The sequence below is a fragment of the Malus sylvestris genome, chromosome 4 (genome assembly GCF_916048215.2).
Source record: "Malus sylvestris chromosome 4, drMalSylv7.2, whole genome shotgun sequence".
Taxonomy (NCBI): Eukaryota; Viridiplantae; Streptophyta; class Magnoliopsida; order Rosales; family Rosaceae; genus Malus; species Malus sylvestris.
The window spans coordinates 22358725-22501698 of record NC_062263.1 but is presented as its reverse complement, the minus strand read 5'-3'; the positions used below and the strand labels follow the sequence as shown (position 1 = coordinate 22501698).

At 38.3% G+C, this 142974-nt stretch overlaps 11 protein-coding genes and 4 long non-coding RNA genes across 18 annotated transcripts; 11 read left to right on the top strand and 4 right to left on the bottom strand.

Annotated features, from left to right (window-relative positions):
• The first annotated feature begins 2368 nt into the window (after window positions 1-2368).
• Window positions 2369-7154, top strand: LOC126618337 (uncharacterized). The gene is made up of 2 exons (XR_007621658.1): window positions 2369-2569; window positions 6730-7154. It is a non-coding gene; the product is annotated as an uncharacterized LOC126618337 (long non-coding RNA).
• A 3839-nt stretch (window positions 7155-10993) lies between these two features.
• Window positions 10994-14104, top strand: LOC126618335 (glycerol-3-phosphate 2-O-acyltransferase 6-like). Its single transcript, XM_050286363.1, has 2 exons — window positions 10994-11727; window positions 13081-14104. The coding sequence occupies exons 1-2, from the start codon at window positions 11110-11112 to the stop codon at window positions 13975-13977; spliced, it is 1515 nt and encodes a 504-aa protein (XP_050142320.1). The 5' UTR covers window positions 10994-11109; the 3' UTR covers window positions 13978-14104.
• An 11923-nt stretch (window positions 14105-26027) lies between these two features.
• LOC126618210 (uncharacterized) lies at window positions 26028-27724 on the top strand. The gene is made up of 3 exons (XM_050286279.1): window positions 26028-26419; window positions 27159-27166; window positions 27324-27724. The coding sequence occupies exons 1-3, from the start codon at window positions 26028-26030 to the stop codon at window positions 27722-27724; spliced, it is 801 nt and encodes a 266-aa protein (XP_050142236.1).
• Window positions 27725-33850: 6126 nt separating this feature from the next.
• On the top strand, window positions 33851-37664 carry LOC126618336 (protein ENDOPLASMIC RETICULUM-ARRESTED PEN3-like). 2 transcript variants are annotated; one of them, XM_050286365.1, is made up of 4 exons: window positions 33851-35437; window positions 35527-35638; window positions 35748-35804; window positions 36534-37664. In XM_050286365.1, exon 1 carries the CDS (start codon window positions 33971-33973, stop codon window positions 35405-35407), a length of 1437 nt encoding a protein of 478 aa, XP_050142322.1. In that variant the 5' UTR covers window positions 33851-33970; the 3' UTR covers window positions 35408-35437; window positions 35527-35638; window positions 35748-35804; window positions 36534-37664. The 2 variants fall into 2 exon arrangements, with proteins under 2 accessions (XP_050142322.1, XP_050142321.1); XM_050286364.1 differs by having other exon boundaries at window positions 33851-35638.
• A 12360-nt stretch (window positions 37665-50024) lies between these two features.
• Window positions 50025-60406, top strand: LOC126618209 (protein NRT1/ PTR FAMILY 5.5). The gene is made up of 6 exons (XM_050286278.1): window positions 50025-50234; window positions 50310-50331; window positions 57916-58438; window positions 58562-58872; window positions 59853-59969; window positions 60063-60406. Exons 1-6 carry the CDS (start codon window positions 50025-50027, stop codon window positions 60404-60406), a joined length of 1527 nt encoding a protein of 508 aa, XP_050142235.1.
• Window positions 60407-66452: 6046 nt separating this feature from the next.
• Window positions 66453-69858, top strand: LOC126619391 (26S proteasome non-ATPase regulatory subunit 7 homolog A). The gene is made up of 10 exons (XM_050287745.1): window positions 66453-66802; window positions 67121-67213; window positions 67296-67377; window positions 67619-67715; window positions 67852-67927; window positions 68066-68124; window positions 68308-68430; window positions 68580-68637; window positions 68730-68815; window positions 69405-69858. The coding sequence occupies exons 1-10, from the start codon at window positions 66616-66618 to the stop codon at window positions 69474-69476; spliced, it is 933 nt and encodes a 310-aa protein (XP_050143702.1). The 5' UTR covers window positions 66453-66615; the 3' UTR covers window positions 69477-69858.
• Window positions 69859-70326: 468 nt separating this feature from the next.
• Window positions 70327-73068, top strand: LOC126619390 (putative tRNA (cytidine(32)/guanosine(34)-2'-O)-methyltransferase). The gene is made up of 9 exons (XM_050287744.1): window positions 70327-70773; window positions 70873-70922; window positions 71018-71126; window positions 71235-71295; window positions 71390-71442; window positions 71637-71729; window positions 71868-71931; window positions 72334-72441; window positions 72628-73068. Exons 1-9 carry the CDS (start codon window positions 70603-70605, stop codon window positions 72867-72869), a joined length of 951 nt encoding a protein of 316 aa, XP_050143701.1. The 5' UTR covers window positions 70327-70602; the 3' UTR covers window positions 72870-73068.
• Window positions 73069-73686: 618 nt separating this feature from the next.
• Window positions 73687-74082, bottom strand: LOC126618208 (uncharacterized). Its single transcript, XM_050286277.1, has one exon. The coding sequence runs from the start codon at window positions 74080-74082 to the stop codon at window positions 73687-73689; it is 396 nt and encodes a 131-aa protein (XP_050142234.1).
• A 4835-nt stretch (window positions 74083-78917) lies between these two features.
• On the top strand, window positions 78918-80793 carry LOC126617970 (glycerol-3-phosphate dehydrogenase [NAD(+)] 1, chloroplastic-like). Of its 2 annotated transcripts, none has more exons than XR_007621604.1 (4): window positions 78918-79221; window positions 80134-80235; window positions 80322-80448; window positions 80544-80793. XR_007621604.1 is itself a non-coding variant. In XM_050286055.1 (4 exons), exons 1-4 carry the CDS (start codon window positions 79878-79880, stop codon window positions 80603-80605), a joined length of 249 nt encoding a protein of 82 aa, XP_050142012.1. In that variant the 5' UTR covers window positions 79872-79877; the 3' UTR covers window positions 80606-80793. The 2 variants fall into 2 exon arrangements, 1 of the variants encoding a protein (XP_050142012.1); XM_050286055.1 differs by lacking the exon at window positions 78918-79221 and adding an exon at window positions 79872-79895 and having other exon boundaries at window positions 80322-80388.
• An 11981-nt stretch (window positions 80794-92774) lies between these two features.
• On the top strand, window positions 92775-97471 carry LOC126619650 (sulfoquinovosyl transferase SQD2-like). 2 transcript variants are annotated; one of them, XM_050288063.1, is made up of 11 exons: window positions 92775-93326; window positions 94873-94939; window positions 95138-95208; window positions 95338-95455; window positions 95564-95658; window positions 95810-95865; window positions 95950-96033; window positions 96158-96245; window positions 96331-96408; window positions 96557-96613; window positions 96812-97471. In XM_050288063.1, exons 1-11 carry the CDS (start codon window positions 92983-92985, stop codon window positions 97341-97343), a joined length of 1590 nt encoding a protein of 529 aa, XP_050144020.1. In that variant the 5' UTR covers window positions 92775-92982; the 3' UTR covers window positions 97344-97471. The 2 variants fall into 2 exon arrangements, with proteins under 2 accessions (XP_050144020.1, XP_050144021.1); XM_050288064.1 differs by having other exon boundaries at window positions 92776-93326; window positions 95585-95658.
• Window positions 97472-99317: 1846 nt separating this feature from the next.
• On the bottom strand, window positions 99318-101431 carry LOC126619639 (BAHD acyltransferase DCR-like). The gene has a single exon (XM_050288056.1). It carries the CDS (start codon window positions 101341-101343, stop codon window positions 99907-99909), a length of 1437 nt encoding a protein of 478 aa, XP_050144013.1. The 5' UTR covers window positions 101344-101431; the 3' UTR covers window positions 99318-99906.
• A 19928-nt stretch (window positions 101432-121359) lies between these two features.
• LOC126620078 (uncharacterized) lies at window positions 121360-122031 on the bottom strand. The gene is made up of 3 exons (XR_007622233.1): window positions 121959-122031; window positions 121705-121879; window positions 121360-121570 (listed from the first exon to the last, which is right to left on the bottom strand). It is a non-coding gene; the product is annotated as an uncharacterized LOC126620078 (long non-coding RNA).
• Window positions 122032-126402: 4371 nt separating this feature from the next.
• LOC126619577 (transcription factor DIVARICATA-like) lies at window positions 126403-128971 on the bottom strand. Its single transcript, XM_050287985.1, has 2 exons — window positions 127662-128971; window positions 126403-127192 (listed from the first exon to the last, which is right to left on the bottom strand). Exons 1-2 carry the CDS (start codon window positions 128084-128086, stop codon window positions 126694-126696), a joined length of 924 nt encoding a protein of 307 aa, XP_050143942.1. The 5' UTR covers window positions 128087-128971; the 3' UTR covers window positions 126403-126693.
• Window positions 128972-135351: 6380 nt separating this feature from the next.
• LOC126618077 (uncharacterized) lies at window positions 135352-135979 on the top strand. Its single transcript, XR_007621645.1, has 2 exons — window positions 135352-135470; window positions 135646-135979. It is a non-coding gene; the product is annotated as an uncharacterized LOC126618077 (long non-coding RNA).
• Window positions 135980-136242: 263 nt separating this feature from the next.
• LOC126618076 (uncharacterized) lies at window positions 136243-136718 on the top strand. Its single transcript, XR_007621644.1, has 3 exons — window positions 136243-136372; window positions 136415-136512; window positions 136598-136718. It is a non-coding gene; the product is annotated as an uncharacterized LOC126618076 (long non-coding RNA).
• The last annotated feature ends 6256 nt before the right edge of the window (window positions 136719-142974 follow it).

The following is a 142974-nucleotide window of genomic DNA, read 5'->3' as shown; positions in this document are numbered from 1 at the left end:
ATCTGCAATATTAGTCACTTTCCTCTGTCAGTTACATTTCCAAGCAACCTTGTCATTTACATATTGTTCTATCTCTTCATATAAGTAAAGTCCTTATTTTTAAGGCAAACAAAGAACCTTAATTTGAGCAACTCCCACTCAAATGGCACAATCTCTTGATTTGAAATCAAAAGGCGCAACCTCAATCATTCAAATCCCGTCTACTAGCGGCATCTAGTAGTGGCACGCCCGCACCCACCAATCTCGTGTGTGCAGTAAATCCCCGACTTGCCCGCAAGGCCCCATGGCGGATTTAGGGAGCGAACAGTTGTAAATAGTATTTTTAAAATAAAAGATAAGACTAAAAATTATGAAATGCATTAATTAATTACTAAAAATAGAAGTTGCTGTCAAATTTGACAGCAACTTCCTCTGTTGCCATTCCATGTCATGCCATATAAGAATTGACATTTTGGTTAGAAAATACTAGTGATGTCTTTTTTTACCGTTATTGCTAATGTGAACATTTTGACATCTCATTTGAAGATGCTCTAATCTATTCACGTCAGAGCATCTCCAAAGAGATGTCAAAATCGTATGTGGAATGCAACTGTGCATATTTGACATAAAAAATCTATCTAACCAAATTGTTATTTGCTGACCCAATCTGAAGACTCTGTGATTAGGAGTCAAATTTGACATCAATGTCAAATTTATTTTTAATTCATTTTAATGGTAGGTCTCTTATTCCACTAACATTTCAATCTATGAAAACTTTGTTTCAACAATATTTTAGTAATTACAACAATTTAAAACTCTATTTACATAAGAAAATAACATTTGACAATTCGGTTGAAGAAGTACAAAATTTGACATAAGACTTCAGATTATTACATCAATCATCAATTGTAATTTGACTCTTCCTATGAAGATGACCTCAAAACATCTAATTTAAAGAGGTAATACTAGAAATATCATTTATTTAAATAACTTTTAATAAATTATATGACATTACTCATTCAAATTGTCGGCCATTAACGGATCGACTAATTTAGGTGAGGGAAAGGGCAAGGATGTACATGTGCCCTTGAAGTCTCAATAATGAAATGTTTTAAAGCAACGTATTAATTCTGCATAGAATTAGAGATGGGAAAACGACATGAACATCAATATCCATTCATATTAAATTATGTTCCATAAGAGGGTATGTGACAACAATTTGCACCCCCCTTTTCGTTATGTTAGGTCCCCATTTCTCATAATTTCTTCCTTATCCATACGTAGCTCAGGCAATTAGCCATGGCATGGGTCCTTAAGATGTGGAGTAATGATATATATATGAAATGTTATCTACATGCATATGCACGTAGATGTAGTAGGTGATTTCATTTTGACAAAAGAATGAACTTTGTACATGGTATCGTCGAAGATTTTTTTTTACAAGCAACGATAGAGTGATTTCATTAATTCGAATTGAACAAATACACAAGGGTGTTATATGAAAACATCTTCTTCAATGATCAATCTCTTGGTTTGAAGATTAATTTGCGCAACTAACAAATAAGTTAAACATCCTACAAGGTACTGCAAAACTACCACAAGAGCTAAGTGCAAACAATACAAGATGATAAACGCGACAAATTCAGCACCGAAAGCATACACAACATCAGCGCTAAAAGCGTGACCACATCAAACCACCGATATAACAGCGAGGCCACAAAAACCCACTGGAGCGTTACAACCTTGCTAAGCGGCACAACACAAAACATAAATAGAACCTAAAACTAAAATCCGCCTAATCCGAGAAAGGACCACCAATCAACTTTTCTCCATTACACTCAATTCTTTCTCTCCACTTTTCTTCTACTTACATTCTTAGGAAATACATAACATTGGATTTCAAGTCCTCGATATAGGCATAAAAAAAAGAATATAATTATAACCAAATCAGCATCTCATTCGGTGCTCTATCACTTTGATTAAGGAATCAGATCTAAGCGTAAACCTACAAATCACTAAGCAAACATTGTCTATTGGTAGCCTCCAATAGTGGCATGTCTATTTTGAATACTTTCTCTTGAGCTTCCTATGACACAGAGAATGAAAACAACACTCGAGGTAAATCATGTGTTAACCTAAGTTCGACTCTGTCCCATTTTTAACACCAACAAGTACCTTATTTTAGATGCCTATGGAATAGGATTGTTGGCTAAGAATATAACAAGACCACATGCTTCTACATGCCCAGACCAAACATGAATTGACTAAAATAAAGAGTCTCCCCCTTTGAATACTAAGAATCATTTTCACATCAACGACATGTGATTTATTGGTGGATACATAAATTCGCAGACTTGATTTACCGATGTTTGGCCTTGTGAGTATAAGATATTGCAATGCGCTTACAATAATTCCATATTGCTCTAGACTCTCATATGGTCTCTACCATCATCTTTCAAAAGCCTAATTTAATGTAAGCAAGGGGTTGCACAAGGTTTACTAGCTGAGAGATCATCCTTTTACAACAATGGTTTTTCAAATGAGAGATCATGCTTAAAAAAGTAAGCTCTCTCTCACTCCTACAAATCAGGTAACAACTCAGCCACTCACTAACTAATTTAATTACAACGTTAAGCTTGGCATTGTGACAACTTTTCTTACACTCTCTTCTTTGTTGGAAATGTGGTTTATTCTCATTCTCAAAAGTGGGTACGTAGTGTTCGTCTAATTTTTATAGAACTTAAAAGGAAAACATGGACATGCATTTACAACAGTCCATGAAAAGTTCCTAAAAGTAGGGGGATATGAGGGAAATACATGTGTAATTATAAGTATAAAGGGTAATGTTAAGGAGACTAAAATTCAAATTGTGCAAATCAAATGATATGGTTATTGATGATTTGATTATTAATTAAGTGTCGATTAACGTATTTATTTCCTATTGGTGACACATCATTTGGTTTTCAAATTTGATTTAAAGATTTGGTCTACCTAGGGAAACTAAATTTGTAGACTAAATTTTGTAAACTAAATGACATGGAGTTGATAATTGGATTATTACTTAAGCGTTGATAAATGTGTTCATCCCTATTGGTAACACATCATTTAGTTTGCAAAATTTGCCTATTAATTTAGTCTCTAATATTACCCAATTACAATATGTGATGGAATTAGAATAAGGATATATAATAGGGAGATTCAATTTTTAAACTAAATGACGTGTCACTAATAAGAAACAAATACGTTAATCGATACTTAATTAATAATCTGATCATCTACATCCATACCATTCGATTTGCAAATTTGGTTTAAAAAATTTGTCTCCCTAACATTACCCTTAGAATAATCTGTTAAAGATTTAAGTCCCTTAAATTTTAAGAAGAAGATAGATAATCTGCTTAACCCTAATTGATAGATAATCTGCTTAACCCTAATTAAATGTGGGCAGTTGATTGTCCACAATTTTGATACTAGAGCTGTACTTATGCATGAAACTTTTTCGTTTTCTTCTTCAAACTACTGCATTTCAAATACAAACTCTCATTTATTCTCTTGTTAAATCAAGGTAGTATTATTCTGACAATAAGAATAAAATTTCTCGTAGTTAATTAGTTAATTATTCTCATCCTGTCTACGCAAATTTTGATCTTATACTTTCGTTGTAGTCGGGGATGCTTTGAGTATCGTTTATGAACTATAAAGGATAGTACATAGTCAGGTATATTGTGCAATCAAGATTTGTATATTAGTTAGAATTTTCTTTAGGTATATTGTGCATTCAAGACTTGTACCCATCTTAGACCTGGCAGTTTCTGACACGACACGAAAACGACATGAAAATAACGGGTTTCGGGTCAACACCATAACTAATCGGGTTATTATTGGGTGACCCATTAAGAACCCGTTAACGGGTATACACGTGGGTAACATATGGGTAACCTGTTTAGACCCGTTAAGAAAAAAATTATTTTGATAATTTTAAACTTTAATTACTAAAAGATTTATTATAAAATACAATAGCCATATTAATATATACAATATATTCTATATTAAATATATAGTTTTGTATTATTATTCTATATAAGTTTTTTTTTTTTAAGTTTTAGTCATTATTTATTTTTATTATGAGAGTTCCTTATTATCATTACTAGGATAAATTTTACTTAACATGTTGTTTCCAAAATTAAAATAAGGGAGACGTTGGATGCAGTCCTTAGTTATGAATATTCTTTGATTGAAATCTTGTTGGTTTTTAATTTTTGATCGAGGTCCCTAAAATTAATGTGATAATTTATTTCTATGTACGTTACTATATTTTTTAAATTAAAAATTAGAAATTTTAGATGTTTATATAAATGAGATTTTAAATTAAAAAAACATAATTTGTGGGATTAAAAATATTAAAATATAAATATACTATTGTGTGTGTGTGTGTGTGTGTGTGTGTGTGTGTGTGTGTGTGTGTGTGTACATGGGTACATTCATCAAAATTAACCAAAAAAATTATTGGATTAAAACATGGGTACATTCTTCAAAATCACAACAAAAAAAAAACAAAGATATTAGGCTTAATAACATTAATAAATTTCTTCGATTAAACTTGACATGGATACATTTTAAAATCAAAGAAAAAAGAATGTACCCATATAAGTTTAAAAATGGATTAGAAAAAACTTGAATAGATTTTATATACAAAAAAAAAAAGGTACATTTTACATATAACAAATAGGTATATTTAAGAATGAGTACATTTTAAGATTAAAAAGTTTTACATGAATGGGTACATATAATTAGCAGTGGTACATTTAGCAAAATAAAAAGTTCCGATAAAAAAAATATATGGGTACAAATACAAATAAACTTTAAAAAATATGGGCACAAAAATAAATTAATGGGTACAAATTAAAACTGAAAGGAAAATTGGTACAAGTTAAAAAAGAATTACAAATTAAAAATGGGTACAAACTAAAAACTAAAAATATATGATAAAAAATTTAGTCATAAATATAAATATACTAATTGTAACATTTTTAACATTAAATGATTATATTTAGAAATAAAAAAATATTTTATTATTGCAATAATTAATGATGTTATTAATACCCAAGGACATTGATTAAAAATTGAAAATAAATAGGATTTTAATCAATGGAGTAGCAAAAAAAAAGGATGAGAACCTAACTTCTCCTTAAAATAAACCAGTATAGTATTTGTATAGGCAAGAACTAAGAAGACATACATACAAGTATGAAAAAATGTGAAAGAATATATAAACACTAGTGATTCATCATTATTCCTCCACAAGTAGATAATGGTTACAATTACATTATTGTTTAGATTTTTCAAATCCTCCAAACCCTTATGAATAATGTTTTTTATTTGAGGGAAAAATTAATAAAATTAATAATAATTATTGTAGAAGTGTAAAAAATGTAAAAAAAAATATACAATCACTCATAGTGACAAGCTTTACAACTTTCATGAAGGGGTTAGCTTCGAAATCCAACACTATAATTCATAAACCTTAAATTTATACTTAACCGTCAATTGTCATTTAGCTTTATTCTTCTTACTGAATTTCATTTTTTAAATTTTCTTTTTTTTTTTAAACATGATCATCTGGCGGATGTAAGAAGATGAACGGTTCAGATCTTTGATATCACATTTCGATATTTATGGTTAACTGAAATATGAGTTTAGGTCATATAGTTTGTAGAAATGTTATAGACATCAAGCAATATTTTTACTAACCATAAAACTCTAAACATAATATCAACGATCCAAACCGTTCATCTTCCTGCATCCTCTAATATATCATATTTTCAAAAAAGAAAATCTGAAAAAGAAAAAAAAACAAAATTTGATGAGAAAAATGAAGCGTAAATGTAAACAACAATCAGCGGTTAAATTTGATACATGATTTATATGATTATAGTGGCGAATTTCAAAGTTAAGCTTTTCACAAAGTTGTAAAGCTTGTCATTACGAGCGTTTATATATTTTTTTTCTATATTTTTTTTGCACTTCTACATTAATTAAAAAACTATTAAAGACTTTACTTAAATAACAGCCGTAAGATAAATGAGAGTAAATATGTACTATTGGATTCTGTTTCACTTATATTATTAGAACTTTTTTGGACAAATAAAAACCCCTTCTCTATTCCATTATTTTCCAATTTTACCATTTGATCAAAACAAAAGCCCTAATCCCTTTCTCTCTCCCCACTTTTGTAACCCTCTCCTCTTCGGCAACACCACAGTTGTCGACGACACTGCTATCGTAAGTCTACTTCTCCAAAAATTGAAAAGCTGGGATTGGGTCCATTGGGATTGGGATTTCAATATGAGTAGGCAATTTTGAATTTAGTTGGAATTTGGATCAAGAATTGTGTTTTCAGATTTGGGTTTTTTTTTTCTTCTAGTTTTTGTTAAGGTTTCATGTTAATTGATGCTTAAATCTGCCAAATCTAAACCTTTGATGTTAATTTATGCTTAAACCTGCCAAATCTAAACTTAGTCCTTCCCAAATTGGGATGTATTGGGATGTATGTAGTTTAATGTATTTGGAGGTATGTAATTCTAATGTGGGTTTTCGATTTGAATTGGATTGTAGTTCTTGAGCTAATTGTTATTTGGATTTCATTCTTCACGCAAGGCATTTTCTCATTCTTTTCATTTGAATGTCAATATTATACTGAAAATGATCCTTTTTATCAAATAATTAGACTTTCTCTTATAATATATTTAGCATCAGCAACAAATTATAAGGGAAAAGTGAAGTACCTGTAGAGAATACGCAGAGAAGGCTCCAGGAAATTGCTCAGCCATGATATCCATGGCTGCAAGAAATGCCACAACTTATTCATAATTTCGTACCAAACAACGATTAGGATATAGTAGGACAAAGCTTAAGCAAACTGAGGTAGACTGTGAGTTCTTGAAGAAGTTATGTGAAACACTAACAGATTAAACCAACCTTTGTACATGCATATGCCAACAACCACCCTCACTATGTGTCCATCTTGTGAAAGAATCGGATGTGCGGAAGAAAATATGTAAGGTTCCAATGTCCTTAATTTTGTAAATATTTTGAACATTTGATATTTTGTAATGTTCTAATTTTTTTTATTATGCTCTTATTTTGGGTATATAAATATATACTTAAAACAAAAATACGGTTTTATATTTTGGATGTGATAATACGGTATGTATATACTTATTTAGTATTATGTTTTTCATTTGATTATTTATTGGTTTAAAATATATTTTCCTTAACGGGTAACGGGTCGGGTCATATTACCTGTTAATAATATCGGGTCGATTTCGGGTCAAGTCATTTTACCTGTTTATTTTAACGGGTGTTACACAACACGACCCGTCAAGATATCGGGTATGACACGAAAACAACACGAACACGAAAAATAAGACACGAATGCCAGGTCTCCCATCCAATCCTATCCCAACTAAAAAGATGACATTCCCAAAAAATTGGTAAACAACAGATGTCCCAAGTCTCCTTAATTATAACCAAGGAAGAAAAAATCGACAATATCGGCGATATTTCGCCGATATTATCGTTTTTTCGAAAGTTCAATATTTTTTTAACTATCCACAAGGAAGAAAAAATCAATAATATCGGCAATATTTCACCGATATTATCGTTTTTTCAAAAGTTCAATATTTTTTTAACTATCCAAATGATTTCCGTCAAAATATCAATAATATCGCAATATAATATTAAAAAATACTTTAAAATGTTGAAAAATCTCAACACATACTACACTTGATCATAGCCCAAAGGCCAACCAAGATATGCTTTTCTCAGCTTGGGAATGTGGGTTTTAAAGGCATTCTTGCTTGCTCGCTGCCCTCACATGGGCGATGTGGGACTCAACCAAGGAAGAAAATAGGAATTTCGGCCGGAAATCCACACCCACTTTAAACGGCCATAACTTTGTCAAAACTCAACAAAATCAAGCAAGACAAAAACGAAAGTTGTAGCCCTCGAAGAGACGAAGAGAATGGTACCTCACAAGACGTCTGAATTGTCGTGGTTTGGCCGGCAAATTCCTCGAAAGTCATCGAGGTCGCCGGAAACTGGGTAAGATTCAAATGAGTATAACTTTTTCAATACTCAACGAAATTGAATGAAACAAAAAGGAAAGTTGTACTACTCGATGAGACGAAGAGATTGATACCTTGCACGCCGGCCAACTCGCCGTGGTTTGGCCGGAAAACCAGTGTCAAATTCGGCACATTATTCTTTATCATTTTATTCACTTCCCTTTTTTTTTTTTAATATCCTAAATAAAACCTCCAAATATTGTACTAATTAATTATATATAAATGATTGTGGTGTGTTTAAACTTCTTTCATTAATTACTACATATTTTCTACACTCACAATGTTTGCCAGCTCGCTATATAATCAACTTAAATCAGTTAAATCCATCATGCAATGCATTTCATTCCAATTTTTTGTGATAAACTAATAGATAATTGACTAAATAAACATCCTGCAAAGTTCCATTAAAAATTTCCAAGCTTTTCTTACAATTTCCGTGGTTTCCATGTAATTTTTATCGATATCGATATTATCCCAATATTTCCATCGATATTTCCGTGTTTTCGGACTACCGATATTTCCGATATTACCGATATTTTCTTCCTTGATTATAACATAACATATAGTCTCATTTTCTTTGAGAAAATTGCCCGAGAACATTCATTGTATTTTGTGCCTTGTGGTGAAATATGGACTTGGATTGTCTGCCCTCTAATTGTGGTGCCCTCCCCGTGCCTCCTGTTTTTGTGGTCACGGTTAAGCCACGTCAACATTTTATATTACTATTTCTTTTTGTTTTATTATTTTTATAAAAAAAATAATATAAAATATTGACGTGGCTTAACCGTGACCACACAAAACAGGAGGGCACGGGAAGCGCACCGAAATAGGAGGGCATACAATCCAAGTCCGTGAAATATGAACTATTTGTGAAGTAATTTTTAGTATATTTTTACTCCTTATTTTGGACATTTTAAACTCAAAGTTTACCAGTTTAATAAATTAATTAATTATGGCCGCGTCAAAATTGTCCAGGAAGTTGAATATCTGCCGGCACATGGAAACTTGGTAAACAATGTAGTTTGGCAGCAGCCAGCTGCTGTTTATTAAATGTTGAAGTCTGGAGAGCCAAAGGCTTCCTAGCTAATCTCAACAACAAAATCCTCAACCGTTTGTGGAATCATTCATATGGGTATGATTGATTTCAAGTTATCTGTTTCTTGAGAGAGAAATGACAGATTGTCTTTTGGCAAATAATACGTGTGATTGACCGACGGAGTGAAAGAGAATGAGAGTTTGGTTAATGTTGATATCTACCACATGGAAACTTATGCAATATAGAATTCCATGAGTCCAGCTTCGTGCATCTCTATGTGCACAGACATACTCAAACTACAACACACACACACACACACACACACACACACCAAAAGCAAAAAAAGTACAAACGGATAAGTTAACAAAGAAACGCTTGTTTTTTAGCTTATTGAAGAAAAAGTAAGCAATCTAGTAAAAAGTAAAAACTGGAATCAGAAAAAAGAAAAAAAGTGGAAGGTGATAAAAGATTAGGTGAATCAAACAAACATAAAGGTTTGGTCGCCGAACTACTATTATAGTCTTACTCTCCTCTAGCTTAGGGCAGCTAAAAAAAACTAAGATTCGAGAGTTTGTTGTCGAGCTACTAGTATAACCTATACCTTCTTCTTGCTCATAGTAATTAGAAAGAATCAAACTCGTAATAAAGTACCTCTCGTCTCCTTCTACTCCTAACCAGTATCTTCGAACAAAACATCATGAATTGAAGCAGAAGGTTCCTCGGATGGGCTTCTAACATCACCTGATACAAAGCAAAACGAGCTAAACGGTGGACCTTTGGGTAAAGGTCCCAGCATTTACTTTCAAGGAGAGTACAAAAGTAGAAGTAATATATTCAGTTCTAATTTGAATTGTTGCTATTTGCTGCAAAGTAGTTGCTATTAACTTGTTGCAAATATGCCTTGTAAATCTAAGCCAATTAACTCTCCTTCTTGTCACTTACTCACAAGTGTTTAGGTTATATTCAGTTCTTAATTAATTAGTATCCTAGTTATTAGTGATCGAATTGAGATATATGAAATTCACTAATTAAAATTTCGCATAAAAAAGCATATAGAAATTAGTTGTAATACGTGTTTACTTGACCGCGAATGAAAGTCAACCCAAATAAAGAGGCAAGCTTATTTACCAGAGAAGTGAGTCATAAGCCGAGCTTTAATGAGCAAGGAGGCCGGCGCCTATAAACTGAAAAATAGGCCAATTCAATGTAAAATGTTGGTGTTGGCATCCACCTCCAACTACTCCCACCAACTGCCCCTAATTTATACGCCAAAAAAATCTCTCTCTATCTCCATCTATATGCATATGTATAATAACTTTGAACTCCAAATTTTCTATAATTGAAAAAAAAAAAATAAACTTATGAAGAGTGTAAAATGAGATTTTTTGAAATGCAAATAATAATTTTCTTTAATTAACCTCTTCACTAATTATTGGTATAATAGTCTAATCGTCCTTCTCTTTACTTTTAAGTACGATATTACATTATTATTCTTCCGTCCTTGTGTAAAATGTTGTTGTATTGAAAAGAAGAAAAAAAAAAGGGTGTGATATCCACACACCCTTTTTTACTTCTCACACACCCCTCTAATTTTCGGCCGTCGGATCGGATGGATTGAAGAAGATCAACGAACATGAATTAACAAAGAGTGTGTGAAAAGTAAAATAGGGTGTGTGGATAGCACATCCCAAAAAAAAAAACTCCACTTGGAATTCCCCAAATTGAGGAGAAAAAAAATTCAATCAACTCAATCGCTTAACATTTTGCAACCACATAATATTTTCATGGCAATATAGGAATTAACATCATGGCCAACTTTCTCTCCTTCCTTTTTAAACCCCTTCTCCTACCTTCCTCTCCATAACATAAATCTCAAACACCCCCCTCCCTCTAAAACAAAAACTCACAAACCCACCTAATAAGCTTTCTCTCCTTCCCCCTCCCTCCCTCCCTCTCTCTCTTGTTGCCATGGGGCCACAGCGTCGTTTCCAGCCGATTTCGAGATGTAGCACCGAGGGAAGATCAAACCAAACCGTGGCAGCAGACCTTGATGGCACACTCCTTGTGTCACGCAGTGCCTTCCCATATTTCATGCTTGTAGCTATTGAAGCTGGTAGTCTCCTAAGAGGCCTAGTTTTATTACTATCAGTCCCATTTGTCTATTTCACCTACTTGTTTTTCTCAGAGTCCATAGCAATCAAAACCTTGATCTTCATTTCCTTTGCTGGTCTCAAAATGAAGGACATTGAGATAGTGTCACGCTCCGTGCTTCCGAAATTTTACGCCGAAGACGTTCACCCGCAAACCTGGAAGGTGTTCAACTCATTCGGAAAGCGTTACATAATCACAGCAAACCCTAGAATTTTGGTTGAACCTTTTGTCAAGACTTATCTAGGAGCTGATAAAGTTCTTGGCACTGAGTTGGAAGCAACAAAATCTGGGAGGGCAACTGGGTTTGTGAGTAAACCAGGTGTTCTAGTTGGAGAGCACAAAAGAGAGGCAGTTCTCAAGGAGTTTGGTACAAACTTGCCTGATTTGGGACTGGGAGATAGAGAGACCGACCATGATTTCATGTCCATTTGCAAGGTATATTATAAAATGAAATTTTCAGTACTCACTATTAATTTCTTTTTTTTGATTTTTTTATTAAGAGCTGTTATTTATATTCCTAAAAAATTATTCTGCCCTCAACTATATTAAAACAGAGCGAAAATTTTGTATTAAAAAAATGCACGATAATATTTTAGAAGTGCCGATAAAATTATCCTTTATTTTTTTTATTTCTATTCTTATTGTTGTGAGCATTTAAGGTTGAACTTCGTGAGCTGTTTGTTAGCTGAAATAAGGGGTACAAATTAAAAAGGGTCACTGCCCATTCACCTAGATTTATTACAAGTTTGGTGAGAACCTTAGTATCAACCAATATGATGAGTTACTTAGTTACTATACAATATCCATGCAGTTTTGAGAAATGTTTCGGTGTGCCAGAAACACGGTTTGGTACATTATGTGTTATAATACAAGTAGTTGTAATTTTTTTTTTTTTAAGTATCCAACCACTTACATTATGATACTAAGTGTACCGAACCGTGTTTCCGGCACTCTGCATTTGGAGGAACGATTTTAACCTCTTGTAGCCTCTCATTGTCTTTTTGTGAGTTTTTTGGGTACCATTTATCCCCATGCTTTTTAACTGGTATTCTGATTCTTTTAACCTTGATTTCTAATTTGGACAAGGATTGTCTACCCTCCCACTTCCGGTGCCCTCCCGTGTCCTCCTGTTTATATGGTCAAGGTTAAGCCACATCAACATTTTATATTACTATTTATTTTTGTCTTATTATCTCTCTAAAAAATAATATAAAATGTTGACGTGGCTTAACTGTGACCACACAAAACAGAAGAACACAGGAAGGCAGACAATCCTTGTCCTTGTCCTTCTAATTTGTGACTTGTAAAGCACAAAAATCATATTTATTTCACATTGTGTCCAACTGACAACCCCCATACGCTCTTCATGCCCCAACCCACTCTCTTTATTCAATTCAATTAAGTCCCACATGAAACAGTTACTTAGTTAGCGCAATCCTTGTGACTTCCCAAGCTTCCTTTCACCACAAGTTGTATATCCAGTTAAAAAAGTAGTTTTCAGCACTCTATATATGTGACGCCCAATTTGTCTGAAGACAAGACAGTGTAAGATGACATTTTTTTGGAATATTGTAAAACTCTTTTAAGTATTATTTTAATGCAAGTATACATTATTGGACCATGTTTGATCATATTAATCGCATTACCCTTTTTTTTTCTTTTTTTTTATCCCAACTAAGTTCTGTTCAATGACAATTTGACTTAAAATTCTTCTGATGTTAACCACATGAGTCAAAATTTTCAGAAACTAAATTCCCGTTTTAAACTGTGTTGACTTGTTAATTGCAGGAAGGTTACATGGTCCAAAGGACTAGATGTGAGCCGCTACCAAGAAACAAGCTTCTCAGTCCAGTCATATTTCATGAGGGCAGATTAGTCCAGAGACCTACCCCAATAGTTGCTCTATTGACTTTCCTATGGATGCCGATTGGTATCCTCCTCGCAGTCCTCAGAGTCTACACCAACATCCCATTGCCTGAGAGAATTGCAAGATATAACTACAAACTCCTAGGGATTAACCTTATAGTTAAGGGCACCCCTCCCCCTCCGCCCAAGAAAGGTCATAGTGGGGTCCTATTCATTTGCAACCACCGTACGGTCCTAGACCCCGTTGTCCTGGCAGTTGCCCTAGGAAGAAAAATCAGTTGTGTCACATATAGTATTAGCAAATTTACAGAACTAATTTCTCCGATTAAGGCCGTGGCTTTGTCAAGGGAGAGAGAGAAGGACGCGGCGAACATCAAGCGTTTGCTCGAGGAAGGCGACTTGGTGATCTGCCCAGAAGGCACTACGTGCAGGGAGCCGTTTCTGTTGAGGTTTAGTGCGCTATTTGCTGAGCTCACTGATAGAATTGTGCCTGTTGCAATCAACACAAAACAAAGTGTATTTCATGGGACAACGGTTAGAGGACACAAATGGTTGGACCCTTACTTCGCGTTCATGAATCCGATGCCGACGTACGAGATTACGTTCTTGAACCAGCTCCCGTCGGAGCTCACTTGCAAAGGTGGGAAATCTGCCTTTGAAGTTGCAAATTATATCCAGAGGGTGTTGGCTGGAACTTTAGGGTTTGAGTGCACAAATTTAACTAGGAAAGACAAGTATAGCATACTTGCAGGGACAGATGGCAGAGTTCCATCATCCAACAAGGAAAAAGAAAGGGAAAAGCAAAAGCAAAAAGTTTAATTAAGCATGGGATCAAGTTAATTTTTATTTTTAATCACCTCCATCATGAAGATGATGAATTCTCTATTGTTTTCCAATATGTTCAAGGTTTATTTTTTCGCATAACAATGAAACTGATTGTGACAAATCCCATAAAAAGTATATTACCATATTATACCTTATTATTTTTATGCAAGTGTACATTACACTAGCACTTTCATATATGGTGGTGGTGGCAAGGGCAGGACCTAGTTAAGATGATTAGGTGACTACCTGGCTGGTATAAATGTGAAATATAAGGCACTTGCCTCGTAAAAAAAGCCAACTTCAAAACATAGAGACAAAATTATGAACACCTGGAAAACTGGAAAACTAAAAGGTTTGTTCCTGACGTTTTACAGCACCCAATTATGTTTGGTGGAAGAGCAACCTAACTAGCATCATTCCAGAAATGTAGTGAAGGAGGCCCGGCCTTCTCCATGAAAGTTTGAGAGTAAAATTTTCTGACCATGTAAGGCAGTTTCAAATTAATTAATTTGGTGACCATCTAAAAATAAGCACATGATTCGTGTGTTGAAAACTATTTAGCCTGAATATGTAGGTAAACATTAGCTGATGGAATATGCCTTGATATCGTGGAGATCATTTTGAGAAGCCTTATTTTCAGACGTGTCCTAATACTCATTACGAAATCTCATACCTTTTGCATTTTATTCTATCTCACTTTAACCTCAGCAGTATCTCACGTTATCCCATTTTGTCAACTGGGTTGAGAGAAGGTTAGTTTGGTTGAAATGGAAGAGGTTCTTTTATTTTGGCAGTGAATATAAGGATAGGTTAGAAGGGAATTTGGCTTAATTTTGTCAGAGTTTTTGGTCTTTTTATGTCTTCACGTATGATGATTTTTGTAGTTTCAAATGTTACAAATGCGAAGATGTGTTGAAAGACCAAAAACTTGCCACACAAGCTAATTTGTTACTAAAAACAAATTAAAAACTTTAATATCTTAAAACTCAAAACCCTCTATATTCGCATAAATATGCAAAACCTATATTTTGGCGTCGAAACACCTTCGTCGTTTCTATCGCTCAACTCCCATCCTGTGAAACTCGCTAGCCTAGCTACCATCTAGCCTAATACACTGGAGGGAAGAATAACTCATCGAGACACGAGAATGATGGAGAGAGTTGGACTGAAATCAACCATTAGGCAGCAGAGATTCGGCTAGAGTACTGTGTTTTCCATGACTTTCATCACCTTAACGGTTAGGGTTTTTAGAACATTTAGGGTTTTGTGTTTTGGTTACTCTAATTAATCACTTCAGTTCTTATTTCCACAGTATATATATATACTCCTTGATCATCTGACTCCATTGTTCACAGAGTAGGGATCGATAGTACTTTCATATTGTGTGTATATGACCATGTATTTCCTACATAGGATCAACAATATATCAATATAGACGATCACTATATGTTCAGTTCTTGGTATATACAGGCAAATGAGAGAGAAATTTCTACTAATTAAGAAGCTGGTCCTATATTTCAACGTGGTATCTGGTACTACTCAACTAACAAATTGGTTAATTAATATAAGCCTCCATATATGCTTTTAGGAGGGTGAGTGAGACGAATCACCCAGCTCGATCAGTTGTCCCTTTCTAATCTTCATTGCATGAGCAGCAGCGCATGTGTGCCATGGGGACCATATCTTTTAGGGTTAGTGTCTCTCCTTTTATATACTTAAATTTTACCAGCTCGATCAATCTTGTTCGTCCAATTAACTTAGGGCTTTCGGATTGACATATGGTATTGGTACACTAATACCGTGTTTGTTTCATGTCAATGATACAACGTTAGGTAAACCTAAACTTACACATATTTTTGTATAACACAAGACATTATTATAACGGTATACATGTGCTATATAAGTCATTCTCCCAATACGTACTAGCTATAAGACAACACGTGGTTTGACAAGGTGTAATTCATAGTGGTAGCTAGCTTCTTTTATATGTATTTTGTGTTGGAAAATATTATTATTTAGATTTATTTTAATGTTTGGTATTTTAGGCTTAGCCCGTTAGTATTAGGGTTTCGTTTCCTTGCCTATTGGGGTTAGGTTAGTTATATATATATATATATATATGGTACTTTGTAACTCTATAGAATAACAAGTTATTCACAATGTAGTCTCTTAGGTTTTTTTGTAGCCGTTCCGGCATTCTCGTTTATTTAATAATATTCCTATTATTTTGTTAGTCTTGTTCGTTGCGCACTCTGATATTCAACTTGGTATCAGAGCGGGTTCGATCCTTAGGGTTCAATCCGTTCGCGTTGGTATCAATTTGTTTGCCTTTGTCGTCGTTCGTTTTAGATTTGTTAGTTGGTATTGATTGTTTGCAAGGAAAAGAAAAATGAAAGAGAAAAAAAATAGGTTTTGCTTGCAGAGGAGAAGATCCCCTAGCAAATAAAAAAGGGGAAGAAGGAGAAAAGAAGAGAAAAAAAAAACCACGGAAAGGAAAAAGAAGGAAAAAGGTGCGATGTTGCACCTCTTAGCCCATAAAAAGAGAGAAAAAAGAAGGAAAAAGAAAAAAAAAATTGTTTGGAGTTTTTGAGGCCCCCACACGGGCAAAGAAAAAAATTTTTTTTTTTGTTTGTTTGCTCAGGTTTGTTTCGAAGCTCACAATTCGCATTGGCATTGGTATGCATCGGCATCGGCATTGGCACTGGAATTTGGAGTCTTGCATCCACATCTACTTTGGCAAACCCATGTCGTGTACCGCCATGAGTTTGACGGGGGGTGTTGGAAAATATTATTATTTAGCTTTATTTTAATGTTTGGTATTTTAGGCTTAGCCCGTTAGTATTAAGGTTTCGTTTCCTTGCCTATTAGGGTTAGGTTAGTTATATATATATATATATGGTACTTTGTAACTCTATAGAATAACAAGTTATTCACAGTGTAGTCTCTTAGGTTTTTTTGTAGCCGTTCCGGCATTTTCATTTATTTAATAATATTCCTATTATTTTGTTAATTTTGTTCGTTGCGCGATATTCAACTTTTTGAAACTCCAATAGTATATCTGGCCTGCCATGGCTGCTGGGACCTTGCCCACATTTCGTCACTAATGCGTCTTAAATTTCACGTGCTTTCCATATCCATATACCAAACTGAACATATACTGACCGTCTATATTCATGGGCACCTCATCATAATTCATACATATACTTTAGTTATTCGACCCATGATAATAATAGAGGAGTAGTAACTCATCATAATTAGGGAGGAAGAAGTACTTACTGCTGAACTTAATTAGCCATGCATTCGATAAACTACAGTTCAGTAAGTAGTCGTAGCACTACTACAGAAGAGGCAGCATCTGGCAGAGGTTCCCAAAACAGTAAGGTTTCTGTGAGTTTCCGAACGTACTGTTTTTATTCATGTATATATGGTATTGGTGACTTAATTGTTTAGCATTCATTTGTAAAACCTTGTTTGAATGACAATGAGATTACCACTGGACTACTTGGATGGCGCTTAACCAGTTGTAATGGTTATGTGAAACACAAGGAGTCTGAGAACCTTAGTACGATAAGAGTCGTGGAGTTTTATATGTTGCAGCTGTTCTATTTTGATTCTTATCAGTATATACTATTATATAGAGTCATGATGGGACTAAAACTTATTAAGAGATAGAGATCATCACTCTTTCTGATAACAGGCTGGACCGAGTGAATCTCTAGCTATATGAGTGGTTATATAAATAGTTGGAGTCCCTGCTTCCTCACACACGCTCTTCAATATATCTAAAACCCTATTCACTTAGAGAGGAGTATTTCGAGTGTTGGAAGTAGAAGACTTCTTCTTTTGTTTCTCAATGGCGATACCTTCAGGTAAGTTGATCTCTCGGTTTATAAGTTTTTGTTTCTCCAATTTTAGTGATTTTGGTATTCTTTGGTAATCCGAGTTGTGTTGGTTAGCTACGTTGTTGTAGTTCACTTATTTATATACTGCTTACATGTGGTATCAGAGCCAACCCAACATGGCTAGGGTTCCTTATTCTGTACATCGTTAACTCTCGATATTAATGATCTATATGTTTTGATCCTGTATCATTTAATACTTCCGCTGCATACTGACAATTAAATCTGGATGATCATTAAACAATCAAATATTACCATGTACTCCTCCAATTGTGTTTGCTATCTTGTGCTGAGAACATCATTCAAAGAACAGTTACAATACTGGGAACTCAATCAAGAAGACCTTTCGGATTCATATTATTTGTCAAAAGTCAAACTGATAAATAAGATTTGAATCATAAACAAGGATTTCAACAACTAATCTGCTCAAAAGTGTTTAGTTTGTTGGTTTTGGCTTGCTGTCTAAGTAATTAGACATGTGATTTGTGTGTATCAAGTGAATAATAATCTGCTCAAAAGTGTTTATTTATTCAAGTTAAACAAATGAATCAATGTATAGTGAAGTATTGAATTGACAAGATTGCATTCTTCATCTGCTCAAAAGTGTTGAAGTTATGTAAAATTGCCCTTGTATTCAATATTTTGGCTATGCAAATCTAGTATAAATGGTTTCTGTCCAAATATGATACTATGCTTATACGATTATTTGTTGGGAAAAGATTATGTGTAATCTTTTCTTCTGTTTGTTGACACTTAATGACTAACAACTATAAAAATTAACATTTGGTTTCGCGGCTCCTCACATGACATCCCTCAATTTCAACAATATTGAGACTTTGACTCGTTCTAACTACAACAAGTGGAAGGAGGATGTTGAAATGGTTCTTGGCCTTATGGATCTCGATTTGGCATTAAGAGAGGAAAAACCTACAGCTATTACTGTAGAGAGCACTGCAGATCATAAGGCAAAGTTTGAAAAGTGGGAGAGAACATACTAAATGTCATTGATGATTATGAGGAAGGCTTTGGCTTCATCAGTTAAAGGGGGTGTTCTAAAACAAGACAATGCAAAAGACTTCTTGGCTGCAGTTAGGGAAAAGTTTAAAGAATCTGACAAGGCTGAAACTAGGACTTTTCTCACTCAAATTACTTCTATGAAATTTCATGGTGAGGGAAGTGTCAGAGAACACATTCTCAAAATGGTTGATCTTGCTCAGAAGTTGAAAGATCTTGAAGTACCCATGACTGACCAGTTCTTAGTTCATATGGCCTTGAACTCCTTGCCTCCAAAAAAAATGGGCAGCTCAAGGTTTCTTATAACACTCAGAAAGATAAATGGGGTATCAAAGAATTGATCATTATGTGTGCACAAGAAGACGATCGGCTCAAGAGTGACAAATCAATAGATGTAAATTTTGTGCAAGGAGAAAAACGCAAAAGGGACTTCACTCAATGTTCAACCGTGGTTGCTGGTAAGAAGAAGAAAGAAATTTCTTCTTCATTTAAAAATGCTAACATCGTCTCTAAGGGATCTCATAAAATAAAGCTTGTTAACATTTACACTGAGAAAGAAAATTAGTGTTATTTTTGCAAAGAAATAGGTCACTTAAGAAAGAATTGCAAGCTTTAAGAATTGGCTTGTTAAGAAAGGTAATGAAATAAATGTTTTCGTGTGTGTTGAGTCTAATTTAGTTTACATTCCTCCTAAAAGTTGGTGGTTTGACACATAATGCTCTATTCATATAACCAATTCTTTGCAGGGCTTCTAAAAAACAAGGGTGATAAACAATGAAGTCTACAATGTCTATGTGGGGAATGGGAGCAAAGTTGATGTTGAATCCATAGGAAGTGTCAAATTAGTTCTTTCCTCTAGCTTTATTTTATACTTGAGTCTAGTACTTTATGTACCTTCCATGTGAAGGAATTTAACTTCTGCATCTAAGCTAGTTAAGTCCGGCTTTACATTTGTGGGTGACAGTCAAAGTGTAAAGTTTTTCCATTCAAATGACATGAATAAATTACTTGGTGAAGCTTATCTCAAAGTTGATATGTGGCAAATGAATTGTACTTATGAGATTAAATGTTTCAACGTTCAAAGTGTTGGTTCCAAACAAGTGCTCACTCATGCAAAAACCTCAATGCTTTGGCACAAAAGGTTGGGGCACATCTCTAAAGAAAGAATCATCACACTTACGAAATAAGACTTATTGCCACAACTTAATTTCAGGAACTTTAAAGAGTGTATTGATTGTTTTAAAGGAAAACTCACCAATACTAGGAAAATAGGGTAAAACCGTAGCCAATCTCTACTGGAAATTATACACACTGACATGTGGACCTTTTCCAATTAAAACCATATGTGGAAAATCATATTTCATAACCTTCATTGATGATTTTTCACGGTTTGCATATGTTTTTCTTATCTCTGAAAATTTTGAAGCCTTGCATTGTTTTAAAACATTTCATTTGGAAGTTGAAAAACAACTAGAAAAACACATTAAGATTGTGAGATCCAATAGAGGTGGTGAGTATTTTGGCAGGTTCACTGAGGCTGGACAACACAAAAGACCTTTTGCAACTTATCTTGAACAAAATGGCATCATGGCTCAGTATACTACTCCTTGACTCCTCATCAAAATGAAGTTGCTAAACGAAGGAATCGAACCCTGAAGGATATGATCATATCCATTTTTGCACATTCAAAGCTTCCAATGTTTCTTTGAGGAAAAGCATTGAAAACTGCAAACTATATACTAAACTGTGTACCGAGCAAGTCCGTTAACATGGTACCATTCGAAGCTTGGACTGGATGGAAACCGAGTTTTAATCACTTTCGTGTATGGGGTTGTAATGCCGAGGCCAGATTTTATAATCCAACAGAGAAAAAACTTGATCCAAGAACCACCAGTTACAAGTTCATTAAGTATTCTGAGAAGTCTAAAGGGTATAAATTCTATTGCCCTAACAGTCACTCGAGGGTCATGGAAACACATAATGCAAGATTTCTTGAAGATGAGGATGAGACTGACATCAATACATCAGCAGCTACATCCCAAGAGTTTGAAGAAATCCCACTTGACAGTGGGTTACCATGGATTTGCAGCCACTCTCATTATTCCCATGGATTTGCAACCACGTCCTTTTCATGATAATTTATATATGTCCCATGAAGATAAGATAAGATAATAAATGAGGAGCATGTGCCTCATGCAAATGCCCAAGAAAATGAAGTACATGCACCAGTACAACAAACTGAAGAAGATTTCTTGAATGCTCCAGCCACTACAGTCTTGGAATTGAATGTTCGAAAATCACAGCGGGTACGCAAGGCAGTATTGTTGCTTGATTTCGTGTACCTTAATGAGGCAGAACATACTATAGGTGATGAAGACGATCCCTTGTCCTACAATTAAGCCATAACAAATGCACGATCAACGTTATGGAAACATGTCATGCACGAAGAATTGGAGTCTATGGAGAAAAATAATGTATGGAGTCTGGTTCCAAAACCTCCTGGGATAACAAACACTACTACAAAATGGCCTTCTAGTGTCAGTAGGTGGCGTCGGTTTAATATAATATAGTGGCAGATAAGATAGTTGCGACACTAACTGAAGATGATGTCGGATTTACTGTCGCTTATAAGCGTCATAAAATGTCTACGTCGCTTTTAAACCGACATAAACATTTAATGTCGCTTATAACCGACATATATTTTAATAATTTTAAATACTAGCGTCGCTTTAAACAAAACAGTGTCGCTTTTAAGTGACATAAAGTATTGGTGTCGCTGTTAAGCGACACAAAGTATTGTTTTTAAATATTTTAAAGCCTGCGTCGGTTATAAGCGACATAGATTTTAGTTTTTTTAAATATCTATGTCAAAATGATAGATTCACTAACACTTAGAATTTATTTATACTTTCATTAAATATAATATAAGATTTTGTGGTATCCACTAGTGTAAATATTTTAAATTGAAGATCGAATTCATTCATTGTATTCATATAGGGTCAATGAGTGTAGCTGTAAAAAAATCATCTAAATCGGAGTTAAAATAATCGTTAAATCGTGATTTTCGTTTATAACCGTCAAAAAGTTTTGTCCCGTTACTTAATCTCTAAATGTTCGTTTTTTACCATTTTTGGCGTATGCGACCTAGAAGCATATATAAACAAGTTTGATGACTGGATCGTTGAAATTAGTTTTGTAGAATGCGTATCCCATCAAAACGATAGATTTACTAACACTTAGAATTTTTTTATACTTTCATTAAATATAATATAAGATTTTATGGTATCCACTAGTGTAAATATTTTAAATTATAGATCGAATTTATTCATTTTATTCATATAGGGTCAAGGAGTGTAGCTATAAAAAATCATCAAAATCGGAGTCCGTTAAATCGTGATTTTTCCTTGATAACCGTCAAAAAGTTTTGTCCCGTTACTTGATCTCTGAATGTTTGTTTTTTGCGATTTTTGAAGTATGCGATCTCGAAGCATATATAAACAAGTTTGACGTTCGATCGTTGAAATTAGTTTCGAATGATGCGTATCCCATCAAAACGATAGATTCACTAACACTTAGAGTTTATTTACACTTTCATTAAGTATAACAAAAGATTTTGTGGTATCCACTTCTGTAAATATTTTAAATTGACAATCAAATTAGTTCATTGTATTCATATAGGACCAAGGAGTGTAACTGTAAAAAATCATCAAAGTCGGAGTTAAAATAGCCGTTAAATCGTGATTTTTCGTTTATAACCGTCGAAAAGTTTTGTCTCATTACTTGATCTCTGAATGTTTGTTTTTTGAGATTTTTGGCGTATACGATCTTGAAGCATATATAAACAAGTACGGTTGGATTGTTGAAATTAGTTTCGTAGAATGCATATCCCATGAAAACGATAGATTCACTAACACTTAAGAGTTTATTTATACTTTTATTAAATATAACATAAGATTTTATGGTATCCACTAGTGTAAATATTTTAAATCGAAGATCGAATTCATTCATTGTATTCATCTAGGGTCAAGGAGTGTAGCTGTAAAAAATCATCAAAATCGGAGTTAAAATATTAATTAAATCGTGATTTTTCGTTTATAACCGTCGAAAACTTTTGTCTCATTACTTGATTTCTGAATGTTTATTTTTTGAGATTTTTGGCGTATGTGATCTTGAAGCATGTATAAACAAGTTTGACGGTTAGATCGTTGAAATTAGTTTTTTAGAATGCGTATCCCATGAAAATGATTTATTCACTAACACTTAGAGTTTATTTATACTTTCATTAAGTATAACATAAGAATTTGTGGTATCCACTAGTGTAAATATTTTAAATTGAAGATTGAGCTCATTCATTGTATTCATATAGGACCAAGGAGTGTAGCTGTAAAAAATTATCAAAATCAGAGTTAAAATAACCGTTAAATCATGATTTTTTGTTTATAACCGTCAAAAAGTTTTGTCTCCTTACATGATCTCTGAATGTTTTTTTTTTTTTTTGTAATTTTTGACGTATGCGATCTCGAAGCATATATAAACAAGTTTGACGGTTGGATCGTTGAAATTAGTTTCGTAGAATGCGTATCCCATGAAAATGATAAATTCACTAACACTTAGAGTTTATTTATACTTTCATTAGGTATAACATAAGAATTTGTGGTATCCAATAGTGTAATATATTTTAAATTGAAGATCAAGCTCATTCATTGTATTCATATAGGGTTAAGGAGTGTAACTGTAAAAAATCATCAAAATCGGAGTTAAAATAACCGTTAAATCGTGATTTTTCGTTTTATAACTGCCGAAAAGTTTTGTCTCGTTAATTGATATCTGAATGTTTGTTTTTTGCAATTTTTTGCTGATGCGATCTCGAAGCATATACAAACAACTTTGACTGTTGAATCGCTGAAATTAGTTTCGTAGAATTCATATCCCATCAAGTTCAATGGTGTGTGTGTATATATATATTAAGTAGATTTAAATTTATTTATTTTGTACATATAACACTTAAGAAATTGAATGGTATGTATATTTAAGCCGATCCAATGGTCACCAATTTTTAAAATTTAATTTAATATATATAATTATTATAGTTTTTAGGGGTATAAAATTGTTAAATTATTATAGTATTTTTTAGGGTTATAAAATTATAAAATTATAAAATTAATATATATTATTAGGTGGGAAATTTCCGGCTTGTTTTGCACGAGGACATGGATGGAGAAACTTAGTGTCGGTTTTGACCGACGCTAGTTTCATTAAAGCGACGCGAGTTTCATTAAAGCGGCGCTATGTGAATTTCAAAAAGTGTGTCAGAAGTTGGCGTCGGTTTTAACCGACCCTAGTTTCATTAAAGCGATGCTATGTGAATTTCAAAAAGTGTGTCAGAAGTTTGCGTCGGTTTTAAGCAACGCTATGTGAATTTCAAAAAGTGTGTCAGAAGTTGGCGTTGGTTTAAACCGACGCAAAATAAGTACCCATATTTAAACCCCTCTCTTTCCCATTTCATCCGTGCTTTCATTTCTCCCCCAATTTCAGACTTTCTTCTTTTGCTTCCCCATTTCATCTGTGCGTCCCTTTCTTCCTCCTTTTTAGGTTTTCCTCTTCTCCTTCCCCATTTGCTATGGATCACCATTTTGAAGATCAACATTATGAGGAACTCCACTTTGAAGAGGAAGAGGTCAATGGTGGTTCATTTTTAAATTATTATGATTATTAATTTTAGTTTCTGTTTTGTATTCTAACTAGTTTTATGCTTAAATTGAAAATTTATTTTTGTTTCTTGGTTTTTAATTGTTTTTTCTGTATTTATAAGGATCAACTCAACAGAGATACAGACCCTCAATTCTGAATTGGAAGGAACAGCCTTGTTCATTTGATTCGTCTGGAAAATGCATTAGTTATAATTCTAGTGCGTTTTCGAAACATGTAGCGGCAGAGGTTAAAGATTACAGAAATATTTCGATGGTGGCATACTAGAATAAAGAAAAAACAATGGTAAACGTTTCATGATTTATTTTATTATACCTTGAAATTTGTCTAATAAATTCTTTTATTTTTCGGGAGATTGCTGAAAAAAATAACCATAATCGGCAGTTGAAAACTATGAACCACACAACCAGTTCAAAATCTTTTGCAAGAGTTGAGGAAGAATTTGTATGAGTTGTACATTTTTAGGAATTGTAGTTAATTTTAAATTTAATATCTAGTTGGTAGAAATTTTATTTTTAATATGAAGTTTGCTTAAAATTGTTTGTTTTTTCATTGACATATGGTGGGATTTATTTTTATATAATAAATTTTAATTATTATTAATTAAAAACGGAAAATGATTTTTTATGTATTATTAATATATTTCGTGTCGCTTATGAACGACATCATAATAATTATTTTATGTATCCATATGTTATGTAATGTCGGTCAAAACCGATGGTAGTTTGGATATTTTATAATTAAATTGGTAATTAGCGTCGCTTTAAATCGACGTAATGTTGAAGTTTGCGTTGCTTTAAACCGACGTCAGTGTCAGTGTCGCTTTTAACCGACGCTGTGTACTGGCGGATTAAGCGTACAAACTGACACTGAAGCCCTTTTATGACGCTAGCTTTAGTGTCGGTATTCCAATCCGACATTACATTGTTTTATGTGGGATTTTTGCTAAATTTTCGACATAAATTGGGTTTCTTGTCGGTTTTTGCTTCGCCATTGATAAGGTATATTGTAGTAGTGAAAGATTGTTGGTTGTAAGTGGGTATTCAAAACAAAACGAGACTCACAAGGAAAGATTGAAAAACACAAAGCAAGGCTAGTGGCGAAGGGTTTTACGCAAAGGGAAGGAATCAACTATAATGAAACATTCTCTCCAGTCTCAACAAAAGATTCCATGAGAATAATCCTCGCTCTCACGGCACACTTTGATTTAGAACTTCATCAAATGGACGTCAAAACGGCATTCCTAAATGGAGATCTTGAAGAAGATATTTACATGCAACGAGCATCTGGATTTGTTGAAAGAGGAAGGAAACGATGGTTTGAAAATTAAATAAGTCTATATATGGCTTAAAACAAGCCTCGAGGCAATGGAACAAGAAATTTGATCAAGTAATGGTAGCTTTTAGTTTTTAAGAGAACAAAATGGATGAGTGTATTTATCTGAAAGTTCTTGGTGCAAAAGTCATATGCATAGTATTGTATGTGAACGATATATTATTAGCTAGCTTCGATATGTCTCTACTACAGTTAACTAAGAGTATGCTCACTCAAAACTTTGACATGAAGGATTTGGGGGAAGCTCGATTTGTATTGGGAATAGAAATTATAAGAGATCGTGCTAAAAAGTCTCTTGGTCTCTTCCAAAGACAGTACATCGATAGAGTTACTAAAAGATTCAACATGGACAAGTGTTCGAATGGAGAATTGCCTATTGGCAAAGGAGACAAACTGAGCAGTGATCAATGTCCTAGAAATGAATTGGAGAATGAGGGAATGAAAGACAAGCCCTATGCATCTCTTGTAAGGAATCTAATGTATGCCCATGTGTAACATCCCACATCGCCCAGGGGTGTGATCCTTATATGTATATTCCCATCCCTACCTAGCACGAGGCCTTTTGGGAGCTCACTGGCTTCGGGTTCCGTAGGAACTCCGAAGTTAAGCGAGAAGGAGGCCAGAGCACTCCCAAGATGGGTGACCCACTGGGAAGTTGCTCGTGAGTTCCCAAAACAAAACCGTAAGGGTGTAGTCGGGGCCCAAAGCAGACAATATCGTGCTACGGTGGTGGAGCGGGCCTGGGAAGTGGTCCGCCCCGGGCCGGGATGTGACAATTGGTATCAGAGCCTAACCCTGGCCGTGGTGTGCCGATGAGGACGTCGGGCCCCTAAGGGGGGTGGATTGTAACATCCCACATCGCCCAGGGGAGTGATCCTTATATGTATATTCCCATCCCAACCTAGCATGAGGCATTTTGGGAGCTCACTGGCTTCGGGTTCCGTAGGAACTCCGAAGTTAAGCGAGAAGGAGGTCAGAGCACTCCTAGGATAGGTGACCCACTGGGAAGTTGCTCGTGAGTTCCCAAAACAAAACCGTGAGGGTGTAGTCGGGGCCCAAAGCTGACAATATCGTGCTACGGTGGTAGAGCGGGCCCGGGAAGTGATCCGCCCCGGGCCGGGATGTGACACCATGTATGTACAAGATTGGATTTGGCTTTTGCAGTGAGTGTACTAGGTAGGTTTCAATCAAATCTTGGTGCATCTCATTGGGTTGCAGCAAAAAAGGTACTTAGATATCTCAAAAGAAAAAGAGATTTCATGTTAACTTACAGTCATGTAGACAAGCTGGAATTGGTAGGGTTCACGGATTCGGACTTAGCAGGGTGTGTGGATGACAAAAAATCAACTAACAGTTATATTTTTTTGCTAGCTAATGGTGCAGTATCATGGAAGAATGCAAAACAGAAAGGTATTGTGTCTTCAACTATGGAAGCTAAGTTTATAGGGTGCTATGCAGCAACTCAACAAGCGATTTGGCTTAAAAACACGATGAAAGGATTGGAAATCGTTGACAGTGTTGAAAGGCCCCTCAAGTTGTATTGTGACAACAAAGTTGCAGTTTTCTTTTCAAAGAATAACAAGAGGTCTTATGCTAGTAGATTGATGGATGTTAAGTATTTAAAAGTAAGAGATGAAATGAAGAAAGAGACTGTCGAAATTGAGTATATCAACACAAGTTTAATGGTTATTGACCTAATGACAAAGGCCTTACCAGTGGGAGTCTTCAAGAAACATGTTTTCAACACGAGAGTAAGAGAGCTCTTTGATTCAGTTAATGAGTGAGAGTAAGCACTCCATACATTGTCTTGGTTTTGCTTCATTTAATTTTGTTTATTGTTGACAGTTGTTAGTTGCCTTGCAATTCATTATTATTATTGACTTGTTTAAATGGTTGATTATGTTTCTACAAACAACTTTGGTACTAGAATTATTTCAGTTTGTTATGTGGAACTGACATTATGAATAGTCAGTTCTTGACATCATGACTCTCAAGGGTAACATAGTATTTTTTTAAGCTAAATACGTATGTGATCATAGAGTGCAAAGTGCAAAGTGCAAGCAATGCGTGCTTTGTTTTCTATGGTCCTATATTTTTCTTGAAGATGACAAGTTACTAAGAAGGATCAGTTGCAAGCTTTTGTGAACTCAATGATTCTTATAATATTGAGGCATATCATTTACATTCAAGTGGGAGAATGTAAAACCTTGTTTGAATGACAATGAGATTATAACTGGACTACTTGGATGGCGCTTAACCAGTTGTGTTGGTTATGTGAAACACAAGGAGTTTGAGGACCTTAGTACGATAAGAGCCATGGAGTTTTATATGTTGCAGCTGTTCTATTTTGATTCTTATCAAGTATATACTATTATATAGAGTCATGATGGGACTAAAACTTATTAAGAGATAGAGATCATCACTCTTTCTGATAATTGGTTGGACCGAGTGAATCTTTAGCTATATGAGTGGTTATATAAATAGTTGGAGTCCCTGCTTCCTCACACACGATCTTCAATATATCTAAAACCCTATTCACTTAGATAGGAGTATTTCGAGTGTTGGAAGTAGAAGACTTCTTCTTTTGTTTCTCAATGGTGATACCTCCAGGTAAGTTGATCTCTCAGTTTATAAGTTGTTGTTTCTCCAATTTTGTGAATCTGGTATTCTTTGGTAATCCTAGAGTTGTGTTGGTTAGCTACGTTGCTGTAGTTCACTTATTTATATACTGCTTACATCATTTACCCCCAGTTTGTGTAGCTCTCTCATTGGCCAATTTCCAATCACAAGAGAGTATATATACATGTACATATAGCAACTTGTAGCATAAATATGCTGGTCAGGCCGTTCATCAGGTTAATTATGTTGGAAGAAAGTCCTTATCCAGCCTTAATTTGGTCTCTATACTTTTGGGAATGCTTAGGAATCAAGTTATATAACTTAATTAAGACTTATCATGATCGATGTCTTACGGATTGTGCAATTCGATTGTTAATTAGGCTAAACCAATTTTATTTATATATGAACTTAGGAATGTTACAAACAGAATGAGAGATGCAATGAATTGGAGAATTTAGATTAAGGGAAGTAAGGAAATGGCTGTTCAATAGGGGGATTTTTAAGTATTTGATATTTCAAAGGCACTCACACTTTTCAATTTTAATTAACTTTGAGTAAAGTTAAGAAGTAAAATGATTCTCAAAGATTAAGTAAGAACAGAAAAATACAATCAAAGCCGTCCATAATTCTCTTTGAATTCTAATCTATTCTCTAGAGGAAAAATTGTATGCATTCATATGAGTCGATTTCATTTTATGTATTTTACCCTATTTTTAGTATATTTTGGTAGAATTTTCATACTTTGCCTTATATTTCCAATATAGGATATTCAAATTCCTCGGAAGCGAAACATGACCAAACGGACAAATTTTGGAGTGATTCAAATTGGATGACATTTGTGAGTCCCTTAGCTTGTTCGTGTCAAAATTTCAGTTTTTCACCAAGTGGTTATTTTTTGGCGATTAAATAAATAAGCAGTTCGTGTTGTTGGAAACTGACGTTTTGGACTTAATTGCGATTTTTGGAGCCTAAGATGACCTATTTTGGATTAGTGGGCTTTTGAAGAAGTGTTCAAATTATTTTAAGCTTTAAATCCAGCCATTTTGGGCCGGTTCTGGAAGAGATTTGGGTTCAAAACATGGCTGTGCAGATTTTGGACGAATTTGCCTAGCCAATTAAGGATTATGTTTCCTAATTTATTTTAATTTATTTGGTTTCCTAGTTTTATTCTAAGTCCTTTTCTAGTAAGGATTGGATTTTCTATGTAGTATAAATAAGCCATTGGCCATCCCTAGTTCTTCTTCTTCTATGCAAGCTTTGGAGAGAGGATTTTGGTCAAGGCTTAGAGATTTCAAGATTTATACTTTCAAAGTGTTTTCGTTCTTTTTCTATTTCAATAAGATCCTTTTTATTTTAATTATGAATACGTGTAACTAATCCTCTTTGCTAGGGGGAGGCCATGAGCCTTAGCATGAATATGTAGTCTTTTTTAATTTGCTTATGATATTATGCATGCAGGTTTTGAATTATTAATCATCGATTTAAACTATCTATTTATCTTAGTGATTCGCGACCATTAGGATATTTAGAAAAGTAATTTGATGCAATTTTAGTGGAGGAATGTCCCTTAAATTGATTAAGGCTTCTTGTAGTTAATATGTGTAACTTCACTTAGGATGGATGCCACGTCTTAAGGGTTGCATGGTTTTTCAAAAGGTTTCATAAAACTTAATGAGTCTGACATGTTCACATTCGATCTGGACGGACGGGTTGCATGTTTACGTTATATGTTGGAGGTTACAAGTAGGACATACACTAGGAAAACCTAAACTTCAAAATATGCATGTGTAATTCATAAGTAATTGGAAGAACAACGTAAAATTGTTAAGGTGATAGGGGAACCCTAGTGCTTTCTTACTTTAATTTTCAAAAATTGTCTCATTTTTCCTTCTTTAATATTGCAGCTTTTTGTTAACCTTTTTAATTAAATTCATTTTTCTTAATTTAGGTCATTAAATCACATTTTTCCAAAACTTCGTTCTCAATAACTAGTTGAGATTTTGTTTCACATAAATTTATTTAAAATAATCCCTATGGAGAACGACCTTACGTAAGTCAACTATACTATTTTTCTTGCAAGTATTTTAGGTGTTTTTAAAGTGGGTGGTAAAAATCCTATCCCATTCTAATTGGTTTATTCAAAAGTTTTGGGGCAATTTTCCAGACCATCATGTTTGGGTTTATTCTCAACTGACGGCGGGCCGCAGTATCCTGTATTTTGCCGTCGGCCGCCATGATTACTATTTTCAGCAACGTCAGTAGGCAAGAAATCTTCAGCTCACTTTTGCTCTTTATAAGGAGAAGGCATAAAACTATAACCTACCTAAAGTAAGAGAACTAAACCACTAGAGAATATAAGAAAACCTCAAAACTTATAGATAACTTAAAGATAAAAAAATTCTAGAACCTAAAGATGGTATATAGTGCCTCTTGGCCCTAGACTTTCTAAGTAAAAGCAGAGAAAAATAACAAAATATCGAAAATATTCTAAAATCTTATATTATTTGGACTCATGACCTGGTTTCAGTTTAAAATGGTAGGTTACTGGCCTAAATCGAATACTTAAACTCAAGTCTACAGTACTGAGACTTCATTGCCGAATTTACATCTTTCAATCTAATTTTCGATCCATTGTGCCAACTGACCTACAACACATTTTTCCCTATTTTTTTGTGCTATGTATGGATATAGAGGTAGGGGAAAAGTGGACCCTTATGACAAGGGCCTATGAATTACTACTGAAAAATTGGACGGTAACCACAAATTCACTATCAATATTAGCGGAGTATCCATGAATACTCTACAACTGGGGCCACGAAAGAGGAAGCCACACAAATTATGGCCAACAAAGTATTAGACAAAACATTCGTGGAGATTTATGAATTTTTGGCTTATGACTCATTTGGAAAAATAGATGTAACTCTATATTTGATGTGCTCGAATTCATCCCCCTATGTTGGTAATTGTAATGTGGTGAATGCGGCTGTGGAGTGATTTGTTGTAATTTGCAAACAACTTTATGTGACTAAACTTGGTAATAGTAAGTTTTGATATCTGTCAAATCACTGAAGACACCAATAGTCAACTATTCAATGAACAAATTATGCAATATATGATGACATGAGGATCATCTCTGCTATCGGTGATGGCACTGGACACTATATTGGTTTCAAGAGAATTTCTCTCCTTGCGCATAGTGTGTTTAAGCTCATGCTAATAAGCAGGGGTGAGTGAGTTTCGATTTTATTCGATTTAAAACAAAAAATATAACCAAACCAAATCGCATTGAATGATTCGGTTTTGTTCAGTTTTGACCAATACCACTATTAAAACCGAACAAAACCAAACATTGTTAATTGGTTTAGTTTAGTTTTGTTCGGTCAACTTAAGCCTATTCCCCCACATCCATAAAAAATGTCCTACGTTTCAAGAGTTTTAATTTTATACAACACATCTCACACATTCCAATTGGACAAAAGATTAAATTTTTTTAACATAAACACTTCCATCAAGTCAACTAGGACTAAGTTTCAATTATATAAAAGATGAAATCTCATGTTTGCAAATGGTTTATTACTTACAAGCTCACATACACCTAAAATACGAATGAATTTTTAATTGTTAATAGTCATTACAATTTCTAATATGTTAACACTTATAATATATGTATGGTTAGATATCCAAATGACCTATAATATATTGACATGTGTAAAATAAATAAAATTACATCTCAAAGATATATGGTTGGTTCGGTTTGATTTGGTTTTGATCGGTTTTAAAAGTATCAAAACCTAACCAAACCAACATAAAATCAGTTCAATTTGGTTTTTAAATTGTTTGACTTTTTTCATGGTCAAAACCAAACCAAGTAAAACGATTTGGATTGGTCGGTTTGGATGGTTCAGTTGGTTTGATGCTCACAAGCATCGAATGAATGTGGGAAGGTGGGAGTTCTTGGAAATAGTAATGTGAATGGCTCATAAGTTTCTATAAGACAAACTTCAACTCTTGGATCCAAACCCAAATATTTATGTTCAATAAAAGACAAAAGTTAGTTATTTGAACAATGAATGTCACCTAATTCTCCACACCTAAATTCAAGACTTTGTTTTTTGTGGTAAATTTTTTTTTTTTAATTTTGAGTTATGTTATCTTAATTTAATCTTATGAATGTTTTAATCTAAAAAGTTTATATTCCCAAAAAAATTCCAAACCGAACAAATCACACCAACTAATCATTCAATCAACCAAACTTCAACATACAAACCAACTAATCAAACTTCAACATACAAACCAACTAATCAAACTTCAATGCACACACCAACCAAACTTCAATATACAAACCAATCAACCATACTTCAATACCCACATCAACAAAACTTCAGTAACACCAGTCAAAACTAATTAGACAATCACCAAACAATAATAATTTTTCATTTGAGAAATTGCAACACAACATAAAGCTTCATCTTCTTTTTGCTTCCAATTTGAACCTCTTGTAGTTTGTCCTAAAGACATCTTCAAAAAAATTGAGGAAGAAAGTATATGAAAATTATATGAGGAAGAAATTGATTTTGTGTAGATGAATGAACAAATGAATGAGTATTTTTTGAAGTGGATTTGTTTTAAAAAAAAATTTATTATTTTGATCATTGGATTTAAATTTCAGCAGTTGGATCTCTTTTTCTTTTTTTTTTTAACTGTTGGATTTGACAAAAACAAATATGGACTCTTAGATCAATATCAAAGGATTGCTAAAAAAATGATTTTGATCCGGATCGTTGATAACCAACGGTCCAGAAATCGAAAGGCTTATTTAAACCCAAGGTTATTATTGGAAAACTAGGGTCCCTGCCATGAGGGGCCCAACCGTCGGCTAGTCAGTTTATATTCAGAAACCCTTTTTTTTTAAATGGGACCCACTCAAGATTTGGGTAAGCCAAATTTGGATTTTGATTTGGGTCCAAACCCAAATGTTTTAGGTCTGGGTCTTAACTTTGGGTGACGTGTTTTGGGTTTAAACCTAAATATTTGGGTTTGTCTCCAAGGTAGGAGTTGGTCTAACGTGAGCTTGAAAGATTGGTTTTGGTTAGAAAGTGGGCCTATAATATGGGCTTGTACAAAAAACAATCAGATCCACAATGTAGCCCAATCATAACTCGTGGGCGGAGCCCAAGAGTTTTGGGACACAAGCTCCAATTCAAAATGACAAAAAAGGGCTTTCTTTGGATTTTTGCAGGCAATCACACAAACCAACAATTAAGTAAATTCATAAAACAAGAAGGGTATTAGGGTCAAGAAAAGCATAAAACTTTCCGTGGCTTTGCCGATCGCTCCCGCCTCGCAGCTATCCAGAAAGTCCCCGTGAAGTTGAAGACCGTGAAACATCTTCAACCTCACGCGGCCTCGTAATGGATAACGGAAATTCCCAGACTGCCCCTGGGCCCCACACCGAAGACCGCATCAAGCTCAACGTCGGCGGCAAGTACTTCGAAACGACGTTAAAAACGATCCAGGCAGGCGGACCCGACTCTCTCTTAGCCGCCCTATCGAACCGCTCCACCGACGACCCGAACCCGGTTTTCATAGACCGGGACCCGGAGATATTCTCCGTCATCCTCTCGCTTCTCCGATCGGACAGCCTCCCTTCCACGGCTCGCCGATTCTCAAAGCAGGAGCTCGCCGATGAAGCCCTCTACTACGGCATCGAGTCGCAGCTCAAGTCGGTGATGTCGCCGCCTCCTTTTTCTGGAATCGACGCCTCAATTGTCACCACCGTCCAACCCGCCTCCGATGGCCGTCCTTCGGCGATCACTGCAGGGGACGACGGCTCCGTTTGGATCGCCCATGGCGGCCAGATATCCAGCTACGATTGGAATCTCAGCCACGCCAGTACTATCCGTACGCATTTGGAGGACATAACCTCGATTTGCCGAGTGTATCCTGATATCGCCGCTGTAGGATCCGAATCCGGCGCAGGACTCCACTTCTACGATTTCTCAGGCGTGCGAAACCTGGGGTCTATTCACTGGACCGACCCGGAAGATCCCAGAATCTTCAAGGCGCGAGTCACCGCCATTGCTGCCTCGCCGAGCTCTGTCTTCGCGTCGTTTGATTGCCCCCGCAAAGAGAATTGCATACTCGTGATCGACAAATCGACTCTCAAAATCGTATCCGAGCTGAGCCGGCAGCCGGGAAGCTCGGCGAAGAACCTGGCCGTTGGAAAGCTGAGGTGGCTTCCGGAGACGGGCTTGATCGTCGGGAGCTCCGTCACATGCGGCGCCTTTGGGTACTCTGGTTATATCCGTTTGTGGGACCCGAGGTCGAATGAGGTGATATGGGAGGCGAACGAACCGGGTTCAGGCCGGAGCAGTCGCTTCGGGGACTCATTCGCCGACGTGGACGCCGACGTTGAGGAGTCGACTCTGTTCAAGTTGTGTTCAAAGTCCGGCGATTTGGCAGTGGCAGACTTGCGTAAATTAGGGGATGATCCGTGGGTATATTTGCAAGACAAGAACCCAAGCTTGAGGAACGCCGGCGGAGACGGGACGGATGGCGATAGCAATAGGGTGGTTAGGTGTTACAGAAAGCAAGTGTTTGTGGGGAGGGAAGGTGGGTTGGAGGTTTGGTCGAGGGTTGCAGAAGCAGAAAGCAGGGTGGAAAGAGAAAATGGGGTTTGTGAGGGGTGGTATAGGAGGAATTTTGTGGATAAAGAGGAGGATTCCGAGAGAGGGGTTATAAAGAAAATCGAAGGCGGCGGAGACAGGCTGTTTGTTATTCGGGAAGATGTTGAGGGTATTGAGGTGTGGGAAAGCTCTCATTCTTCCCGTGCGATTTCGGTGTTGTGATTCCAATGGAGGCTCTGTAATGTCAATTGTGTTTACTGTATTGCTACTTTTTCACATTTTCTGCATATTGGTATCGCGAGACATTGTCTCTGATTTCATTTGATTTCTTCGTTACATAGATGAGTATTTCGGACATTGCATTTGCCTGGTCCTCACCCGTAACCCTGGTAACCCTCTACATGATTCGGAGCTTTTGAATTGGTTAATTTCGGATGCTTCCATATTCATTGTGTAAGCACGTTTATATTCCATCATTCCAATTCTAATCAACAATGCTGCTCTGTTTTCGTTTGCTTATCGGTATCATCACTTCACTTTCTCGTTGTTGGTATAATTGCAGCAGTGGAGACCAGCTATCGTGGACACGCATTGTCAATAACTTGTTTCCGATTTGATGGTAAGTAAAGTTTGATTTTCTTCGTCTTGACCAACATTTTAGATTATTCTGTAAGGCTGATTACGGTTTTGCCGTGCTATTTCCTTTGTCATGTAGCATTTGGGTGATGTTGAAGCTATTATGCCTCTTGACATCCAATGAGGATCACTTAACAACTAGAATTAGTGATTGGTTTTTGGTTTGGTTTTTTCTACGCTCACACTAAGTAGCAGTTCTGTCTTCTGCTTTCTTACCTGCATGATATTGTTTGCGTATACGATGAAAACGTACTTAAAAGTGGTATGGAAGCTTAACTTCACACACGCTACTACAGTCTTCAGTGCAGTTACACACTTATATAATGTTTTAATTGTGTTCTCCATCCAATGTGTTCACAAGCCCAATCTGTATTGCAATTCTTTCTTCTTTTTTTTCGCTTTCTTGTTTGTCTTTAGTTCAGAAAGTTTCCCTTAATGGTTCAGATACAAATTTGACACCACTCGTAGTAACCACTAAGTTGCAATAATCCCCAATTAGGCACATGCTTGCAATACACGCAGGAATAGAACTTTTATGGCCTCTTAGAATTATGATACTGTCCGATATCATTTCTACTGGTTTCTTTTGTCTTACTTGTCATTGTCTAATTTCATCATTCTTTTAGTTTCCTGTAATAATTACAAATTGAAGGAACTTGCCTCAAATTTGTGAAACTTCTCACACCTGAGGACCAAAACTTTTGTCATGCAGGGTTTGGAATTTTTTTTTCAACGTCAATACCACCAGTATCATTGCTAAAGCTACGGCCACCTGCAGTGTGAAGGATCCTGATTGTGCCTAGTTGACAAACAGAAAATCCTCTTCCACATGGGACAGACTGAAGCCATAGTATGCCAATTTCCAAGTGACAAACCTCTCTAATTCACAGATGACAAAACCAATCTAATTAGAGCCACAACACTAGCTTACTTTAAGTGTCGTCTATTAGGTTGGATGCCAGAGAAATTATGGTGGCGGCAATCTTGTCTTCCAAAGTCAAAGATGCTTTGTTGCACGTGTAGCCTGCGCCTTCAAGGTTGCTAACAATTTTGTATGCACATGTAGCAGGCAAGCTTGCTAACAATTTTGTTTAGGGTATTTGTAGCCTGTGGCTTCAAGGTTTTTCCATAAGCGCTCCCGAGGTATGCTCCTCTTTTACAGTAAAAGGATGATGGCGGTCTTCATTTGGAGCCTCTCACACATGGCCTCAACCTATATTACCAGCCGAAACCCTAAAGCAACAATGAGAAGGCTAGACGGAGACTTGTGCAGTCACTGAAGTTGAAGAAACTTCAGTCATCTTGCGCTCATCATCCGCATCATTTGGGGAGTTTATGTTCTTCTGGAAATGATTTGTCTCTTAAGCATGTCACCGTGTGTTATTGCTCCACAAGCAGATGCTCGGGAAGCTAGATGGTTACGAAAATGGATGATCGGCAAGATCTGAGAGACTATTCTACAAGTGTGTTCTGAGTTAATTCCTCAACGAGCAGGTAGACAATTTACTCACTAAGAAGAGGAACTTTGAGACGCAGGTGAGATTAGTGAAAGAGGCAGCTAAGTTGGTCCCGACTTTCAGAAACGCCGCAGACGGGGGTTGTTAGATGGTTATTATTGGACGTTGGCCATGGTGAGACTTCATGGCACACACTTACAATTCTGAGATGGTTTATAAGGAAACTTTGAGGCGTTTGTTAACTCAGATATTTGACGTTGCTGTTACGTTTAGTGTGTAATTGTGAATAAAGTAGTGAATCATTTGATGATACTGCACAATGCTTTTGCTGTTGCCCATCTTAATGGCTATTGTTGATGAAATTATTAACGTCAATCTTTCATGTTTGAGTGCGCCTATTGTAATGTTTTCAATAAAACTTCGATCGAAGTCTCATTTAGAAGTGTCTTTTTACCGTATTGCATAATAACCATAAAGTATAAGATTAAGATTAAATTAACAGTAAAATTAAACTTTATCAATAAACCACATCTAATAATCAAACCCTTAGCATCAGGCAATCTTTCTTCTATGTAGGGATATTGATTTTGAAGTTTTTGATCTTCAAACTAAGATATGGATCGATTTATGTAACATTTTTTATTTTGTTTGATTTCAATTATTTTATGAGCCCAAGCAAAAATTCAGTCGATGTTTAAGAACTTACTGCAGTCAATATCTCATTGTTGAGTGTTAAAAGCGTTTACTTCAGGAATTTGGCTTCTTTCTTGTTGAATTTGTGGTAAGTCAGTAGCATGAGTAAAAATCATACAACAACAACAACAACAAAGCCTTTTCCCACTAAGTGGGGTCGGCTATATGAATCCTAGAACGCCATTGCGCTCGGTTTTGTGTCATGTCCTCCGTTAGATCCAAGTACTCTAAGTCTTTTCTTAGAGTCTCTTCCAAAGTTTTCCTAGGTCTTCCTCTACCCCTTCGGCCCTGAACCTCTGTCCCGTAGTCACATCTTCGAACCGGAGCGTCATTCGGCCTTCTTTGCACATGTCCAAATCACCGGAGCCGATTTTCTCTCATCTTTCCTACAATTTCGGCTACTCCTACTTTACCTCGGATATCCTCATTCCCAATCTTATCCTTTCTCGTGTGCCCACACATCCCACGAAGCATCCTCATCTCCGCTACACCCATTTTGTGTACGTGTTGATGCTTCACCGCCCAACATTCTGTGCCATACAACATCGCTGGCCTTATTGCCGTCCTATAAAATTTTCCCTTGAGCTTCAGTGGCCTACGACGGTCACACAACACGCCGGATGCATTCTTACACTTCATTCATCCAGCTCGTATTCTATGGTTGAGATCTCCATCTAATTCTCCGTTCTCTTGCAAGATAGATCCTAGGTAGCGAAAACGGTCGCTTTTTGTGATCTTCGCTAGATTGCTCCGGTCATTAGCGTGGATAAGTATATAAATGGATAGAGATAGGAAAGCAAACACAAGATGTACGTGGTTCACCCAGATTGGCTACGTCCACGGAATAGAAGAGTTCTCATTAATTGTGAAGGGTTTACACAAGTACATAGGTTCAAGCTCTCCTTTAGTGAGTACAAGTGAAAGATTTAGTACAAATGACATTAGGAAATATTGTGGGAGAATGATCTCGTAATCACGAAACTTCTAAGTATCGGAGTGTGGTGTCGTCTTGACTTGCCTTATCTGTCTCATAGGTAGATGTGGCATCTTCTCTGGAAGTACTATTCCTCCATCCAGGGGTGGTATCTTTAACTGGTGGAGATGCACAAGGTAATGTATCAATTTCACTTGAAGCTTACTTGTAGTTTCAGGCTTGGTCAAGCGCGATACAAACCATGTAGTAGGAGTCCCCCAAGTCGCCGAGCTAGGGGGTCTGCTGAAAGAGGTGACAGACAAGGTAAGCAATCAGAGCTCCGACTGATTGTTCACCTTCTCCCCATCTTGCAGCAGCATGAAGGATAAAGAGAAGAAAAATGAGAAGAGATGATATGAGATACTTTTGCTTTTGAAGAAGTAACTTTCCACAGGCTTATTCTTGAACTGAGCTGGAGGGTTTTCTGGTTTCCTCCAGAGTATAAGGCCGACTGAAGAATTTGAGGGTCAAAACAAGTCCATCAAATCTAGAGTACGTTCCACCCTGCTGATATGGGATACTTTTGCTTTTGACAGAGTAATGGATGTATCGGCACGTGTGCTATTACGCTTGTCTCCACATGCTTCCTTGTATCCTTCGCACTTGCCCTATCTGTTCCTCAAGCAGATGCGGAATCTTCCCTGGAAATATAAGATGTTGAAGATGAGTACTCGAGAGCAATGCCAGGTAAGTAATCAGGTAAGGGGTTCCAGGCAGTCAGTTCCTGGCTGGAAGCTTGATTCCAAGTGCTGACTGATTGCTCTCTTTCTCCTTGTCTTGCAGGTAAAAACAAGGCCAAAGGAAAAGACAGGGAAAAAGCATGATATGGGATACTCTTGCTTTTAACCCTGATGATATGAGATATTCTTGCTCTAGTATAGCTTGTTTGCAGAGGTATTATCGGGGGGAAGGAAAGCTGAATATTTCGAAAGGCTTCGTTGGGAGTGCCCTCTCAGATATGATGAAGGGTTGAGCATTTTTGCAGGTCTGCCTGTCTGTTGGGGATGGAGGTCGACATATATAGGAGTCTCCCTAAGAAGTAGTAATGCTATTCCTTTACCCCGCTTGGTCATAGCACGGTAGTGGGAGCTGCCAGTTTCACATGTTTTAACTCTGTCAGAGCACTTTGAAAAAGTGGTCTGTGGTATCTGGCTCTCGAGATTCGGAGAACGATGCCTCTTCGATTTTTGAGAAAGCAATCATGCTGGGGGTCTGGCTCTCGAGATTCGGATAGCAGTGTCTCTTCGATTTTTGAGAAAGTAATCATGTTGGGAGTTTGGCTCTCGAGATTCGGAGGGCGGTGCCTCTTCGATTTTGGAGCAAGCAATCTGTTGGGAGTGTTGTCTCGAATGTGAGTAAAGGTTGGGCATGTTTGCTAGTCTACCTTGCCACGAAGCACAAAGGTTGACACACAGGGACTTTCCAATTATCCAGCAATGGTACTGTTCCTTTACCCTCTCTTCGATTTTGAGAAAGTAGTCATGTTGGGAGTCTGGCTCTCGAGATTCGGAGGACGGTGTCTCTTCGATTTTGGAGCAAGCAATCTTGTTGGGAGTGTTTTCTCGAATGTGAGTAAAGGTTGGGCATGTTTGCTAGTCTACCTTGCCACGAAGCACATAGGTTGACAAACAGGGACTTGCCAATTATCCAGCAGTGGTACTGTTCATTTACCCTTGTGGGTAATAATATGGTAGCTAGACCTTCAAAATTTATGTGTCTAAACTTTGTTAGTGCTGTTTCTTTGCTATTCTTTTACCTTTCTTGGTCAGAGCGATGTAGTGGGAGTTGCAAGCTTCACGTGCTCAACTTTGGCAGAGAACTTTGGCAAAGTTATCTGTGGTACCCATGAGCTATTGTTGCGTGTGGGAAGTGGGTGATTGAACAGTAAGATTCATGTGCTTTCTACTTCACCAGAAGTCTTCGACAGAATGCCCATAATTTCTGCAAAGCTGAGTGTGCGTGTGACAGGTGATGACAAGGCTAGAAAAGTAGATGCCTCTTCGATTTCTGAGATCGGCCCTCGTGGTCTCTAAGCAGCCCAGCTTTTGAGAAAGCGAGCGCCTCTTCGATTGATTCGGAGAACGATGCCTCATCGATTTTTGAGAAAGCAATCATGCTGGGGGTCTGGCTCTCGAAGATTCGGGGAGCAGTGTCTCTTCGATTTGTGAGAAAGTAATCATGTTGGGAGTCTGGCTCTCGAGATTCGGAGGGCGGTGCCTCTTCGATTTTGGAGCAAGCAATCTTGTTGGGAGTATTTTCTCGAATGTGAGTAAAGGTTGGGCATGTTTGCTAGTCTACCTTGCCACGAAGCACAGAGGTTGACACACAGGGACTTTCCAATTATCCAGCAATGGTACTGTTCCTTTACCCTCTCTTCGATTTTTAAGAAAGTAGTCATGTTGGGAGTCTTGTGCACTGGGTACGACCTTTTAGTCATGTTGGGAGTCTGGCTCTCGAGATTCGGAGGACGGTGCCTCTTCGATTTTGGAGCAAGCAATCTTATTGGGAGTGTTTTCTCGAATGTGAGTAAAGGTTGGGCATGTTTGCTAGTCTACCTTGCCACGAAGCACAAAGGTTGACACACAGGGACTTTCCAATTATCCAGCAGTGGTACTATTCCTTTACCCTTGTGGGTAATAATATGGTAGCTAGACCTTCAAAATTTATGGGTCTAAACTTTGTTAGTGCTGTTTCTTTGCTATTCTTTTACCCTTCTTGGTCAGAGCGATGTAGTGGGAGTTGCAAGCTTCACGTGCTCAACTTTGGCAGAGAACTTTGGCAAAGTTATCTGTGGTACCCATGAGCTATTGTTGCGTGTGGGAAGTGGGTGATTGAACAGTAAGATTCATGTGTTTTCTACTTCCTCAGAAGTCTTCGACATAATGCCCATAATTTCCGCAAAGCTGAGTGTGCGTGTGACAGGTGCTGACAAGGCTGGAAAAGTAGGTGCCTCTTCGATTTCTGAGATCGGCCCTCGTGGTCTCTGGGGAGCCCAGCTTTTGAGAAAGCAAGCGCCTCTTCGATTTCTGAGATCAGCCTTCGAGGTCTTTGAGCAGCCCAACTTTTGAGAAAGCAAACGCCTCTTCGATTTCTGAGATCAACCCTCGTGATCTCTAAGCAGCCCAGCTTTTGAGAAAGCAAACGCCTCTTCGATTTCTGAGCAGGCGCCTCTTCGATTTCTGAAGCTCCGTCGAGTGCAGATTTTTATAGGGGTTGGCATTAAGTTCCAAAGCACACTTGAATCTCCACCAGTAGAAGCTTCATTCATGCACTTCTAAGATCTTGATTTGTCCGACCTCTTCTCTCTTCAACACCTTTGAAAATGTCTGGCCCCTCCGACCGTCGTTTTGACTTGAACCTTGTTGAAGAGGCAGCCCCGCCTTCTCCAGACAACATATGGCGCCCATCCTTCGTCTCCCCTACTGGTCCTCTTACCGTTGGGGATTCCGTGATGAAGAATGATATGACCGCTGCGGTGGTGGCCAGGAACCTTCTCACTCCCAAAGATAACAGACTACTTTCCAAACGGTCTGATGAGTTAGCTGTTAAGGATTCGCTGGCTCTCAGTGTTCAGTGTGCAGGTTCTGTGTCTAATATGGCCCAACGCCTATTTGCTCGAACCCGCCAAGTTGAATCATTGGCGGCTGAAGTGATGAGTCTCAAACAGGAGATTAGAGGGCTCAAGCATGAGAATAAACAGTTGCACCGGCTCGCACATGACTATGCTACAAACATGAAGAGGAAGCTTGACCAGATGAAGGAAACTGATGGTCAGGTTTTACTTGATCATCAGAGATTTGTGGGTTTGTTCCAAAGGCATTTATTGCCTTCGTCTTCTGGGGCTGTACCGCGTAATGAAGCTCCAAATGATCAACCTCTGATGCCTCCTCCTTCTAGGGTTCTATCCAGTACTGAGGCTCCAAATGATCCCCCTCCGGTGCCTTCTCTTTCTGGGGCTCTACCGACTGCTGAGACTTCTCCTAAGCAACCTTTGTGAAGGCTCCCTCTTGTGTGTTTATTTTGACTCATGTATATGTACATATTTGTAGCTTATCGGGGATATCAATAAATAAGCTTTCCTTCATTTCAACGTATTGTGTTAAATACACCAAAGCCTTCTTCGCTAAGTTCTTTGAATTTTCTTTTGTTGAAGCTTGTATGTTGAAGCTTTCTGAGTGGAGCATGTAGGTTGGGGTAGTGTTCCCTTAATTTTCCGAGTGAGGAAAACTTCTCGGTTGGAGACTTGGAAAATCCAAGTCACTGAGTGGGATCGGCTATATGAATCTTAGAACGCCATTGTGCTCGATCCTGTGTCATGTCCTTCGTTAGATCCAAGTACTCTAAGTCTTTTCTTAGAGTCTCTTCCAAAGTTTTCCTAGGTCTTCCTCTACCCCTTCGGCCCTGAACCTCTGTCCCATAGTCGCATCTTCTAATCGGAGCGTCAGTAGGCCTTCTTTGCACATGTCCAAACCACCGTAACCGATTTTCTCTCATCTTTCCTTCAATTTCGGCTACTCCTACTTTACCCCGGATATCCTCATTCCTAATCTTATCCTTTCTCGTGTGCCCACACATCCAACGAAGCATCCTCATCTCCGCTACACCCATTTTGTGTACGTGTTGATGTTTCACCGCCCAACATTCTGTGCCATACAGCATCGCCGGCCTTATTGCCGTCCTATAAAATTTTCCCTTGAGCTTCAGTGGCATACGGCGGTCACATAACACGCCGGATGCACTCTTCCACTTCATCCATCCAGCTTGTATTCTATGGTTGAGATCTCCATCTAATTCTCCGTTCTTTTGCAAGATAGATCCTAGGTAACGAAAACGGTCGCTCTTTGGTATTTCTTGATCTCCGATCCTCACCCCTAACTCGTTTTGGCCTCCATTTGCACTGAACTTGCACTCCATATATTCTGTCTTTGATCGGCTTAGGCGAAGACCTTTAGATTCCAACACTTCTCTCCAAAGGTTAAGCTTTGCATTTACCCCTTCCTGAGTTTCATCTATCAACACTATATCGTCTGCGAACAGCATACACCAAGGAATATCATCTTGAATATGTCCTGTTAACTCATCCATTACCAACGCAAAAAGGTAAGGACTTAAGGATGAGCCTTGATGTAATCCTACAGTTATGGGAAAGCTTTCGGTTTGTCCTTCATGAGTTCTTACGGCAGTCTTTGCTCCTTCATACATATCCTTTATAGCTTGGATATATGCTACTCGTACTCCTTTCTTCTCTAAAATCCTCCAAAGAATGTCTCTTGGGACCCTATCATACGCTTTTTCCAAATCTATAAAGACCATGTGTAAATCCTTTTTCCCATCTCTATATCTTTCCATCAATCTTCGTAAGAGATAGATTGCCTCCATGGTTGAGCGCCCTGGCATGAACCCGAATTGGTTGTCCGAAACCCGTGTCTCTTGCCTCAATCTATGCTCAATGACTCTCTCCCAGAGCTTCATTGTATGACTCATTAGCTTAATACCCCTATAGTTCATGCAATTTTGTACGTCGCCCTTATTCTTGTAGATAGGCACCAAAGTGCTCGTTCGCCACTCATTTGGCATCTTCTTCGTTTTCAAAATCCTATTGAAAAGGTCAGTGAGCCATGTTATACCTGTCTCTCCCAAAAGTTTCCACACTTCGATTGGTATATCGTCTGGGCCTATTGCTTTTTTATGCTTCATCTTCTTCAAAGCTACAACCACTTCTTTCTTCCGGATTCGACGATAAAAAGAGTAGTTTCTACACTCTTCTGAGTTACTCAACTCCCCTAAAGAAGCACTCATTTCATGTCCTTCATTGAAGAGATTATGAAAATAACCTCTCCATCTGTCTTTAACCGCGTTCTCTGTAGCAAGAACCTTTCCATCCTCATCCTTGATGCACCTCACTTGGTTTAGGTCCCTTGTCTTCTTTTCCCTTGCTCTAGATAGTTTATAGATATCCAACTCTCCTTCTTTGGTATCTAGTCGTTTATACATATCGTCGTAAGCCGCTAACTTAGCTTCTCTGACAGCTTTCTTCGCCTCTTGCTTCGCTTTTCTATACCTTTCACCATTTTCATCGGTCCTCTCCTTGTATAAGGCTTTACAACAATCCTTCTTAGCCTTCACCTTTGTTTGTACCTCCTCATTCCACCACCAAGATTCCTTTTGGTGTGGGGCAAAGCCCTTGGACTCTCCTAATACCTCTTTTGCTACTTTTCGGATACAACTAGCCATGGAATCCCACATTTGGCTAGCTTCCCCCTCTCTATCCCACACACATTGGGTGATTACCTTCTCTTTGAAAATTGCTTGTTTTTCTTCTTTTAGATTCCACCATCTAGTCCTTGGGCACTTCCAAGTCTTGTTCTTTTGTCTTACTCTTTTGATATGTACATCCATCACCAACAAGCGATGTTGATTAGCCACGCTCTCTCCTGGTATAACTTTGCAATCCTTACAAGTTATACGATCCCCTTTCCTCATTAGAAGAAAATCTATTTGTGTTTTTGACGACCCACTCTTGTAGGTGATCACATGTTCTTCTCTCTTCTTAAAGAAGGTGTTGGCTAAGAAGAGATCATATGCCATTGCAAAATCCAAGATAGCTTCCCCATCCTCGTTTCTCTCCCCAAAACCATGGCCACCATGAAAACCTCCATAGTTGCCTGTCTCCCTGCCCACGTGTCCATTTAAATCTCCTCCTATAAATAACTTCTCCGTCTGAGCAATTCCTTGCACCAAGTCTCCAAGATATTCCCAAAATTTCTCCTTCGAACTCGTATCCAACCCTACTTGAGGTGCGTACGCACTAATCACATTGATAAGTTCTTGTCCTATTACAATCTTGATTGCCATGATTCTATCTCCTACCCTCTTGACATCTACAACATCTTGTACCAAGGTCTTGTCCACGATGATGCCAACACCGTTTCTCGTTCTATTTGTGCCCGAATACCAAAGTTTAAACCCTGAGTTTTCTAGATCCTTTGCCTTACTACCAACCCACTTAGTTTCTTGTAGGCACATAATATTTATCCTTCTCCTCACCATAACTTCCACTACTTCCATAGATTTTCCCGTTAAGGTTCCTATATTCCACGTTCCTAAACGCATTTTGCTCTCTTGAACTCTACCCTTCTGTCCTAGCTTCTTCACCCTCCCCCGTCTAATAGGATCAAAGTACTTCTTTTGTGTGTCCCGGGTAAAGTTGATAGGAGCATATGCTCCCAAACAACTTTGAGTGGAGTCGTTCGAAAAGAAGTTTCTATGGCCCCCTTGCTCATTTAACACTGCATCCGGGTGCCGATGGAGATACAGCGACCCTTGCTCACTTATCACTGTGCTCGGGCCACACAGCGCGCCACTTACGGGTGACGCCCTAGCTTTAGCGCGATTTTGTTCTGGATTCATTTTCATAAGGATTCGACGTGATCATGGAGTGCCGGCTGTCGACTACCTGACGCCCTCCCCCTCCTCCTTTATCCGGGCTTGGGACCGGCCATGTAAGACATAGGCGGAGTTCATGAGTAAAAATCATGTTATTAAAAAATTAATTGGCAATTTATATGCACTTAAGAAGTTTAACATCGTGAGAAATTTTATGAAAACAATTATATCTTCGATTTTATCTGCACTTAAGAAGTGCAACATATGAAGCTTATACTGTTATACATGCAAAAATAACAATATCAATCTTATAAATCGTTTTAGATGAAAATTACAGAATGATAAGGCGATGAGAAATTTAGAGAGAGACAAAGAACTTAGATTTGTGACTTGAGGATTAAATAACAAATATAAATCAAACCTCCAAATTCAACAAGTTAGTACGTAGCATATGTGTAAAAATAAAGTTACATATTGCATTGGATTTGTGAGGATAGTATAAGTAGTACGTTTAAAGAGATATTGATAGTTAAATTAGTAAATGGATTTAAAAATAATATGGGTTTAGAGAGTAAGCTGAGTGTAGAGAGAAGTTATATGGGTTCAAATAAAATTTTCCAAAAAGAAATCTTCTTAAAATTAAATTTGTCAGAAGGATATAAGAAAATGATGTCAGACCTAACTCGACGATAAAAAAAAAGTGGATTGTACGTAATCATGGCTTATAAATTTGGACTTGTATCTAGCTCTTTTCTAAAGATCGAATAATATTTCAGATCAGGTAATTCAATAAGACAACGGCCAAAACTATAATTCATTAATTAAGATCAAGATGCGTTAAAGTAATTTAGTTAATTGACTTGGGTAGACCAACTAGGGAATTTTCTGAACACGGTCTTCTTTAAAACTTCTACCCTTTCTGTCTGTCTTCTTAAAAACTGTTGATCGACAATAATTCTCATGTGGAGGCTTCGTTTTTCTTTTGAATGCATGAACCTCCTTTTAATATTAAAGTTCAAGGTCAATAAATTTCTATATAATACTGAGTTTTGTGACTATATAAACATTTAAATTCCTGAAACCAGAAGGGGAGATCAGACTGAAGAAGTTGAGTTTTTGTTTCCTAGAAATGTCGATGTCGTCGCCACTTGAAGCGTCAGTATCACCCAAGTTGACAAGCGTTGGTAAGTAGAAGAAGGGTGATATCCGCACACCACTTTAATCCTCTGCACACCTTGTTTATCTTCTTCGCATGACGTTGTTTTTTTTCATATGAAAAAATTAATTAATGTTCTGATAGTAACTCTGCCCTTCAATTGTAGTCGCGTTGTGGCCAAGTTTCCTCACCACTTATCTCACGTCGATTATCGTTACATACTTAACTGCCGTTTGGGAGATAAGCATCACACGGGCTGCTGCAATCGTCAATATTTATTGGGGTGCGGTGGGTTTAATGCCAGCGGTCATGAAATTACTAGTGGGTGATTTCATCGGTAGCTATGGGATGGTCTTGCTCTCCAGGCTTGCCTTCGTCGCTGTAAGTTTCTACCAGTCACCAATCACTGTGTTCAGTGATTTGATATTAGTTAACTTTCTGGTTCATCACTACACCACAACTCCAAATAGATTGTAGTTTGGAAAAGCTATGAAATGATACAATATTAGTGTTATAAAAAAGGTTAGGTCAGTCAACGCTGTAATAGCGCAAGTTTTATTGTGGCGTTTATGAAACACCATCATAAACTCTTGTTTTAATAGCGTTTCTGAAATGCTATTATAGATGTAATAGACAGCGTTTCTGAGACTTTTAATTTGCTTTAGGTCGTCCTTGTACCTCTTGTAATATAAATTGGTTCGCAAATAAGGATAAACCATGAACTCGATTTATCTCTAATTTTTCTATGGAGTTTTGAACATTCGAAATGGACTTAAAGTAGTAAAGCATGCCAAATAATGGAGACCAAAGAAAACAGAAAGTGCTTGTCTCTCACGCGTTGTCACGTCAGTTGATTAGTCAAGAAGTGAGAACCATCATAATAATATAGTCACTACTACTACTACAAAATATAAATTCACTCTACATATAAGTTTGTTGGTAGCATGTAGATAGATGATAATCATTATGGAAAAAATGCAGGGTTTAAGTCTTTTGACTATGTCCGCACCACCAACAGGCACTTGCACTGCATATGAGGCTGAGTTCATTGCCCTAGTACAAAGGAATGGTACCTTTGTAGACTGCTAAATCGCCGTGGTTTGGCCGGAAAACGGCTCGAAAGTGGCTAACTGAGACCAAGACAGCCACTTTCGAGCCTTTTTCCGGACAAACCACGGAGATTTAGCCATTTAAAAAGATACCATTCTCTTTTTCTCGTCGAGAAGTATGATTTTCGTTTTTGAATCACTTGATTTCGTTGAGTAGTGAAGAAGTTATGAATGTTTAAAGTTTACCCAGTTTCCGGTGAGTTTTCCAGTTTTCCTTCGGACCAGTCAACTTTGAGGCTATTTTCCGGCTATCTCAGCCAGGCATTGGGCTTCCAAATGGTATAATCTTATTCTACACTTTTCTATCTTCATTTTGATATATTATGGGTCGAATTTGGTTAAGAAACGATTGAGTTACGAAGCTTTGAAAATTTCTCAAACTTCCGGCCAAGAGTTCGGGGACACTTAACGGAGTTTTTAACGGAATGACCAAAATGATGGATGGTGGACAATCTCAGGGACCACTTTTATCGATTTGGAATGTTAGGAGACCAAAGTGATGAGTTATGCAAATCTCAGAAACCATTTTGGTTATTTAGCCACATTTTTATTAGTATAAACCATCCGTACATATATGTGCAGGTCTATTTTAATACAAATGTGATAGTGTCATAGAACACCTTCCGGGTAATTTTTCCACTTTGATCGTTTTAATATTCCTTAATTGTTTAATTATTTGTCTTGAGACCTTTATTTTATGGATAGTCAAAAACAATCAAAGGCCCTAAAGCTAATACTCTCAAATGCCTAACTATGGACTCTCTGATAACCACGCATTCCAACATAGTTTGCCTATCGGTTTTACTGGATTTATGTTTTCTTCTTCTTCTTCTTTTTCCTACTGCAGCTTAAATTGTCAATCGAAAATGTCAACTTATGCTCAAGTTGACCTCCATTTTTTTAGTTCTATCAGTTAGGGAGAGATCTACAAGTTGAAGATTGTAATCTAAAGTAGGTGGGAGAGAAGAATGTCAACTTGTGGAGTTTACTATCAATATCTTCGTATCATACATACACGGCAGGGAGGAACATATGACTCATTCTTCGATGTTATCACTTTGTATATTTTCTTCTCCCAAATCTCTATATATGTCCTACATATGCAGAGAATAATATCATTACTTTGAGTGTGACTTTTCTGAAGTTTTCTCGTTTAAACTTCTTCTAAATTATTGAGAATCGACATGGTTTCTGTGCTACATCGAAGAAGTCTTTTCTTTTGTTAAAAGAAAAAAAAATCGTAGTGATTGTGCAAGTTCTGAGAGCTATACAGTACTTAGCAATGTTATCTTTGGTGAAGATCACTGGTAATTGGATCTAGTTACACACTACTTATTTGTTTTGTGGTTAACCCACATTTCTAACTCTTAACAATAATTCATCATAACATTTTCTCGTCTCCTTGTGTGGTCTTCAATTTGTACTTCTGATGTGGGCGGATATACTTGCTGCATATGCAATGTGGATGACCATGGCATACTTAACAGATGTATGGAAGCTCAGTCCCACCCACGCGGCTGGAATTCTCAATATTTTCTGGGGCATGGTGGCCATAATGCCAGTGGGCTTGCCGTTTCTTGTGGATGCTTTCATGGGTAACTTCTGGATGGTCTTAGTTTCCAGTTTTTCCTACTGTGTGGTAAGTTTCTTCGAGACAAAATTGATATAATTCTAAGCAAAATATGGTCACTAAATTAATCATTGTGGACTGCAGGGCTTAGGTTTTTTGTCAATGTTGTGGAGCCAAAATATTCACAGGGCGACACGTGGATTTTTGGACAAAAATGACAAAAATACCCTTGCAGTACAACGAGGTTCCTACGCGCAAGCAGCGGGCAACCCTTTTTCAACCAAGACAGAAGTGCCCAAAATAGGTAACAATTCAAAGTCCATCTCATCAAATCCTTTCTACAAGGTAATTCCCAAACACATTCCTTTTAAATTATGTTAATTGGCTAATTAATGGGTTTATTGCCTAATTAACCCATTAATTGTCAATTAAACCATCCATTATATCCAAATAACTACAAAATACATCCAATTCAACCCTAAAACACCACATGGCCGGCTATCCCCATTTCAAAACCTAATCCATCACTTTTTTTCTACCTTTTTCACCATTTCTTCCTTTTTATTACCCAATAAATTCAAAAACCACCAAAACATTCATCTTATGTTTAATAGCCAAATAAATTGGCTAATTAAACCTAAATTAAACCTAAAAACCCTAGCCACCTCCTATCCCTATAAATATACTCCCATTCTCACCAAAAAGCTAATTCCAACACTTTGGCAAAAATCCCAAAATTCTCTAAACACTCTTTCTCTCTAAATTCTAACTTTGGCATCGGAGGTTCTTCGGCCAAAGCCCCCTCCCATTCATCGTGGGCGCGTGAGGCTTTTGGCCTTAACCTAAGGTGCTAGTTGTTTTGTAGGTGCAAAATCGTCCAAGATCAAAGAGGAGAAAATTTGCATCCACAAATTGGTGCTTTCATTGAGAGTTGAAATCCATACTCGTAGAAGACTCTCGCACAAAAAAGGTTTTTTCTTTATTTTCTAGTCCATTTGAATATTTTTCATACGTTCTTATTATTAGAATTTTTTATTTGCAAAGGTTCTTTGATAAAACATATAAGCAAAATATAATGGCTAGAAATTTAGAAAATTCCATAAGTGAAAATTCTAGTGTTCAAGAAATGGGAGTGCGGAGATCCGTGAGGCAAAATGCTACAATAAGGGGAGCAGCATCACCACCACGAGTTTCCACCATGGGAACCACCGCGGTGGCTACCTCGGTAGCCACCCACGGCGAGGTCCATGGTGCCTTCACCACGGCCACCATGGGAACCACCGCGGTGGCTACTTCGGTAGCCATTCGTGGCGAGGTCCATGGAGCTTTCACCACGGCCCGAGCCATGCCATCCAAGGCTCACGATACCAAGACCACGACCCAAGCCGTGCCATCCAAGTTTACATGGACCCAAGCCCAAGCCTCGCATTCACATGCACCGCGCGTTGAGCAGCCCACTCCCGTGGTCCAGCCTGCTTCCGTCGAGCAGCCCACTCCCGTGGCCCAGCCTGCTCCTGCCAAGCAGCCTGCTCTCGTGACCCAGCCTGCTCCCAACGAGCAGCCCACTCCCGTGGTCCAGCCTGCTTCCGTCGAGCAGCCCACTCCCGTGGCCCAGCCTGCTCCTGCCAAGCAGCCTGCTCTCGTGACCCAGCCTGCTCCCGACGAGCAGCCCACTCCCGTGGTCCAGCCTGCTTCCGTCGAGCAGCCCACTCCCGTGGCCCAGCCTGCTCCTGCCAAGCAGCCTGCTCTCGTGACCCAGCCTGCTCCCGACGAGCAGCCCACTCCCGTGGTCCAGCCTGCTTCCGTCGAGCAGCCCACTCCCGTGGTCCAGCCTGCTTCCGTCGAGCATCCCACTCCCGTGGCCCAGCCTGCTCCTGCCAAGCAGCCTGCTCTCGTGACCCAGCCTGCTCCCGACGAGCAGGCCACTCTCGTGGTCCAGCCTGCTTCCGTCGAGCAGCCCACTCCTATGGCCCAGCCTGCTCCTGCCAAGCAGCCTGCTCTCGTGACCCAGCCTGCTCCCGACGAGCAGCTCACTCCCGTGGTCCAGCCTGCTTCCGTCGAGCAGCCCACTCTCACGGCCCAACCTGCTCCTGCCGAGCAGCCTGCTCTCGTGACCCAGCCTGCTCCCGACGAGTAGCCCACTCTCACGACCCATCATGCTCCAGTGGCTTTCCAAGCAGCCCAAGTCGACCCAAGACTATCTCAACCATCCGGACCTACCATCGAGCCAGGGGCATTCTCACCACATTTTTTCGCGGGTTTGACATTTCCCAACTCAAATCTCGCGCCCGAAGTCTACCACCCTTTCATAGCCCAAGGAGGCGCATTCCTTCCAAGCTCTTCCAATCCAAATGGCGAACAACACTTGTCTCGACAAGTCATAGAGTTGACGAGCGCCCTTGCACAACAGACAACCTTGGTGAATCAACTTTTGCAACACATTGGGATCCAACGTGCCCCGGACGAGATATCCCGAAGTAGGACAAGGGCAGACGGACATTTCCAGCAGCGTCCCGGCAGGCAGCCACGAGCCGAACGTTTGGGCAGTGTACATTCCCGCCTTAGAGCGCGAAAGAGCATGCACTCTCGACTAGGCCCACGGAGGAGCATACATTCACGGTTGGGGTTATACTCCGATAGTCAACATGAACAACCTTCCGGGCAAAGTGTCTATTCGCAGCTAAGCCCACAAGGAGCGTCCTCCACCTCACATCAGAGTAGGCAGCACGACGGACGGAGAGAAGCAATCACTCAATCCAGCTCAAGTTCAACCAGCAGCATGCGAAGAACTCGCTCACCTACTAGGAACGCATCACATGCACTGCATCCGCGACATAGACGAGCCAAACACATGGAAGAGCAGCCTAGACCAGCAAGTCATGACTGGGGGCAGCCGAGAGCTCCGCTACCCCAACAAAGGAAAATTTAGGAAGAAGTAGAGAGACTCTTGACCAAGCGATTGCATGATTTCCAACACAACGAGGTCACCGACGAGGCACTACGACGGAACATAACCAACATAAGCAGGTCACCCTTCACGGAGGAGATTGAGCAGGCAGAGCCTCCACGCAAGTTCAGCATGCCACATTTCACATCTTTCAAAGGGGATGAAGACCCGGAGAGACACTTAAAACGTTACCAAAGTGCAATGATCCTTTATCGAAACAACGATGATCTCATGTGCAAGATATTCACCACCACTCTACAAGGCGAGGCGCAAGATTGGTTCTACACTCTGCCGCCACAATCCATCCGGAATTTCTACGAACTTTCTTTGGTTTTCACCAAAGAATATTCATCTTATCGCTCGATCAAAAAGAAGTCTGACCATTTGTTCGACGTCAAGAAGAACCCAAAGGAGTCGCTTCGCGACTATGTGAGGAGGTTCAAAGTAGAGAAGGCAAAAATAGTCGGATGCAACGACTCGATAGCTAGAGCAGCCTTCCAAAAATGACTTCCAGCAGACCACCCGCTATTTAGAAAATTGATCATGAAAGAAGATCTAACTCTGGCAGACTCTTTTGCTTTAGCAGAGAAGCATGCACTTTGGGATGAGGCTCGCCAATGCACATTCAAGGACTTAAAGAAGTACCCGACATCACCTCCCTAGAAGCAGCGGAAGACTTATTCGCATGTTGACGGTATCTAAAGTAGCAATAAGCTCTACCATCATGCGAGAAGAGCTGGGGGCCTGACTACCTGTATTCTACAGTTACCTGCAGTCATCATCATGACGCACTATTCCGCTGAATCTAAACCGGCGACGATAAAGGCGTAGACCCTGGCAGATGCAAAGTTTTCTGATGAATGCAACAACTCGGCCCAACGATGCCCCGAAGGCAGTCGAGCACACTTTAGCTGCACATATTCCCTTAATGGAGATTTCTGGCATTCGCATGTCAACGACGCATCCAACTACAAAGGCTTGCGAGCAGCCGTGGTTCGTGGCAACCGACTACTTCACCAAATAGGTGGAAGCAGAGCCCATGACGACCACGATTCAGACGGACATAGAGCGCTTCATATGGAGGAACATCATTTACCGATTTGGCATCCCTTAATCCATCGTCACCAACAATGGCCTGCAATTCGTAGGCAAAGATTTGGCGAAGTTCTTCAAAAAATATGGCATCAAGCAGCATATGTCCATGCCGAGATTCCTCAAGGCAATAGGCAAGCCGAAACATCCAAAAAGATGGATCCCATCTGGGAAGGTCCGTACAAGATCAGCAGAGTAGGGGGCAAGAGTAATTACACCCTCACCACCATGAAGCGGTAAAAAGATTGAAAAGAAATTGATGGCCTACAATCTGAAGAAGTACCATGTGTGACCTCCCGCTACATCAAAACTCGAAGACTCAATAAGCTCGACGGGCACCACCTCACAAGCTAAGGACTATCCAGTTGTTATGCAGTTCTTACCTTACAGCTAAAGTTCTCATTCGTTTCACTCGTTTTTCAATGAGGAATTTAGAAGTAATCACAACTTGGCTTGGCTGCATGCTTACAACAACTAATCACTCCTGCACTTCAAAAGAAGACTGCGCCCTTCTTAGGGACTCATCGCAGGAATTGCGCCCCCCGAGGGACCAACCATGCTCTCCAGTGCGAGAGGGTAAACCAATTCTCCGACACCCATATGGGTCAGCTCTCCAAGACGGGAGGATAAACTTTACACTCCGAATATCCAGACGTGGATGAGCCTGGCTGCCCTAGTATAACTAGATGCAAAATGGCTTGCGTCGGGATTCCTAGAAGTAGCCGCAATGGTCTTTTTCAAGGCTTAGCTAATTGAAGGATTTTGGGTTTCTTGGCCTAATCCGTGGGGAACCGGGCCCTAGAGACGGAGAGGGCACATTACGCAGTACATCCGATGGACGGCTGCCCTGGAATCCTAAAGCTGCTACCGAGTGCACTAAGGTAGCCTACGGATTCCGGAAGACTGCCTACGGCTTGCCCTTCGAGCAGTGAAGCCGCACTAGACTTATACAACCGCACATTCTTGTGAAAGGTTAAGCAAGCTAGCGCGCATATACGAAGTTTTATCCACTGCCTACATGCTACGTAGTCGATAAGCTTCACCTCTGCCAAGCGCGGAACAACCTACACCAAGTCCTAAAGTGTTGTGATACTTGCTACGCAACCTACGGAATTGAAAAAAGTCAAGGTTAACAGCCTAGTGGTTACGCGGACTTGTCTGCTTCTGTAAGTAAGGCATCCGGCTGCCAACCCTATGGCTAACAACTTTGCAAAGTTCTACACCAACACCTACGGCTGCATAGGCTACGCGAGTTTGTCTGCTTATAAAAAAGTAGCATGCCTGCCACTGGTCTATCAAGTCTAAAGGTTAGGGCATGAACAAAAGAAGTGAAGATGAAGAAAAACGAAGGAAAACATGTTTATAAACAACTAGCAAAGGCCGAAGGAGTTCAAGCAAAACAAAAGCTACAAGGAAAAACAAAGAAAATCCTAAAGGCTACCTAAAATACTACACTACAGCAGCTTGGACATCCCACGACTACTCGGTCGCCACACCTTCAACAGCCGTAACGTCTTAGCAGCGGCATCATCCGACGCTTCACCCCTGGCTGCCCCAGTCTGGGCACTAACTTCTCCAACTACTTCACCAATGGAAGCCTTAAAAGTAAAAGCAAGCAAGTCTTCCGGAGAAATAGAAAAGGTCTTAAAACCTCAAGCCCATCCTTCTCACCCTTCAGTTGCTCATTCTTCTTAAGCAGACTAACATGGACGCACTGCAGCTCATCCACTCTCTTCTTAGCATAAGTAGCGAAACGAAGCTCAGAAATTGCAAGCTTAAGATCTTGAATCTGAGGCGAATCAATCTCAGCAGCAAAGGGAGCAGGCTTTGGCGCCACTTTAGCAGCAGAGTCCACCTTACCACTCTTCATAATAGCAAGTCTCTACAAAGGTGAACCGGACTTGGCTCCCAAAGAACGTCCTGGTACAGACTTCGGCACTGGGGGCATGATAAAACCTTTACGCTGAGTAATCTTATCCACAATTGTACTAGCCATTCTCAACATGGAAGACGCCACATGCTCAGATCTAGCAGCCTTACATTTCTTCCTATTGGAAGAAGTCATGTCAATCACATACCTCTTGGTAGCAAGCGGACCCTCATGAGCAGCGAAAGAAGTCTTTGGTTTTTTCTCAGCCGGCATCTCTTGAGCAAGCAGAAAAGATCCATTTTCCCACCTTCACTTGCAGCAGGATCCACAACAGTGATTGGACGAGCCAGTGCATCCGCTTTGATCCTATTCCCCTCATCTTTTGGGAACAGCCCACGTTTCTCCTGACAAAAAGAGTTAAAGTAACCAACGTCATTCGTGGTACCTAGCAGGGAAGTTCAACCCAACATTCCAGCAGTTCATGAGGTTCGCAACCTCTTCATTTCTCTCAATCACCAGCCTAGCTCGAATCATGTCCAAAAGCCTAAAAAGACATGAGCCATGTGACTTGCCTAACACTGCGCCCCAGTGCCACAATCCGAGGTCCCAGCCACACAAGCTGCCCTTGGTTCTAGCCAAGTCGAGCAGCTTAAAGCAGTGGTCCCTGCCACAATACCTCATCGGCCCATGCCGAGTCGACTCCTGGCCCATGCCAGCCGACGTGCCGCACCACCCCGACGGCTGCCCCGCGGTAGCACTATCCACGAAGAAGACGAAGAAATCAATGAAAGATGGTCCTTTGCACGGGCAAGATGTAGAAGATTGCTAGAGGAGGGGGAACAAATATCCTCTAAGCTATCTCTCTCTTGTAGGGTAGAATAAATCGCTCTCCAAAGTTGATTTAATAACCCACTTAAGGTGGATTTAAATAGGCTTTGAGAGAAATTTATTTCCCTTTCCTAGAAGGATCTAATTTCCTATTAAAGAGAGAATCTACATCAAAATAGGAAGCAGTCCAAAGTTTCCTAAAGCAAGAAGATCTCTACACCTGCTGCCATTTTCTGCGAGCAGCCCAACAGGTGTGGGGGCATTTGTGGAGCCAAAATATTCACAGGGCGACACGTGGATTTTTGGACAAAAATGACAAAAATACCCTTGCAGTACAACGAGGTTCCTACGCGCAAGCAGCGGGCAACCCTTTTTCAACCAAGACAGAAGTGCCCAAAATAGGTAACAATTCAAAGTCCATCTCATCAAATCCTTTCTACAAGGTAATTCCCAAACACATTCCTTTTAAATTATGTTAATTGGCTAATTAATGGGTTTATTGCCTAATTAACCCATTAATTGTCAATTAAACCATCCATTATATCCAAATAACTACAAAATACATCCAATTCAACCCTAAAACACCACATGGCCGGCTATCCCCATTTCAAAACCTAATCCATCACTTTTTTTCTACCTTTTTCACCATTTCTTCCTTTTTATTACCCAATAAATTCAAAAACCACCAAAACATTCATCTTATGTTTAATAGCCAAATAAATTGGCTAATTAAACCTAAATTAAACCTAAAAACCCTAACCACCTCCTATCCCTATAAATATACTCCCATTCTCACCAAAAAGCTAATTCCAACACTTTGGAAAAAATCCCAAAATTCTCTAAACACTCTTTCTCTCTAAATTCTAACTTTGGCATCGGAGGTTCTTCGGCCAAAGCCCCCTCCCATTCATCGTGGGCGCGTGAGGCTTTTGGCCTTAACCTAAGGTGCTAGTTGTTTTGTAGATGCAAAATCGTCCAAGATCGAAGAGGAGAAAATTTGCATCCACAAATGTCAACGCCACCAGTCCTTACCGGGGCAACAGGCACTTGCAGCGCATATGAGCCCGAGTGCATTGGCCAAGCACAAAAAGCCATCTTTTTCACAGCGTTAGCTCTAATAGCTGTGGGAGTTTGCGGTCACTTGACCTCCTTAAGGAGGTTCATTGCTGAGCAGTTCATGCGCCCAGACGAAGACGCAGACTCAGACCTTGAGGAGGGCAGGCTCTTGCAATTTTTCCTCAGCTGCTTAGCCTCCGTTATGGCAATCCTCGTCCCTATAGCTGGAGTTTTTGCAGCTTATTTTATAAGGCCTTGGTCAATTAGGTATGGCATCCCAGCCATATGTACCTTGGTAGCTCTACTTATTTTCTTAACTGGTTCGCGCTCGTATCACACTCCTAGAGGACAAGGCACAACTCTGATTAGGGTCTTTGTGGCCTCAGCCTCTAAAATTTTCCAGAAATGCCCGAGAGATGCCTCTCAGCTCTATGAGAGACATGATGTTGATTATTGCATACCTCACACTAACCACCTCAGGTTTGGACTATTTCTTATGCACTCATGCGCACACGTACACTCACACATAAACAAATACATGACCGCAATTATAATGACACCTCTTGTAACATTTTAATCCCACAAGTTGCTTTTTGAAACTAGGTGCCTAGACAAGGCTGCCATTTTATCAGCCACCCAACCTCTAGAGCAACAACAAAATAATAGGTGGAGACTTTGCAGAGTCACAGAAGTGGAAGAAACCAAAAGCATCCTATGCCTGATTCCTCTATGCACAACCTTTATCCTATTGGGTGTTGTAACTTCAATCGGAAATACCTACTTCATCGAGCAAGCAATCCACATGAACCGCAAAGTTGGGCGAATAAAGGTTCCTCTTCCATTGCTTCTATGGTTCTATGACCAAGCCAAACAATTTTGTGGAAAACTCACACAACTTTTAGTTGAATATCAGAGTGCGCAACAAACGAGACTAACAAAATAATAAGAATATTATTAAACGAATGAGAATGCCGAAACGGCTACAAAACCCTAAGAGGCTACATTGTGACTAACTTTTCTCAAACTAAATTACAAGCAATATTTATAGAGAACTAAACCTAAGAAACCCTAACTCGGATGGGCTAGGTCCAAATCCTAAACTAACAAGCAAAACCCAAATACTAAAATAAATCTAAATACTAATATTTTCCAACACCCCCCGTCAAACTCATGGCGGTACACGACATGGGTTTGCCAAAGTAGATGTGGATGCAAAACTCCAAATTCCGATGCTGATGCCCATGCCCATGCCAATGCCCATGCCAATGCCAATGCCCATGCCAACTTCTGAACAAACAAACAAAAAATCCAACCAAAATTTCTTTCCCTTTGCCCGCATGGGCCTCAAACAAGCAACCAATTTTTTCTTGTTTCTTCCTTTTTTTTTTACTCCCCTGTTTTTCCTTCTTTTTTCCTTTGCAGCAATACAGACTTGCGGATACTCCTGCAGGCTGTGGCGTTCAAAGGTGCAGAAGCAAAGTTACGGGACAAAAAACAAACGAACAATTTTTTTCTTCTTGTAAACAATCAATACCAACTAATAATCTGAACATGAACGAAAACGGAAACGAGCAAACAGATACCAACCCGAAGCAGATTAAATCCCGAAGGATCAAACCTGCTCTGATACCAAGTTGAATATCAGAGTGCGCAACAAACGAGACTAACAAAATAATAAGAATATTATTAAACGAATGAGAATGCCGAAACGGCTACAAAACCCTAAGAGGCTACATTGTGACTAACTTTTCTCAAACTAAATTACAAGCAATATTTATAGAGAACTAAACCTAAGAAACCCTAACTCGGATGGGCTAGGTCCAAATCCTAAACTAACAAGAAAAACCCAAATACTAAAATAAATCTAAATACTAATATTTTCCAACACTTTTAGGACTAACAAGGTATGGTCCACCAATTGGAATTGGTGTATCAATGATTTTTGCAATTCTATGTTGCATCACGGCAGCGAAAGTGGAGACACGAAGGTTAGGCGTGGTTGCAAGCCATGGTCTAATTGACAAGCCGGAGGAAACAATTTCCATGACCATATTTTGGTTGCTTCCACAGTTTCTTCTCCTATGAGGTGCTGATGGGATTGCAGAAAATAGCATTGCTTTGTTCTTCATTAATCAAGTTCCTCCATCCATGGCGCGGTACATGGTTATGTTTGCCATTGCTGTTTTTGGAGCTGGGACAATGGGCAGTACTTTGTCAGTTTATTTAGTTGGTAAGATAAGTGGAAGGGGAGGGAGATCCAGTTGGTTCCAAGACACTTTGAACAAAAGTCGTTTGGATAATTACTATTGGACCTTGGCTGCACTGGCTGCAGCTAATCTTGTTTTCTATATTTTGATGAGCTTTTGGTATGCTTATAACGATTCGAAATCGGAGGAGGAAGAAGATTCTGGTGCAACTGAATGTTTGACATGGTACCAAGCATGTTGATTAAGCTGATAAAGATTGAAACTTTGAATAAAGGTTTGAAGAAATCTGTGTTTTTCTAGATAGAAAAGGGAAAGCAAGAGTCTGTGTATATTTTTCATATATCCCAAAAGAAAATTACAAGGACTATATGTATCACAGCTGGTCTATATGTATCACAGCTGGTCTAAAAACAGATCCTACATATAGGGACCTAGTACTCCTCTCCGGCCATTAATGGTCGTCGGAGGATATCATCCATCCACTTGGAAGAAGATGAGAATGCTCAGTACAATTAAAAAGACAAAAACATCAACTGTAATCTTTCTAAAACTAGAAAAAAAAACTAGCCGTTGAATTTTATGACTCATTCTAATTTTAGTAAGGTCTTCATTTCTTCACATTTCTCAGCTCCCTTTCGATTTCATCTGCAGGTTTAGTTTCTGCAGGATAACTCTAAAGTTAGGAGGCAGCTTAATTCTCAACAACCTCTCCTAAGTTGCTTACTGGCTTCACTCCTAACTTCATCCTCAAGTAATTGAATCGATCTTTAGGCAAAGCTTTTGTAAATATATCTGCCAACTGTTCTTCACTCCTGCAATATTCCACATCAATGGATCCTTGCTGCAATGCTTCCCGAATAAAATGATATTTCATGTTTATATGTCTGGTTCTCTGATGAAAGACTGGATTTTTTACCATCGATATTGCTGACATGTTGTCACAAAACAATGGTGTTGCTTCGGTTTGCATTTCACCAAAATCATCCAACACAAACCTTAACCAGATAGCTTGAGCTGTTGCCTCAGCTGCTGAGATATACTTTGCTTCTGCAGTTGACAATGCAACTGTGTTTTGCTTCACTGAAGCCCATGAAAATGTACCACTACCAAAACTGAATGCATACCCAGATGTGCTCCTACTGTCATCTTCACTGCCAGCCCAATCTGAGTCACAAAATCCAATCAAAACAGCATCTTTGTCCCTTGTAAATTCAATGCCATAGCTGAGAGTACCTTGAATGTATCTGAGAACTCTTTTAGCTATTCCCATGTGCTTCTTCGTGGGACCATGCATGAATCTTGATAGCAAACTGGCAGCATACATTATATCAGGCCTGGTTGCAGTTAAATATAACAGACTGCTAACAATTTTCCTAAACAAACCTTCATCAGCCAACTCACTTCCATCAACTCTCTTCAGTTTCTCACCTATGGGTAGAGGAATTGTCACTGACTTACAATCCTCCAGGCCAAACTTTACAAGTAAAGACTTTCCATACTTGCTTTGATGAATAAAGACCTCTTTATCAGTTTGTAGAACTCCCATTCCCAAGAAATGATGTAAGAGTCCTAAATCAGTCATCTCATATTTCTGCATCATGTCTCTTTTAAACTCACTGAGCAATGTATTGCTGCTTCCTGTGTACACTATATCATCAACATATATAGAGACTATGATCAGATTTCCTTCTTCATCAGTTCTGGTATATAAGGTAGCCTCACTGGTGCTCCTTTTGAAATTGCAACTAGTGAGATAAGTGTCAATCTCACTGTACCAGGCTCTAGGAGCCTGCTTCAAACCATAGAGAGCCTTCTTTAACTTATAAACCTTGTGACTTGCATTTTCAACTTCAAAACCCTCTGGTTGCTCAGTGTAAACCTCCTCCTCAAGTACTCCATTCAAGAAGGCTGACTTAACATCTAATTGGAACAGCTTCCAACCCTTTTGTGCTGCAAGTGCAATCAAAGTTCTAATTGTATCTAACCTTGCCACTGGGGCAAATGTTTCATTATAATCAATACCAGGTTTCTGGGCATATCTTTTTGCCACAAGCCTAGCCTTGTGTTTTTGAACGGTTCCATCCAGATTCAGCTTGGTTTTGAACACTCATTTGACTCCTATGACTGGTTTGTTTGCAGGTCTTTCCACCAGCTCCCAAGTTCCATTCTTTTCAATAGTTTCAATTTCAGCATTCATTGCTTCCTTCCATGCTTTGTCTTCAATAGCTTCATGATAGGTTTCAGGTTCAATAATGGTCATATGACATCTTGCATAGATGTCCTCCAAGCTTCTCAGCTTTACTGGTGTATTGCTTGGTGTTGAACCTTGATTGGTACTGTCAATGTTGCTTCCAGGGACATGTTCTTCATCTGAGACTAATTGAGTGAGATTTGGAGAGTCAATGCCGTGAGTTTCATGAGGGGATTCTTTAGTTTCCATTATCTCATAATTTTCATTTCCAATGATGAGAGACATGTAGACAGTTTCATCTTGCTTGCTTTCCCAATTCCAGGACTTGTTCTCATCGAATACAACACTTCTTGAGAGTATGATCTTCTTAGTTTGAAGATTATAGATCCTGTAGCCTTTCTCACAGCTGCCATACCCCATAAAGATTCCCTTGCTTGCTTTGTCATAAAATTTCTGTCTGAGATTTGATGGAATGTGACTATAACAGATACTTCCAAACACTCTCAGATGTTTTACACCTGGTTTTCTCCCTGTGAAAGCTTCAAATGGTGTTTTGTCTGAGACTGCAGTGGTATAACATCTATTTTGCAGATAGACTGCAGTACCAACTGCTTCAGCCCAGAACTTAACATGAATTTTCTTTTCAGACATCATCGATCTTGCCATTTCTCCAATGGTTCTATTTATTCTCTCAGCAACCCCATTTTGCTGAGGTGAGTAGGCAATAGTCAGCTGCCTCTCCATGCCAAGATCACTGCAATACTCAAGGAATTCATGTGAGGTGTATTCTCCACCTCTGTCACTTCTTAGCTTCTTCAATTTGAATCCACTTTGAAGTTCAACAAATGCTTTGAATTTTTTGAACACATTTATCACATCTGACTTGTTTATGAGAAAATATACCCAACACATCCTTGAGAAATCATCAATGAATGTGATGAAGTATTTGTTCCCTCCAATGGACTCATTTTGCATTGGACCACATACATCCGTGTGCCCCAATTCAAGTGGATTGTTTGCTCTCCAAGGTTTCTCATTCTCAAATGGTTCTCTGTGACTTTTACCATACACACAGCTTTCACATACTCCTTCTTTTTTTGAGAAATCAGGTAAACCCAACACCATTTGTGTTTGCTGCATTTTCTTCATGCTAGTAAAGTTCAAATGGCCCAATCTTCTATGCCAAACCCATGGATCTTCTTGTATTGCTGCTTTCCTTGCCACTGAGTTGACAGATTCCATGGACAATGGGAAACATCTATTTCCAGTCATTGCAACTTTAGCAACAACATTATCAAGACTACTATCATCACATATTAATGCATAGTTTCCTCCAAATAGAATGTAGTACCCATGCTCCATCATTTGCCCTATGCTCAGCAGATTTTCATATAATCCAGGAACTAACAACACTTCATTTATGTACCTTCTCCCTTTCCGTGTCTCAACTACAAGTGTCCCTTTTCCTGTGGCTTGAACAAGGTCTCCAGTGCCCATTTTTACTTTGCAGGTCACTGACTTATCAAGATTAATCAATAAAGACTCTTGAGAGGTCATGTGGTTGCTGCAAGCACTGTCCACAAACCACACAGACTTGCTTGATGCAATTGTACTTGCATGACAAGCATAGAACATGGTTGCTATGACTGAATCTTCTTCCTTTGCACAGTTTGCAACTTGTTTACCATTGTCACAATCATTAGTTAAGTGACCAAATCGATTGCACCTTCCACACTTGGGTTTTCCTTTATATCTGCATATACCAAAATGGTATTTGTCACATACTTGACATAGCGGTTTCACATTTCCTTGGCTGCCACTTGGTTGTTTGTTGTGTGCAGTAAATTTGTTGTTCCAGCCACTACCACTGCCATTATTCCAGTTGTTACCACTGCCATTATTCCAGTTGTTTTGAGACCAATTCTTACCCTTCTTATACTGACCCCATTTTGGATTTGTCTTATACTGAGACCCTTTGACACTTCCAGTGCCATTTCCATTTCCTCCAACTTTAAGGCTGCTGAAAGCCCTCTCAGTACCTGTGTATTTCTCTCTTTCATCATGCAAGTCTTCTCTTTTATCATAGACTTTCACTGAAGCTAAGACTTCCTTAACTCTAATAGTGTCTAGATCTCTGGTTTCTTCAATGATTGACACTATGGACTTATATCTCCTACTTAGACTCATCAACAACTTTTGAACAATTCTTTTCTCTGTTACATATTCTCCTAGAGATTTCAAGCTGTTTATTATCTCAAAAAACCGAGCCAAGTAGTCATCCAGAGATTCAACATCATTCATCCTTAAATATTCAAAATCAGCTCTAATGGCTTGTAATTTCACAGCTCTTACCTTTTTATCTTCTCTGAACTCTCTTCTCAGGATTTCCCAGGCACCCTTTGCAGTCTTCTCATTTCGGATTCTGGGAAAAAGTTCATTAGTGATTGCTCCTTGAATGAGACTTAGAGCCTTGGCATTCTTGATCTTTTCCTCCTTTAAGACAACTGGTCCTTCAACTGGAATGTGCTCTGACTCGCTTTCTTCTTCTTCCTCAGAAACTTCCTCTCTGGGAGTTTGTTGTTTAGCGAGGCCAGCTTCAACCACATCCCATAGATCGTAGGCTATGAGAATGGTTTCCATTTTCACGGCCCAAAAATCGTAGTTTGAGCCATTAAATTGTGGTGTTTGTAAATCACCACCGGAGGAACTTGATCCAGCCATCTTCTCAGGTAACACAGCTCAAATGGTTATAAAGGTACCACCTTTAAGGTTTTTTGGAAATTTTTTTTAATGGATCTCTCTCACAGTATCACGCCCTTTCTTCGGAATCAGACCTAGAGCTCTGATACCATGTTTGACATGGTACCAGGCATGTTGATTAAGCTGATAAAGATTGAAACTTTGAATAAAGGTTTGAAGAAATCTGTGTTTTTCTAGAGAGAAAAGGGAGAGCAAGAGTCTGTGTATATTTTTCATATATCCCAAAAGAAAATTACAAGGACTATATGTATCACAGTTGGTCTAAAAACAGATCCTACATATAGGGACCTAGTACTCATCTCCGGCCATTAATGGTCATCGGAGGATATCATCCATCCACTTAGAAGAAGATGAGAATGCTCAGTACAATTAAAAAGACAAAAAACACCAACTGTAATCTTTCTAAAACTAGAAAAAAAAACTAGCCGTTGAATTTTATGACTCCTTCTAATTTTAGTAAGGTCTTCATTTCTTCACATTTCTCAGCTCCCTTTCGATTTCATCTGCAGGTTTAGCTTCTGTAGGATAACTCTAAAGCTAGCAGGCAGCTTAATTCTCAACAAGGAACTCGAATTTCAAGTGGAGTGCTCCTGTTGCTGCATATAGATTTTCGTAGGCACTGCCATTACAAAAATAAAATTTTTGTATCATGTTCAATCACTAAACAAAAATAAGTTCATAGGGTTGTAATTTTCACACAGTTTCTCATCATATGCATTGCGTCCTTATTTTCGTCAATTGGTTCTTTAATTTATTCATTCTTAAGATTAGAGAAAAAGAGAAGAGTGGATTACAAGAGAATGCAAAATTTACATTTGAATCTTTGATAGACTGAAAGGATCAAATATAAAGATCATGGTGCGTACGTGCATCGGATTATCTCGGACTAGACTAGTTTCAGGGACTAAGTGAGATTGATTTGGCATGGACTAAGTAGTATAAGGATAATAGAGCGTTTAGTACTGACCGGAAATGTGGAAGCCCCTGTCAACAATGAAAATCAAGGGAACGAGTAGTGCAAAGCAAATAAGAATCACAAGAGGGAATCGAGATCCAGAGGCTTGGTTCCTGTGGGCACCAGTTTTCGACAACGATTTCTTCCCACACTTGATGATACACAGACTAATAATTCTAGCTAAGCCAGTCCAATTCAGTGAATGTTAGTATTTTTCGAATAATAAAATAAAAACTAGAGGTCTCGGATTCAAAACTTCTAGTATGGAAAGTCAGACTTATGACCAGAAGAATGTTGAAATGCCTGTGTGAATCTTTCTTGTCCTCGGAAGGGGTGAATACCCTTTTTTTTTAAGTACAGTGTGAATCCTTTTGGTCAATGCATCGGACGGCATCTGAACCCCTAGGAGCCTGAAATCCCAGTACCTTTATCATCTCTCTCCTCTCTTTTTTTTCTCGGGGTTTTTCTTCGTTCTCGAAGGGTTTTAGAAATTTGGACACGGAAAAACGAATTTCACCGTCAGAGCACGGATCGAAGCTTTGATATGGACGTCATCAAAACGCAGCAAGTTTCAGCGAGACTGATCGAGAAGGTGATAGTTCACCCGCTCGTTCTGCTCAGCATCGTAGACAACTACAACCGAGTCGCCAAGGACACTCGCAAGCGGGTAGTCGGCGTTCTGCTCGGAAGCACCTACAAAGGTGTCGTCGACGTCTCCAACAGCTACGCAGGTCTGATTATCTCATTTCCCTCGATTGATTTACCGCATTATTTCAATTTTGCCCCCTCTCCCCTAATTTGCCTCGTCGTTAGGTTTAGATCCGGAAATTTGTTGGATTCATTGTGGATTTTTGAGATTTTGGGGATTATAGGGTTTTGTTAAATTGAAATTGGCAGTAATTTCGTGATTGTTATTGGGTTTTTTTAGGGGGTATGAGTGATTTAATTGGGGGTTAGGGTTTGCGCAATTGGGGCCAATTTGGATTAGGGTTTGGGTTTGTTTTACCGTAATTGAAGATTGAGCTCGAAATTGTTACTTTGATGTTCAGTGCCCTTCGAAGAAGATGAGAAAGACCCTAGCATTTGGTTTCTTGACCATAACTACCATGAAGCAATGTTCTCCATGTTCAAGAGGATCAATGGTAACTTTTGTGTAAATATGGATGCTTGCTCTTTTTTTCTGGTAGTTGTTAGTAATCTGTGTATGTGTCTGTTAAATTGCAGCCAAAGAGCACGTTGTAGGTTGGTATAGCACCGGGCCAAAACTTAAAGAGAATGATCTGGATATTCACAGTTTATTCCACAAGTAAGATCATTTAAATTATTATATGCGTGCATTTAGCGCCATTGTGCATTTTCCCCTGTATATGCTTTTCTTCCTCTGTAGTTACTACTGTCCTGATTATTCGTTGCATGGCCATCATGGCTTGTCGTATAGTGAATGAATGTTATATGATCCATATACTCTTCTCAAGCTTGGAATACATGATTGTCGTGCTTAACTGTTATTAATTTATTTATAAACTTTAGTTCTTTATGGTTTGTAGTTATGTCCCAAATCCAGTCCTGGTCATTATTGATGTTCAGCCTAAGGAGTTGGGAATACCCACCAAAGCCTACTATGATGTTGAAGAAGTTAAAGAGGTAACCACGGCTTTAGATCTTATTTGGATAACATCCCTGATTAGATGTCGAGGAACATAGTTGTTACGACATTTCCATAAAGCGGTTCCACATAGCCTCCAATGCAACTAATGTAAAAGCTTGCTAATGTTTACAGAATGCAACTCAAAAAAGCCAGAAGATTTTTGTTCATGTGCCCTCTGAAATTGCTGCTCATGAGGTTGAGGAAATCGGTATGTCATAGGATGAATAGCAACATTTCCCACTTAAGAACTTTCCCCTGTTATTAAAGAAACTGTAGGATACACAAGCTGATTTTTTTTCCCTTTAGTGTTAAAATCCTAATATACTGTTCTGTTATTTATCAACAGGAGTGGAACACTTACTAAGAGATGTAAAGGATACAACCATCAGCACACTTGCAAATGAGGTTTTTCAATTTAAATTTTCTTCTTTTGTTTGAGGCATCTTGTTGTCTTCTTTTTTTAAGAAAAACAAACACGACAAAGCTCAATTTGACATTAAACTACAGAATTTTTTATTTTTTGAGCATTGACTCATAAATGTTAAAACTCATCTACAAAGGATTACACTTACCTTTTGTTATTTATAGGTTACTGGAAAACTTACTGCTCTAAAGGGTTTGGATGCACGGTTACGAGAAATACGCAGTTACCTAGATCTTGTCATTGATGAGAAGCTTCCACTTAATCATGAGATACTTTACCATTTACAGGTACACTTTTCAATGATAAGTTACCTCTCTGTCTCATTATTTCTACCTTGTTCTGTTTATAGTTCTACCTGCATACTCAGTTTATTTACTTTTTATTTCTTTATTTATTATAAGTTAGTCAAATTGAGATTTTTTATTTTGACTTTCAGGACGTGTTCAATCTACTTCCAAATCTCAATGTGGCAGAATTAGTGAAGGGATTTTCAGGTATACAAGCAAAAATATCTAGCGTGTGAGTTAAGTAGTTTAGATAGCTCTAAATTTAGGCCTTCTGATGTATATTTCCCTTCCGTATGCAGTAAAAACAAATGACATGATGTTGGTTATATATCTTTCTTCTCTCATCCGAAGCGTCATCGCCCTCCACAACTTGATCAACAACAAGGTAACCAATGCTCTTCTAACTTCTTCCCATCCAACAGGAAGCATACAGCCACACCACACACATGGTGAATTTTCTTATAGGTTTTAGGACCCCCTTATACCTCCCTCTTATTTTAGCTGTCTCTGAGCTGAACTTAAGAAACACCTTATAGGAGCTCACCACCACTGTTAAGGTTTTGTTTTTCCCTGGAATACAAGTTTCTGTAAACGAACAAGAAAAAGAGTGAATGTTCAGCCCGTTGCAAGGATTTCATTTCATTTGATTTGTTCCAAAAGATATGAATCTATTCTTATAAAAAAAATGAAAATAGTAAACTGCAAGTCGATTAATCTTGTTAACGTCCCTACCTCTCCCAGTTGGTAAGACAATTTGAGTTGGGGTTGAACGTGTTCTATCCTTTTGTGCCTCTTAACAGATGAAAATGTGATCATGTGAATATGCTACTTTAGATTGGAAATTGAAAAGGATATGCTATTAACATTACATCTCTTTATTCATAAGAATTTGGAGTATGGTACTTTTAGAACGCATTCAATTGAATTTAAATTGTGGCGTAGATTTTTATGATTTTTCCAAATCTGTTTTCCAGATGCTGAACAAAGAACATGAGAAAGCTGAGGATGCAAAGCCGACAACTGCCCCGTCTGTCGCTGGAAGCTGAAAACCATGATTTGCTGGTGATTGGGGTTTCAACCGTTGTGACAGTGCCCTAACTTTCGTTGTGGAGCCAATTCGATCTGCTACTTTGGAGGTTCTTTATTGAAAATTTTGTATTCTCAGATTGAGGGGATTTGCAGGTTGAGATATCTCTGTCATTGATTTGTTATACGACGTCGGTAACGGTTTAATCATCTAGTAGCATATGCTTAATTACACTGCACGAGTAGACTCTCGATGCGGTTCTCAGATGGACAACCATTCCCTTCCCAAATAAGTGTGCCATTTCATGATTGAAGATCAAACTGTATGAGCGCCATGCGTGCTTTTCAAGAAACTGCATGTATGGTTGTACACCGTAATGGAAATAATCGGATTGTAGAAAACGTTGCTTCCTTTGAAACCTATGTTAGGAATAACCCCTTCGGGCAGAATGATTAGAACTAATGATCGACGGTGGCATTCCACCGTAGTGTTTTTAATCCACGTGTTGGGACATAAGCGGATAATCATATTATTGCATGGTGGTATTTAATTCATGCGTTATGTCATGAATTGGCAACAGAATTAACACTAATGTGATAATCATATCGAATACTAAATCTTCGAGTTAACATTTGCCCTAGACTAAAGTTAAACCCTAGTGGCTCCTGATTCAATTTTCTATGTGGCGAGTGGAAGCTCTTGTAAAAGTTCATGCTGCAAATTTTTCAAAGAATTGACGAAAATGATCTTTTCAAATTTCTGTTGCTAAAATGATCAGTTTTGTAGTACGTTGTCAATGTCCGACCAGTAAGTGCTCAATTCTAATTGCTTGTGTCGTGACTCGTGAGAGTTGATTTCTGATCATTTTCGTCAATTTACAAAATAAAATGTCTCCAACAAAGAAACTACACGTCGTTCAGTTGATAATCCTCGAAACGAAACGGCACAGCGTTATTTGTCCACATCTTCATTTACCAAAACGCACGGTGGCGGCCATAGCCACTTTAGCCCTGCCGCCGCTAGTAAAACAAAAAAGTTGAAAACGAGCCAGAGGAGGGTTTAGGGTTCACCGGCACCGCGCTCCGCCGGAGCACAACCCATCTCAGAACTTTACCGCCCCGCTGTTTCTGCGAAAGCAGAGAAAGATGGGTAAAGCTTCAAGGGATAAGAGGGATATCTACTACCGGAAAGCAAAGGAAGAAGGATGGCGTGCACGCAGCGCCTTCAAGCTCCTCCAGATCGACGAGGAGTTCAATATTTTCGACGGCGTCAAGCGTGTCGTCGATCTCTGTGCCGCCCCTGGTAGCTGGAGTCAGGTATCAAATGATTCATATATGATGTCGACATTGTCCTTGCTGTGATTTCGCTGAAAACCCAATTCAAAGTTCCTAACTTCGATGCGTGATTTGGTGCAGGTTTTGAGTAGGAAATTGTATCTCCCAGCAAAAAGTTCATCTGATTCTAAGTAAGTTTTCATGTAATTTTCAGCTGCTAGTAGTAGTAGTGTTGCTGTTGTTCTAACAAACAAAGATCCTAACTTGATCCTTCCGGTTTTTTGAGGGATGGCGGTGTGCCACTTATTGTAGCTATTGATTTGCAGCCAATGGCTCCAATTGAAGGTGTTATTCAAGTGCAGGGTGATATAACTAATGCCCGAACTGCGGAAGTGGTAACAATCAGCTACATTCTTCTCCTCTGCATATTGTTTGTCATCATAATATGGTGATGTGTGTTGTAATCTGGTTTTTCTTTATCGGAATTTTTGCAACCATTTTAGGTCATCAGACATTTCGACGGCTGCAAAGCTGACCTGGTTGTGTGTGATGGTGCTCCAGACGGTATGCAGCATATCTGGTTTCATGGTCCTCCGCATTGTTACTGCTCTTGTTTATAGTTACTATTTGCTTAAGCTGTACTTTATCCGATTTGCAGTTACTGGCCTTCATGACATGGATGAATTTGTCCAGTCCCAGCTGATACTAGCAGTAAGTGCCCTCGAAGATTTTCCAAGGCAATTTTCCATCATAAGTTTGCATGATAATTACTTGTTGTAGAAGGCTGTGGATCATCGTTTGTTGTCCATGCTAGTTAGTCTACATTGCATTCAATCTTCCTATCCCATGCATAGACTGTTGAGCTTTGCATTGTATTGATATGGCCGGGTGGATCTTCCTTGCAGGGTTTAACAATTGTGACTCATGTACTGAAAGAAGGTGGTAAATTTATAGCAAAGATATTCCGTGGGAAAGATACAAGTCTTCTGTACTGTCAGGTATTTTAAAGCTATGAAATTTGGGTTCCTAAAAACTTGTTGCAATTATTTATTTCTGCAGTTTTTTCTTCTGTTTGGCATCAAGAACCATGATTTCATTAAATGAATGTCCTTGTTGTTATGCTCATTTTGTTGCAGCTGAAATTATTTTTCCCTGTCGTGACTTTTGCAAAGCCGAAAAGCAGCCGCAACTCCAGCATAGGTAACAAATTGGACTGCTTATTCTCTTCAAGTATTTATATATTTTCGGCTTGTAAAATATTGAATGTATGTGATTCTAAGTAGCATGTTGGATCATCGGTCTTATGTTATGGTTTATCATGTAACCATTTGAGACTTTGAGTACCAAAATTCAGGAGCAATGGATTGTGGATTGTGTGAAAAAATTTGGGTTCTTTCTGGTTACTATTATAAGTTGGAATTCAGATATAATTCTGGTCTAGATCTAAGTTTCACATGAAATGGAGCAGAATGATCTTTGTCTTGTGATATTATATCCGAATTAGTGTCCCTTCTAGCCTTCTGAACATATTAACAAAATGACGTGGAGGTATGCCTCTGTTGTGTAAAACTAATACTGGTATAATCTTATTATGTTATACAGAGGCATTTGCAGTTTGTGAGAATTATTCCCCTCCTGATGGGTTCAACCCTAAGGATCTGCATCGCCTGCTAGAAAAAGTGGGAAGCCCCTCCGGAGCAGATGATCTAGGTATATATACATTGAGACTCTTTTGTTCACAAAAATTACAGTATTCATAGCCATTCTTGCAATTCTTCGGTTATGAGTAATGGATTTGTAAGAGTCACAGTTCAAAATCGAATGAAGAGCACAGCTTTGCTGTGTTTTTTTGGACATTGATATGGCAGTAATTAAGGTCATCGTGTCGTTTGGCAGATTGCACTAGCGGGTGGTTGGAAGGGCCAAATAAGGTGTACATTCCATTTTTAGCATGCGGTGACCTGAGTGGGTATGACTCCGACCGCTCCTACCCTCTGCCTAAAGACGCCCAGGGAACTTACCGGAGCTTGGATCCCGTACAGCCCCCAATCGCCCCTCCTTATAAGAGAGCTCTGGAAATGAAGAAAGCTTCCAGCCAGGGCATTACAGAGCTTGAGAAGCTTTCGTTGGAATCTTGAACGCGTTTTGTTATTGTTCATCATTTATACACAGGATCAAGCAACATTAGCAATCCTAATATCTATCGTATAATTTAACCAATACATGGGTTTATGCCCCGATTTTTGGAGAATTATCGATCCTTCTTTGTTGTAAAAGCGTGTAATGTCTCAAGATATTTGATTAATCTTGAATTAACCATTGATCTTCCTGGGTAAATGAGCAGCTTTGTTGGGTCAAAAAGATTGAGATAAAGTTGATGTGAACAAATGGGATATTCGTTGAGTTGAAACATTGTGGTCCAATCCTGATAGCAACTTCTGAATTCTGATGGGGTAAAAAGAGGCACGGGACTCTAAAGCCTAGACCCACAGCCCATGCTGATTCTTCAAAATTTATCAGTATCCATGAGTTGGTAACTTTGCATCATCTTATGTACTTGTAAAATATTCGATAGGTACTTTGAAGTTGAAGAACAAGCACAATAATTATTAATTCGAACACAGAACCTCGGGTGTAGACTAAAAAGCTTTTGCCGGCTGGAGTTGCAAGTTTTTAACTTCTTGAGTTACACACTTGCTAATTACTGATTCGAACACAATACTTTGGATGTAGATTAAGTGATTCGAACACAGGAATTAGATAGTATCAATGATTGCTCAAAATTAAAACAACTTGGTAAAAAAGTAAAAATTCACACAAGATGATGTGATTCGCACTCATTATGTATCTTTCTACATGTTACAGATAAATTTGTCATGCAACAACCAAAACCTTTTTATTTCTTCCCCTTTTATGAACACTAATCATTCCACAAATCTCTAATTAACAATAATTTCAAGCAACTGAGTTTGTCCTTTGCAAAGAAGCAGCAGAATTCAAGAACTCGATGCAATCCTCCAAAGCTTCAACTCGATGAGATTCGATAGGGTCGGATACAGACCTTGACCTGATCAGGTGGTTGGACGATGACACCTTCCGAGACGTCCGCTTTCTTGCTGACAGAATACACACTGCTGTAGCCACCTTCGCTCTGAGGGTTCGTAGCAGTTTGATGGGCGTGGAAAAAACTTGTGTATTTTTGTGCAACCTTGAAGTCCAAATTCCGGTCACCCTGCTCCTACTTCCACCTACTCTGGTGCCGCTGCCGCCACCAGCCTGTTTCAGGTACAGAATTGGCTTTTCATTCACATCAGGACTGAAACTCACCCTCGTACAAGCTCTCCTTGACATTTTAGAGAGAGAGAGAGAGAGAGAGAGGGTTATGATATGAACAAAAAATAGCACCAGATTGTGGAGCAGAGGGTAGTTGGGTTTGTTTTGAGGTATTTATGGTGGGATTGGATTCGATTTGGGAAAAGAGAGAAAAGGAAACGGAAGGATTGGTTTGGATACAGAATGGAAAAGAAAAAGAGAGGATTGGTTGGACTAAAAACTGAGAAATGGTTTGTGTTTGTGTTAAAAGCAAAATGCTGGTTTGACTACAAAGACCCAGCAATTACAAGCGTTTGGTTCACGCACTCACTCACTCACTCCACTGGGTTCATATTTATATGCTTGCATGAGCCATGCACACGGTGTGAGTGATGTAATAAGATGGTAAATCAATAGATCATTATTAAACCCACATTCTGTGTAGGCCGGCCATGAACTGGATCAAATGGTAACTATATTTTACATAAGGTTTTTAAATCGTATCGATTTATGTTTTTAGATTTAGATTGTTTGCTGTCTGATCATTTTAAATCGATACTACAAGTGTAGGACATGTTTATAGGCTAACATGAACAAAAAGTACTCATCACTGAGCTTCACCTTCTCCTAAATCAATGTTTTGTATCCCCGTCCAGACATTGCAACTATGACATATACGTCAGCCAATAAATAGACCTCACGTATCGCAGATCATCCTTTTAGCAAAGGATTAAACATTCAATTCAAACAAACATAATGTAAAAATTGGGACAATTTTCAAAGCCTTAGGATGCAATGTGAAAAATTAAAGGGAAAATTTGAAAGAGATCCAATTTTATAGCCCATCTTTTGAAATAGGTTCAATTTTTAGTGACTTTTAACTTTTGAAATAGTTCCAATTTTTAGTCCAATTGGACCCTTATCAAAAGACCCCATAATTAAAATTTCATGGCTCATTTTGAATACCACCTCAAACTTAGAGGGTGTATATATAATAAAGAAAACTAATGAAAAAAGCTTGAAAACTTTGAGTTTTAATGATAAGGACAAAATAAAGGGTAAAATGAATAGTATCAGTATTGAATTTTTAGTGTAAAAATGTGGTTTTTTATTAAAGTAAACAGTACCGGGAGCTTTTCGTTGAAGTTCCCTATATAATATAGTTAGCTTTTGTTTAGAATTTGATTGATCATAAGAATATTGTTTGACTCCTTATGTAATATCGTCTTTCATCTACGCTTACAAATCACAGTCTAACATGAACATGCAAAAGTAACTCATCAAAATGACAAAAGAAAAATTTAATGCGCACATCTAACTATAATTTGTATGTAACGAAAGAATGACTCTTTTATTTCTGAGAAGTTTGATATTTGTCTTGATTATGGTTAGAGCTAAAGGTGATTATTATTACTAATCAGATTACACTAGTAGTAGGTATGAACAGCAGGAAATTTTTGAATCTCTAGTAGTTACCATGGAAGATTGTGATGGAATCTCGAAGAAATAGGTTTTGGTCAAAAGAAAAGATTGAGATGGTGGTGGTGGAGCCGTGAGAGGAAGACAAAAGGAGGAGGGAGCAAGAGAGACAAGCACTTGGAATTCTTTTCTCAACAGCAGTACATTTCTTGCTTTTTAGGTGCTCCCTGCAGTGCAGTGCAGGCCCTACTTTTTCCCGCGGTTGTTCATCAGAATTGTGGAGAGAGAGAGAGAGAGAGAGTGAGAGAGAAGAATCTATTTTGTATATATGGTAGGACGACAGATGTGGGTTTGGCGTGAATATTTGGGCACACTTTATTTTCTTCTCTCTTGTTTTTGGCAGATGAAAATAAATAGTACAAAATTCTCGGGTCGAAGAATCTGTTTGCTGGGACTGGTTCTTTTTGACTGACTGGTACAACAGGCTCATCCCAGTCCCCAATAAATATGGAATTTGCATATTCAGTCCAGAACTTATTCTCATTGTTTACGACACAAGTAAACATAGTGTTTCTCTTTTTAACGTTATTAAGGTGATTAACGCAGCGTGGTTTTTCTCGATAATTACATTTAAATTTCTATTACTGTAATTTACATTAAATTAATTAAAACATAGTTCGAATAAAAAAATTAAGATGAAACATGAAACACTGCATTGGTTTCATTCATCATGATGATGCCTTTTCCTGCTAAATTCTAATTATTTTGTGGCTATTTTTCAGCTCCAATTTGTATTGGATTCTGAGTCTTCCACTACGTTTCGTCGGTAAAGTCTTGTATGAAATTAACACTTCAAGTTTGGGTTCAAAGGTGTCTGCTTTGAATCATGACTTGTTGGAATCAATGTATGCCACTTTTGTATATCTAATCTCGACAGTCGTTGCAGTATGGAAGGAGATTGGTCCGAGGGTCCTCTATTCAAAATATAGATTATTAGATGCTGCTGACGCCATAGATTCCCAGGTGGACCACAACTCTAGGTAGGCATCATATTTGCCCCGTCTCTAAGTTCAACGGGGAGTTGCTTTAACGGTTATGCAGTGTTACTAATTATTTTTACATAGATATAATAATATATTTAATCTAATCGATATCGATGATACGAATAAAGAATTGTGGGATAGGGTTTTTTGTGGTGAATTTTTCATGATTACTATGGATGTTGGCTTAATTAGGGAGTTTCCCCAAATCACTTTGAGCAAGGAAAGAGTAGTTACTTTGATAGCTAGATGACTGAACCTTCATGAATATTTTTGCATGCGAAACTACGCTCTATTGCTTTTGCTTTGTCGTTAAACAAAGAAAAAAAGAATAATACTGTACTCTAATTTTCTCTGCCTTCACACTCTTTTTTCTTTCTATTCGTTGGACTGAATAAATGAAATGAAAAACACAAAGATGGTTAAACAGGAGCTTGTAGAAAGAAAAAAGGTACGTAGTTATCATATAAAAAAAAATCAATAAAGCTTTTAGTAAATGGTGCATGGCCCTGACCTCCTTAAGTTGCGCTAATCTTTTTTTCATCACTGTTTTGATGGGCCGGGCATATAATATAATATGGTATCAATTTTCCAAAATAATTCACAAACTATGTGGGAACAGACTCTTTCATGCTATTGAGTCAAAGGCAAAACAACTCTCCTCTCCGAGGGCTAGGAGTCCCAAACATCCAGTTAGCAGCGAGGTTTCTACCTTGATCATCCGCACTTCCCAGGTTGTTCCGTTGGTTACAACTTCCATTTTCATTCTAAACAAACAACCTAAACAAAACCAAATAAATCTTGTTTTTATTCACAGCATAACAGCAATAAGCAAACAAAACCTGCATTAAACAATACAAGTTAACAGGCTAGCCATGGAGTTAGCGGAGATTCTTGGCTGCACATGCCCCTCACGAGACGTATAGATAGCCATCTTACTATCTTTCTCATCAGATGATCTATTTGTACATCAAAATCTTTGTGATTAATATCGAGACATACACGTCATCGACAAGTCTTTTTATATTAAATTTCTGCAGATCAAGTGCAGACAGCAAACAATTGTCTTACCACTCTCATACAATTCCCATATGGAGTAATTAAGACTGTAGGCGGCCATATTCTTACCGGTCTTTTCGAAGTTGTTATTCACATTCACTAAAACAGCATGCATGCTTTTCTCAGTTTATTTTAAGATAGCGTTATTTACACACTTATTTTTATCTTCTACACGTCTTTGTTAATTTTTTACCAATGATTATTCATTAAATTTGATGACCGAAAATGAAGAGATGTGTGTGAGAAGTAAAAATAAGAGTGTGGATAACATTACCCTATTTCAAATGTTTGTTTACTTCACCCAAGGAGGTGTGGAAACAAAACCCAAAATTTGGGCCCAAAACCTCTCTAACATCAACTCCAACCCTTAGAGTAAGTCTCAAATTTTTCCTTCTATTCCCCCCTCCCTCATTTCATTCCAACCCTTGTGCTAAAATGGGGTTAAGTGTTAGAACCATGGAAGAAAATATCGATAATATCGGCGATATATCGCCGATATTATCGAATTTTCGTTAACCCGATATTCTAAGTGGTATCCAAGGGGTTTTCGTCATAATTTCGCGATAATATCGATAATATCGCGATATTATCGATATTATCGCGAAATTATCGGAACTGTGGAAGTCGGAGACGAACGCCGGAACTTCTACAGCTCCGGCCGACTGTAAAACAACCCCTAGACTCCGATCTAGGTATGAACATGAAATAGAAGATGAGAGGAACGTTTTTATAACGTCCGTTTGCCGTGAAACGGCCGGAGGTATTCGGAAAGTGTGACGACACCGACTAGGGGTGGGTTCAAATAACCGAAAACCGAAAAAAACCGAAAACCAAACCGAACCGAGGCCGAAAAAAATCGAACCGAAAAAAAACCGAACCGAAACTGCCAAACCGAACCGAACCGAACCTGGCTGGTTCGGTTTCGGTTTTTAAGGTTCGGAAACCGAACCAAACCGAACCGAACCGAACATATATATATATTTAATTTTTTTTCAATATTATAAATAATTTAGTGATACAATCATAACAAGACATAACCAGGTACCAAGTTGGTTTGCTTGAAACTCTTCAAGCCCCTGCGCATAGGTTCGAATCCTCATGCCTCCAGGGTTTCAAAAAAGTTTTTTAGTTTTTTTGAGCAATCAACAAACCTTTTAAGTTTTAACCCTAGCCGCACCTTTTATTTTTTTCATTCCTCTCTTCTCTCTCTCATTCCCTGCCTCCAGTGTAACCTAGCCCAGTAACCTTCTCGCGCAGCCGAGCCTCATCTCTCTCACTCTCTCTGTCTCTCTATGAAGAGCTTCATCGAAGCCAAGCGCAAGGAACGCGAGGCTCGCGAGAAGGACGAGTAGTACTGGTGCGAGGTGAAAGGCAGCAAATCCCCCGTGGCCAAGAAGCGCGAGGAAGGATTTGGGGGTCACCGACTCCCTGGGATGGCTGCAACGAGAATGCTTCATCAGCAAATCCCCCGCGGCCAAGAAGCGCGAGGAAGAAGCCGAGAAGCTGGCGGAGGCTGCCACGCGGAAGTCCGAGGCCCGCCGATTGGCGAATCTGGAGGAGAAGGATCTCCCTATCCTCTCTCTTCTCTCTCTCGCTCTTCTTCCGCATAAGATCTCTCTCGCTCTCTCCGCCGTCGACCTCCCGCCTCACATTGACTGAGGTAATATTCATCTGCTCTGCTCATTTGGTATTTCGTCGAGCTCCGTGGTTTTGCTCAATTGGGTTGTTTTCGATTTTTTTTGTTTATGGATATTTTTCGATATTGTTTTTGCATGATTCGATTTGGGTTCTGTGTGTTGCGGTGTTTGATTCAGAAAGGTTGCTCATTTACTTGTGATGCTGTTTGGGTGTGCTGGAATGTGTAGATCTTTGTAGTTTCTCACTGCTTGCTGTAGATCTGATTGGAATCGGTTTTTAATTGCGAATTTGGATCTTATGATTTGAGATTTGCATTCTGTGGGTTGTAGAAATGGGATTGTTTAGCTGAATTTTGAAGAAATCATCTTTCATTTGCTTTAAAAACTGTGGATCTGCAAAAATTGTAATGAGTTTTTCGTCGATTAAACTTATAGATCTTGCGTTTACCTATCTCACACTTAGCTACAATTCTCTGTTTTAGTTTCATGAATCAGTATTATACTTTAAAATCGAAAAGGTTTTGACTTTTGGGCCTATTGTTTGATATGGTTGTCGGTAGGAGACGCACTGATGGCTAGGCCCTTGTTTCCGTGGTTAATCTTTGCGTTCATTTATGTTTTTCCTTCACCATGGATCACCAATTTGTCTCCTAGATTTGGATATCATACTGCACTCTGAATGGGATATATGACACCTGTGAGTACATCGAATACATTGTTACAATGAATGTCATAATAGTGTACTTTTAGTCTTTTACTATCATGAATGTTTGGCACGGACGGGAATTACTTTAGTTTCCCACACATTTAGTAAAAATTTGGTAGTATGTTAGCTACGCTAAATGCTTATCCCAGCATATAATTTGATTTAGCGATTGACATCAAATTTATATTGGAATGCTCCATTGACACCTTTCCGTGTTTGAAATTTATAGATCCAAGATGTGGAAGGGGTAGAACTATGTGGAACCCTGAAAAATGTTGTGGCCATAGCAGCAGGTTTTGTGGATGGGTTGGAGATGGGAAATAACACAAAGGTAAGCTCAAAAATTTTGGTAAAAGTTGAACCCACATCTCATCTGCTTTTTCTATGTCATTGTGACTGCTTATTTTGAATGACCAGGCTGCAATTATGAGAATCGGTCTAAGAGAGATGAAGGCATTTTCCAAGATGTTATTTTCATCAATCGGTATTGTTTTCTTCGCTAGTAACTATGTACTATAGTTGCTGGAAATTTCAATTATGCCAAGTATGTGTGCCAAAAATATAATCTGAAATTTCAATTATGCCAAGTATGTGTGCCAATTATGTCATGTTCTTATTTTTATTTTTATTTGTATGTAGAAATGGCAAGGGGAAGCTCAAAGAAAGGTGCTATGTTGCCTCCTAGGCCGCCTATGCGTTGAGCTTGAGCTTGAAGACTTGGAAGATTTTATTTGTGCAAGACATGAAGTGATGAAACCTTGAAGGTTTATTTGACTTGTGTGATGTTTAAATTTGGACTTTTTTAAGGCTTAAACTTTGATGTTTAATTTGGACTTTTTGAAGACTTAAACTTGATTGATGATTGATTCTATTTATAGTTGGACTTTAAGTTTTATGGGACTTTAAGTTTTATGAGACTTTTAGTTTTATGAGACTTTATACGTAGAGATGGAAACATGTCATATTTTCTATTCCTATATTATGTTGTGCTTGTTTTGCATTTTTTGGAGGGGAAAAAAAAAAAAAACCGAAACCGAACCGAAAAAACCGAACCGAAAAAAAAACCGAACCGAAAAAAACCGAAAAAAATTTGGGCCGAACCGAACCGAACCGAAATTTCGGTTTGGTTTCGGTTTTGGCAAAAAACCGAACCGATAAGAACCGAACCCAGCCCTAACACCGACGGCCTCGCCGGAGATGGGTGTGCCTATCCCGAGTCGATTTCATCCCAAAAACCTTGCAAAAAGACGAGATATAACTTCAATTTCACATCTAAGCTTCGATCTAGAACATAAAAAGAAAAACCCGAAGCTTACCTAACCGGAGAAATAGAAGGAACTCGCCGGAGCAGGTGCGATGGTGTGCATGTGGGTTCGACGAGGAGGAAGGCGAGGGAGGAGCAGAGGAGATGGGTGCGTGCGATGGGTGCGTGCGTGCTGCGGTGCAGAGAAGAGAGATGAGGGAGATATGAGAGAGAGAGCCGAGAGGGAGACAGAAGAAAAAGAAAAGAAAACAGAAAGAAGAAGAAAAGAAAACAGAAAGAAGAAGAAAAGAAGAAGGGAGTCACGGGGGAACAGAGAAAGAAAAGAGATGAGTGGAGGGGGGGCTGCCACGTGGCCACTTCAGAAAGAAAGGGATCCAATGTTTTGGATCCTGATTGGGTAGTCAAAGAGGACCAATTTGATATATTAAAATGTTTAGGGGATAATTACACAAATATATCTTTATAAATGGGGGTGGGTGTTACATATTGCCCTAAAAAACTCCAAGTAATTACAACATCGTATTAGAATTGTAATTGATCCTTGTTAGATTTGGTTTAGAAATTCTATGTAATTTAGTGATTGTTTCATATTAGGTTTAGATTTGAATTTTTTACTCCATTCAGATTTTAAAGGATTATAATAGATTTAAAAATTTATGAATTTTGATGAAGTTTAATAATTTTTAAAACTTTTATGTAAAATTTTAAGTGAATTCCCTCAAATTTTCAGGGAGCGATTTGAGAATGTTTAAAATATTATGTGAAATATTTTAAATTTTTTCGAGTTTCCCAACTTTTTAAAAATCTCTTCGAATCAATTTCTAAATGAATACATTTGGAATGTATGAATTTCTTAAAAATCATGATCGAATACCCCTTAAACTTTAAAGAATCACTTAAAATCCTGATTAAATGCCCTTAGATTTTTAAGGAGAATTAAAATGTTTATAAGCCCCAATTGGATGTACCGCTTAATTTAACTAATTGACACAACACAACAAAACTAGTTAAGATTACAAATTAACACAAAAGACAACTTGGTGCGAGGTCATATCTAAAAAACTTGCTGCAATAAGCCCCAATTGGTGTGTTTAAACTTCTTTCATTAATTACTACATATTTTCTACACTCACAATGTTTGTCAGCTCGCTATATAATCAACTTGATAATGTTAAATCCATCATGCAATGCATTTCCTTCCAATTTTTTGTGATAAACTAATAGATAATTGACTAAATAAACATCCTGCAAAGTTTCAATAAAAATTTCCAAGTTTTTCTTACAATTTCCGTGGTTTCCATGTAATTTTTATCGATATCGATATTATCCCGATATTTCCATCGATATTTCCGTGTTTTCGGACTACCGATATTTCCGATATTACCGATATTTTCTTCCTTGGTTAGAACTAAAAAACAATAAAGCCAAATTCCAACCAAGATTTAGGCCAAACTCGGTCGTGGAGCCCATGCGTTAGAGTGAGAAAAAAGAACTGAAACACACCCATCAGGCAAGGACGTGCGAACGCGCCAAGCCCAGCAGGTATGCCGACATCACCCACGTGGGCTTGTCGCCCACTTGTCCCATGCAATAATGAGTCTAACGGCTCTATTTCTAATTGGGCGACAAATTTTAAATGGGTCGTTGGTTGATCTAATGGTCCATGTGTAAACTTCTTTTTTTAGTTTTATATTTATATATTTATTAAATCCAACGGCTAAGATCGAATATAATCAAATCTAACGGTAAAAAAAATATCTAATGACTCAAATTTAAATACAACAGCTAAAATAATTTAAAAAATATATATTTAACTCAAAATTCACCCAAAAATGTATACATCTCTATCATGTGTTTCATATTCTTCCATAGTGTTGCATGAGTTTCATGTGTTGATTTAGTGATTTTTCAATATTTATCTGAATTTAAATCTTTTTAGATTAAAATGTTCATAAAATTAATTTCGGATAGTCTACATAATTTTTTTTTAAAGTTAATTTATTTATTTTTTTAAAAAAGGCTAAATTCATTCTTTAATAATCTGTGGCTAAAATTTAGGCCAGAAGGGTTAGAGCAGAAAAGTTGTTTCTGAGTTTAAACCTAAATTTTCTGAGCTAAAAATTTTAAGTTTTAATCAAACGGTTGGAGATTGTCTAAGAGATGTATTTTGGGTGAAAATTTTGGGATTTTGGATATGGGGGTGGGAATCTAGGTCTGCTCCTCACCCTGGACGGATAAGGCAAATGGGCCCAGCGCATCAACTGTACCAGCACGTGAGGTTATCAGCTGTAGCACCATGTGAGGTTATCTCCAAGGGAGAGGTGGGAAACAGAAAAATTAACTCAAATTTTGGGCCCAAAACCTCTTCAAGGGGTGTATTTTGAGGTGGGAAAAATAAAGATTATGGGTTTGAGAGTGGGTATTTGGGTCTTGCATCCACCCCAGATGGATAAGATTGTAAGTGGGCTGAAGGACCGAAGTGAGACCAGCTGCAGCAGCCAGCCCACCTGAAGACAACCCTACGCGGGCCCGCGCAAGTATCTGAAACGTTCATAAAAATAGAACAAGATAGATTATACAAAAACTAACTTCAAAATTATTAGCCAAAAAAAAATAAAAATCAATAAAATACAAAGGGTAAATTACACTTTACCACCTCAGGTTTGAGGTCTATTGCAACCTCATATAATATCTTCAAAACATTTCACTTTCATACCTTAAGTACTATTTCATTTCAATATAATACATTCGTTACATTTTTCATCCATTGATCCATTAAGAGCTGACGTGTCTGCCACGTGGACTCCTAAATTTGTTCCACATCAAAAAAAAAAATTTAATTTTTTACACATTAACAATATTATAATAATTTATACTAAAAAAATTAAAAAGAAAACTGAAACCATCTTCCTCGACCCTTTCTCCCTCTCATCCACTCTCTTCACCTCCCCTTTCATCCAAAAAAACCCACCCCTTCCCTGCAACCCAAATTCCCCATCCCACCCCACCTTCTTCACACTCAATTCGATCTCTGCAAAATGGAACCACAATAAGTAATCGAGCTTCGCGTCCACTGGCAATTCATATTCCAAGGCTTTGCCATCAACGACCGTCACCGATTAGTACAATTTCATCGAAAAATAGTTGGGGCTCTGGTTTGTGTTGGCACTAGTGTTTCTAGTGGAGACATATCAGACGGCGAATTCGGATACGACGTCGGTGAATCGGAAATCCTTGTCATTTTGCCATGAGCGGGCGAAGAGGTCAGTGTCATTGCTGAATCTGGGGCCAAACTGATCAGAGCCGCAGGTTAACCGGCTGTAGTTGACAATAATGTAGTTTTTTTCCGATGGAACCAGCATCATAGGAGTCCGGGTCGTCCCGGATAAGCTGAAGAGATGTGATGACGGGAAGGTCGGCATGTGATGTTGTGCGCTTCGATGGGGGTGGTGAGGAGTGTAAACATGAGGAGGAAGGCGCTGAAGGTGGTGGCCCGGCAGAGCTGCATTGTGTGGGTTTTATATCTGGGGATTTTGGGGGGTTTGGGGTTTGAGAGAAAGAGTGTGAGAAGAGTAGAGAAAGGTGGGGAATGGGATTCTGGGTTTCAGTTTTTTTTTTTTTTAATAGGATAAATTATTATAATATTTTTTTACTGTATAAAAAAAAAATTGCCACGTGACACAAATGTGGCAGCCACGTCAGCTCTTAACGGATCAATTGATGGAAAATGTAACTTATGTATTATATTGAAATAAAATAGTACTTGAGATATGATATTGAAATGTTTTAAAGATGTTGTAAGTAATTGAAATCGACTCCAAACCTAAGGGAGTAAAATGTAATTTACCCAAATACAAAAGTTTAACAAATTATAAAGTTGGGGGTGAGGATTTTAGGTCCCTTACAGTTAGAGGAAAAAATTGTCTAACCTCATACGTATAGGTAAACAATGGAAAATACAGGTCTAAATTTTAGGATTTTAGCCCTTGGGTTGGAGATAGCCTAAAGAACAGCCCACACGGGCCTTGCTCAACATATGCAACAAAGGGGACAAATTGTCTACGGGCGAGCGCACGGAAAACAACTTTTCTATGGCCCAAATTGGTGTGTCATTGACATCCAATTGTTGTCGTGTCTCTTGAGTTTTGATCTAGTGTGGCATACCCAACTACATCTCTTTTTTAATCTAACGGCTTCAATTCAATTCAATCAACTTTTTTTTTTATTTTTGGAAGAGCAATTCAATCAACTTTAACAGTAATAAAAAGGATCTAAATGCTCAAATTTAAATTCAACTCTCAAGATAATATTATTAATTAATCCAAATCAGATACAACACCAAAACTCTTCCAAAACTCTATAAACACCCATCCATTTGTTCACTAATCCATAAAAAAAATCAATTTTCTCATATTTTACTATTAAATTTATTTATTTTTAGAATTTGAATTTTTTTACATAAAAAATTTCATAAAAATAATATAAGAGAGATTATATAAAAACTATCCAAAATTATTGGCCAAAAAGTAAAAATCAACGAAATACAAAATTTAACAAATTATAAAGTTTGTGGGCGGTGAGAATTATAGGCCGCTTACCTTTTTACTGTTAGATGAAAAAATTGGCTAACCTCATATATATAAATGATAGTTGAAAATAGAGGGCTAAATATTGAAATTTTAGACTCTTAGGTTAGAGATACCCTAAATAAAAATGCTTACAGAAAAGAAAAATCCAACCACAGTTTGGTGTTTCTCTCGCTAGTAATTTTGTATGAATTACAAACCCTAATGGACCTACACCAGCATATCTGATTACGTAATTTATTTTTGATCATATTATTCATATCTAATTACGTAATTAAACAACTTCAAGTTTTCAACAATAACTAAACCCTAATCATAATAAAAAAATGATACTACTTAATCGATACGTTGGATGAGTTAGACATTATTTGAGTGCGACCACATGATATATATCTATATATATATATATATATATATAATAAAAATAGAAAAGGGATATTCAAAAGAATATGATTTGATCCTCTGGATATTTTAAGACGTCCACATATTTCACATTAATTAAAATAAAATTGCTAAGCACCTTAATTAGTTTTCTAAAAGATATAGATTCAAATGAAGAACATAAGCCAATTAAGTTCAGACGTTCACGTTTAAGCAATCTGATGTTGTATGCGTCATATTATTTACGTGCTCATGGATACTTACGTAAATCTATTTCATATGATTTTATAAGTCGTATATATTTGATATTTCACTGGCTAAAGAATTAATCATTGGACAAAATGGCTAGCCTTTAAAAAATAATAATTGTTACAAATGAATGGTCCTACCAAACTGTCATGCAAATGCCAGATGTAGAAAGTATGACAAGAACAAGGGGACGTTGAATAATTGGGACCCCTAACAATATATGCATTGTTGGAGTGTAAAATCTTTTTGGGTAAAAGACAAATGAAGATTTTGTCTACAAATATCCAATTTCACACTCCCATTTCTTCACTTATTGGATTTTTTTTTTTTAAAAATGAAATAAAATTTTAAGCGATTTGCTATATCAACTTTGAAATCATTAATTTATCACCTCACTCTTATTCCATTAGGTTTTTCATTCAAAATAAGTTATGACTTACGTTCAAAGTTGCCTTGTCTAGCGGGTGACGACGACGTTGAGTTGGCGGAGGAGAAAGACTCAACATTAAGATGAGCCGCCTGGTGGTGTAGTACGTTTTAGCCAGCTTTTGCTCCACTATCAACCACCAAAATTGTTATTTTTCCTGCCCCACTTTCCTTTCCCAACCCGCCTACTCGAGTCTCGTATGGATATGCAAGAAAGGGTGCTCCTAGGTGTGTGTAGGGGTTGTGTTTGTTCACGATGGGCATTTCAACACCTCATTACTCCGTTAAGTTCATGATTACTTTGTCATATCACCCTAACTCCATTAAGTTCTCTATGATAACTGTAGGATTTAAAGGAAATCAATTGAAAATGTTGTGAAATTAAAGGAACACTTTTCTCATTACTTAGTGCTTTAATTTTGGATAGAGAAAATTGTAGCAATGGTCCCTCAACTTTAACCCAATTGGAGCAATGGTCTCTCAACTTTATTTTCATGATTATTGGTCCTTCAACTCGTCAAAATGTATAGCTATGGTCCTTTTTCTTAACACCGTTAATGATTCTATTAAAATCACTCATGTGTGAGGCATATGAGACTGACTGTAGGGGTTGTTGGTGGTCGTCAGACTCGCTCTTAAGCTTGACCGTCACTTTGAGGTCGGAGAGATGGAACTCCGTCATGTCTTTCGATTTCAGATCTTCTTCTCCATTGCTATTGAGGTGCTGATCCTTCAACGACGACAACCTCTTCACGAATGCGGCCGAGAAATTGCTGCTTCGCTCTCAGATTCAAAAATCAACAAAATGGTAAACACCCAAATCGTAAATCGACGAGAAACATCCATTCTTCAATGTTTGAGTCAGATCTTTATTGGAGTGCCAGACATGGACGACCTGGAGAGCGCTTTCTGAGAAGTGGAGCAGCAGAGCGAGATCTTGAAGCTCCGCAAATCTGATGGGTTTTTTGGGATTTTAGGAAGGAAGACGAGACTAAGGATCCACCAAACCCTCCTCCTCTAGCGTCGTGACCCACCAAACCCTCCAAACCCATCATCCCAAAATCCATTCCGGACATCTCGGCCATTTCACGGGCGTTGAGTTCATGAGCAAGAAGAGGAGAAAGAACAAGGTTCAGAGAGTTAGATGACAAAGAAGGAGAGGCGCATCTTGAGTTGGGTTTCTTCTACTGTTTGAGTAGAGAGAGAAAGACTAAAGCTTTTTATTTTCTTCTGGGAATCGAAGAGAGAGAAAGGGTTTTCTGGAAAAAATCCAAAAGTGAGGTTTTGGGCCCTTGGGTTTTGCAGATTCACGGTGGACAGTGATGAGGTCTCAAGGTGGTGAGATGAAAAAATGAAAGAGAACTGACATAACTTTTTGTGTCGATTCCCATAGACGGCGCCAAATGTTGATGCACAAAACCGGAAGATCTTGGAACAACGTAAATCCGACCGTGAATCTGCAAGAATGTAAAGAATACAAGATGTATCGTGGTTCACCCCAATGTTTGGGCTACGTCCACATTGATGTTGATATTGTTTCACTCTGAATGGTGAATATACAAGAGGCTAGAGGCAGTGTGCTCTCTAGCCTATTTTCTGTATGCTCTCTTCCCATGGTCTCAAACTTGACCTCCCTAATGAGGAGAGTGGGGAGTCCTTTTATAGAATAAGGGATCCTCACTTATTACATATTTGCCCTTTCATTTATTACATAATTACATTTGAGTCCCCCAAGTGTTTATACGAGATCTAAATACGGAGGCCCTAAGTATGGTACAAACAAGGGTTATTTATGAGTTGTTTGAGTGTTCAATCCCTCCAAAACTGATAATACTCAGTGCACTTGGGTTTGCAATCGGAAATTTGGGTGTTTTAAGGTTCGATTTCAGGGTTAGTTTAGCAGAGGACGATGGAGTTGTCGGATATCATAAGGTGAACCAGAGATCCTCCGAAATATTGTAAGGTTTTCCAGAAAACTTGAACCTTTTATAATTTGTTATTCTATATGGGTGTTTTCGAAGAGAATATGTACCTTTTATGAGGGAAAAGGATCCTCGTCGGATCCTTTTTTTTTATCCTAGAGATTTCGTGATCGTGACTGTTCATCATACACCGTGCAATCATAAATCATTTGAAATTTAAAAATTAAAATTAAATATAAATAGTATCTAACGAAAATTGACCGCACGATATACGATGAATTGTCATGATCATAAGATTCGAGAAAAAGAATCCGGTGAGGATCCTTTTCCTTTTTATTAGTTGATTTCTTCATCCTTGTCATGCTTTCTTTTGAGATTCTTGTGTCTGCAGCTTTTGTTGATATTATAGTGTTTGTGGTCTTACTTTGGGGTCCCAATGTTGTCGGTTTGTCATCACTTGTTTTCCCTTTAGCATTTGTTTGGGGCTTGTATTTTCTATGTTGCCATTGAGGCAGATGCTCACAATTACTAAGCCTATTTAGGCAAGTGTGCACATTTGAAAAATCACAACACACGGAAGCAGCAAATAAGAATCATGTACAAATTTATGCTTTAGTAAATTCTAAAAAACCAAATTAGCAAGTGTTGTATGTTGAATTGTAGTTTAATTCATTCTTCTTGCTCGTCTTCTTGGTACTATTGTAACACATCCATGCTTTCCCTCCATGCCTTTTCCTCGTTGGCAATGGCTTCCAAATTATTCATGTTACTCTCGGGTTCAGTGAATTGCCTTCTCCTCCATGCGTTCTTCTCTATACCAATGCAGTAAAGCCTTATCCCTTCTCCTCTATACTAGTGTAGTAAATCTCTTCCACACCACATCGTCCATAACCGTTTTGAAACTGAGTTTCTGCAATTGTTTTCCTTCATTAAAAGCTTATTACTGCAATACATGGTGGGAATTTGAGAATTGGGCATGGAGGAAGTTTCAATTGGGGATGGGTATTGACTTTAACCTGGGAAATAATATGTTTCCTTAATTGCCCTTATAGTCAGTCTCATGTGCCACGCACATGATTGAATTTAACGGATTTATTGACGGTGTTAAGGAAAATGACTATAGCCGCACATTTTGACAAGTTGAGGGGCCAATGGTCATGGAAATAAAGTTGAGGGACCATTGCTCTAATTGGATTAGAATTGAGGGACAATTTCTCTAATTGGATTAAAGTTAAGGACCATTTCTACAATTTTCTCTTTTGGACATGATTGAGCAATGGATTAATATTCTTAGTATGGTAGCAATGAAATGAAAGAGATGGCCATGATTGACGACTTTTTTCTATGAACATGATTGACTATGTTGAATTCTCAAAGCTTGTAATTAGCCACAACTTCATGTTAGTGATGTACTTTTTTATTAGTTCACCAAAAAATTTCAAACAAACACGACGTGTTTTTTAACTAGCCAAAGTTTAAGAGTTTGTACCAAAGAGAAATGAATAACTTGTGAAAAGGAGATCAAAAGTTCGAAATAACCTAGAACACTCGTAGATGACTTATTTTGGATGAAAAACTTAATAGTGTTAGGATGAGATGATAAATTAATAATTTTGAAAAGTTGATATGACAAATATTTTAAAATTCTAGTTCATATAACAAATTGAAAAGGGTGTATTAGTTCATATGATAATATAAAAAATTTCCGTCAGCTATTTATCAAAAGTTGAAATTTGGTAAATACAATAATTGGTTACCACAGTGGTAGAAATATGTTGAGCCCTTATATGATGATGTGGATTCGAATCATGTTAGTAACTAATCTAACAAAATCTATAGTTTGACAAAAAAAAAAAAAAAAAAAGGTAAATACAATAATTGGTAATAGTAATGGTGGGGGAACTTCTTTGTTTTGGTACTTTTCTGTAGGGGTGGGTTCGGTTCCGTTCGGTTCGATTTTTGGCCGAAACCGAAAACCAAACCGAAATTACTATTCGGTTCGGTTCAGTTCGGTTTTTCTTCGATTTTTTTCGGTTCGGTTCGGTTTTTCACATTAAAATTCAACCATTTCATTCCCCTTTTACTCATCCAATTTTACAGTAAATTTTTCACAACAATTCAACCATTTCATTGCCCGTGTTCTGTTCCCGAGGGCTCAGCCTGCAAGCCATCGTAAAACAGAAGAGCAAGGATAAGCAAAGCTCGTTACACGACTTATTATCTAAGTAGCAGCTAGTGCAGCCACCAGTAACAGATCTAAAGAAGATGCTATTATTATTGCATAACCTGCATGTCTGACCGACTTCTTAACTGATAAAGTTTTTCATGATTCATTTAGAGTAGTGACCATTAGTGTGTTTTGAAACTAAAAATATGAAGCCCACTCCTGAACTGTGCTAGACTCTAAAACCAAAAGGCGCATGTCTGACCCTCTAATTGCATGCTTCACTAAGTACAACAAGAATAAGGCAAGTTACCTGGCCATCTGCAATTATGAACAAGACATGGTATTGGCCACCACTCTCCTCAACAATGGTCATGGCCTGTCCAATTACAGGTGCAAATGAAGTCGGTCCTGCCAAACATAATAATAATAATGTAAGATGATTGATTAGATGATATAAATGACCACGTCAAGAAATAAGTACTTGGGAAGCAAGGAAACCAGGTTCCCCCTGAAAACATAAAAGAGGCATGACAGCCATCAGCATTTGATTCATTGATTTATCCTCCAAGAGCACAGTGAAAACCATATCCAAAACAGATAATTAAATAAATAAAATATAAAAAAATATTAATTTAATTAATTCGGTTCGGTTTCTAGACCATTGAAACCGAAACCGAACCAAAAGAATTTGGTTCGGTTCGGTTTTTTCGGTTTCGGTTCGGTGTTCGGTTCGGTTTTTTTCGGTTTTTGGTTTTCGGTTTTTTGAATCCACCCCTACTTTTCTGTGATGCTGAGGCAAGGATTTGTAGGATGGGAGAAATTTTGGGATCCGATATTCGGTTTCGGACACAATAAAGTTCACATACTCATCTCTTTGATATTGAGGACCACTATTATCCTATAACTCGTACATCGTACAGTAAAAAATTATTTTAAATATTTTTATTTAAAATTAAACATGACCAATACCTAACAAAAATTGATCACATAATGTACGATAAATGGACACGTTTTAAAGATCTTCGTGATCCTTATCCTCATTCCCCATAACCCACCACGAATCGGATAGAAGAATTTTCCGTGGGATGGAGGTTGTGTGTGTTACTGTGGCAATTTCCACATGGCAATTAGTGGATAAAGGTGAAATCCAAGATGGTTTTTTTTTAATTTTATTTTTTAACAGTTTGACTGTAATTCAAATTTGTTTATATGTTTCTCTAAGTGTGAAATAAAAAAGTATATATTATCAAGTGATTGGCCAATGCTACAAACAAAATATTGTACATTTGTAGAAAATACACGCAATTGTAAAATAATTAATGCCTTGACACCATAAGAGAAAGTAAACCATATACCCATTACATTATATAATTATTCCTTTACTTGTTAATCTTCCATCTTGTCCTAATTTATTAAAGGGTTATGTGGACTAATTCGTTCCGTTTCAGTAAGCAGCTCTCAACTCTTGGTTAGTAAAAAAATATGTTTAATTAAGTTACTCGTCAGTTCGTATAGACAACTTTCGGCTGTTTTGATTATTAAATAATTGTATTTGGAACGCATCAACAACTAAGAATTGTCCACTCGAGCTAGTAACCTCGTTCACCAAAACTGAGATAATTAGTCATGTGCATGTGAACACTTCAAGTTAATCATTATTTACGAATTACGTTTGAAATGCATCAGCGGATGAGAATTATCCATACTGACGTTGATACGCTCTTTACCATATCTCTAAATTGAATTGCGTATGGATTTTTTTCCCTCGTTTTATTGGTTTGTTGAATGGTGAAGAAGAAAGATTCAACTCAAGTTCTCAAACATCTCAAACTAACAAGGAATAGATGGGGCATATGCTAAGAGAGCTTAGATTTGATACCACTTCCCAAAGAATATCCATTGCCAAAGGTCCTTCAAGGTCATCTAGATTCCTAGCAAATAATTCATCTTATGCTCCACATGAACCCAAATTTTATGATATTCCTTAATCCCAACGGAATATTTCCCACAAATTTGGTAACAAAAACCCTCTTCCATTCCAACTTCTACTTCCTTTTATATTATAATTTACATTATACTCATCATGTTGACCTCCTCTCCTGCTTCTCTCTCTATAAATCCCTCTCTCTCTCCTCCCTCCTTTTCGGCATCCACCACCCAATCATCTGCCTTTTGTCCTCCCCTCAGATTCCCAGGCGGCCAATCCTCACGAACAAAACCCAGTAGCCTTTGGACTCAAGGTGTTCGATTGTGTGCCTCCGAGAGACCAAAAAGTAGAAAACTTGAGCTTAAAGCCAGCGACATGACAATTACAGAGGTCGAGATAGAGGAAAAGGAAGTGGAAGAGGGTCCTCCTCCATATGTTGAGTCGGAGATTAATTCCAGACCTCGTCGCATTGCTCTCTTTGTTGAGCCTTCTCCCTTTGCGTGAGTGTCTCTCTCCTGTTTTGCTGCTTTGACTTTTTCAGAGTTTCTGGGAACTTTATGATTTAGCTTCACTAAATTTTCAATTTTGAGATTACCCGTGTTGTCAAAATGCTTTCTTTTTCTGTTTTTAATTATGGTTGCTTAAAATTTTAAGCCACAATTAAGTGAAGTTTGTGGCTTTAGGTGCTGCCTTTGGCAGTAGGTTTGGATCTAACCTGGTTTTAGATGTGACTAAAATTGTGTTTGAAGAACTGTCTATGACGGACGTCCTGCATCGAGAATCTCTGTCGGTTTAAAACTTTGACTATAAGGCATCTGTGGTTCCTTTGAAGGTTCTATATTAACTATCATTAACTTTAGCTAAAATTTGGTTGCTTTTGTTTTGGATTAAGTACATGACTCGTGCTGCTGTTTTAGCTGGTAGATTTGGTGGTTCTTCCATCTCAATGGTAGAGTAATCTGGTTATATGCCAGCTGCTATCCGGCTTGCTGGTTTGTTCATTCTGGTATGGCGTCGGCGTCTCTTGGGATCATTTTGATGAGTAATTGGCTAGTTTTGTCCATTGGCTATTAAGTGTTGTTTTTATTTGGATAGTATTTGTTGTTTCACATTTTGCCCGTCATAAGAGTGGGATTAAGATTTTAATTTTGTATTTGTCCATCTATTCGGGGAATTGGATGGTCATGTAGAGAGTCTGAATCCGGAATAAGGGAAATAAGGTATTTTCTCTATGGCCAATTGGCTTTAGGTTGGTACCTCAACTTCCTTATTGGCATGCTATCCCGCATGTTGAGCCCAAAAGTCCACATGCTTCCATATCTGCCAATGTGGATTTTCCGCGTGTTAGGCTTAAATGACCCCAGATATGAGCGTGGTGTTGAGTGTGTGAATCCCACATAGGGAAATTAAGGAACCTTGCAAGGGCTTGAGTTGGGTCATTCCCACTATTTCCGATTGCTTTTAGGGCGGAACCTCAATTTCCTTCAGTTATTACTGTGGGTTAGTTAATTTGGTTGCTCTGACTGAAGGTTTTTGTGCTGAATTTATCTTGTGGTTTTGTAGTATAATAGTCTTTATATGTTAATGATTTATCTTTTGATAAAATCTATTCGGTTACATTTTTGGTGAGCTTGTTGGTTGACGTGTGACGTCGCATTAGTTGTCATCTTAGAGATTGCTTGGTTTCTAGTTATCTTGTAGTTCACAATTAATGGGTAGTATGATTTGTATTTGTTAACTATGAGTCTTGCTTCTTATTCTCTCTTTTCCCAATATGCTTCTTCTCATGTTCTGAGTTACTGACCGTTGGAAGTTTGTTGAGTAAGAGAAAGAATGTTCTTTAAGCTTGATTCAACTGCACTAAAACGTAAATTAAAATAATGTACTGCATTCACGTAAATCTTGCCGTACAGGAGTAAACACATTAGAAACGTAATTTGAGCTTTATTATGATGATTTGTAATTTCTACCCTGTTAAATGTTCAGCAGATATGAACCACCAAAGGTTCCCTATTGATATGTTTTGTTTTTCGGTTTGTCTTGCAGATATGTGTCAGGTTATAAAAATCGGTTCCAGAATTTCATTAGATACTTGCGTGAAATGGGGGATGAGGTAAATTCTTTATATCTCCACGCTTTGTATTATATAGAGTATGGACTCCCTTAACTGAACCTGCATTAGTGAGAATGAGATTCCTGGCTAAACTGGCAGTTACATTGGCTTATTTAAACTCCATGACGATGAAATTCTTTAAATGCCGATTGTCTTTGCACGAGGACTGACATATTTTCTTACTGATACATGGTATAGGTGATGGTTGTGACAACCCACGAAGGAGTCCCTGACGAATTTTATGGAGCAAAATTGATTGGATCCCGAAGGTAAGCTATATAGTGATCTAATTTCTAATAGTTCAGTGCCTAAAAAATTTAGTAGACAGAAAGCATACAAAACATTACTCTTCCTGATCTCGTTCCCTTTGGTTTGCTCTTGTTTGTTTTATTTCTCAGCTTTCCCTGCCCCTTGTATCAAAAGGTGCCCCTTTCCCTTGCACTTAGTCCTAGAATAATTTCGGAGGTTGCTCAGTTCAAGCCTGACATTATACATGCATCCTCGCCTGGAATTATGGTAAGCGTTTAATTCGTTCTTATTCTTTTCTTTGTAGATGGTAGATTGATTGTGTATATTTTATTATAGATAAAATAGATTAATTACAAAGAATTGAAAAGATGGCAGATGCATAACACTATTTTTCAGGTTTTTGGCGCGCTCATTATCGCTAAGTTGTTATCTGTCCCCATAGTGATGTCGTATCACACTCATGTGCCAGTGTGAGTTTAATTCTTAATTTTGTTCAAGTTTTCAGCATAAACTTTGTCAGATTGCATTTTATATTTTGAAAAATCATATAATTGCTTACGAAGAAAGTAATATACGTTGATGAGCGTTTAGGACTGAGCTTTGATCTCTATTTTTGTGCAGATATATCCCGAGATACACCTTCAGTTGGCTGGTGAAACCCATGTGGTTGGTCATAAGTATGTAACCCTACCTTTATAATGGCCTCATATAGTGATATGGATACCAGAGCATATAATTAACATTGTTGTTTTCGTTATCAGAATTTCTGCACAGAGCTGCTGATCTCACACTAGTGCCATCAGCTGCAATCAGTAAGGATCTCCTAGAAGCTGGGGTGGCCGCAGGTGAATATAGTAAACTCGTTTGATGTCTCAATCCTTGATTTACTTTTCTGAAATTGTTGACTGAATAGAAAAAACGTGTCGATTCACAACAAATGTAAACTAATCTTTAATTGCTTGTTTGCAGCTAATACAATCCGTCTTTGGAATAAAGGTGTTGATTCTGAAAGCTTCAATCCCCGCTTCCGTTCTCATGAAATGCGTATAAGACTGAGGTAGTGCCTCACTTTGTCAGTTTGTGTCTTTCACTTTCCCATGAGTTTGGAAACTTTTCTGATTCATGTATGTTGTCGTGAATAGCAATGGCGACCCTGAGAAACCTTTAATTGTTCATGTTGGAAGACTTGGAGTGGAGAAGAGTTTGGATTTTCTGAAAAGGTAGTGTTCTTCTCTCTTAAAAATAACATATTTAAAGCGTAAACTTGGATGTTGTTTTGGTAGATCTCCTCTGTAATATGTGCCTTGATTTTACAAATATTTCTATAATTTGCAGCGATTAAACCTATAAACCATTTTGATTTAACAGTGTCATGGATCGGCTTCCCGAAGCACGAATTGCTTTCATTGGAGATGGACCATACAGGTATTACTCTGGTACATAATGAACTTCTAGAATTCTAGGGAGTAATCTGCGTCTACAGAAAAGCTTGTAAAAAAATGATGCAGCAGCTTTACCATTGGTGTTAGGGATTATTATTTGGAAATTTGGGGAAAAGCATGTTCCTTTCTCAACATAACAATCACTGGTACTCATTCAATGATATGGTTTTTATTTTGGCAGGGAGGATCTGGAAAAACTGTTTGAAGGCATGCCCGCAGTATTTACAGGAATGTTAGGAGGTGAAGAGCTCTCTCAGGCATATGCCAGTGGTGACGTTTTTGTGATGCCTTCAGAATCGGAGACACTAGGGCTTGTTGTATTGGAGGCTATGTCTTCAGGTATCCCTGTGGTGGGAGCTCGTGCTGGTGGAATCCCAGATATAATTCCGGCAGATCAGGAGGGGAAAACTGGCTTTCTCTACGATTACAATGACCTTGATGACTGCTTAAGCAAGTTGCAGCCCCTGCTGGAGAACAAGGAATTAAGGGAAACAATTGGCAGGGCAGCGCGTGAGGAAATGGAGAAGTACGATTGGAAAGCAGCCACGCGAGTAATTCGAAATGAGCAATACAGTGACGCCATTTGGTTCTGGAGGAAGAAGAGAGCGCAATTTCTGAGACCGTTGCAGTGGTTCATGAAGCGCATCTTTCCTCCAACCACACCAGAAATCAAGTCAGGTGATTTCGGATCCTACGACGTTGAGCACAGGTAACTAGTTATTTGTAAACTTGCTTTGCGCTTTCAAAAGAAGTTATTGGTGGATTGTACTTGGGATAATTGTAAATTATTTGTTGTACATATTGGACGGTAGACAATGTCAGTTGTGTCGTCTCTTGCTAATTTTCGTATGTTCACGAAAGTGCATTCGAACCCGTCTTTGCGACATCTTACCAAGAAACTTGTAATTTTACTGCACAACCAAATGGGAAATGAGAGATCTGTGTGCATGTTTTCTGCGTCCAACGTTTTGCAAGTTCCTCGTATGTTGTTTTAACGAGGTAACTTTTTGTCAGATGTCAGCTGACAGTAAGCTCAAGTGCAAAGTCACTGTTTGATTCCATGCATTTCACTTGCACTTCATCTCCTTCATCCATAAATACGGTACTTGGACGGGTAGTTACAGTAAGGGCTGGTTTGGTATTGCTGTGCTTTGAAAAAAAACTGATTTTGCTGTGCTGTGAGAATAAGCTCATTTTTGTTGCTTCACGTTTTTAGCTATTTTTCACCCAAACACATTTTTGAGCTCAACTGTTTTTTATATCCACTTTTTATAAAAGCACCTCAGTACCAAACCTCTAAGTGTCGGGAAAGAAAGATATTTGGTGTTCATTAACTTCTTCACATCGAAAAATCATCCGATGCATGTAGGAAGAGAATGGGGAGAAACCAAGGCAGGGAAGTATTTTTCTCTAATGCCAAGTTCGTTGCACATAGCATAAGGGATTGGATTTAGACGTCTCTTACGTTCTTGTTGAAGAGTGTAAAAGTTTCACTCTGGAGGCTTGACGCAATAATGCAAACTAGTAATACGACGCCTATCATGATAAAACCTCATATCTGCTTTGTGCATAAGATTAAGGTGTGGGTGATATCAGTGTTTGAAGTAAGGAGCAAAGATACATCTTTCTGAAATCTTAGCATGGCACTAAAACATGTACTTTTAGACAAAACTGACCGCAGTTAGCTCAAATTTTCGGTTAAAGTCAAACTGTTAATCTCTTTTAATTCTAAGCCGTTTCTCCTCACTTCCTCCTCACAACTCGTGCTAATTATGTTAATTTAGGTCATGTGTACAATGTAAAACTAAGAGTTGGGTTTGGACCGGAAGTCTGACGAAAATCTCACAAAACAAATTTAGTGGCTAATTTGCAAAGGGAAGGGTTATTGGCATTCCAAAAATCTCATTCTACACTCCTCACAAATATTTTTTTTTTTCCTGATTAGAAAGTTTGGTGTGTAGAATGCGATTTTTGGAGTACTAATAATAATTCCTTTTGCAAAACACCAAATCAAATACTTGTCAAAAGTGTAAAAAGAGAGGAGAATCTATCTAACGTGCATTTTGGATGGTTGGGAGCATCTTGCGGAACATATGCACAGGTACCTGCAGCTTTCCTAAGCTGCCCCATGAAAACAAGTTTTGGCATTTGGGACTCAATGGTCGAGGTTTATCTCATTCTCAGACGCTGTTCGGTTTGGGGACCGTTTGTGATATTGGTGTCTCCATCACCGACAAAAATGATTTACATGAAACGGATTTATCGTTTATACGACATTCAAATTTAATAATACAATGCTATATGAAAGACTTACATGGAACATGTTCACTAAATGATTAAACTCAATCGAAATCCAATTTGCTATGGGTTGATTCTTTTGGGTATTGAAAGATTAAAACTTTAATAAATAAAGTCTAGATAGATATTTGACTAGTAGAATGCAGGTCAAGAAATGAGTTTACGTTAGTTAGGATTTTGCTTTTGCAAATACTTGGTTTTGCAAATGAGTTTATATCAAATTGTAATTTGGTTATAAAGCTCGTGATTAAAAATTATTGACCTAAAAGTAAAAACTACCCTCCATCACCACCAGTTTCACTTGAATAACCTCTTTTGGTTGGGCAAAATTTTACGAATTTTATTTTGTGCTTAAACAATTAGGAATATGAGCAGTCAATATTGCCAAATAAACGATAGATTGGAAAGGATTATTATTAGATTAAGTTGGGCAATATCGTCACGTGCATATTTATGAAGCAGATAAAATATAGGGAGTTTTAACGAAAAGCCCACGGTACTGTTCACTTTAACGAAAAACCATATTTTTACACTAAAAAGTCAAACCTGCTACTATTCACTTTACCCTTTATTTTGTCCTTATCATTAAAACTCAAAGTTTTCAAACCCTTTTCATTAGTTTTCCTTAAAATATATAATATACATAACATAATATCCCAATCCCCTACCAAGTGGCAAGTACCAAGTACCAAGTACCAACAACCCAACACACGCTAGTAGCCAAAACGTCGCTGTTTGACGTCTCATCACAACCGTCCAAATCAATCTCGTACAGCGATTGACTAAGTTTTGACATGTCCTAATTTTCCATAAAAATTTCAGTGCGCTTAAAACACATATTATACTCAGCGACGCTTTAAATACGCTAAAAAACCACTCCTAATTCCCACGGCCCACCCACCGTAACGGGTTAACGGTGTTTTGAACTTTAACGGCGGCTCCCACCCACTGTCACTGCTTGATCGGCTACAACCCGGCTCATTCTACAGCCGATACGTATTGCATGAACTCTCCATCGGATAGCAGCCCCGCCATCGTCTCGGGAGCCAGAACCACCTCCAAATCAACGCTCCCGTTGCCTTCCCTCCCAGGAAACGCCGATATCTTGCCGTCGAATTTGTTGGCCGCGCCGCTCCGCACGGCGAGAGGTTTGCCCCACCCGAAATCGTTGTTGTACATCGGGAATCGCGGCGAGCTGCCCATAGTGATCATCGCGCCGTCGAAGTTCCCCAGCGGGAAGAGCCTCGGCGCGCTCTCCCAATCCTCCACGCCGCGGCGAACGGTGGCGTCGTCGTGCGCCACCACATTCTTGTGAAGGAGCTCGGCTCCCCAGCGCAGATCTCGCGAAAGCAGATCGCCGGCGGTAGCGACGGTCGGGATGCTCTGTATCGCGTTCCCGAAGTAGTGCGAGTCCATCTTCGGCTGGAGGCGGTGGCGGCAGTTCACAGCCATGCGGAACGTCGTCGTTTTGGAATGGGGCAGATTCCTGACGCGTGTCACGGAACGCCAGAGCTGCGCGCTCAAAGATTGAAATGACGAAATCTCCGACGTTTTCGCGCCGTTATATGGAGGAACGGCTTTCCAGCTGTCATTGCACTGCTTCCCGAAAATCTCGGCCGATTCAGAAAGGCCGTTACCGTGATCGTTACCAAAACCGTTACAGTTATGTGTTGTTTTAAACAGAGTGTTATTGGCTCTGTTTTTCAGTTTGAGAATCGATTCTCTGCTGAAATGGAAGATTCGTTCTCTCAGCGGGTCGTTGCCGGAAAAGGTTACCTTAGGGCCGCCTTCGGGGAAGTGGAGCACCGCCGGCGAGTTGAAGACGGTGTCACGGGAAAAATCAGGAGATTTTGACATTTTCTTGGCGCCTCTGTTAATCTCGGCGAAGGTGTTGAAGAAGTGCCAGAAGGAGGTGCCGTCGACGACGGAGTGGTTGACCGTACATCCGATGAAGACGGCGTCGGCGAGCTCGGTGACCTGTACGGCGGCCAGAGGCCTGAAATGGCCGGTGTAGCTCAAAGTCCTTTCGTAGGCGAAGAACTTCCTGAAGCAATGTGGAACGTCGGCGTTGGGCCGCAAGATGGCGTCGACGGAGAGGGTCTTGGCTTTGGCATGGACGAAATTGACGCCGGCGTCGTTGCAGACTATGTGGACGCGGCCGTCGTCGTCGGTCTCGAAGCGGCCGGCGAGAGCGGGGAAGTGGGAGAGGGCGAGGGAGAGGGAGTGTTTGAGGGAGGGGAGGAGGTCGGCGAAGGAGCAGGACGGGGATTCGAGGAGGACGCCCTTCTGGATGTAGTGGCAGGAGAGCATAGGAAGATCAGAGACGGAGAGCTTCAGGGATTTGATTGTGGATTTCTGGTGGGGGTAAATTGTGCATTGCGAAATTACGGAAAAGAAGGAATCGGGGGAAGGCATGGTGAAACGGTGCGTTTTGATGGTGGGTCGACTGAGAAAGTTTGGGGGTTTGAATTGTGAGTTGCGATGCGAGGGAGTCAGGAGGGAGGGGGGTATATATAGTGGTGGGGAGGGTGGTTGGATGCATGAACTTGCCTCCTACTTCTTGTTGGACAATTGTAATTGAAAAAGAGCGGGGGCCAGGGAGATATGATGACGTGTCAATAAAGGGGAGGGGTAGTATACTATTGAAGATTGGGACAGATGGATGATGATCGTTAGTTTTGAGCAGTCATTACTCATTCGTCGCACTGGGTGTAAAACGACATTTGTTCAATCTTGAATATTTATGTTGTTGACTGCTGCTGCATATCTAGTTTTTGTTACGGATAATGTTAAGGTAAAATTTTAAATTAAATTTACAAAATTAAATGACGTGTCATCAAATGACCATCTTCAAATGAGATGTTAAATTTTAAACCTAAAATTTAAATTTGAAGGCTTACGTGACACTTTGACATCTTTTAAACTTTTAATATCCAATCGATATGTCAAATTTTAAACATAAAATAATAATTCATATGTATTTGCTTTGCATTGGGAATGAAAAGAAACAAAAGGATAATGGTTTAAACTTTAAATTAAACCAATAAAAAAATTAATAAAAAGCATTTAATAACTAATTAAAAAAAAATCTGAAGGTGCTGTCAAATTTGGCAGCAAGGGGAGAGATGTCAATCCATGTTATGCCACATCAGATTTGACTTCTCGGTTGAAAAACATTAATGCTGTCTTTTGTTACCGTTATTGCTGATTTGGACATTTTGACATCTCATTTGGAGATGCTCTAAATAAGCACGTTAATTGATATTTTATTAGTAATTCAATCACCTACAACCATTATGTTGCATATTTGGTTTAAAAATTTTGATCTCCTTTGTATTACTGTTAGTGTCCATAAGATAGATAAAATTTACCTAAAAAAAACTCAAAAGGGTAATGAAAAGGTAAAAATAAAAGAGTTCTACTATTCCACCTCTATGTCTTATTTCTCCATCAGCTTCAAATTAACTATTTTGCTTACCCTCTTGCAAAATGATTTTGAAAGACCTAAACAAAAAGGGATTTTGACAAAGTAAGACCTAAAAAAATATCTGTCTATAAATAATATAAATTTCATTTGAATATTAAATATAAAGAAAAAGTTTAGAAAAAAGGAGGGAGAATACTAACCCTGCCCAGATCGTCCCCTACTAACCTTCCATTCTTTTTCTTTTTCTTCCGTATCTACCAGGACCACCACTGCTCCCCGCCGTCCTCCACTTTTTTTCGTGCGAAGATAAAACTTACAGCTAGAAGACCCGTGACGAACCCACGAACTGTTACTTGCAGACTGGCCTCCTGCAGGTCCAAGAAGAGGCGACCCGCGCGAATCCTCCATATACACAACCGGACTGGAACGTCTAGCCTTCTCCATACCCCACATGCAACAGCTTCTCTCGTCCAAATCCAACCCACGACAACCTTCTCCAGCTGGGATCCAAAGGGAAATTTTCAAAAAACTATGAGATCTCAAGCTTTTCCATTGATATCACCGAAAAAAATTCCATTGATAAGGAGCACTAGGCCTAATTCATGATTTTTTTTATTCACAAATCATGAGCAGATTAAACAAAATAAATTTTTAATTATTATTTTCTTTTTTATTTATTGTTAAGAATTTAAAATATCAAGGTTATTTTTTAAATAATGGTGGTTGTAGAAATAGCATCTCATTGTTTCTGTTTTTAATGGTGGGTGACAAAATAAATAAGGTGGGGAGATAAGAAATGAGGGTGGGCATAATAGTTGTTGACCTTAAAAATTACCAAGCTTACGTGGTACGCAGGCCGAGTAATTAATGAGCCAACTACGTCATTCGGTTGTGTGCGGGGCGTGTCAACTTGACAGTCGAGCTCGGCCGATGAGTAAAATGAGTTGATGTTGCGTTGAGCATGCTGCTGAATTCTTGATCTTGCAACTGTGGCCTAGGAAGGAACACGTCTCAACCTTCGGGTTCTAGAGCCTAAAGACAAGGATGCTAGTTCTGCGAAGTTCAATATTAAATTCGACTTTCAATGTGCCGAATTGAGTAACTTGTAACATCTCACTTCGCCGAGAAGGCTAATGAGATGACCTCTACCAATAAGGATTCGAAAATCCTTCTCGACCGAGACTTGGATAGATAACCAATCGGCCTCGACGCAGTGTTGTTTATCCAAATTGAAGGAGCTCCGCGGTCTGCTGATTCTACGACTCCAGTGTTGTTTATCCCAACTAAAGATGTCGCTAGTTGTCTTCACAATGCTGTTTATCCAAACTGAAGATGTGTCGGCGAAAAAGAAAATAAAAATCTCAAGGTTGTTTAGAGGTTTCGCGTAGAGCGAGAATTTGTGCAGGACAATTTGTGTGTTGAATTAGAGGGGTTGAAATGTTACACGGTGTCTTGTATTTATAGGGACAAGTATGCGCTGATTGATAAGCTGATAAAGACTCCCAAGCTATTAAAACTCTTCCTCAGATAAGCCTTACTACTCCCAAGACTCTGAACTTGGTAAAAAATGCAACCAAATTCAAAATGTGTTTAGTCTTATCCCATCGAATCCCAATATAACATGCATGCTTAGATTTGAACAAATACTGTTCATTTAAACAGCCACCAATCGACCTGCACTGCTGTGGTTGGTTCTTTTTTTTGGAGATAATCACCACCAAATTCGCAGTACATAATTACATGGGAAGTAATCTTTCACACAACATGCATTGTGATTCCACCATCATTCATTTGACAACACCCATCACTACTCAAATAACCTAGCCTACCTAGGTTTCTTATCTCACCATTGTCCAAGACCATCAAATCACATGCTTATCACATCATCATAATTCCATGACCTTTAAACCTATCCATGCATGCATCCTAATCAAATGAATTTCAAATTCATTTTTACCTTCCAAGTGTCGTCAGACATCCCAAATCAATTCGAACTGTACTGCTTGCTTGGGATTGAATTCCCATCCTATATATCTGGTTTAAAAAGATGCAGATAATTTATATTAAAAGATAATTATTATGATAAAAACCATAATATTACCCTTTAACAATAACAAAATTATCTCCACTTTTCTAACTGACGATTGAGAACTATGCTCACTCAACGACCTTGATTGCACGGGCCGACGGTGTAAATTTGGGTCCAAACAATATTTTCAAGATAATTACTACGATTAAAATCAATAGTAATGCCAACAAAATTATCTTAACCGTCTAGAACCATACCCTCTTAACGACCTTGATACCACGGGCCGATAGTGTAAAATCGGGTCCAAACAATAGCGCTCAAATAAAAAAACCATAAACCTATTTGCCAAACCAAAGGGAAAAAAAATCGAACTTAATTGATAAGCATATATATCACTTAGTGCTACGATCTAATGATATTCTTCTTCACTTGTAAGTGAGAGGTCTTATGTTCAATTCTCATCCAAAGGCAAGTTTGAACCACATTATTACTAGCCCATTGTAAGGCTACGCCCACCCCCTCTCCCTTAACGTAGATAATATCGTTTGTTAAAAAAAAAAAATAGAAATTGGTATGCATATTCGGTAAAAAAAATCAAAAAATTCCAACTTAATTGGTAGGTACTTAATCAAAAGGTACAAAATAAAAAATAAAAATAAAAAATCGAAAAGGTACAGCATAATAGGTGAAGGAGATGATGCATAATAACTTTATTGGTTTATTCTTGTTACCCAATGCTTCTGAGTTCATATCTAATTTTCTAGAAACATTGATGCGTAATAACTTTCATGTCAATTATTTTGACCGAAAAATATATTAATAACAACTTTTCTTTCAAAGTTATTTACCTTAAAATTTTACATTATGGATTAAATTACCAATTGACTAGTATATTATATCTGCCATTTATCAAGTTCGAATTTCACTCATCGTAACTCGTAAGTAAGGTTCTAAAAAAACGCTAGACACTAGTTGGGCGGCGGCCAAGGCCTAGCCTAGGCGGACTAGACGGATATTTAATGTTGGCTTAAATGTCAAAATGGTCCATGTGTTATATATTAACAGAAATGCAGAAAGAGCATGTATCGAAGAAATGCAAAGAGAGAGAGAGAGAGAGAAAGTGATTGATTACATTGATACTGAATTAATTTTTACAACTATGAGAATACAATTTATATAGCCATCATGACTAGCTTGCAGTCTAAATTATTTAACTAACGAATTCGATAACAGCTATAACAACGTAGCCACATTCTTAACTGTCTAACTAACTATTGTTGAGCTGGAATGATATATTCAACACCCCCCTCAATCTCAACTGGGTTTCCCAGTTTGTGATTGAATGAATGCTTGAGAAATGCAGAATAATGAAATCCTTCTTGTCCATGTACTCCTAGCCCTGCTCCCATCATCAAGTAATCCTCTGTTCTTGGTGTTTAAAGGTGTCTTCATGCATTTGCATTATCAATTTCATACTCATCAATCAACTTCCCAAAGAATTTCAACCCCTCAAATTGATTTCTACAACGTTGTAGCTACTGTTTTCTTTGCGATAAAGTTTCCAATATTTCACAGTCAACATTCCTAGAAGACCTTCAATTTTCACAGATTCCACTGTATGTTCAGAATTTTGATTACTCTGACCAAATCCTTCTTCGTTCACAATCGAGAATGATCAAACAACAGCCTTTACAATCACATAAATCAAGAAACATACCCCTCTTCAGCAATCAGCCTTCAATGAAGAAAGGAACAAGAACTGCACTCCGGCAATCGGCCTTAATGGAGTTGCACACAATAACAACAAACAAAACTTTTCAAGAACATTACTCCGACTATCGGCCTTTAAGAAGTAACACACAATATCTGAGACAGAACTTTTCACTCCGGCTATCGGCCTTATGGAGGAAACAAATTGCATTCAACACACTCTTGGCAATCGTCCTTTTTCGAGTGCACAAATCTCAAACAACCAAGAACTAATCACGCAACAGAAATGAATGGATATTGGCCTTTGTATGAAAATGGCTATCGGCCTTAACAGATAAACTTGCATAGAAGAAACCCTATTGAAGAAACAAATTTTTCTTTTTACTGCAGCATTTAAGCAAACAGATAAAGTGCAGAATTTAGTAACAAAACCTGAGACTCGAGCTTGTGATCGGAAAACCCCATCGAAGAACCTCCACCAAACCACCATGAGCAGAAGATGATGGCCATCAAGGAACACACACGGCAATCTTTGTCATAGCAGATTCGCAACAACTAAAGAACAAGATTAGGAACCAAAACTTCTTCGGCAATCGGCCTTCAAAGAAGATTTCATACTCCGATAATCGGCTGAGACAACCCATCAAATAGCTAGAGTGCACAAATCTTTTCCCTGTTGAAATACCCGGATTCGAGCACCAAGAACAGCAAATCGTCCCACACAAACATAGCAACAACACACTATGCGGCGGAAGAACGAAGACAGAAAAATCACCAAGGATCGACCTCCGGCAATGATACCATATTAACAGAAATGCAGAAAAACACAGAAATGCAGAAATAGCATGTATCAAAGAAATGCAAAGAGAGAGAGAGATAAAGAAAGAAAGAAAGAAAGTGATTGATTACATTGATACTGAATTAATTTTTACAACTATGAGAATACAATTTATATAGCCATCATGACTAGCTTGCAACCTGAGCTATTTAACTAACTAATTCGATAACAGCTATAACCACGCAGCCACATTCTTAACTGTCTAACTAACTATTGTTGAGCTGGAATGATATATTCAACATTATAGCCATATGGTCAATTTAGTCTCTGTGTTTTTAATTTGGCCAATTTAGTCTTCGTGTTTATCTTTGTTAGCCAATTGAGGACATTTCATTTAATCTCTGTTAAAAAATTCATAAGAAAAATTATAAGAGATATAATTACTTTTTCTCTTTACAAAAAATGCAAATCAATGAGAAATATCACATATAAGAGAAAAAAAAACTTCAAATTTGAAAAATTATTATGGTTATGACATAGAAAAGAGAGGGAAGTAACGTTACAAAGAAAGTCGGAGAGTTGGGAGGAGAATAAATTTTCTTTTATTTTTAAATTTTATTAAATATTTTAAATCAAATAAATAATTATATAGCTAAGTTTATAATAATTTATGAATTTTTTTAACAAATATTAGATGGAAATATCCTTAATTGGCTCACGGAAATAAATACAATGACCAAATTGGCCAAATTGAAAACACATGGACTAAATTGATCCAATGACTAAAACACACGAACCATTATAACATTTAAACCTTTAATGTTTAAGTAACATGTAGATATAAATGTCTACTTATACTAAAAAAATACATAATTGTATAAGAGTAAATAAATTGCAAAATCAAATGACATATAGATTATAATGAATTAGAACATATTAAAAATATGGTGAACAAACATATAATGAGTGCTCCTCAAAGTATTTAACAAGTCTCTATGAATTTATTTAAAAATAAAAATAAAAATGAAAGTTATTAAGTTTTTGTTTGAATGAAAGCTACGGTCTAAACAGGTCTAGACATATTTCTTAATTTTCAAAACGCCTATAATTATTTAGGTTAGGCAGGGTTTTCTAGAATAGTAGTCGTAAGTTAGAGTAACACAAAACATCGTCCAATAAAATAGTTTGTTTATATTTTAGCACGCTTACATTGGATCACCAATTACTTAGTCATGCTTAATCAGATCACCAATTATTTGGTCATGACTCATAAGCTGCATGGTTTTTCAATTGATTTCATCAGAATATGGGTAAAGCGGGAGTGCGACATGTGCCAAGATCCTTCGGAATTGGGAATATTCACGCCTCGATTGAAAAGCATGCAGTTCCTCTGCCTCATTGAGTTTCGAGTAAGAAAAGTAATGTGGAGGTGAGACTCTTTTTAGACGAGAGAGGATCCTCACCGAATCTTCTCATCGTATATCGTGCATTATATAGTTAGTTTTTGTTAAATACTGTTTAATTTAATTTTAAATAAAAAATTTTACAATTATTTTTTATCTCACGATATACGATGAATGAATGTGATTTGTAGATCTCCGGAATCCTCATAAAAAGGATCCGACGAGGATCCTCACTACTTCTGGACTATTTATGTTTTTCATATAATATTTTATAATATTAATATAAGAATTATGATGAAATTGTGAGATAATAAAAAGTTGATAGAAAATACCCCTATGAAAGAATCTCTTTTAGTTCTTGCTACATAGAGTCATGCTTGGATCACTCCCTCTCAATCCCTCTTAAATGTGGATAAGGTTGGGGAGAGTTAGATATTTTTTTGGTTTAGGATCTAATTAGTAGTTCAAATCGACCATGTCAATAAGTAATGATTTGGACAAAATGTTGCCAGTCTGATCGATTTAGGTTGGTTTGGCATATGGAGATTCTCGATTTCGACAATTTTTTTGCTTTCATTGGAAGGTTTGGAACTTGCGCTTAAGCCTATTTCCACTCATCATCCTACAGTTATCGGCACCGTTGGGCTAACCTCATTGACTGTTTGTTGCTTTGGGTTTACTCGACAATCATTTTCTAATTATTTTCTTATCGTTTTCAAGAAGAAAATTAGTAGGCCAAATCACTTCATTATTTGGTTCAACTGTCAGAACATAGATATAAAATACAAAATAACGAACCAATAATTGTCATACCAAATCGAAATATAGGTATCGGATCATTCTCAATTTTCAAACATTGACTATTGAATCGAATGAATTGAAAAATATCAAATGCAGAAATTAATTAATGATGGGTGGGCGATAAAAAAAATTGTGTGAATATCATCACCCTTGAATATTTCTCCGCCACAATTATCTACGCCTACGTATAAACCCACGTTGCATGTCGCCCACTGTCGCTAGTAAATATGCTTTTAGTAGTTAATAGTTGCAATCTAGCATCTCTTTTAGAAACTTGTCGATTGGATGAAACGAGGAGATATATCCTTCCATCTGAACAAACACACCGATAAGAAGTACACATATTTCTGATAGATACAGATTAAACACACCAGGAACATGTTCAGTATGTCCCTCGAACTGTTAATCAAGTAGCAAATCGGATCGCTCGGTGTAGCTTACAGGTTCGAGGTCTCTCCTTCTGTCAGGACGCTGGCCCGTCATGGCTTATGGAGTGTTTTTCCGATATGATAATGTAATAGTTGAGTGATTTTTTTTTACAACGGAGCGGATAACGTTCGTGGGCTAAATAATTAGTTAGTAGGGGAAAAGAGAATTAGTGGGATAGAGTTTGCATCAGAGTGCGTAGGCATAAATATTTTTTTCCGTTACTATGGTAAAACGACATTTGCTTAGTCTAGTAAGTTATCTTGGCATGTGTTGCTCTGTTTTTTTGTTCTGAATTTCTCTCATGTGGTTTATTCGCACGAGATTTTTCTACAGTTAACTTGGTTAACGTTCTAAAGTAATGAATTTCTATTCTCACTCCAATTAAACACACTTATAAGACTACCGAATTAGAGGTCTGCTAGGGTTTTGATATGTTATGAACAGAATTGCCATCACACCACTGCTAGGGTTTTGACGTGGCTTATACATCCTCACACCCAAACTTTTAAGTACATCAAGTACTTAATATTAGTTTCACGCGTGCAAAACCATTTTTGCTTCTTCTCGGAAAGCCAGTTTTGTCATCTAATTACAATTAGGTAAGTACATGCGCAGGCTCTTTCTTTTCTAAGCACTGCAGCCCATTTCGTTTACGCTTGCTCAATTTGCGTTCAATAATTTGTCACCCAACAATCTTTGTTTTGTTCTGTTTAGGAAATTAACTACTTTCTATACCCTGAAAAAAGAAGAAGACGAAAGAAAAAGTACCGAAACCACTGCTTTACGCATCATATAAACATGTGTAACACATAAAGAAACTTTTGAGTCTTTGATGGACTCCATTGAAATTTAAAAGGATAGTGTTTACTACCTAGGAATATAAAAGAAGGATAAGCTACAATAACTATATTTTGACATTTAATTTGTTGAGATGATCATTTTCAGTAACGGCGACACAACAATGATATGATGACAATACAACAATGAAATTTTTTTTTTGGACTGTCACATCAGCACATTGTAACTCTATGTTATCAAGTCCATTTACATTATAACATATGTATATTTATTTATTAAATATATACCCTTTATTAATGAAGTATCAACAATATCGTCTAAGCATGATGTAACACATGAATGAATAATATTATATAACAATAAGACTGTCACAATAAAAGTTTTATGTCGATAGAGCTATAAATCTTTACGGAAAGAGAGAGAGAGAAAGAAAAATGAATACTTAAGATTTTTTGTGTTCAACAATGTTTAACTTATAAAGTTGATTAATTAGTGGTGAAGATCATCCACATATAATTCGATATGCAAATTAATATTAAGTGCGCTGGGACATATCCAAAACAAAATCTAATGGAGTGATCAAACATGTCAAGCTAACTTAGACGGATAACAGGAGCCATGAAAGAAACGATAAGTACCGATGAAAGTGTAATCTGGTACCTCTGCAGCCACTTTGATTTTTGTAAATTATCTTGTTCAATTAACTAAGAAATGGGGGGCCAATAATTTCAACTCTCTTCCACCATGGATAGGACATCTGAAAAGCATGTTCGAGTGGCCAACAAAAAATTGACAAAAAAAAAAAAAAAACCAAGTGACCAACCATGTATATGGCAATCTCAAAAGCGTGTCCTGGTTCTATTGGCTGTGTTCATGTATTATGCCCGGACTTTAATCGATATGTTGTTGGCCAAAGTAAAGTACATAGTCAAATCCATCTGCCCTTTTCTCATTAGATCCTAACTGATCAAAACCACAATAAAACAACTGAGACCGGGCTACTCGATTGTTTCCTTGAAATGAAACCATATTCTGATGTTCATGAATCTTGAGGGTTTTGGACCACCCAACACTTACACTAACCAATAGTTAACTTTTCTCCCATTTCTCCCACTACCACTTTGATCTTTTGGTCAAATGTAAGTTTATTGTTCAATGAATGGAAAGATGGAGAACTCAAATTTGAGACATTCTTCTAATACTGAGAATATGATACTGCTAACTTAAGAACTAATTCATACTGAAAAAACTTTGAGTAACTGCTTGTTATTGATAGCACCGTTAGATTATCTTCCTTTGTAAATATTAAATACAATTGTCTATATATATACCTGTAATAATTTTTCACTGTTGATGCATTTTAATGAACACTACACACATCAACATGTACATATAATGAAAATGAGATTCGACAGTAATGAAGTCAATAAATATAGTGCAGTTAGGGGGGGTAAATGAGTCGAGCCAAGTCGAATTCCAAGGTGCTCAAGCTTGGCTCATTTGTATGAGCTTTTAATTGGCTTTGCTCAGCTCATTCTTAAAAAAAAACTCGAGTTTATGTTTAGTTTGACTTATTTTTCACTAAGACCTACTAAAATAAACATAATAACAAACTAGCTGAACACGAGTCAGAACTCGAACCATTCGAGTCAATTTAACAGCCCTAAGTGCAGTTAATTTAGAGAGTATATAAACCCTAGATTAAAAAAAAAGTAGATTGTTCGAATATAGTCACTCCATGTCCTCTCATCTCATCAACATGCGTAAAGCCACTTGGGAGCAAAGATATTGAGGATCTGAACCTCATTACCTTACTAGGAGAGAGGACGAAAGACGACAAGAGCCAAAGGAAAAAAGATCAACTACTTTTCTTTGAAAGAAATGAATGTTGATATTGTTTAATCGTGTGCTTTTGACAAGATGCTAACTTCCCCACTAATACTAGTCTTTCTGTGATTCCAAACATGTTTTGGTGGTAATACCCATTTAATTAATAGAATCCCAATGATTAGTTGGACATTGGTGCATGAACGTAATCACATTAAGAATAAGAATCCGGTATCTTGACTACTGCTGCAACGATACTAATCCAAATGATTAGCCCACATACTTTCCTAGTTGTGAGTCTTTTGCTAGTAATGAGTGGGCCTTAGGATTAAAATACAATTAACTTTTGCAAATAACTCGAGAGGAAGAAAGATATTTTAATATCGAGCAATATGTTCTTTAATCAAACTTATGTTATATTGTGTTATAAATCAAAGGGAACATAAAAGAAAGTATTGAACACTTGTTTCCTACTAATTTAACCAAACAAAAAGGAAGGATTATATACATTGTCAGGACACAACATGGATGGTGCGTCTTACAACTATCATATAACATAGAAAAATACAAAATTGTAAATACAAAGACGCTGAAACCCTACGGATATATGTTAAATAATAATAATTAACCTAATTGCTAACTTTTTTGGAAAAGGGTCCTCTCCGGATTGTCTTTGTGGGGATCCGGGGAATCAATCAATCACGACCGCTCATCATACATTATGTAGTCAGAAATCATTTAAAATTTAAAATTTAAAATTGAATATAAATAGTATCTAACGAAAACTGACCGGACGATTTACGATGAACGGCCGTGATTGATGGATCCGGAGAGGATCCTTTTCTGCTGAAATCCACAAGTTCTTACATAAATAAATTATGTGTGTGATTCAAATTTACAATTGACAATATTATGTTCATATTGACAGTTCTGCGTATAATTCTAGGATGGCATCCTATTACATTATCAACTTCTTAGGTTTCAATGATATTTATGTCTTTTAGACCCAAAAAAGAAGGGAATTTTAACGAAAAGCTTCCGGTATTGTTCACTTTAACGAAAAACCACATTTTTATACTAAAAAGTCAATCCTGGTACTATTCACTTTCTCATTTATTTTATTCTTATCGTTAAAACTCAAAATTTTCAAATTCTTTTCATTAGTTTTTCTAAAAAAGAAATCATTGGTTTTTGGTCACAGACAGGCTGACCAACCATATTCCATTTCCAACAACTTAGGTGAGCGAGAAGCTGGTACAAGTACACCCTCTTTCACTCTCTGTGTGTGCTTATTTTTCGTGGTACGTAGGATTTTGCCATGATTAGATTAGATGCAATGTCTACATGGGAAGTTCAACACCTCATGACAACAAGAAGTTGGCAAAAGCATTATATATATACATAGACTTAGTTGAGCACTTGTGCATTATGCGCAACCGATTCTTGGCAACTTTGATGGCTTGAGCTCTTAGCGTTTTATGTTTTGTTTCTACACGTAAAAACAAGACCACCTGGGCCATAGCAAGTCTGGCAAACACATAAGCCTCTTTTGGCTCTAATTGGCCGCAGTGTCAAAATCAAGTCACGCACAACTGTCCTTTGTTTGTAGGTTAAAGAATAAAGTTATTTTTTCTTAAAAAAAAAATAAAAAAAAAAGAATAAAGTTATTTTAAAGAAAAATTAATGAAAAAGGCTTGAAAATTTTGAATTTTAATGATAAGTACAAAATAAAGAGTAAAGTGAATAGTACCATGTTTGACTTTTTAGTGTAAAAATGTGGTTTTTTATTAAAATAAACAGTACTGTGGACTTTTCGTTAAAACTTCCTTATTTTAAATATAATAAAGTTAAAAGAAAAAAAAGTAACATTTAATCCAGAAAAATAATTAGAGAATCAATGATTTATGGTTTAATGGGTTATTTTTCGTTGTTTCAACTAGTATTAGAAGAGGAGTTTATCCTATTCTAATGGAAAACGACCATGGGAGATACAGTTAAACCTCACATTAACGTTGATAATTGGAGGAAGGGTATTTAAGATACACCAATGTTAATCACTGGTTGTTGTAGACAGTCTTTTGTTGAGAAGGGATGTGTTGTGGAGGAGTTTCCTGCAGCGAATGTCGTCAGTATGATTTTGAGGATATTGAAGATATTAAGGTTAGTGCTTCTTTTAGGGGAAGTTTGCATACTGAAAATTTTAGCGACTGGACGGCTGACAAACAATATCTTTATATATAAAGCCAACGACAACCCCTATTAGGGTCACAAGTTTCAACAATTTTTTTTGAACAAAAATACCCTCAAAACAAAAAATTTCAAAAGCAATCCAAAATAATGCAGGGGTATTTTTGTCATTTTAACAGTGTTTTTTTAATAATTAATTTTTTTTCTACAGTTTTCTTTATTTTTTATTTTTTATAAATTAGTACCTCATAATATGCTAATAATAATGTGATTCAATCAGTTGTTTATTAAATATTATTTTCTCTATTTTTAAACATGTTAAAAACATCTTAAGAGGCGTGTAATGCAGGTAATAAAAAAATCTTTCACACGCACATAATAATGTGATTAAATTAGTTGTCAAATGATTGTTTTTTTTTTTTTGAACAAATGATATTATCTATACTAAGGGGGAGGGGGCTGGGCTTAGTCTCACAACAAGCTAGCAATAATGTAATTCAATAAGTTGTTTATTAAATATTATTTTCTTTATTTTTAATGTAAATTCAATAGAATGTAGATGGAAATTGAAATATCGATTTTATTATGTGAATTCAGCTGCTTTGATAGGTTTGTGAGGGGTTTTTTCTATCATGATCTAAGATTATTCATTTACTTCAAATATTTGACTTTTCTTTTGTCAATTTACGCATATAAATACATTAAAACGTATAAATTACGCGTAGTACGTCGTGATTCAAAAAATGTCTCATGCACGTACTTTGATATCATCAAAGTCGCATAAATAATACGGTAAAGATGATTACATCTAGACTATTAGGAAGTGCATTTTCGTGATGAAATTATCTACAAAAAGCCGGAGAAAGACAAGTCAATTTAAAAATCAAAGAATGGCAAATGATGAAATGAGTTCTCATGAATCGTTATTTTCTTTCATGTCACTTTATGTGCAACTATTTTGATGATGGTGTAACATATATACAGAAGATAATAAATAAGCTGTTGAGTTTACTATTGAGTTTTCACATCACTTAGCTTTTGAATTGAAGAAAATTTTAAAGCATCTAAAGACCATCTCCAATAGTTGGGCTAAAAACCAAATTTTTTAGCCCGGAAAATTTAGTTTTTAGCCTAGAAACAGCTTTTCTGCTCTAACCGTTCTGGCATAAAATTTTAGTCCGAGATTATTAAAGAATGAACTTAGGCTATTTTTTCTTAAATTAAATTAAAAAAAAAATATGTAAACTATTGTAAATTAATTTTATGAACATTTTAATAAAAAAAAATTTAAATTCCGATAAATATTGAAAAATCACTAAATTTTCCACAAAGCAAGCCTTCAACTTTCACCAATCTTTCAACCATAGGCTAACTTTCAATTCACCAATTTTTTTTTAATTATTTTAGCCGTTGGATTCAAATTTGGGCTGTTAGATCTTTTTTTTTACCGTTATATTTGATTATATTCGATCTCAGCTGTTGGATTCAATAATATATAAATATAAAAACAAAAAAAATTGAAACTAGGCCGTTGGATTAACCAACGGCCTGATGATCACGACCGTCGGATGCAAAGAGCCGTTGGATGCAAGGCGAAACATGGCCGACAGGCCCACGTGGGTGGGTCCCTTGCGGTCGGAAGGCTTGCGCGTTAGGCCCGTTGGGGGTTGGGTTGGGCTGCATTTGGCGCCCAAACGTTGAAAATCAAACATTTCGGTGGGGCCCACACCGACTTTTGGGCTAAATTTTGGGCGGAATCTTCAATCTGGCCTCACTTCCCCATTTAGCTTTTAGTCCAAAGTTTCCCCTTGGGTTGGATTGAGTTTGGGGGGAAATTTTGGGAGAAAATTTAGCCCATAGCCCACCATTGGAGTGAGTCTAAAGAACATATTTGAGAAGCCGATTTCGATTAAACTTAAGAATTTTCTAAAGAAAATGTTCTGGATACTTTATAGGGATTCATATGAATTAGAGTTTTTATGTTTTTTATTCAAGTCAATTTATGTCTCTGCATTTATGAGTCAAGATCATTCACCATTTTACCGGTTAAACTTGAGAGTTTTCTCTATTTTTTTGGTGATTTTCAAATTATGGATATATTCCAGTTGACGCTCTTGAATTCAACCTTTGTCGACCTGTTTTAGATGCATTATCTGCTGCGTTAGTTACAAATACGTACTAGAAACAAAGTCATAAAATACAGTATCGGTAAGGATGTGAAGGTAAAAGAGTCTTACATCGATGAAAGGAGAAATCTTGCAAGGGATTATGAGTGTTGGTTACTCATTATATTGTCAATTTGTTTTATGGTAGAACCTCAACTTTCTTTAGAGTATCAAAGTAGGTTAGCCCACATGCGAAGCCCAATGACCATAAGTGTTTCACGTCATCCAATTCGTATTGTTCACGTGTTTGATTTAAAAGTTCGTGACATATGAACGGACGTGTGAAGATGTGAAGATAAAAAGAATCATTCGATATCCGAACAGATGTTACCGAAAAGAAACAACTTCATGGAGAACGTGATGGATGGAATTGGATGGTGAAGTAGGAATGGTCCACTGGCGCAGATGAATTGAACAACGTCCTATTAAGGTCTTATCTGAATTGTCTCCCAATACATTCATGTAATCTGGTCGTTGAAAAGATATTTGAAGAGAGATGATGGCGAAATACTTGTTCTTTTTTCCATGTTCACCTCTTGCTGATGATTGGAATTAGTCAAAATAGGAAGGAAAATTAAGATCAGTCAATGTTTTAGTGCTTAGTGTACGTACGTCCGTGGGAACTGGGGAGTGTCACTGAGGAATTGACAAGTAAGCTCGCGAGGGTTAGGGTTTAGGGTCTGCATCACATTTTTGACTAAAGGTCTTTGCATATATACATCTCCTATCAACCATAAAATTTGAAATCTTTTGTTTTGTTGTCGTAAAGTGGGGTTTTTTTATGAATGAGAAAATATTAAACGTGAAAACAACTTGAAATGACTTTTGATTTTTAGTTTCATTTTATATGTATTTCCTTATACATTTCTTATATATTTATCACGCCAATTTTATTCTATCTCTTATTTAATTTTTTTTAAAAGAATATTATTAACTGGATTCTAATGAAAAATATCAAGAAAAGGCCAAAAATAAAAGTTTAGGACAAATTCAGAATTCTCTAATAACTTTATAAACTTCAAAATACTTTAATTTTTTTTACCGTGATGAAGTATTTATTACAGTACAAATGAACAATAATAGGAAATAAATCACAACAAACCTTACCGCACAATGACAACAAAAAATAAAACCTAAATCTTAATAGAATAACACAAAACGAAATCTTCAAGTAATAAAAACTTCCTTTTTTCTATATTTTGCAACAAAAAAAACAAAGGAAAATTAATGAAAAGGGCTTGAAAACTTTGAGTTTTAATGATAAGGACAAAATAAAGGGTAAAGTGAATAGTACCAGGATTGACTTTTTAGTGTAAAAATGTGATTTTTCGTTAAAATGAACAGTACCGGATGCTTTTCATTAAAGTTCCCAAAAAACAAATGGCAAATTTTCCTTATGGTTCATATTGGATTGGGCAAATTTTCACTTCATTTCACTTGTCCACCAAACGGATCAAATCAAGTAACAAAGATTCAAAATATGGGCTGGACTCAGGATGCAAATATGAGAATTCAACTTTAGGATTTTGGGTCAAGATGGAGAATGGGTCAAATCAATGAATGGAAAATCCAATCCGTACTGGTTCTTTCGTTCCATATTCATGTGGGAATAAAATTATATTTCTTGGGTTCCAAGTCAAATTTCTTGGAAGGGTTGACATTGATACAAAGTCAGCTCCAATTTTAATCATACAACTAGTCTATCTTAGTCCTTTTTATCTATAATTAAAGAATAGCTTTATATTCCTTTAGAAATATTTCACTTCTTAATTGAGAATAGTTGGGTTAGATTAGAAATGATATATATCTATTATTCATATTCATAAGGATTTTACAAATTCGTTCAAATACAGTTGATCTTAACTTGAGCAATTAATAGCATTACGTGATTGTGAGATGTTCATACTGAAATATATCTTTTATCTCGCAAGAGTAGTAAGGACCTAGATTCTTTGTTAATCAATGATAACACCAACAACCCCTGTGCATGCAAAAGTTTACCAAATCCTCTTGTTCTTGTTTCCATATAATTTTTTTTTGCTTTTGGTATATATATCATCATGTGCCTCAACTTGCAATAATGAAGTCTATAACAGTATGAAACATTTTAAGTGTGATGGTCACATTGTCATATGATGTTACTAATTTATGTGTCATAATATAGGAAGATGATATTGTTAACTAATAATATGAGTGAATTGATACCACCAAACGAGGTGTATGTGCTATTGCCTTTTTTCCCCTTTCCACTCTAATAAAGTAGCAACCCCTTTCACAAGCAAGAGCATGCATTTTAGAAGAAACACAAGTTATGTACTTCTTACAAGAAGCACTTTAAATGTTTTTTTTTTTAGGATTTACTTGCATTTTTACTAACGATTTCCAAAAACATTTTCAGTCAATTTAAAAACACTTCCAAACACATCCTTAAACGGTGGTATATATGCACAAGAATTAGGAGCAACCTTCACAAATAGAAGGAAAAGATAGGGTTTTGAACCAAGTAATGGAAAACATGACAAGGAATTGCACCTCTCACCACATTACCCACGCAGCTCAAAACGGATGAATAACACATACCACCTGAAATAATCAACTTTTGCTGTGTGTTGCTATTTCCCAAAAGCTGCAAGCCACTCTTATTTTAGTTATATTACTATATCTTTCCTTGTTGCAAAGTTATTAAAACATGTTTAATTTGTTTGGATGCCAAATGTGCAACTTAATTTAATTAGGTTCATATTCTTCATTTTGCTACTACATTGATTAAAACCCTATTCATTTTTAATTTTTGATCAAGGTCCTTGGGTATTAATAACATCATTAATTATTTGAATAATAAAATATTTTTATTTTTAAATATATTCTTTTAGTGTTTAAAATGTTACACTTAGTGCATCTATATTTATGGCTAAATTTTTTTATCATATATTTTTATTTTTAGTTTGTACCTATATATTAGTTTCTTTTTGTACCCATATTTTTTAAAGTTTTATTTGTATTTGTACCCATGTGTTTACCATCACTTAACATTTGTATATTTAATCAATGATAGAAAAACTACATATGGTATATTTATGTTTTATGTCTAAACTTTGTATCATATATTTATATTTTTAGTTTGTACCCACTTTTAATTTGCAATATTTTTTTTTTAAATTTGTAGTATTTTCTTTTTAGTTTTAATTTGTACCCATATATTAATTTCTTTTAGCGCCCATATTTTTTAAAAATTCATTTGTATTCATAATTTTTTAATCTTTTATTTGTACCCTAATTTATTTATATTGTACCCATTATTCTTTATTAATGTACCACGTTGTTATATGTGAAATGACACACCCCGATCCTAGAATCAAGGCGTGCTGGCCGTCACGTGAGTGTGACGTAGCCAAAAGTGCGACACGGAAGCAAGATATAACAGAAATATGAAGGAATTTAAACCAACCACTAGCAGCATAACCTACTAGCATACAAGAGAGAGTTATAAAGTAAAACACACGAATTCAGAGCGTAGGTATAAGTGCAGTCAAGTAGGACCATAATTAAAGTACAACACCCGCAGGTGAGTCCTACATGCAGAACGTCTGTCAAAATGCTGAAAAAGACCTCGTGAGCCACCAACTGCTAACTAGAACCTGGAGGGGCGCAAAACAAAGATGAGTGGGTCAGTAAAACCAAAGATTTTTCCAAAACATTTCATTTAAAACATTTCTAACCCCTCACCGTAAAACCTGTATACTTTCCCAGAAAAATAGTATATAAACATATATATATATATATACATAAATCATCAAAACTCAGCTTACCATCTATCAACATAACATCTCAGAAAGAATATGCCATGCCATGCCAAAATATAATATGAATGCATCAATATAACTCAGGTGAAATAATAAATCAACCGGAGACCCTGCAGTGGTCTTGTACGGCTGATTCTATAGCTCAATATCCCATCCAGCCGGAGTCACCAACTGTGACCTGTACGGCCGTGCCGGAGTCACCAACTGTGACCTATACGGAACTACACTGCACATAAGTCGGAACTACCTATAGTAGTCTGTACGACTAAGATGGTGAAATAATACGCTCTAGTGCTTTTCTCATCAATCATCTGTGCACATAATCTAAAGTCACCCACCAGTCGGAACCCCTCTAATGGTCTGTACGACTGGCATGTCGGAACCACCTCTAGTGGTCTGTACGACATCCACCTACTTGGATCCAAGGCGAGTGTGCGGTGTGGTGAATACTATAAGCACTAATACCAAAGGTGCAGTTTATGAGCTCACAACACAATCACATCATCATTCATTCATATAAACCATATAAACTCACCTGATACTCACCTGTGCGTCCACGGCACCAATTCACACATATATATGCATCAATTATCAATTCATAACTCAACAATTACATGCATGGCAATTTAAATCACATTTTCATATAAACACATTTTATGGGAAAAACAGTAGTATATAGGTAATACGAAAACAAAACTGCCCACTCACTGGTAAGTCGATGGGTCGTAACCCCCGTGACGTCCCTGGATGCGCTCGTCCTCGGGATAGGTGTCATATGTGAAAGAACTATAAAAACGTTAATTTAAACTCATAACCAACAATTCGAAATAACTTTTCATATGATGCTCAATTTGGGTATATGAATATACCACATCGACCTACTCGACGTCACGGACGTCGAGAAAATTTTAGATAAGTTTTTGGAGGCCGCACGCGCCCCCACGCGTCGGGACAGGCACGGGGACATGCGCCCCCATGCGCATCATCCCTAACCTTGGCTCGCCGGATTGAACTTTTCGGCGGCCGGTTTCCGGCCAACTTTGAAACTCCTTGTTCTCCTTCGTTTCTCAACCATTTTCTTCGTATTTTATACCAAAATGAAGCCCCAAACATGTAGAATCACGATACACTACTTTTAAGCTCCAAAAACAACTAAATCTCACCGGAAAATTCCAAGCAAAACCGGCCAAAATCGAACCTAGTGATCCCGACGTCCAAAACCTTCAAACGAAGCACTCCGAGCTTCCTTGGGACCTCACTAAGCCCACAATAAGCTTAGAATTCCCTGAAACACAGCATTTCACGTGTGCATGAACAGTGACAAAAAATGAGGGGTTCAGGTTCACATGATATCGAAGGTTCCACGTCCTAAAACTAGCACTAATCAACTGAGAACATCACAAGGATGAAGAATCTTACCTTGTTTGCTTCGATCCACTGAGTTTTGGATGGTCTTGGGTCTCGTCCGTACACTTCGAGAGTGAGAGAGAGAGAAAGCCGTGAGGGAGGAGAGAGAGAGTGCTACGGGAAGGGAGAGAAAGCAGGGGGTTTAGATGGTCCAACATCCAATCCTCACCCTCCATCATCTAATTCCCTAACCAAAATTTTATAAAACTAAAATTTAAATCCAAAACTTATATAGAATTAATCCAAATAATGTCACACACACGTACCTTAGCCCCCGCTAAGGGCAAATCCGACATTTCACGTCCTTAATAAGAAAATCTCGGGACGGGCTGTGACATGAAATGTATCATTTTTTTTGTAAAACGTACCAATTTTTTTAACACTATGGATGCATTATTTTGTCATTTATTATTTCTTATTGTTACATAGTTTTTATCCATTTATTCAATCAAAATGTTTGAATTTTTTTATTGCAACCGTTTCTAATAGTACTATAATGAGGGACTTTAAATTTATAGGATTATAAATGTCATATAATATTAAACAATTAATGTTAAAACTATAAAAAAATATATATTAATAGTAATATAATGAGGTGTAGTACAAAGTCAAGGGACTTTGATCAAACTTTGAAAACCATTAAGGTTTTAGTCAAAAAATGTTAAGGATTAGGGACCGCATCCAAAGTATCCCTTAATATAATTAGTGTGTACATGGGTTATTACATAATAAATCTCTTCCACTTTCTCCCTCTTAATTTTTTTTTTCTGGTGATAAACACTAACGACTAGAATGATGCACTATAGAGAATTAATAAATAATCTTCACGAACTAATCATTGAGCTTTTTTTCTTTCAAGTACGATTAGTTTCTTACACGTGAAGTCGCCTGCTAAATTCACATTTATGTAATTTGTTTATAAAAATTTTAGAGTTTTAAATGTACGAGTTTTCGTATCAATGAATTATTGCTACAGTTTTTGTTCAAACAAAACAAATTTCTTCCTTTCTCTCACACAATAGATGTATTTGGTCTGATACGGTATAGTACAATACAAGACGATGGAATGCAACATGATGGATGGTAGAGAGTTGTCCACGCCCCAAAGCGATGATTCACCTGTCGCCTTGTCCATAGGGACCTCGTGGCATACAACCGAAACGACTCTCGCTGGATAGCCGCCCCTTTCTTTTTTTTTTTTTACAACGTCATGAACGGACGAAAGAAGGGAAGTTACCAAACGGGACAGGGAAGGCTCGTGAAGTAGACCAGGGTGGCATGTGGGTTGCCAAATTTTATTTACACATGGCCGAGACGCATGTCGACTGAAAGTTCAAAACCATTAAGAATAAAAATACTTTTGCATAAAAATTGAAGGAACACAAGAAAGCCAAAAAGTGGGCGGTGGTTTTGTGGGAGACTATGGTATGAGTGGTCATAAATCAAACATAAAAAAGTTAATAATCAAAATTAGAATAAAGGTGGCCAAAAGTGCTTTTGCAATGCAACTTGCAGAAAAGTTGCTTCTTTAAAAAAGAAAGTGGGTAAATTTGTCATTTAATAGTTCAATTTTTTGTTTGGATTCTTTACAATTTGGTCATGTTGCCTCAAGTATTTTGTCTAGTGCGTGGGCAAGGCAATATGGTGGGCACTAGACTTCTCATAAGGTTTTTGCAAAAAGCAAACAATAATTTTAGTGCCAGCAATTAGCAACAGCATGCAACTAAACAAAGGGAATAGGAATACAGGGATCGTGTTATCCTTCTCCAATTTTTTTAGGGGTGTGTAGAAGGGAATAGGAATACAGGGATCGTGTTATCCTTCTCCAATTTTTTTAGGAGTGTGCTATCTACACATCTCAAATTACTTCTCACACATCTTTTGTTAATTTCTATCCGTTGATCTTCTTCAATTCATTCGATCTGACGGCCGAAAATTAGAAATGTGTGCGATAAGTAAAATGGGGTGTATGAATATTACACCCCTTTTTTTACTGCCTAATGGATGTTGTTTGGGATTTACCTCCTAGGTAAAGCATGGGGTAAATCTTTTAGTTCCAGTGACAAGATGACACGTGACACAAAGAATGATTATCCAAGAAAATTACTTGATTTTAGTCAAGCTCAAAGTTGGTGGTTAGTCCTAAGTTCCACAATTAGAACAGTTCCACACAGTTGTAAAACAACAAGTAGACTTGGGTGGAATGACTGCTCATCCACAGTCATACTAAGAGATTAAGACTACTCTTAAGTACGAATTATTTTTTTCTCAAATCTAGTCAATTAAGACAGGACAACTCACAACTGTTTCATCCGATAATAGTAAGTGCATACTCAGACATAATGATCAAGTGCATTGAGGACTATTTATCTTAAATAACAATTACCATTATAGAGTGTTCAACAATAACGTTGTTACTTTGACATTGGTCTAAATATTGGAGAATTTTCAACTATAATGCTACATATTTGAAATTGGTCTTTTTGAATCTTATCTTACGTTCATTTAACTTAACGGTTGAAGAATCCTTACTCTTAGGACACGTTTACTAATGAACAATTAGGATAACCAGGAATCAAAATAATTAGAAATCGCAGGAATGAAGTAAGACACTTCCCCAATCAAATTACGTAAACGCACCCTTATTGTCGTTTATGCGCACTACGCGGGTGGTTAACTGTTTCATATGCTTGATGATATCCATGCACCGGTGACTCATACAGTCTCCTAGGTTGGCAACTTGGCAGTCAATATCGCTCCATCCACATTGCAAATTGACTAGCAAGAGGTACTTTTTGTCATCAAAGTGCTTTCACGCATAATAAAAGGCCAAGAAGATATTTTTCTCAAAGAATCCAAAGCTCCCCCATATGTTGAGGTCCAAATAAAAATGATAAAATGCAGAAAATTGACATAAAGAGTGATTAGTTGACACATAATTGCTTAAATGTACCATGAAATAACATAAGATTAGGATTATGGGGGACTTTTTGAAGTTTAGCTTTATGTGGCATAGTGCACTTAAGAATCATTAAACCATGATTCCCTTTGTTGATTACAATTGGCAGGTCAACCAAAATCCAAGGCTCTGCAGATACCAGCTTTTGAGGGAGGGAGGGAAGTTTGTACGGTTTCATTTTTTTTTTCTTGTGTACGGCTCTTTGTTGAAAACACACAGAGAATTATTCACTAGATTGGTATTACTATTGGATTATCTTGGAGGATCTACTTTTCCTTGGATTATGAGGAGCCTTGTTAGTTTGATATATATTCTTTTATACAAGGGCTACTAGGAGAGGAGGCATGAACTCAGAATTTTATGTGCAGAATAAAAGATTTTAACCACTAGATATTAAAAAATTATTAAAAAATTCCCCTTAATCTAAGTGCCCCTTTTCTGTTTGCTTTTTTCTCTCCACTCCTCGTGGCTAAATTCCCTTTTGAGTTGTATATATTTCCTTTAATATGCATGAGTATTCGATTACTTAAAACAGGTAAAGAAAAAGATAGTTTGAGATTTAAAATTAAGAGTAGCTTGATTTGTCTCTTAAAAAGAGCTTGAATTTTTTGGGGTTCCCTTCCTTTTACTTTAATTCCTGACATCGCCTTGATTATATAAATTAACTTTTGAGTTTATCAAAATGAAGAAATGTAAAGAAGAAATGAGTTAAGGTTATAATAAGTTAAGAGATAAAATCGTTCCAAGTGTGACCAAATGAATACAATGTCAAGTATATGAGAACAAAAAGTAGTTGGCTAGAGTCATCCACAAGAAGTGACGAAAGAGAGGAGGGCATACTGAAGCATGAGATGCTTGAATTAGTGGCTCTTGGTATTAGCTTAGAGTCGAGATTCGATCCAATTAAGGGAAGTCAGATGCATTATATAAAATACTATTTTCCCTAGACAAGTAAGGGATGAAGAGATCCAATTATATTTGTCACCTGCAGTAATCCATTGGACAGTTGGACTGAAGCATCTGAAGACATGGATTGTGTAAAACCATGCGTACGCATTGAAATTATTTTAGTACTTACGTGACGAAAGAGATACTAATGACGTTGTGTGATATTAATAACATTACAGATGGCGTGATATCCTGCTGTCTTTGTACAAGTGAGAGCTACGTTAAGAATGGCATGATCTTCAGAAACCCAAAAAAAAAAAAAAAAAAATCCATTGTGAGTACCATTGGATGCCTTGTATATTGAGTTAATCTTTAACCAGAGATATATGATATAACCATATGACATTAATTTTTTTTATTGGTGAATAAACTTATGGTAAGCTCGTTTCGTGCAATGACCTAGTTTGATGAGCGAAAAATTTTTTGGAAGAAAAAAAAAGAGGAGAGGGTTTTCTGTGCAGCACTCGCAATCCTTTTTTATGCGAGGGAGTGAGACCAAAAGTGTGCCATGATTAACATGATAAATTAGGGGAGGTTGGTGTGTGTTTTTTGTATCTAGAGTCACGCTTAAACAAAATTATGCATGCTTTTATATAAATCATGTAACGAGCGAAATACTAATGAAAAATAAAATTATCAGTTTCATGCAAGAATCTACCCATTCCAAGACTTTTGGATTTTGATTTCTGCATGATGGTTTAACTGTACAAAAAAAACTTAAAAGTAGATGGGAGATTGATCACTTAATTTTATGTACCATCGAATAACTTTTAAAGAAATTATACTTTATAAACACATGCAAATTTTCAATCCCAAATTAATCTCATTTCTGACTATTTACTCAAACTCCTCAAGCACACAACCAGAACATCACGAGTGATCATAGAGCTCAAAGCTTCATGTAAATAAGTTCCCTTTTTTGGATCAATACTTTCAGAATTCGAATATTAAATCACAAGATGAACTAACTGATCTTTTTGTAGAGTCCAAGAACCTGGGGACTAACTACTCTCAGTCCTCATCGACTTTTGTTCACCATAGGTCAAATAGTACACTCTCTTCTCGCTCCAAAAACATCGAACTAATGCACACGTTCACTGATATCGCATTGATTGCATCTCAAAACAGGCGTTGTAATGTCCCAACTGCGATCCATGAAGATTGCCACTCAGAAAATTTTGCTCCTCAAGCTTAGGTACATGTGAAGACATCCCACAAAACGGTCCCATGAAGTTGTTCCCATTTGCAGAACCGAAAACCATTTGCTGTCCCTCATCGGGCGATTTCCAGTCAATGCTCACGCTGGCCAACTTCTGGTGCTGGTGTGGCTGCTGCACCAGGGTTGAGGAGAGATCCGATGATGGTGGGCTTTTAGAAGTACTGTCTGGTGAGGCGGGTTTCACATCAGGAAGATTGACGGTTGTGATGTCATGGATGCTAGATCTTCTCTTGTCCTTCCCTCCTGTGAGTTGCCTGATAAAGTATTTTTGTGCATGACTAGCAACCTGAGTGGGCGTCCTTGTGATCACAAAATTTCGAGAGATGTTTCTCCAGTCACCTTTTCCATACTTTTTAAGGCCCATCAGAAATTGCCTACAATTTTCACAGAAGCACCAACATTAAAAGCTGCAGCAGAACACCACTACGAAGCAAATCCAAAAGCACTTTTATAGTAAGCCAATTTTTAAACAGATTTTTCACTGTTCATGTGTATATTAAATTGTACGAATTAAACCTAATTTAACAGATCAAACAGACTTAGTTCAACTGGATTTTAAACCTAATTAACCAGATTTATTCACTGCTAAAACATATCATGATCTAAGCTTAAAAAGCTCTATATACCATTAACTTAGTCAACTGGATTTTTAACTGTACCATGTATATATCTTCTAAGCTTTAATTGGTTTCAAGTAGTTTCTTTTAAGACATCCCTTGTTGCCAAGTATTGTTACGAGAGTAAACTCTTATGAAAGGCTTTAATTCTCAGACATGGGATTCACACTCAACAAAATACCAGGACGAATAAATGTATAACCATTCAATATGAATGTAAGTGTACCTGTGCTCTTCTTCTGTCCATGGCACCCCTTTCTTCCTCTCCTGATCTGCGGGCCTAGTCGAGGAGCTTCGCTTTCCACCAACACTGTAAAACTGCTCCAATCCATCAAAGCCCTGATTGTTAACCCACTCCATTGTGAAATTGTTACTGGTGTAACCAGGAATTGGGATAAGCCCAGCTTCGATATCACTAACATCTTCTTCTAATTCCTTGTACTGTTTGATCACATCTCCAACAGTCTTTCCAGGGATCATAGCCGCCACCCTGAGCCATCGATCGGGTGTATCCTTATCGTATAAAGCGAGAGCATTTTCAAATAGCTTGTTCTCTTCCACAGTCCATTCGGCTCCCGTGCTTTCTTCAAACAACCAATTGGAGTTCTGCAGATAGGAGGTTGGAGATGGAATTTCCATTCCTCTGAACATGGTTTTTTTTTAAGATAGTTTGCTCAATCTGGGCACCAATTAATCACATAACAAGTATGCCAATACGTCTGTTTCTCTCTCTCCTCTCTTTGAAAGTTCAAAGAGAGAGAAAACCCAGATAGGAAATGCAGAAAAGTGGAAGTCTTTGTGACCACAGAGGCATTAATCAAGGAGTGGCATTTGGGAAGGAATCTCAGTGGGGATTTTATGCAAGCACGTGTTGTGGAATCTGAAAAATGCCCAACCTTTCCAAACCCGAAGGTGATCCAACAAGCAAATTCGAAAATATTAGATCTTGGATTGCCAAAGATAAACCCTAGAATCCGATTCAAAAACACAAATACATCACAAAAACACCAAAACCCGGATCAAGTTTTCATGAAAGATTGAAGCTTGCACAGTGATATGGAAACTTTGGAAGATTATGACGAAACCCAGAAAGGAAAACAAGAACCCAATTAAGGAAAGTGAGAAAAAGGAGAGGGATTTTACAGGGCTGACCTGAAGAGGAGAAAGTGGGATGTTTTCTTTTGCCGGGTTTTTGCTGGGTTTGTGGGGTTTGGAGTTAAAGACAGAGAGAAAGGTGAAGAGCGTGAAACGAGTGAATGCAGAGGAGGGATTGTGAGACAGAGGGATCTATGGAACAGGAACAAATGAGAGAGAGAGAGAAGAGTTGTTGAGTTGTGATTGGTGGCTATGGGGTTTATGAGCGCAGCGAGCAGAGAGAGAAAGAAAAGAGAGTAGAGAGAGAGAGAGAGAGAGAGGTCAAAGTTGTAGAGTTGTGATTGGTGGGTATGAGGTTTGTGGGCGCAGCGATTAGAGAGAGAAAGGAAGAGAGGGGAGAGAGAGAAGGAGAAGTCAAAGTTGTTGAGTTGTGATTGCTGGGAATGGGGTTTGTGGGGCAGCGAGTAGAGAGAGAAGGGAAGAGAGTAGAGAGAGAGGAGAGATGCCCAACCGAACTAAAATGTTGAGACTTTGAAATGGACAGCCTGTGATTCAGTGATTGGTGACAGAATGCGCATGTGGGCCTTTTGGTAATTGCGCACAGAAGCAGACCAAACTATATTTTTTTTCCAGTAAAATATCCCAGATACTTTATATTATATTTTTTGAATTTTTGCCACATCTTAGTATTACAGATTCAATTAGGTTGCTAAGGACAATCCTACACACACGACCAAGGGATTATTAATTATTAATTCGTGTGAAAACCGTCATTAATTAAGTGTGTTGAAAGTCGTAAATAACTGTCGGTTGACGTGCACTTGCATATATAATGCCGTATATTCGTACGTATTAGAAAAATATTAGAATAAATGTTAAGCGTGTACCTGTTTTACTCATTTTCATCGTTTAAATAATCTTTAAACACTTTCAAATTTCATTAGTGCATGAAGTTGAAGCCTATGCATCTTTTGGATTTGTAAACAATGAAGAACCAATCATGTTTAATTTCTTTATAAAATGTACGTATGGTAACTCAACATACAATGTGTCTGCGGTATAAGGTAACGAATATTTCTAATCATATTTTGAAGTCTTCTGAACATAAAAACTTCATAAAATTAGCTTAAGTAAGGAGGTAGAATGTGTTAACGGGTCAGTATGATTTCGAATTTTACTTCAGATCTCAAATGAGACAAAAATAAAGAACTTATTCTAATCACTATTTCATGCAAAGTCACATTCTCACGTTGACATCACAACATAATATTGTTGTATATTTGTTGATGCATAAAATCAGTGAAGATTTTGGAACAACGTAAAATGTCAAGTTTGTAACATTTGCTCGGTTGTTCCGGTCACTAGTGAGGATAAATATGTAAATAGATAGAGATAGGGAAGCAAACACAAGATGTACGTGGTTCATCCTAAATTTGGCTACGTCCACAGAGTAAAGGAGTTCTTATTAATAGTGAAGGGTTTACACAAATTCATAGATTCAAGCATAATCATCATTAGGGAGTTCTAATGACTAGTTTAAGTACAATAATGACATTAGGGATTCATTGTAGGAGAATGATCTTCTTTTATAGTTGAGGAGAGTCTTCAGCTTTTGTCTGCGGTCGATGTGGGACTCTATGAGCTTTATTCTGACGTTAACATGTGTCATGCTGTAATTGGCCTCCTGGTTGGAGGGAAACTCTTGTGCTTCAACATGGGTGCCTCAACATGAACCCCTCAGTGGATCCTCGAAGGTATGAAGTTGATTGGTGCTTGGTAGTTTCGGGATTGGTCAAGTATGGTACAACAGTGCTCCCCTAAGTTCCTGCGTGAGGAAAGCTTTTCGGTTGGGGATTTGAAAAATCCAAGTCACTAAGTAATCACGAAACTTCTGAATACCGAAGTGTAGTAGCATATAGTGGGAGTCTCCCAAGTTTCCAAGCAAAGAGGATAGCCGAAGGCGGTGACTTGATATTCTTGAGTCATTAGAAAAAAAGACTTCAAAAATTCTCTCCTCATTTTCTTCTTTTGTTTTTGTTTTATTTTATTTTATATTTTTTGAATGTAGCCCAAGTATATATATATTTTTCTTAAGCCCAATTCCTTCTTTCTTTTTGGTGAGAAAAGAAAATGTGGTTGAAACCTTTTCCTTTGTTTACATAGCTTGAATGGTTGAAGCTTGTTGATGCACAAAATCAGCGAGGACTTTGGTACAACAGAAAGTGTCAGGTTTTGTGACCTTCGCTTGGTTGCTTGGTTGCTTCAGTCACTAGTGAGGATAAGTACGTAAATGAATAGAGACAGAGAAGCAAACACAGGATGTACGTGGTTCACCCAGATTGGCTACGTCCACGGAGTAGAGGAGTTCTTATTAGTAGTGAAGGGCTTACACAAGTACAAAGGATCAAGCTCTCAATTTAGTGAGTTCTTGTGAATGATTTAACACAAAATGGCATTAGGCCATATTGTGGGGGAATGACCCCTATTTATAGAAAAACTTGTAGCTTTGTCACATTGACATGTGTCATGTTATGATTGGTTCTTGATGTCGACACGTGCTGCGCTCTGATTGGCTTCTAATCTTGACACGTGTCGAGTAGTGATTGGCCTCCTGGTCGGAGGGGAACTCTTCTGGGTCCTTGACAGTATAGTGTTGGCCGGTGCTCGGTAGTTTCGGGATTGGTCAAGTATGGTACAAACAGTGCTCCCCTAAGTTCCCGAGTGAGGGAAACTCCTCGGTTGGGGACTTGCAAGATCCAATCCCTTGAGTAATCACGAAACTTCTAAGTACCGAAGTGTGGTCTGATCTTCATCTGCCCTTCTCTGGAAGTACCTTTCCTCCATCCGGGAATGGTGTATTTAGCTGATGTTGACGCACAAGGTAATGTATCAATTTTGGATGAAGCTTAGTTGTAGTTTCGGGCTTAGTCAAGTGTGATACAAACCCTATAGTAGGAGTCCCCCAAGTCGCCGAGCTAGGAGATCTGCCGAAAGAGGTGACAGACAAGGTAAGCAGTCAAACTTCCAAGTAAGCAACCCAGGATCAAAGGTTTGACTTCGGCTTCCGGTTGATTGTTCTCCTTCTCCTTGTCTCTCATTCAACTGCCAGGATAAGGAGAAGCAAATGGATAAGAGATGATATGAGATACTTTTGCTTTTGAAGAAGTAACTTTCCACAGGCTTATTCTTGAACTGTGCTGGAGGGTTTTCTGGTGCCCTTCAGAGTATAAGGCCGACTCAAAAATTTGAGGGTCAAAACAAGTCCATCAAATCTAGAGTACGTTCGACCTTGATGATATGGGATACTTTTGCTGTTGACGGAATAATGAATGTGGTATGGAAAGGTGTCGTGCTGTAGTGATCTGTTTCAGCTCACCGTTGAACCTTCTGCTTCAATCTTTTGCATGGCAGAAGTGGTGTGCAACCTTTGCATTTAAATGGTCCTTCAGAACATTCCTTCATAGTGACTCATCCACGCTTGGCAGCTTCAGTGTAAAAAGCCAATATCTGATCAATTGTCATGAGGTATTTGCCGGTGGAATTCGTGACCTTGACAGCAGTTGAGGATGAGTACTCGAGAGCAATGCTAAGTAAGCAACCAGGCAAAGGCTCCAGGCAGTCAGTTCCAAATTGGAGGTTTGATTTCAGGTTCCGACTGACTGCTCTCTTTCTCCTTGTCCTGCAGGTGTGGACAAGGACAAAGACAAAGATAGGGAGAAAGCATGATATGAGATACTCTTGCTTTCGACCCTGATGATATGAGATACTCTTGTTCTTGGTGTGGCTTATTTGCTGAGGTATTATCGGGGGGAAATAAAGCTGAGTATTTCGAGAGGTTATGTTGAGGGTGCCTTTTCGAATGCGAGAAAGGGTTGAGCATTTTTGCAGGTTTACCTGTCCGTTGAGGAGGGAGGTCAATGTATATAGGGATTTCCCAATAACAAGTAGTAATGCTATTCCTTTACCCTTCTTGGTCACAGCAATGTAGTGGGAGCTGCCAGCTTCACGTGTTTTAATTTTGTCAGAGCACTTTGAAAAAGTGGTATGTGGTATCTGGAAAGCTGATGTTACGTGTGAAGATTACAGACAAGCTTTATCTAAGGAAATCTGGCTCTCGAAGTTCTGAGAGTTGTGCCTCTTCGGTTTTCGAACAAGCAATCCCGTCGAGGATCTGACTCTCGAGATTCGGAAAGCGGTGCTACTCCGGTTTTTTAGAAAGTAATTATGTTGGGAGTCTTTTCTCGAATGTGAGTAAAGGTTGGACGTTCTTGCCAACCTGTCTTGCCGTAAAACCCGGAGGTCGACACACATAGGGACTTTCCAGTTGTCAAGCAGTGGTGTTGTTCCTTTACCCTTATGGGTAATAGTAGGGTAGCTGGAACTTCGAAATTCTCGTGCCTAAACTTTGTCAGAGATCTTTGACAAAGTTATATGTGGTACCCGAGGAGTTGATGGTGCATATGGAGAGCGGTGATTGAACAGTAAGATTCACGTGCTTTCTACTTCACCAGAAATCTTCGACAGATTGCCCGTAATTTCCGCAAAGCTGAGTGTGCATGTGACAGGTGCTGACGAGGCTGAAAAAGCAGGTGCTTCTTCGATTTCTGAGATCGGCCCTCGTGGTCTCTGAGCAGCCCAGCTTTTGAGAAAGCAAACGCCTCTTCGATTTCTGAGATCGGCCCTCGTGGTCTCTGAGCAGCCCAGCTTTTGAGAAAGCAAACGCCTCTTCGATTTCTGAGATCGGCCCTCGTGGTCTCTGAGCAGCCCAGCTTTTGAGAAAGCAAACGCCTCTTCGATTTCTGAAGCTCCGTCGAGTGCAGATTTTTATAGAGGCTGGCATTAAGTTCCACAGCACACTTGAATCTCTACCAGTAGAAGCTCATTTCTTGCACTTCTAAGATCTTGATTTGTCTGACCTCTTCCTTCTTCAACACATTTGAAAATGTCTGGACCCTCCGACCGTCGTTTTGACTTGAACCTTGGAGAAGAGACAGCCACGCCTTCTCCAGACAACATATGGCGCCCATCCTTCATATCCCCTACTGGTCATCTTACCGTTGGGGATTCTGTGATGAAGAATGATATGACCGCTGCAGTGGTGGCCAGGAACCTTCTCACTCCCAAAGATAATAGACTACTTTCCAAACGGTCTGATGAGTTGGCTGTTAAGGACTCTCTGGCTCTTAGTGTTCAGTGTGCAGGTTCTGTGTCTAATATGGCCCAACGCCTATTTGCTAGAACCCGCCAAGTTGAATCATTGGCTGCTGAAGTGATGAGTCTCAAACAGGAGATTAGAGGGCTCAAGCATGAGAATAAGCAGTTGCACCGGCTCGCCCATGACTATGCTACAAACATGAAGAGGAAGCTTGACCAGATGAAGGAATCTGATGGTAAGGTTTTACTTGATCATCAGCGGTTTGTGGGTTTGTTCCAAAGGCATTTATTGCCTTCGTCCTCTGGGGCTGTACCTGGTAATGAAGCTTCAAATGATGAACCTCCAATGCCTCCTCCTTCTGGGGTTTTGTCAAGTACTGAGGCTCCGGATAACCACCCTCCGGTGCTTTCTCTTTCTGGGGCTCTACCGACTGCTGAGACTTCCCCTAAGCAACCTTTGTGAATGCTCCCTTTTGTTTGTTTATTTTGACTCATGTATATGTACATATTTGTGGCTTATCGAAAATATTAATAAATAAGCTTTGCTTCATTTCAACATATTGTGTTAAATACACCAAAGCCTTCTTCATAAAGTTCTTTGAATTTTTGCTTTTGTTGAAACCTGTATTGTTGAAGCTTTGTGAGTGAAGCATGTAGTTTGAGGTAGTGTTCCCTTAATTTCCCGAGTGAGGAAAACTTCTCGGTTGGAGACTTGAAAAATCCAAGTCACTGAGTAGTCACGAACTTTTGAGTACCAAGGCGTAGTAGCATATGGTGGGAGTCCCCCAAGTCTCTAGTCGAGGGAGTTGACGAATGAGGTGTCTTGCTAATAGTCCATGTCGTAAGTACCAAAACTTCATTCTTTTGTTTTCTAAGTGGTAGCCCCGGACTTTTTCTTCATAGATTTTGTTTATGAAGGTTGCTAGGCCCGAATAAGTGGAATTGCAGAAGGTGTAACCGTTGGTGCATTAACATCATAATGGAAGCATCACAATGATGGAAGCATCACAATGATGAAAGCATCATAATGATGAAAACACCATAATGATGAAACATCATAATGATGTTTCTTTGGTGGAATTGTTTTTCATTTCCCCTAACAACCGGAATTGTTTTTCAACATAACACCATCATCTGTAGGTCGAATCACAAAGTTGTCTTCATGAAAGTTGTTCGTTAATTCCTTAACTACAACATATCCAAATTGGAGAGCCATCGGAGCAGTACAACTCCAGAAATCCAGGTATGATGAGTGACTGTTTATCATTTGTCTGTCAACCCGTCAGATTTGTTGTGAGCTTTGAAACTCTATTTTCTCTTGCTCAGATCAGCATGCTTTCTTCATTGAAGTTGTTCCTCAGCTTGTGAACTACAACATATCCTAATTTGAGATCCCTCGGAGCTGTATAACTCAAGAAACTCAGGTATGATGAATGACTGGTTATTATTTTTCTGTCAACCCGTCAGATTTGTTGTGAGCTTCGAAACTCCATTTTCTCTTGTTCAGATCGGTATGCTTTCTTCATTGAAGTTGTTCCTCAGCTTGTGAACTACAACATATCCAAATTTGAGATCCCTCGGAGCTGTATAACTCAAGAAACTCAGGTATGATGAATGACTGGTTATTATTTTTCTGTCAACCCGTCAGATTTGTTGTGAGCTTCGAAACTCCATTTTCTCTTGTTCAGATCGGTATGCTTTCTTCATTGAAGTTGTTCCTCAGCTTGTGAACTACAACATATCCAAATTTGAGATCCCTCGGAGCTGTATAACTCAAGAAATTCAGGTATGATGAATGACTGGTTATTATTTGTCTGTCAACCCGTCAGATTTGTTGTGAGCTTCGAAACTCCATTTTCTCTTGTTCAGATCGGTATGCTTTCTTCATTGAAGTTGTTCCTCATCGACTCTTTCATAACATATCAAAAATTCAGGATGAACTAACGGTTAAATATTTCCAGATCTTCGAAACATCACAACAGCTTCGAAATCTGCAAGAAGCCGACTATCATGTTTGGAGCTTCAACACTTTAATTTCCGTCGCTCAAACAGAAATGGTTCCTTCTTGAAAGTTGTTCATATGCTCAAGAACTATAGGGTGTCCAAAATTCAGCTCCATTGGAGAAGAGCAGAGGTTGCAGAAATTTGATAGATGAAAGGAGGCGGAAGAGGGAGAGAGAGAAAAAGTCTCCTGGGTTGGATTTCTATTTTGGGGCAGATTCCAATTTTTGTAGCACCTTCATTATTGATGAATTGCTTGTACTTTTGTCCATTATGAAATTTGGGACTTTGGCTTGTGGTTGGATCTATTATAATATGTTTGAGAACATATATAAGTGAATAAATAAGAAGGAAAATTTTGGGCCCTTGTGGGTGTAAAACAAAAAATGTTTATGTTTACCCAAGTGTTTTTGTACAAGTTCAAGGGCATCTTGGGTTTTGTGAACAAAATTTGTTTATTTGGAGCAAGGTTTTGTGTTGAAGCTTTGTAGGTGAAGCTTTGTGGGTGAAGCTTTGGAGGTGAAGCTTTTCGGGTGAAGCTTTTCGGGTGAAGCTTGTTGGGTGAAGCTTTTTAGGTGAAGCTTTGTGGGTGAAGCTTTTTAGGTGAAGCTTTTCGGGTGAAGCTTTTTGGGTGAAGCTTTTTAGGTGAAGCTTTTCGGGTGAAGCTTTTTGGGTGAAGCTTTTTAGGTGAAGCTTTGATGGTGAAGCTTTTTGGGTGAAGCTTTTTAGGTGAAGCTTTTTGGGTGAAGCTTTTTAGGTGAAGCTTTGATGGTGAAGCTTTTTGGGTGAAGCTTTTTAGGTGAAGCTTTGTGGGTGAAGCTTTGTGGGTGAAGCTTTGATGGTGAAAGTATGTAGAGGGAGCTTTCTAGGTGAAGATTTTTTAGGTGAAGCTTTTTGGGTGAAGCTTTTTAGGTGAAGCTTTGTGGGTGAAGCTTTGGAGGTGAAGCTTTTCGGGTGAAGCTTTTTAGGTGAAGCTTTGGAGGTGAAGCTTTTCGGGTGAAGCTTTTTGGATGAAGCTGTTTTTTTTTTTTTTTTTTTTTTTTTTTTTTTTGGCGCTTGACACGGTCTTCATTTGCTTGTTTTGTAGTGACTGTGGAAGACGGATTGCTTTCTGATTGAGAAGGGTTCCGGCATCGCTTGCTATGAATGTAAAAGAGTGAGGGCTGAGTTGGCTAAATTACCTCTTTATTGAATTCATTGCCAAATGGCCTTCATTACATAGGATGCCAAACGGCTATAGCTCAACACTTGTACATCGTGAGTCTATTTGTAGTAGTACTTCAAGTGATCAGCGTTCCATGGATGGCCAAGGGTCTTGCCATCGGAGCTTCTAAGTGTGTAAGAGCCAGGGCGACTGATGCCAATGACTTCATACGGTCCATCCCAGTTTGGACTAAGTGTGCCTTCACTCGGGACTCTGTCGCAGAGTAATCTTTTCTTTAAGACCCAGTCTTCTATTTTGAAAGAACGAGGCTTGACCCTAGAGTCATAATAGTTGGAGATGCGCTGCTTGTAGGCGACATTCCTCAAGTGAGCTTGGTTTCTGTGTTCCTCGACTAAATCCAAGTTGAGGGTGAGTTGTTTGTCATTTTCACTTTGAATGTAGTTCTGGACTCGGAATGTTGCTTGCTCGAGCTCAACAGGGACAACCGCCTCTGTGCCAAAGGCAAGTGAGAATGGAGTTTCTCCTGTTGAAGTCCGATATGAAGTGCGATATGACCAAAGAACTTGGGGTACAAATTCTGGCCAACAGCCTTTAGCTTTGTCCAAGCTGGTTTTCAAAGTGCGCTTGATTATTTTGTTGATGGCCTCAACTTGTCCATTAGACTGGGGATGAGCTGGAGAGGCAAAGCATAAGTTGATGTTGAACTTAGAGCAGAACAACCTGAACTTCTTGTTGTCGAACTGTCGCCCATTGTCAGTGACTATCGCATTGGGAATGCCGAATCTACAAAGGATGTTCTTCCACACGAAGTCTTCTATCTTTGCCTCAGTAATGGTTGCCAAGGGTTCTACTTCGGCCCACTTTGTGAAGTAGTCCACTGCAACGACTGCGTAACAGACTTTGCCCTTCCCTGCCGGCATTGGGCCGATCAAATCAAGTCCCCACTGGGCGAAGGGCCAAGGGCTGATCATAGGAGTAAGAGGCTCTGGAGGGGAATGAGGAATAGCCGCATATCGTTGACATTTGTCACATGAGCGGGATACTTTGATGGCATCCTGGTGGAGTGTTGGCCAGTAATATCCTTGGCGAAAAGTCTTGTGTGCTAGGGACCGAGATCCAGCATGATCTCCACAGACTCCCTCATGTATTTCCCGAAGGACGATTTCCGCCTCGGCAGGCGTAAGACACCTTAAGTATGGCAGGCTAAAACCTCGCTTATAGAGTTGATCATTGATGATCAGGTAGCGGGTAGACTTGTATCGAATTTGCTTAGCCTGGACTTTATCATTTGGGAGGGTGCCATGAGCAAGGAAATTATAGATCGGGGTGATCCAACTATCCCCCTGTTGTAAGTTGCATACTTCTGCGGCCATGGTGCTTGGTGTTGCCAACAGTTCGACATGAATTTTTCTTCCAATCTTGTCTTCCACAGCCGAAGCGAGGCGAGCCAGGGCGTCTGCATGACTGTTTGCCGCTCGAGGAACTTGGGTGATCTGGTAGTGGAAGTGCTTGAGCAAAAGTTGTGTTTGCGCAAGATATGCTGCCATGGAGCTGTCCTTAGCATCAAAGTTGTTGGTAACCTGGTTGACCACTAATTGGGAGTCACTGAAAATATCAATTTGTTTAACCCCGAGGTGTTTGGCCAAACGTAATCCTGCTAGAAGGGCTTCATACTCGGCCTCATTGTTTGATGCCTTGAATTTGAAACGAAGAGCATACTCCATTGCTACTTTGTCGGGCGTAGTCAAGACTAGTCCCGCTCCACAGCCCTGTTGGTTGGATGAGCCATCAACATACAGACTCCATGCTGGGGTTGTTGGTTCTATCTTCTGAGCTTCCGGGGGTAATGAAGCCACTGCTTCAGGTGTAGAAGCAATGTCAACCGGATATGTGAAGTCGGCAATGAAGTCTGCCACTGCTTGGCCCTTCTCAGCTGGCTTTGGTTGGTAGGAGATGTCAAACTCACCCAACGCTATTGCCCATTTGATCATTCGCCCTGAAGTGTCAGGACTTTGGAGTATCTGTCGAAGAGGATAATTGGTAAGCACGGTGATGGAGTGCGCTTGGAAGTAAGGGCGGAGTTTTCGAGCAGACATAACCAATGCCAGAGCCAATTTCTCAATGTTAGAGTACCGTGTCTCCGCATCTTGTAAGGCTTTGCTAGCGTAGTAGACAGGTCGCTCAATATTCCCATCCTTTCGAATGAGAACGGAACTTACGGCTGAAGCTGATACCGATAGGTAGATAATGAGAATGTCTCCTACCTCGGGCTTGGAGAGTAGATGAGCTTTACTCATGTACTCCTTGAGGTTTTTGAATGCCTCGGCACATTCATCAGTCCATGTAATGTACTTCCTACTTCCCTTAAGTGCTTTAAAAAAGGGAGCACATTTGTCTGTGGCCTTAGAAATGAACCTGGTTAAGGCTGCCACCTTGCCAGTAAGGCTCTGGATGTCCTTTGAAGTTACCGGTTCCTTCATGTCGAGGATTGCTTTGATCTTCTCGGGATTAGCTTCAATGCCTCGTTGGCTAATCATGAAACCTAAGAATTTGCCAGAGCCTACGCCGAAGGCACATTTGTTGGGGTTTAACCTCATTCGATACCTCTTCAAAATAGTGAAAGTTTCAGATAGGTTGGTGATGTGTTGGTCAGCATGTTTGCTCTTGACTAACATATCATCAACGTAAACTTCCATGCTCTTCCCAATCTGCTCGGCGAACATTGAGTTGACTAGTCTCTGATAAGTCGCTCCTGCATTCTTTAGGCCGAAAGGCATGACTTTATAGCAGTATAGTCCTCTGTCGGTAGTGAAGGCTGTGTGTTCTTGATCCGAAGGGTTCATGAGGATTTGGTTGTATCCTGAGTAAGCATCCATGAAGCTCAGGAGTTCACACCCGGCCGTAGAGTCTATAAGTCTGTCAATAAGAGGAAGAGGGAAGCTATCTTTCGGACACCCTTTGTTTAGGTCGGTGTAGTCAACACACATTCTCCACAAGACCTTTTGAAGCAAAAGACTTTCTTTGGTCGGATTTTTCTTAACAAGGACCACATTTGCTACCCATGTCGGGTAATTGACTTCGCGGACAAAGCCTATGCCTTTGAGTTTTTCAACTTCTGCTTTCATTGCCTCGTATCGTTCAGCGTCATAAGATCTTCGCTTCTGTCTCACCGGCTTGATCTTGGGGTCAATACTCAAACGATGACAGATGACATCGGGAGAGATGCCTGGCATGTCCTCGTATGACCAGGCGAAGACTTCAGTGTTCTCTTTCAAAAAAGATATCAATGCTAACCGAAGGGGTGGTGACAATGTGGTGCCAATCTTCACCATGCGATCTGGATAATCTCTTGAGATAGGTACCTTCTCCAACTCTTCAGCAGGTTGGGCTTGCTGGGTGAAAGAGTCATCTCGATGATCATCGGGTTGATTGTTGCTATCAGGAAGATCCAAGTTCGCTTCATCTAGGCTGGTCTTTGTGACTTGGTCATGTACAGACAGGGTTTCCTTGGGTCCGGGCAAGTGTTGTTGCTTAACTGAAGTGTTGTAACATGATCGTGCACTAAGCTGATCTCCTCTGATGTAGCCGTTGCCATGGGGGGTTGGAAATTTCATCAACAGCATATGCGTGGATACCATAGCCTTGAGATCATTGATGCCTGTGCGCCCAAATATGACATTGTATGCCGTTGGGCAGTCAACCACTAGGAAGTTAGTGGTAATGGTAGCCGTGTAAGGGCCTGTACCAATAGTAAAGGGTAAATGTATGCTCCCTAAGGGTTGCACGATATCACCGGAGAAGCTTATCAGAGGAGAAATCGAGCGATCGAGCAAGTGTTCAGCTACACTGAGTGCCCTGAAAGCTTCGGCAAACATGATATTGACCGAAGCCCCTGTGTCTACGAGGATTCGTCGAACATCAAAGTTGGCTATGTGAGCCTCCACGATCAATGGGTCGTTATGAGGGTAGATGATGCCTCTTTCTTCCTCAGGGTAGAAACATATCGGATCCCAGTTAGGCTTTTGATACTTCCCTCCCCTGATGTCTTCCACGTGAAACACTTGGTGACCAGGCCTCAGAATTCGTTCACTGTTTTTCATGGCCCTATTGGAAGATTCAGATATGGGTGTGCCGCCGCTTATGGAATATATGACATTCACCTGGCGTTGGTTACGGTTATCCCTTTGAGGGTGAAGGAGGAATTGATCAATTTTTCCTTCTCGTGCCAAAGCTTCAATACGATCACGGAGGATGATACATTTCTCGCTATCATGGCCGTTATGCTCATGGTAGCAACAAAACATGCCCGCGTTATTCGGGGGCGTGTAATCTGGGTGCCTCGGCTTTGGCTTTGGTATCAGGTGAGCTATGCTGGGGTAAATGGCCGCGCATGTGGCATTCAAGGGCGTGTATGTCTCATACCTTGGGGTAGGGGGTATCTTGACGCGGGTTTGACCCACTGCATTGACTGCCTGGGGGCGAGCGTTATTGTGGCGATACCCTTGGTTATCGGGATAGTGTCCCTTACTCTTTTTACTGAAAGGAGAGTGGTGAGGATGGAAATCCTTCCTCTTGCCTTGAAATTGATATGTCTGTTGATTCGGTGAAGCATTATGCAAGGCATGGGGAGGTGCCACTGCTGTTTGGAAAGTCGAGGTCTTCTCATTTAGGTGAGTCTGGCTTCCACCTCCCACTTGTTGATAAAGGATGGTTGTAGGGGGTTTCTCCTGATATGTCTTTGCCTCGGCGGAGGCATGGTTATAAGCCTGCGCCATCACCTCAGAGTAAGTCTTCCAAGTATTGGCATTGATCATGTATTTAAAGAAACAATCACGTAGGCCTGCCGTGAAGGCTTTGAGGGCAGTCTTGTCGTCTGCCTCGGCACACCGGGAGTATTCATGGCTGAAGCGGCCAGCATACATACGTAATGACTCGTCTGGCTTCTGGCGGATAGTGTACAAGTCATCTGCAGAGTGCAAGCGATCGGTTTGGAAAATGTGTTGGGAAACAAATAGTTTCCTCAATTCCTCAAATGAGTCTACCGTCTCAGGTGTAAGACGACAATACCAATTTAGAGCTCCACTAGAGAGGGTGGAGGGGAAGAGAAGACATCGCTCTTCGTCGGTGTGCATCCGGTATGCCATGGTGGACTCAAAGAGGTTAAGGTGCTCAATCGGGTCCTCTTTTCCAGTATAAAGTTGCAAGCCAAGCTTTTGCTTTGTCTTTGCTTGAAGGGGGGTGTTGAGGATCCTCCTTGTAAGAGGGCCAGGCCTAGGTTGGTTCCAGTCAGGTATTTCAGCCTGACGTTCAGCCTTCAACTTGTTTACTTCCTCAAGAAGTTGTAGGACAAGGGGGTCCTGAGCGGAGTTATGTGTCACTGGAGCTTTCTTTCGTAAATCTCCATCTCCTATTGGAATTAGGAAGGTTTGATCAAGGGCATGTGATTTTTCCCTGGACTCGCTGTACTGGCTTCCAGGGTATGTCTGTCGGAACACCTCTGAGTCCCCTGTACCCTCATGTCTCTCTAGGACTTGTTGCCCATTCCCCAAATTGGTGGCCGGCTTGGGCCGTGGCAGGGGACCGAGTCTCTCAGAAATCCTTGGGTCATTAATCTTTGAGCTTATATGGATGGAATTCTCTCGACGTTGCTTCAGGAAATCCCGACAATCGCGAAAGACGGCTTTCGATCCTTCTGCCCCTTCAGCAAAGAGGTGTCTCCCTCCACTTCTCATGGTTCGGGTCGAAGCAACTGGGTTAAGAGAAGCCTCATGTTGATTATCAAGTCGAGGGGTAATCTGTTCCCTATCAGGGATATCTATGTCGAATGCATGTGACCCTCCATGTTGGAGGGCACCCAGTTGATGGTTGACTTCCACGGGGGCAACAAGCTCTCCCACGGGGGCAACAAGCTCGCGTGTCTGAGCTTGCCTAGCTTTGTGGAGTGTCTCGAAGAGCTTCTCATATTGCTCCTGGAGGACCTCATTCCTCATTGCTATCTTGTTGTTCTGAGCTTCCAACTCATCGACTTTAGCTTGAAGAAGAACTCGTTTTCCTTCCTTCTTTCGTTGTTTCGCACTATGTGCAAGGGGGGTGTCATTCTGTGTGCTGTGGCTTCCTTCGCTTC

Coding starts and splice junctions, on each gene's coding strand:
- LOC126618335 (XM_050286363.1), top strand. CDS start 11,110: ATGGGGCCACAGCGTCGTTTCCAGCCGATTTCGAGATGTAGCACCGAG. Junction 11,728..13,080: donor ATTTCATGTCCATTTGCAAG/GTATATTATAAA, acceptor TGTTAATTGCAG/GAAGGTTACATGGTCCAAAG.
- LOC126618210 (XM_050286279.1), top strand. CDS start 26,028: ATGGATGAGTGTATTTATCTGAAAGTTCTTGGTGCAAAAGTCATATGC.
- LOC126618336 (XM_050286365.1), top strand. CDS start 33,971: ATGGATAACGGAAATTCCCAGACTGCCCCTGGGCCCCACACCGAAGAC.
- LOC126618209 (XM_050286278.1), top strand. CDS start 50,025: ATGTGGGCGGATATACTTGCTGCATATGCAATGTGGATGACCATGGCA. Junction 58,439..58,561: donor CCTCACACTAACCACCTCAG/GTTTGGACTATT, acceptor TTTTGAAACTAG/GTGCCTAGACAAGGCTGCCA. Junction 58,873..59,852: donor ACTTTTAGTTGAATATCAGA/GTGCGCAACAAA, acceptor CAACACTTTTAG/GACTAACAAGGTATGGTCCA.
- LOC126619391 (XM_050287745.1), top strand. CDS start 66,616: ATGGACGTCATCAAAACGCAGCAAGTTTCAGCGAGACTGATCGAGAAG. Junction 66,803..67,120: donor CGTCTCCAACAGCTACGCAG/GTCTGATTATCT, acceptor TTTGATGTTCAG/TGCCCTTCGAAGAAGATGAG. Junction 68,638..68,729: donor ATTAGTGAAGGGATTTTCAG/GTATACAAGCAA, acceptor TTCCGTATGCAG/TAAAAACAAATGACATGATG.
- LOC126619390 (XM_050287744.1), top strand. CDS start 70,603: ATGGGTAAAGCTTCAAGGGATAAGAGGGATATCTACTACCGGAAAGCA. Junction 70,923..71,017: donor AAAAGTTCATCTGATTCTAA/GTAAGTTTTCAT, acceptor CGGTTTTTTGAG/GGATGGCGGTGTGCCACTTA. Junction 71,296..71,389: donor GTGTGATGGTGCTCCAGACG/GTATGCAGCATA, acceptor TCCGATTTGCAG/TTACTGGCCTTCATGACATG.
- LOC126618208 (XM_050286277.1), bottom strand. CDS start 74,082: ATGTCAAGGAGAGCTTGTACGAGGGTGAGTTTCAGTCCTGATGTGAAT.
- LOC126617970 (XM_050286055.1), top strand. Junction 80,236..80,321: donor AGATGGGAAATAACACAAAG/GTAAGCTCAAAA, acceptor TTGAATGACCAG/GCTGCAATTATGAGAATCGG. Junction 80,389..80,543: donor GATGTTATTTTCATCAATCG/GTATTGTTTTCT, acceptor ATTTGTATGTAG/AAATGGCAAGGGGAAGCTCA.
- LOC126619650 (XM_050288063.1), top strand. CDS start 92,983: ATGTTGACCTCCTCTCCTGCTTCTCTCTCTATAAATCCCTCTCTCTCT. Junction 95,866..95,949: donor ACCCATGTGGTTGGTCATAA/GTATGTAACCCT, acceptor TTTCGTTATCAG/AATTTCTGCACAGAGCTGCT. Junction 96,614..96,811: donor ATTGGAGATGGACCATACAG/GTATTACTCTGG, acceptor TTATTTTGGCAG/GGAGGATCTGGAAAAACTGT.
- LOC126619639 (XM_050288056.1), bottom strand. CDS start 101,343: ATGCCTTCCCCCGATTCCTTCTTTTCCGTAATTTCGCAATGCACAATT.
- LOC126619577 (XM_050287985.1), bottom strand. CDS start 128,086: ATGTTCAGAGGAATGGAAATTCCATCTCCAACCTCCTATCTGCAGAAC. Junction 127,193..127,661: donor TGGACAGAAGAAGAGCACAG/GTACACTTACAT, acceptor TGAAAATTGTAG/GCAATTTCTGATGGGCCTTA.